Here is a 144,179-nt window from a genome sequence, read left to right as displayed (position 1 = left end):
AATATTCAATATTTTAAGTTAATATTTTAAGTTACTGTGGTGTCATTTCTGTTGAAACAAAATTAGTGATAAAAATGTTACCCAGACCATTCTTGTACAATGCCTGTTCAGAAAACTAGTCAGATCCATATTAAACAGACTATTACATTTAGTCTTGCTCCAAACTATACTTAAACTACAAGTCGTTGTGTTGGACTCCTCAAACAAACTGGAAAAATAAAAATAAAAATAAAATGAAGGTTAGACTCTTTTGGAAAACTCAACCTAGGAATGGCTGACTTGAATTTAAACTGAGATAGGAGAATTTATTTGAAAAAAATACACAATTCATCTGCAATGACATTTATACATGTTATTTCTCTTTTACACAAAAAGTTTTTAAATGCATAACTTAAAATTTCTCTTTTGTCCATGACAGTTGCTTTCCAAAGCTTCAGCAGTGATCCCTGCTACAACTATGAGTCTCTGGATCGTCCCTGGAGAGCCACCAATGAAAGTGGAGGTTACGTCTGTGATGAATCTTTCTCCTGGAATGGCTGGTACCGGCTTTTCTACTATGGAATGAACATCCAGATGTCAGAGACCTGTGTTAGTCCATACAGCTGTAACACATACTTTACCCTGTGGCTCAATGGTCCTCACCCTCAGATAGAGGATGGAGTGGTGATCAGAGAGGTCTGTGGTAATTATTATTCGGGTGACTGCTGTGATTACAACACAAAACCCATCAGAGTGAAAGCTTGTCCAGGAAATTACTACGTCTATGAACTTGTGAATCCACAAATCTGGTGTTCAGGATACTGCACAGGTAATGTGCTTTTTCTATCTTTCTCTTCATCTTTCTCTCTTACTCACTCCATCTTTTAAATAGGGATGCACGATAAATATTGGCATGATATTAATGCGTATCTCGTCAGTAAAGCCGGTTCTGTAATCAGCGGTAAATCTCTACACGTGGAGCAGCATTTACATTTAGTAATTTTGCAGATGCTTTTATCCAAAGTGACTTACAATTGGGGGATACATAAAGCAATTTTATTTAAAGAGGCAAACAGACACAGGAAGTGCTTGTAATACCAAGTTTTAATAAGTTCAAATAAGTACAAGCTAGAAAGAAAAGGAATAAATAAAGAGAAAGACTCTTTTTTAATGATGAAGTCAAGTAGGTGTGACGTAAGGATAGAGGAGACAATAGCAGTTCAAACAGATCCTTTTATTTGGGATGAATAGCACCAGTCTCAGGGTGACAAACGGGGAAGCAGACACAGTTCTCAGACTTGCAGTGCACCGGTACTTCCGAATGTGATGGTATCTCCGATGATGACAATGACTAGGCAGCGCAGGCTTGCATGGACAACTCGATCCAATGGTCAGATGTGAAGTGGTGAATCCAGTGTTGGTGAAGAGTGAAGACAACACTGCAATGGCGAACTTCCAGCCGGAGACAACCCAGGAGACACGAGGAGCCAAAGAGACAGGAACACAACTGGTACATCCATACAACAACGATCTGACAAACACAAGACGCATGAGGTGAGTATAAATAGACAGTGGTAATGCACAACACCTGTCGCTGATTTCCCGGAGGATCATCAGCGACCACACCCACACACACACAGTGCAAGGGATCGTCAATGAATTCCTCAACCATGACAGTACCCCTCCCTCTAGGAGCGCCTCCTGGAGCTCCCAGAGGAACCTACCTGTTGATAGTAATCATCAATAAGGGAGTGATCCAGAATGTCCCTAGCAGGAACCCAAGTTCTCTCCTCCGGTCCACCAGATACTGAAATCCGCGTCCCCTCCGTCTCGAGTCCAGAATTTGATTTACCGAATAAGTGGGTTCCCCATCTACGAGTCGCGGCGGTGGGGCAACCGGGGCTGGCGGATTAATGGGTGAATAAAATACGGGCTTCAATTTGGAAACATGGAACACGGGATGAATTCTTCTGTACGCAGGATGGAGTTTAAGGCGGACTGTCACCGGACTAATGACTTTGGTGACAGGAAATGGGCCAATGAATTTGGGAGCTAGCTTATTAGAAACAGAACGGAGTGGAATGTTCTTAGTAGAAAGCCACACTTTGGAACCAACGACATACACGGGAGGTCTTGACCGGTGGCGATTGGCCTTAACCTTGGTGCGCGCCCTTACTTGGAGCAGAGTCTCACGGGCTCTGGTCCATGTACGGTGACACCTCTGGACAAAAGCGTGAGCGGAGGGGACCGCGACTTCGGATTCCAGACTAGGAAATATAGGTGGCTGGTACCCTAAGCTACCCTCAAACGGAGAGATAGGCCCGTGGATGACACAGGTAGCGAGTTGTGGGCGTACTCCACCATTGAGAGTTGTTGGCACCAAGAGGAAGGATTCTTGGCGGCAATACATCGCAACATTCTCTCCAAATCTTGGTTGGCTCTCTCGGTCTGCCCGTTGCTCTGGGGGTGGTAACCCGAAGATAGACTGACAGTGGCCCCCAGTAATTTACAAAATTCTTGCCAAAATTTGGAGACAAATTGGGATCCCCTGTCAGAGACCATGTCCGTCGGGAGGCCATGTAACCGAAAGACGTGATCGATGACAGTCACCGCTGTTTCCTTGGCTGAAGGCAATTTGGGCAGGGGAATAAAATGAGTCGCCTTCGAGAACTGGTCCACTACGGTTAAAACAACCGTATTGCCTTGGGATGGCGGGAGGGCGGTAACAAAATCTAGCGCTATGTGGGACCAGGGTCTCGAAGGGACAGACAGCGGTTGAAGAAGCCCATCTGGGGGTCGATTGGCAGTCTTACCCATCGCACAGATCGAGCAGGCCAAAACAAAATCTTGAATGTCGCGAGCCATAGATGGCCACCAGAATCGTTGCTTAACTAAAAATCTAGTACGATTTACTCCTGGATGACAGGCTACATTGGAACAATGACCCCATTGAATAACGTCAGACCGTAATTCCTCCGGCACAAACAATCGGTTCGGTGGACACCGGGACGGAGGTGTTACCCCTTCTAAGGCCGCCTTGACCTTCGATTCGACCTCCTATCGGAGTGTGGAGTTGAATAGAGTCTCCGGTAAAATGCACTCGGGAGTAGCCGGGCGTTCGGATGGATCAAAAATACGAGATAATGAATCGGGTTTGATGTTTTTAGAACCCAGACGGTACGAAAGAGTAAAGTCAAAACGACCGAAAAAAAAGAGCCCACTGAGCCTGCCTGGAGTTGAGTCTTTTGGCAGATTGAATGTATGCTAAGTTCTTGTGATCAGTCCAGACGATAAAAGGTACCCCCGATCCTTCTAACCAATGTCGCCATTCTTCCAATGCTAACTTGACTGCCAACAACTCCCTGTTACCAATGTCATAGTTACGTTCGGTAGGCGACAAACGATGAGAAAAGAACGCGCAAGGATGCATCTTGTCGTCTGAAGAAGAGCGTTGAGAAAGCACTGCGCCTACCCCCACCTCTGACGCATCGACCTCCACCACGAACTGACGTGATCGATCAGGGGTCGTAAGAATGGGAGCCGAAACGAAGCAACTCTTCAGGTTGGTGAATACAGCTTCGGCTGTTTCGGACCACCTGAACGTCGTTCTGGGGAAGGTCAAGGCAGTCAGAGGTGTGGCTAGTTGGCTGTAATTACGAATACAACGTCTGTAAAAATTGGCGAACCCCAGAAACCTCTGTAGGGCCTTACGGGAATTTGGACTTGGCCAATCCACCACAGCCTTAACTTTGTCAGGATCCATACGCACTCCCTCAGCCGAAATGACGTAACCTAGGAAAGGGACAGACTGTGCATGAAAAGCGCATTTCTCTGCTTTGACAAAAAGCCCATTCTCTAGCAACCTCTGAAGCACTCGCCTGACATGCTGAACGTGTTCCTGGAGAGACGAAGAAAAAAAAATCAATATGTCATCCAGGTAGACATAAATGAACTGATCGACCATGTCTCTCAGCACATCATTGACGAGTGCCTGGAAGACCGCTGGGCTATTGGAGGCATAACGAAAGGCATAACCAAGTATTCAAAGTGCCCCCTAGGGGTGTTAAACGCGGTCTTCCATTCATCCCCCTTCCTGATGTGGACCAAATGATAAGCATTACGTAAGTCCAGTTTTGTGAAGACCGACGCTCCCTGCAACCTCTCGAAGGCTGAAGACATCAACGGCAAAGGATAAGTATTCTTTACCGTGATGTTATTCAACCCCCGGTAATCAGTGCAAGGTCGCAGAGAACCGTCATTCTTCCCTACAAAAAAGAACCCCGCCCCCGCTGGAGAAGAGGAAGGTCGGATGAATCTGGATGCCAGAGAATCAGAAATATATTTCTCCATGGCCTCCCTCTCGGGAACAGACAGAGAGTATAACTTGCCCTTAGGCGGAGACGTACCTGGCAGTAGATCTATAGCACAGTCATAGGGACGATGCGGAGGAAGAGAAGCAGCTCTGGACTTAGTGAACACTTCCTTCAGGTCGAGGTACTCGGCGGGGCACGTTTGACAAATTCACCGGCTCTTCCTGCAAGACAGAACAAGACAGAGACGAACCAGCAGACACTTAACAAGACGCATAACACTCAGTGCTCCAGGCCGAAACAGAGTTATGTCCCCAGTCCACCCTGGGATAATGCCGCACCAACCAGGGGTGGCCGAGGACAATGGGAACCTGAGGGGAGTCCATGAGGAGAAAGGATAGTTCTTCAGAATGATTGCCGTATGTGATGAGTGTTATCTGACTGGTGGTGTGAGATACTGTGGGTAACTGTTGACCATTAAGTGCGTTGACTGAAATCTTGTTAGTGAGAGTTATGGTGGGTATCTGAAGTTGTTGTGCAAATGACCAGTCCATAAAGTTACCTTCAGCCCCGGAATCGAGAAGAGCTTGACCGTGATGTGACCGAGTTGCCCACTGCAATCTCACCGGGAGGAGGGTGGAAGAGGCTTTCTGGATGGAGACCCAGCCCGACAGGATCCTCTTCTTTACTGCCAGGCACCGCTCTTTTACTGGGCAACTCTTGAGAAAATGTCCAGATCCGCCACAGTAGAGGCACAATCCTCGGGATCTCCTTCTCTCTCTCTCCTCCCGGGAGAGCCGGGCTCAACCCACCTGCATGGACTCGTGATCGTCGACGGGGCTGACCGCATCACAAGCGTTGAGTGGGGAGACCCCAAAGTTCCTCTGTGTAAGTGTCTTACGAGTGTGTTGTTCCAACCGATGCAGGCGTGCGTCCATTCTTAAAGCCAGTTCGATCAGATCGTCGAGTTTCTCTGGCAGATCCAGGGTATACATCTCGTGTTGGATGCGGTCAGCCAGCCCATGCAGGAAGATGTCCCATTGCGCCGGCTCGTTCCAGCGACATTCTGCGGAGAGGGTGCGAAACTCGATGGAATAGTCGGCGACGGATCTTTCTCCCTGGCGGATGTCTGCGAGCTGGCGAGCCGCCTCTCTGCCTGCGACTGCCCGGTCAAACACCCTTCTCATCTCTTCCGAGAGTGCCACAAATGAGTCACAACAGGGTCGATGGTTTTCCCACACCGTCCCCCATAGCGCCGCACGTCCGGACAGCAGTGTAAGCACGAAGGCCACCTTTGAATCTTCAGTGCAAAACGTCTGGGGTTGGAGAGCAAAAAACATTGAGCACTTGGTCAAAAAAGCTCTACAATAACTTGGCTCACCAGAATTACTCTCCGGCATTGGCAGACGCGGCTCATGTTGACGGACGGATGCGGGGGAAATCGGCGGTGGGTTAGGCTCAATGGGCTGTGTCAGTTGTTGGACCTGCTGGGTGAGCCCGGACACCTGCGCTACCAATGCCTGCACCGCCCTTCCAGTTGCGGCGAGATTCTCCTCCTGCCGCTCCATACTGGCCGTGTTGTGTGCAAAGTACTCGGTGACATCAGATCCGCTTGCTGCCCCCTGCATGGTCAGATCGTTATGTGACGTAAGGATAGAGGAGACAATAGCAAGTCAAACAGATCCTTTTATTTGGGATGAATAGCACCAGTCTCAGGGTGACAAACGGGTTAGCAGACACAGTTGTCAGACTTGCAGTGCACCGGTACTTCCGAATGTGATGGTATCTCCGATGATGACGATGACTAGGCAGCGCAGGCTTGCATGGACAACTCGATCCAATGGTCAGATGTGAAGTGGTGAATCCAGTGTTGGTGAAGAGTGAAGACAACACTGCAACGGCGAACTTCCAGCTGGAGACAACCCAGGAGACACGAGGAGCCGAAGAGACAGGAACACAACAGGTACAACCATACAACAACGATCTGACAAACACAAGACGCATGAGGTGAGTATAAATAGACCGTGGTAATGCACAACACCTGTCGCTGATTTCCCGGAGGATCATCAGCGACCACGCCCACACACACACACACAGTGCAAGGGATCGTCAATGAATTCCTCAACCGTGACAGTAGGTTCGAAAGAGATGAGCTTTCAGCTGTCGCTTGAAAATTGTCAGGGATTCTGGATTCCGGATAGGGGTGGGAAGATCATTCCACCAGCCAGGAATGGTGAACGAGAATGTTCTGGAAACTGATTTTGAGCCTCTCTGTGATGGTACCACGAGGCGTTGCTCACTAGCGGATCTCAGACTTCTGGAGGGGATGTAGATTTGTAGTAGTGAGTGGAAGTAGGCGGGTGCTGATCCTGTGGCTGTTCTATATGCAAGCATCAGTGTCTTGAACTTGATGCGAGCCGTAACCGGTAGCCAGTGCAAGGAGATAGAGGTGTAACATGGGCTCTTTTGGGCTCGTTGAAGACCAGTCGTGCCGCTGCATTCTGAATCATTTTTAGAGGTTTGATTGTGATTGATGGAAGTCCAACCAGAAGAGCATTGCAGTAGTCCAGCCTAGAAATGAAAAGGGCCTGGACAAGAATTTGTGCCGCATGATCCGTTAGAAAGGGCCTGATCTTTCTGATGTTGTGCAATACAAACCTGCAAGATCGAGCAGTCTTTGCAATGTGGTCTTTGAAGGTCAGCTGTTCATCAAAGCTTACACCAAGATTTCTGACCGAAGTTGATGGGGTAATGGTTGATGGGGGCCTAGCTGGATGGAGAAATCATATTGTAGAGTTGGAGTGGCAGGGAAGACAAGAAGCTCAGTCTTTGCCAGGTTGAACTGTAGGTGATATTCTTTCATCCATGCCGAGATGTCCGCCAGGCAGCCTGAGATCCGTGCAGCTACCGTTGGATCATCTGGTTGAAATTAAAGATAGAGCTGTGTGTCATCAGCATAGCAATGATAGGAGAAGCCAGCAATGATGGGACCCAGTGATGTCGTGTATGTGGAGAAGAGGAGGGGTCCAAGAACTGATCCCTGAGGAACCTGAGGAAATTTGATGTGCTTTACTACATAGAGCCGTTGTTCACTGAAAAGCTGCGCAAAACTACGATCATATTTTGCGCAGCTTATCAGTGAACAAGGCTCTGTGTAGTAAATGCTCCTCCACGTGAAAGCACCCACCTGTAGAGATTTAACGCTGATTACAGAACTGGATTTACTGACGAGATACACATTAAATATTGATATTTATCGTGCATCCCTACTTTTAAACAAAGTTTAATTTATGTCTCAAATGTTCTCCTTTTCAGATGTCAGCACCATTTCACAGTCAATTTCCACTGTAAGTCCAGATATAATTACTGGATCCAGGGTTACCTTGAGTAAGATCTATCTATCTATCTATCTATCTATCTATCTATCTATCTATCTATCTATCTATCTATCTATCTATCTATCTATCTATCTATCTATCTATCTATCTATCTACAGTATCTATCTATCTGTCTGTCTGTCTGTCTGTCTGTCTGTCTTTTTTTTTGGCAATGAAATTCAAATCTCATGTTTGTTTATTAATGTGTTTGATTAGTTAATATTTGCACTTGTGAAGTTGCTCATTGAAATATAACTGGTCTGTTTTGGTCTCACTAACACAGATTATGACCCGTGCAACAACTACAACATACTCGACAACCACTGGAGAAGCACACTCAATTACTGGTCTATGTATGGATACATCTCTGATCATGATGACACTCGTGTAGAATGGGATGGCTGGTATCGACTCTTCATTGATGGATCAAGTGCTCAGATGCCTGAGTGGTGTTTTTATTATATGTCATGTGGAGGTTTTAGTTCTCTGTATCTTGGTGGCTCTCATCCTCATCTAGAAGATGGAGTAGTTACTCGTGAAATCTTTGGTTCTCGTGATTATCAGTGCAGTCGCTACAGATCTGAACCAATCCAAGTTAAAGCTTGTCCTGGAGATTATTACGTCTACAAATTTACCAGACCAACTCTTTCAATTCCAGCTCCTGTATATTGTGCAGGTATGTTCATTCATTCTTTGTATTTGACATGCTTTTATACTGAGGTTTTCATATTATTATCTTGGAATAATTTATTTGACACTATATATAACAGTCCTTTTCTCTCTTTTTTATATAATAGTACCTTTCTCCACCCTAAGCATTGATCCCTGCTATAACTACACCAGTCTGGATGAGCCTTGGAGAGCCACAGACAATCCTTATTATAATAACTATTACTACTATGGGATGTGTGATTATAATGTGGAGTGGAATGGCTGGTACAGGATGTTCTACAATGGTCAAAATACTCAGATGCCAGAATCATGTGTTAATTATGGCATGTGTGGCACTTATAACCCGTTGTCACTCAACGGCATTCATCCACAGCTGGAAGATGGAGTGGTCACCCGTCAGGTCTGTCTCCCATGGAGTGGCTGCTGTACCTACGCATCCCACCCTATAAGAGTCAAAGCCTGTCCCGGAAATTACTATGTTTATGAGTTTGTCAAGCCAATGTTTTGTGGAGCTTACTGTGAAGGTAGATAGATCTAACCACATACACTTTGTTCACTATTGTGGGATTATTTTTTAGAAATGAGTGACATTAACAGAAATCTTTCTCATATCAGATGTCAGAGGCCTTAATGGGACATCAACCACTGGTAAAGTACTGTTTCTGTTTCACTGATATTCTAAGAGAGCCCTGGTGTGCACTACCGTAGAAATGTTTGGGAAAAGTTACTTTTTTTTTCTCATGCTCACCAAAGCAGCATTTATTTGATGGAAAAGTCAAAAATATAACGTGAAATATTATAATAATAATAAAAAAAAAAAACAAATGTAAAACAACAAAACACAATTTATTTCTGTGATCAAAGCTTAATTTTCAGCATTATTACTCCAGTCTTCAGTGTCACACGATGCTGATTTTCTGCTTGAGAAACATTTTTGATTATTATTGTTATAGAAACATCTATTCTAATTATATTTTTTGTTATTATTGATTCTTTTTTTTAGGATTCTTTGACTTTTTAAATTGACAGTATTTATTTGAAATATAAATTTTTAGAAACAATATATATGTCTTTACTTCCACTTTTGATCAATTTCATGCACCCTTACTGGATAAAAGTATCAATTTCTTGCAAGTAAATAAAATAATATTATAATTACTGATAATTACTGATCCCAGACTTTTGAATAGTAGTGTATACATTTGTGACATGTCTTTTCATATTTTGATAAATAAGTTTCCCACTCTTTTATACAGTTGAAATAACTTTATTCTTTACTCTTGGATTTAATTTTTTTTATGAATAAACCAACTACAATAGCAGTCAATGGCCATATTTGCAACAGAATAATTTTAGTTTATATCCCTTTCAGTTTATTTGATTCATTTTGTGGTTTTTCCCCTTCAGAGCCCTGTGCTGAACTCAGCTGCACAGAGGATGAATGGTGTGGAGAGGAAAACGGCGTCTATGGCTGTTTGTGTAACGAGAACCAGACCAGACCAGATTCTTTTGGTGAAGCTCATTTAACTATAAAAACTTTTAAATATAGTTTTATAAGTAAATATACATTTTTTTTTTTTTTTATTCCGACAATGTTTTGGATGTTTTTATTCTCCCTCAGATTTCTCAGAAACCTGTGAAAGCAGCTCTGGCTCCATGTCTGTGTCTCGCTGTCAGCTCTTTGAGGCTGGTTTTTCAGCTGATGTCTTACACCTCAATGATCCCAACTGCAAAGGAACAGTCAGGAATGGCAGAGTAAAATTCCATTTTGATAACAATGAACACATCTGTGGAACAAATCTTCTGGTATGATATATTATGTACATGCCACTCAAATTTACTATTACTATTATTATTCTCTGAATATTTGATTTAAAAAGCTCTGAAAGAACATCCTTTTTTATCATACCTGTGATTTAATGTTGATTTACTAATACTGCTTTTGCTGTAAAGTTTTACATGTAAAGAAATACAGAGAAGGTAGTAGTTAAAAAAAAAAAATTGGAATCAAAAAAAATTTTTTTTTGATGTCAATCAATCATGATCAGTCATTTAGGCAAAGCTTTAATCTACAAACACTTTAGATGGTGGCTGATGAGTAAAATAAACAGGTTTAAATACTATTTCTGTGGTTCACAGGCCAACGGCACCCACTTCATCTATAGTAACTTTATTCTGGGGACACCGAGGTCAGAAGGTCTCATCAGCAGAGAGAAAATCCTCAAGCTTCCTTTCAGCTGTGTTTATCCTCAAACACAAACACTTTCCATGAATGTGGAAATCAACCCACTGGAGAGGTGGGAATCTTTTAAACAACAATAACAAAGCAGTATAAAAATTATTAGTATGAAAATTATGCATCTTGAACATTTCAACAGCATTGTGCACAGGACTCTTCCCGCTGGAGAAGGCAGATATCAGGTGCGGATGATTCCATATGAGGATGATGAGTTTACTCGGCCCTTCACTGGTAGAGTGGATGCAGAGCTCGACCAGAAGATGAATGTGGAAGTTCGTGTCGAGGGGGTTGACAGCCGTCAGTTTGCTCTGGTGATGGACACGTGTTGGGCTACACCTGTGAATGATCCTGACTACAGTCTCCGCTGGGATCTTATCATCACAGAGTAAAGCTGTGCTATTTTAGGATTACCTGTGAAACTTTGTCTCTCAGTATTTCAAAGAACAGGATTCTGTTTTTGTATAATGGAAAGAAAGAAAACAGTTTGATTTGTCGATTGTCATTGTTAATATTCTCAGGTGCCCCAATCCAAATGATGACACAGTGGAGCTGCTGCAGAACGGCGTCTCGACATCCAGCCGTTTCTCCTTCAGGATGTTCATCTTCACTGCAAACTCCACTAAGCTTTACCTGCACTGCACTGTTCACCTGTGCCTTCTTTCAAGCAATCGCTGCTCAACGGTGAGTTTACAAACATTTTGTGGCAATTATATTTTTGAATAATTGAGCTTAAATGTAATTGTAATTAAATGTAAAAAACAGTTTAAATATATATAAATGATGTTTAAACTACACTATGGCCCGGTTTCATTGACAGGGCTTAGACTAAGCCAGGATTAGATCATATTTAAATTAAGACATTTAAGCAATTTTTATAAACGTACTTAGAATAAAACATTACTGGTGTGCATCTTGAGACAAAACAAAGGCACTGATATATTTTCAGATCAGTCAGTGCAAGTTTCTTTCAGCTGAAACAGCTCAGACTTACTTTTTAGTCTAGGACTAGGCTCAAGCCTTGTCTGTGAAACCGGGGGTACTGTATGTATTTTTGGCCCCCTTTAATTTTATTACAGGTACTGTTTCTTTCCCTTTTTGTTTAAAAACTGCTTTCAGTTTGAGGTTCATTTGTTGTGGTGTCAAGCTACAATGACAAATTCCACTGTATATAGTAGCCTGACTTTCTGTTCTTTATTTACGGATATGACACAAACTTGCATGAACGAATGACAGAAGTAAACTTGTAGTTTTTTTTTTTTTTAAAGTTATATGTAAAACATCTCAGTTATTCTACTTCAAAATGTCAAGTTTAATGCTATGTGTTACTGTGTGAACCTTGGTTGGGATAATTATGCTTATAGCTTAATTTTGTTAAATGTGCTGAAATGGCTCATAAGGAACTATTAATTCAGACTGTTTCTTGTTGTTTTGGCGGGAAGAGCTCTAGACCAGTTTTTATTTAAAGACTAAGGACTCATCGTTTTTCAAGATAAATTGAGTTTATACTCTCTGTACAACCTATACAATGCTAAATAACATTCCTGTACTGTATGTGTATTGGCAATACTACTTTATTTTACTGTTTCATCTGTTCTTTTGCAGAACAGATTTGTTTTATATTTTTTAATGAATTAATACGTAAAATTCAGACATGAAATACAGTAGATTTCTTATGTAGAAAAAAAAAAAAGTCAATGTGGTTGGGTCATGTTCAGATATTTTTTATTGAACCCACCAGTAATAATGCTTCACAAATTAGTTGTAGTAATGTTATGCAATCTTTAACTCTGCAATTGAAGATAGTAGCTTTAAAAGTATAGTTTTTTTTTTTTGATGCATTACTCATAAACTTTTACAAAGTGTAGGCCTATAATTTACTTTATACAGCATAAGCTTTATAATTAAAGCCACAAAGAATTGTGTGTAGCCTTTACTTTTACAACTCGCAGGCAATTTTGGAGAGAAGTTTATCCTCCAATGTTTTTTTTTTCCAGTGCATGTAGTTTTCTGCAAAATACATATTGATTGCTCTACAATATAAATTATTTTAAGCTTGGCAAAGTGAAGGATAAAGCAAATACATGGACACAAGATGGATTTATGATGTGTTTGCTTATTATTCAAAATCTGGTTGCTTTCAAACTAAAAATTTACATAGTGTGGTTTATTGTTAGAACTTGAAACATATGCTTCGTCAGAATGTAAGGTTGATAAAATACTTGTTCTGGTTGCCCTCTGCTGGACACTTTGTGCACTCCTTTCACAAAAGACTATTGTTCTGTGAACTGTGACTATATTTTAGTGACATTTATTACACATCGATTTTAGGACTGTAACTCTGGACACCAGCGGAGAGAGCGCAGGTCTCTGGACTTCCATGACAGTGCTTCCATATCCCTGGGTCCTCTGATGTTGTCTGAAGGCAACACAGGTTAACATTACTTATTTTAATCATTTGTAAATGAAGGTTTCTGTTGATTTCTGCTGTCAATACATTACATTTCATTGCATAATATTCCCTGTTCACAGATAAGTGGGTCCAAGGGCAAGTGAAGGCATCTGAGGCTTCTTCTCTGTGTGCTTCTCTGATGCTGTTACTTGTTCCTCTGATGAGTGTCTTGACCCTCTTTTAGTATTTTCTACAAGAAACATGTAGCGTTTTACATGCATATTGTCCTGTACCATGTTAATGAATGTGGCCACACTGGTTGTGGGTTTCTAAAAGTTTAATAGAATTTTGTGTGGCCTTTGTTTGTTTATTTACAAGCACCAAAAATAAATGATTCAGCAAATGTGAATTGCTATATACTACATTAATCTTATTTTACTTTAGATATTGTGCTTTAATAAATATTTAAACCATCTTTTTAATTGATGATATCAAACACATTTGTGTACTTGGATCAAACAGGGTGAAAAAGTGATGCAAAGCAGAGGTTAGTTTAAGAAGGGGAACAAAAATATGTTTTCATTCATTTTAAATTAAAACATTATATCAAAGAAAACATGTTTAACTTTAATCTTTAATTTGAGAATAAAAAAAAAAAAAAAAGAAACAGCTGGAATATTATCCAGTATATGCAAGCAGTTAAAGTAAGAATTTTGATGAGTAAACAAGCTAGCTAGATAGTCTTCTTTTTGTTATCAATTATTGCTTTTAGTAATGGCAAGAAATATACGTGTTGGCTGTTTAATGGAATTGTTTGGTACTGTTGGTACTGTAATGGGATGAGAAATACTGTATAATTCTATTTTCATTTCGAATGGATTTGCAGAATGTTTCTGCACTCTTTGAATAGTTCTTTCTTATAAGGTAAGATGTGTGCAGTTCTGTCATTCCTCATATAAAATCCTTGTTTTTTTTTTTGTTTTTTTTCTAGTTTTAGTTTCATTTAAGAAGAGAAACTGACATTGAGAGGCTGGGTAGGTCATTTAGTGTCAGACTGTTTTGATAAGATCATGTCCAAGCAGTCCTTTGACAATCTCTGAATAATTCTGCATCTTACAACAAAACTTTAACTACATGATATAAAAAATGCCAGCCTGATCTCACGGAAATCCATACATATGTTATGATTAAATCGTACATATTTCAAGAGTTGCACAATTTGTATGAATTTGTACGAATGACCTACACCTAACCCCGCCCCTAAACCTACCTGTCACTGGGGTCTAGACAAATCATAAAAATCGTATGAGTGAGGTCGTATGATTTCGTACGAATTATACACCTTGTACATACGAATTGGTCATGAGATAGTGTTGGAGATCTTACATGTTGATAACGTTGTCAAGTATGTTTGTTTCATGTTACATAATTTAATAAGTAATTGTTTTAAACATGAAGTTGTAAGGGTCCTCCATGTAAATTACCTTCTGTTCCCACTGAGTTGTAAACCACCCAGGTGTGGGACCTGAGTTGTTTGGGACCTGAGAAAACTACTTTATTAATAAATAATTCAAATATCTCCTTACCATTTCCCCCAGACACATTCATGGTTAGTAGCCAACTTAAATATTAAAGGCTCATTGTTTAGAATTTCAGTAATTAATCTCTGGTTAGGGGCAGCTCTAGTTTAAAGCCAGTCCTCCTTTTTCTAGAACTCTTCCAGCTTTGGCATGCTCGCTGCTGTTGCTGGTGATGCTAAACACCGTCTGAGCCGGTCTTGACAGTCGTGGTAGCATGGTCTCTTGTTGTTTCCACCAGCGTGGCAAATCTTTTTAATCAACATAATAAATAGATGTCTAAAATAAAAAATAAAATAAATAAATAAATAAATAAGGAGAAGCATAAAACAGGCTCAATGCTCGCCTGCATCTGAGCTATGACGTGAAAATTGCCCCAAAGCCCAGCCCTATGGGGCGTAAATAAGTCGGGCCCATTGGGCTCTGGCTGAAATACAAGGCTCTAGATGTCAGAGACGCGGCTGTCTGAGTAACAACACGGAGTTGTTAATCGTGTTCTTGGGCTTGAATGTGTTAAAATCGCTTGAATGTTCAAATTGGCAAGGTATATTTGTCCATTAGAGGACAAGATAACATGCTTTAAAAAAATAAAAATAAAATAAAAAGTCGTTTTGGGCCGCCTAGCTTCCTAGGCACATATGCCTGGCATATTTTGCACCCTCGTAAAGGCGCCGCTGTGTCTCATATTGTCTCATAGAATGACACTTAATCACATGTACTTACAAAAAGCTCTATGATTGAATCATGCTCGAATTCTGTTGAATACGTGAAATAACCAATGGCACAATCACCATTCCAGGTAACTTATAGTTGACTTTATCATGAATTATAATCTTTCACTTAATTCCTATTCAACCCATTGTTTTGCATTTATTAATGTAAAAACTGTTGCTTGTTGGTTTTCCTTTCAAATTTAAACTAGTCGTTTAAACTAGGTAATCACAGCATGCCGATTTACAGCCATTTCGCAGGGCTACGAGTGCATTTATGTCTACTTACCACTACTTCAAATCTCAGTTTGACCGTAAACAGCTCAAGTCTGCATTACTAATTCGAGAACGTCACTTTAGAACTAGTAACGAAAGAACGGTGAGTTTCTTCATTGAAAGCTTATTGTATGACAGTATTAAAAGCTCACTGTATTATGTAGAGTAGTATTTTGAAAGACAGATGGACTGAGTGTGATAACCTGCATCTGATACAGCATTCATTCTTCAGCTCAATTTCATATCCACAATAAAACATTAGTTTGAATGTCCACTGAGAAAAGCAATATCTTTGTTGTACTATCATTCATCTGTTAAGGGTGATTTATGATGACAGTGCTGCTCACTGCATTTGTTAACTGCGTCTTACAAGCTGTTATTAAAAGTAAAAATCACTTGTTTACATATAAAAGTCTTTATATGTGTAAAACGTCTCTTTCTGCCATCTAATGGCGGAACAATGTAACTAAATTCATCACTAACACACACACACACACACACACATGGTTTTTCAAATACTATTATTAAATGCTACTATCATTTATTTAAATATTTACTGAATAATAATATTTAATAAACAACAACAACAGTCATCAAAAAAGTTGCTAGGCAATTCAGTCAAAAGTCTAATGGCAGCGCTCTGATTTTTTATTTTTTTCCCTGTAAGAGCGGGCGAGGCCATTTACAAATTGAATGTGTCATTCTTCTGGCGTCATTTCACTACCAGCTATTTTTAGCTGTACAAAACGGTTAGTTTTGCTGCTTGATACTGCAAATTGGTGTCTTACTACATTATTTTAATGTATTATCATAATTATAAACACATTGGTCTGTATAATGCAAAGAGTTTTACTGTTTACTGCACTTTTATTCTCATTATTTTCATACAGCGGTTAATGAACCTGAAGTCTCGCACATTCAAAGAAAACGGCTTACTTACGCATTGAAAAAAAATTCATTATTGCCCTCCGGCAAAACTATTTGCTCTGGAACAAATAATAGATTAATAAGCCAAAGACCGTGGGATTTACTCAAAACAAATTATATCTCATGCTTAACCACTATAGAGACATCAGAGTCAGCGGCAAATTCCAGAAGATCAAGCCAAGGTGATGCTCTCGGCGGGTTCATGAGTGCTGAATGGCTGCTGAAGCCCTGGAGCTCCAAAAACCTTGAAACTTTTTTTCAAATAGACTTTATCTTTATTATATTTATTATCTATCTTTATTAAAGTCTAAACAAGTACATTCTCGCTTAAAAACTCTTTAAACTGCATCCTGTTAGACAAAAACAGTATTATTTATGAAACGGTTGGAGTTCCGATATCACTTAAATATTGCACTCCTCTCATCCAATTCGAGATTGCGGAGTGTATATAGTATTATTGCATACTGTTTTATAATGTACTACAGTAGCGAGGTGCAGATATCTGGCACTATTTGCATTAAGTACAGCTATTTGCACTCACTGTAGGCTTAATTAAAATTTATTGCTATTTGCACTTAGTACATACACACACACAACATTAAATTAATGCATTTAGCAGACGCTTTTATCCAAAGCGACTTACAGTGCATTCAGGCTATCAATTTTTACATATCATGTGTTCCCGGGGAATCAAACTCCCAACCTTGCGCTTGTTAACACAATGCTCTACCACTTGAGCTACAGGAACACTATATATATACATATATAATTTATTTTTCTTCGCACCAGAAGCCTCAGCCAGTCCATCCAATTAGTTTCTACAACAACAGAGATAATTCCACCCACAGAATCCATTACTCCACCTATCACAACCACTGGTAAAGTATTGTCTTGTTTTCTTTTAAAACTTAAAGAATATATTTTTACTCATTTGTTAAAATTAATAAATTAAAATATTTCAGTCTTTCTGTCCCATTACAAAAGAGTGTAGCAAAATCATAGTTAAATATTAAAAGTCAGAAGGAAAGGACAACAGGAACCTAAACACTCATTCTTTATTCGACTGATTTTGTTGATTCTCTAACTCTATTTATTTAAAAGACAGTGTAACAGATGGTTAATCATAATGAAGAACTTAACTGAAGTGCATTTTTATCAATATCAAAAACTATACCATCACTGTTTCTCAGACCTATATAGACTCCTTTTATAACCTCAAACTGATCAAACTGAGACAGGAAACTACTTAAAATGACAGAAAATGCATGTGTGCACACAGATAAAAGATAAGTGTCAGAATGAAAATTTATAGTATTAATTTATTTATACAATTTTACAGTGTATAATAATAATTATAAGATATTTTGGCACAAAGAAGATACAATGTATTCAGTGATTTAAGTGCAGACCACCAAACACAAACCAATCATTTTAAGTAAGAGCCAAAATGTGTTTTCAAACAGTTCTTCTCAAAGTCAAGTTATTCAATTGCAAAAGGACTCATGGTAGCCATTAGTTTCAGCCAAATAAAAGTAAATGTTCAAACTCACAACAAACTGTTTTCAACTTTTAATAACTTTAAACACAAGCGTAACAGAGGCTGCATTTACACTGGCACAAAAATATCTTTTTTTTTCTCACATCTTACACAGATCAGAATTTGTTGCATGTGTAAACACAAAATTCCGCATGAGATCCAGTTTTTTCGCATCTGATCTGAGCCACTTCCAAGGCCTCATTCATATGTAGAAATAATTCTTATATGAATCGGCCTGCCATGTAAGCGGACAGATCGGATATTCCCCTGTTAATGTGAGTTGGATGTCAAATCTTTTTAACACATTTCGCAGTACAGATATATCTTTTACAAATGAAACATCTGAAGTTGTCTAGCAGAGCATTGTTTTTTTTTTCCATTTGTGCTAAATAAGAGGCAATCTGGCGCTGAAATGTGTTGCTTTTAAAATCATGCTGAGTGCTCGTTGCCACTGTTATGAGTGACGAACTCGTGCACAGACGAGTGCTTCAATCTGCTGCTAACCAGGGCCGTAGCCAGGGTTTTACAATTAACGAGTTACTTTACTGAAAACTACATAATTTGTCCCCTCACACTGACAATTGTGAATCACATTACATGAATCATGTCAGTTCAAAATGGAGAAATTGGACAAGTTTTTTAGTTTGCATTTCTGATGATTTTTGACAGCCATTTAACATTTCTATCATAAAACATCTGTCAGATATGAAATGTTTGGCTACATCTTATCCTGCAATTTATAGCCACTAACTGGAGCGTCACTTTAAAATTTGCGCAATGCAGCTTCTGTCAACATGAAGCCCGCCTACTTTGATTTGATTGGTCATCTCAAATAGTTTTTGACATTGAGGAGCGGTGACTGTCACCGTGACAGACGGCTGAGGCAGCTCAAATGAGGACTTTTTTAAGTTTAATCTTGGTCCTGTGCAATATCTTTGCAGCACGAATGAAGAGTTAATAATATAGGCAATTATTTCACAAAGTACACCTCAAGAAAATACTGAGGTCCGGACTTCGGTGACCTCATAACTGGCTTCAGGAATGTTGTTAACTGTTGTGGAGACTCTCTCTCTATTCATTTAGGTAAAATCTCATCTGCTTTTCAATGCAAAGTATGCTTTATTGATAGTGTGTGCAGTTTGGTCTTTTAACATCACTGTCTAATGCAGTGGTCACCAACCTTTTTAGGCCCAAGATTCCTAACCTCAGCCTTTATTGAAGAATTGATAGAAAAAGACATCCCAGTTTGTACTTCAAATTTGAGGCTTTTTACTTAGTATTTTAATTAGTGATACGCCAGTCATAGCTGATTCAGAATTCAGATTTTCTTTTCTTTTTTTGTTTTTGGCATTTTTTTTAACTAGCAAATTGGCTGATTCTGATACTGATATTTTAGCAAATGTATTTCTGTTTGCTTTATAACAAAAAAAAGAAAAAAAAAAAAAGAAAGAAAAACTTGCTTTAAACAAAAATATCTAGCCATTTGAAATTAGAGGCAACCACTGATTTTTTTTTTATCACGATCTGCACAGGCAGTTTCTGTTGGTTTGATTTAGATTAATTTCAGGATTTAAAACAAAAACAGAATGGTCTGACTTTAGGTGTTATTTATTTATTTGCTACATAAAACATCTGCATGAAACAAAAACAGCAGGTCTGAATGAGACACTCTCTGACAGCAGGTGGCGCATATGAACAGGGTTGCCTGGTTTTTGCAATAAAATTAATCCAGTCACGTTTAGAGGGGGGGTTCCCCTGTAAAAATTGCATTCCGGGAGTAAAATACACATTTTTCAGTGCGGATCTTCCAGTAAAAATCCCATTCCAGGGGCAAATATCACGTTATTGGGGTCGCTTCAACCCGCGGACATAAACACCAACCCACGGCAACAGTGTTAAAGTAGCCTAATTCCCCAGGAAAACCACAGACTTGGCAACACTGCTTATAAACCGACTGCAATATAACGTTTCCTTGGTTACCGCTGTAAACAAAGCAGAGCTGCACTTTATATGGAGGAGAAGAAAATGCCATTGCCATTGAAACTTTTCTCAAGACAGTTCCCTTCAGTGATACATTAATATAACCCCAGAAATGTAATGCATTTTTGTACTTATTTTAATGTTATTTTCGGGATCTTCCGGGGCAATGATAAAGATCTACCAGTCGATCGCGTTCGATGGGTTGGCGACCACTGGTCTAATGCACTGAGCCACGTCAAGTTAAAGGTGCTGTATGTAGGAATGACACCGAGTGGTTGAACTAGGTTTTGTAGTCCAAATTCAAAATATTGGAGAGGGTTTTTTTCACGAACACGCAGGTTACCAGATTTCTGATGCACACGCAGGTTGCCAGATTGACGACAAACAGGAAAGAGCACACTTGTCGATGAATGAAATGAAATATGCTGTGTTTTCCATCAACTGGCAACCCAGGGTGCCGAAATGCAATTGGGTAAACTGGCAGTGGGCAGGTTTCACAAACCAAAACAAATACCGACATTAGGGCCCGGAACGCACATTTTCAAAGAAGAATAACTGACTGTAGCATTGATTTTCAGATAAACAAGTATTTTAACTTAGCATGTTTCTTAAATATGGACAAACATACTACGGTATTTTTATGCTTTAGTAGAGTCAAAATCTTACAAACAGTACCTTTAAGCCTGAGTAGTGTAAATACAGATATCCGATACGGGTCACTTTTAAAATGTGTAAGTGGGTCATCAAAAAAATTGGATGTAGTCAAAAAATCTGATTTGGGAATCCAGATCTGCAGTGTAAATGCAGCCCAAATGTGGTTTTAAATCAGATACATATCCGATATCTGGACATCCGACCTATGTCTAAACACACATATCCGATTCCCCAAAGAACTCCCAATGCGAGGGCAACATGTTTGCCCATAAAGATTGCGTTTTAATGCCGTGTGCTGTATGTGCTAACATTTTATTGATACAGAAATTTGATATAGGTAAAAAAAAAAAATTACATTCAGGAGCTGGTGTTCAACCCCTGCCACGTGAATTTTATATATACAACAGTTATATACAACAATCATTTCAATAAATATCATCTTGGTACTACTTTATTTCATTAAAGAAATCTACCTCTAACGAACTGTAGATAAAATAGCCTAACAAATTAAAATTACTGTTATTTTCCATCATTTATCTGTTCAGGCAGATTTTGTGCTGCAAAACATCCAGGACAGCTGTTGTCCATGCTGGCAAATAATAATGGCCACTCAACGTGAATTATATAAATAATTTTATTAAATAATGTCATGTAGACAATCCTTTCAGGCGGGAATTAATTTAAACACAGATATCGGATACCAGTCGTGTCTAAAGTGAATGTAAACAGATTGTCACAGTGTCTGGTTTGTGTATCCCTGGGTGTCCGCTAGAGGTCTCACTTCCCCATATCATCACCCCACCTCAGGAACTACATTTCCCACAGTCTTGTTGATACTCATCACTGTTCATTGCACTCAGCTGTCCCTGGTCATCAATCATTGCACTCAGCCAATTCCCCGTTAGTATTGTCATTTCCCTGTGTATAAATACCCCGGTTGTTCTGTCATTGTTACGGAGTCCTTGTTTAATGTCACCCTGGTTTGTTGTATGTCCTTGCTGTTGTTTATGTTTCCTGTTTATGGACTGCTTACCTGGATTTTGACCCTTGCCTGATTGGATTATGATATTTGGATTATCCCAATAAAACACTGCGTTTGGATCTATCTCTTTGTGTGCGTGTCGTGACAGAAGGACTCCATCATGCTCAGATCCAGCGGTGTGGGATTTTGTATCCGTTCCCCAGTCACCATGGAGGAGCGGAGGGGTAGACTCCGGAACTTAACCACCCTTCGTCAAAGGGGGGGTGAGGTGGGTGATCTGGCTCAAGCGTTTTGGACTATGGCGGTAGGGCTGGGGTATAACGATGAGGCACTAAAGGGTTTGTTTAATGACTGCCTGGATGACCCTTTGCCTCGGTGGGAGATGAAGGGGCTGGAGATCCTAGACTTTTGGGGGTTCACCAAGTACCTGCACCATCGTGCTCAGTGGGATGCAGTAACCACACCTGAGTCTCCAGACAAGACTGCCGCCAGCCCAGCGCCACAGCACAAGAGGGCTGCCAGCCCAGCGCCACAGCACAAGATGGCCACCAGCCCAACACCACAGCACAAGATGGCCGCCAGCCCAGAACCATTGCACAAGATGGCCAAATCTACACCTGTGTTGCCAGACAAGATGGCTGACTCAACGCCTGAGTCTTCCGTCAAGGTGCCACCGACTCGCTATCATAGAGGGCGGAGGAGGAGACAGGCGTCTACCGTTCCTCAAAGCCAGGAGGACGTTCCCGAGCAGTCCGCTGGCGTCCAGGGGGACGTTCCCGAGCAGTCCGCTGCCGTCCAGGGGGACGTTCCCGAGCAGGCCGCTGCCGTCCAGGGGGACGTTCCCGAGCAGGCCGCTGCCGTCCCCGAGGCGGTGCCCGATGCCGAGGTGGTGCCCGATGCTGTTCTGGAGGCCGAGGCGGTGCCCGATGCCGTTCCCGATGTCGAGGCGGTGCCCGAGGCCGATGCCGTTCCGGAGGCCGAGGCGGTGCCCGAGGCCGATGCCGTTCCGGAGGCCGAGGCGGTGCCCGAGGCCGATGCCGTTCCGGAGGCCGAGGCGGTGCCCGAGGCCGATGCCGTTCCGGAGGCCGAGGCGGTGCCCGAGGCCGATGCCGTTCCGGAGGCCGAGGCGGTGCCCGATGCTGTTCCGGAGGCCGAGGCGGTGCCCGAGGCCGATGCCGTTCCGGAGCCCGAGGCCGTGCCCGTGTCCGAGGCCGTTCCCGAGGCGGTGCCCGAGGCCGTTCCCGAGGCCGAGGCGGTGCCCGAGGCTGTTCCCGATGCCGAGGCGGTGCCTGTGTCCAAGGCCGTTCCCGAGGCGGTGCCCGATGCCGTGACCGAGGCCGTTCCAGAGGCAGTGCCTGAAGCCGAGGCGCCTCACGTCTCCACAGGCCGTCCAGAGCACCTTCACGTCTCCACAGGCCGTCCAGAGCACCTTCACGTCTTCGCAGGGCCTCCGGAAGGGCAGGTTGTGCTCAAGTGGCGGGTTCCTCCCTGGCCATCGCCACAGCCTGCTCCTCACTGGCTCCCCGAATGGCAGGTTCCATTCTGGCCACTCAAATGGCGAGTTCCTCCCTGGCCGTCTGCACAACTAGAATGGACTGATCCTCCATGGCCACCTGAACTGCCTGGTCCCTCGTGGTCCCCTGAACTTTTGGGTCCACCCTGGCCCCCTGAACTGACTGATCCACCTTGGCTGCCGGTGGAGCCATCACTGCCGGTCCCTGTTCTCCTACACGGGCCTGGCCCTCCATCCCTCCCCCTGTTCTACCTCCACCAGTCCACCTCCCTCCTGGTCTCTTGGTTTTGTGTTTTGTTCTGAGGAGCATCTGGAAGCTGCTCCTTAGAGGGGGGTAGTGTCACAGTGTCTGGTTTGTGTATCCCTGGGTGTCCGCTAGAGGTCTCACTTCCCCATATCATCACCCCACCTCAGGAACTACATTTCCCACAGTCTTGTTGATACTCATCACTGTTCATTGCACTCAGATGTCCCTGGTCATCAATCATTGCACTCAGCCAATTCCCCGTTAGTATTGTCATTTCCCTGTGTATAAATACCCCGGTTGTTCTGTCATTGTTACGGAGTCCTTGTTTAATGTCACCCTGGTTTGTTGTATTTCCTTGCCGTTGTTTGTTTCCTGTTTATGGACTGCTTACCTGGATTTTGACCCCTGCCTGATTGGATTATGATATTCGGATTATCCCAATAAAACACTGCGTTTGGATCTATCTCTTTGTGTGCGTGTCGTGACACAGATGGATCAAAAAAAAAAATCAGATATGGTCAAAAGATTGGATCTGTGCATTAAGACTTGCAGTGTAAACCACGTGTGAACCACAACTTCCATTGTTCAAAAGAGTGTATAACATTCATTCAGTCCGAAAAATTTACTTTTTGAATATTTCTTAACAACAGCTCCCCCTGTTGACCCCTGGTACAGCTACAATGTCCTGGATGATCTATGGAGAGCCACCAACAATAAATATTTCTCTCAAATAATGCGTGACACTTGGTTCAGCTGGGACGACTGGTACCGTCTCTTCATTCAGGGTCAGAGCGTTCAGATGCCAGACACTTGTGTTGATGAGTATAGTTGTGGAACTCATGCTCCACTGTGGCTGAACAGAGGACATCCAACAGTTGAGGATGGAGTAGTCACTTGAAATGTCTGTGGTCACTGGGACAATAACTGCTGCTATTTCCAGTCCAATCCCATTAAAGTCAAAGCCTGTCCAGGTGGGTATTATGTTTATGAGTTTGTCTATGGGTCCATAAAAAACTATTTTAACAATTTAGCCTATAATAGCCTAATCTACAGAAATTGATTAAAGTAATCAAATGTAAAAATAAAGCACTGCATAGACTTCACCATATAAATTAAACATAAATTGATGAACAATATTGAGTAAAGAGCAGTTTGTTTGCATAATAGGACTGGGTGTTATGATCCCAATATTCAGCACCATTTAGTCACACCATAGAACATTTTCTCCTTTGCAGTGAGCAGAACACAGCGAGACACAGCAATTGTTAGGATTTGTAAAGTAGGATTTGATCAACTTTGTTATCTGTTCTAGAACATGGAAGAAGTTGAATGCTGTCCACAGCAGCTTATTTAGCACTGTCCCAAAGGCATTGGCAAGAACACCACATGTAGGTCTTTCTTCTCCTTTTTGGCCATTTGCAACTGCTGCCAAATCATGTTAGCATGTTCCAAGCATCCTGAGAAGCCTTTCTCCAGGCTTTTGGTATCACCTGCTATTTCCATGCCACTATCATTAATCTCCTTGTGCCAGGGAAGAGGATCGCTAGAACACATCCTCAGCAGCTGTCCTAAAGCACTTGGGGAAGGCCGCTACCGCTGGCGCCATGACCAAGTGCTGAAGGTGGTTGCTGAGTCCATCACTACTGCCATCAATCAGAGCAAGTGTTTACAACCACCAAGGTGCAAAATTTCATTCTTAAGAGCAGGAGAACCCCCGCCTTCCCGACCAACAATTCAGACAGGCCTGCTGGGAACAGCAAATGACTGGCAGCTAAGGGTGGACCTGGGAAAGCAACTCAAGTTCCCCCGAGACATATTGGAGACCAGCCTTAGACCCGATATGGTTCTTCTCTCAGTAACATCGAAGCAGGTTATCTTTTTGGAGCTAACAGTGCCCTGGGAGGAGAGGATGGAGGAAGCGAGTGAAAGGAAAAGGGAGAAATATGCGGAGCTGGTGGAGGAGTGTCAGAGACGGGGGTGGTGTGCACAGTGCATGCCCATCGAGGTTGGGGGAAGGGGCTTTGCAGGAAGGTCACTCTGCAGGGCCTACAGCCTCCTGGGAATCACAGGAGCGCGCAAGAGAAGAGCCATCAGTGCAGCGTCAGAGGCTACAGAAGAAGCCTCACGATGGCTGTGGATCAGGAGGGACAAACAGTGGGCGAATACTTCTTGGACGCAGGCCGGGAAATGATCACTCCCGGTCGGGTCGCCTGGGTGAGGGGGTCTGAAGTTGAAAGACCCGAAACCCCCTATGACCCCAGGTACTATCACTGATGATGTGTCCAAGAAAGCATGTAACAAACATCTCCAAAGGTACCTAAAATCTCCCGGGCATGCTTGTAGAGCTTATATGGAATACTGCTGGGTCCCAGGGCTAACGCTGATCTTGCCCACTTTACCGCACTCTCAACTTTGCTCCATTTAGGGGGTCTTATGTCCATCTGGTGCTTCGGTAGTTGAATTGGTGGCATGTCTTCTGGAATGGAGATTGGCATGTGTCTCTGATTGTCCAAATAAATCTTCCTCAGGTGTTCCTCACGATCCGCTATAGATACTGTAAGAGGATCGTTTTTCTCCTTGCTAAATACACTACTGACAAACTTGTAAGGATCTCTATAGAAGGCAGCCCTGGTTTGCTTTTCTTCTTCTTTCTCAAGCTTTCTGCTCTTTGTAGCGATGCAAGGCGATGTTTAATATCACCCTGTAGTACCTCTAGGCCTTTTTCTTTCTGCTTCAGTGGCCATCTTCCACTGTTTTCTCAGGCTCCTCCTTTCTTTTACAAGTTTGACAATCTCTTGTTGTCTCCTGGACTTTAGCTGGCCTCCCAGCTCCTTCTGTTGCCTCTGGCTTTTTTTTTTCACTACAAACCTTTGTGCCCCATAGGTGTCAGAGAGTCACAGTCACTGCAATCACCTCAATCAACTCAGTCACCAGCACCGACGTTCACCAGATCACATTCACCTGACTTCTGATTCACTGCACATGCTGCAGCCAGTCATCCGGTCTACCGTTCACATTGCTGAACCACGCCAGACTCCCTCGTTCTAACCTGTGTGTTTTTCCCCTCAGAAGATTCCTGTCTCTCCTCCGTTCCAATTCTCCACTTATCTCCTGAACCTCAGCCGAATTACCTGGACTGTAACTATTACCTGAGGATTCCCTTCTCTAACCCCTCTGGCATCACGCTGCACTCACTCAAGACTTTCTCATTCCCTTCAGTCAATAAAGATTTTCTGTGTCTTGTAGCCTCTGTACATGACAGAAGACCGGACCTACACTGTTTGCATGTCATGGAACCTCGGACTCTCTCTGCGGCAGACTTACTAGAAGAACTGGTAAGTGCTCTTTGAGCTTCCCTCACACCAGCACCAGCCCCGACACCTGCCTCTGGATGTCCCATGGCCATTCCTGCTTCCTATGCATGTGACGTTGCTGGGTGTGGTGGCTTCCTACTCCATGTCTTGCTCTACATGGAGATGCAGCCTCAAAAATTAAACACAGAGCAGTCTTAGGTAGCATTTCTCATCTCCCTGTTAAGCAGTAAAGCATTTTTATGGGCTCAGGCAATATGGAATGCCCTAAGTGTCATTATTAATTCCTATGAAGCTTTCTCCAATCACTTTAATGAGGTCTTTGGTGTGACTGCTGAAATGTTATCCATTCAAGACCAGCTCCTATGTCAAGGGAATTCATCTATTGATGACTATACCTTGGAGTTCTGCCACTTTCCGCCACATGTGGCTGGAATGAGGCTGCACTCCTGAGCATTTTTTGTCTGGGACTGAATCCCCGCCTTCGTGCTCAGATGGCGATATATGACAACACCGTGGGACTGGAAACCTTGCTATGCAGTGCAGAAACTATGCAGTGTGCCTCCCACATCTCACATAGCCTTAATGCATGTTTCGACGATGAAGCCGCCCACCAGCTAGCCTCACCCGCTACTGGGCCTCCAGTTCCAGAACCCATCCAAGTTGACGCCACTCGCCTATCCCGTACTGAGCGTGCCCGCCGCATTGCTAATGGACTATGTCTATACTGTGCATCTTTGGATCATACCATCAGGAGCTGCCCCTTGAGACCTCCACACCTAGCTGTGAGTATGATTCAACCTGAGCTAGATATTACCTCATTGTCCCTTCTTCCAGTGCAACTCCTCACATCTTCCTCCTCTCTTGCAGTCTCCAACCTTCTCGAATCGGGCTCCTCTGGGAACTTCATCTCACAAGCCCTCCTTAACAGACTCAAACTACCCAGGAAGTGGCAGCCGGGGGAGCTCCGAGTCGAGACGATTCAGGGAAAGCCGCTGGGCTGTGGAAAGGTTAATTATCGCGCTCCCCCTCTGACTTTGAAGATCGGATGTCTACATTAGGAAACCATTTCCTTTCTGGTACTGGAGGGACCAACGGTGGACATCATCCTGGGATGCCCCTGGCTAAAACTCCATTCTCCAGAAGTCAGATGGGATCCCTGTGAGAAATGTTTAATGATCTGTCTTTCCTCAATTCTGAAACCACTTCTGAAATCCTCACCGATCCAAGTATGCTCCATCCTCGTCGAAAGCCCATGGACTCAAGTTAAAGTCACGATCCCATCTGACTACCAGGCATTCCAGAATGTCTTTAGCAAGCAGGCTGCTACCTGTCTTCCACTGCATCGGCCATGGGACTGTGCCATCAACCTGCTGCCTTGGGCCAAACTCCCCAAGGGTAGAGTATACCCTTTGTCCATCCCGGAACGCAAGGCAATGGAGGACTACATCAAGGAGGCTCTTCAACAAGGATTCATTCAACCTTCCACTTCACCTGCCGCATCCAGCTTCTTCTTTGAGGGAAAGAAGGACGGAGGCTTGAGGCCATGCATCGACTACCGTTCCCTGAACTCTGATAGCGTGAAGTTACCATATCCACTTCCCCTGGTCCCAGCCACCCTTGAGGAACTCCGTGGAGCCTGCATATTCTCCAAGCTGGACCTGCGGATTGAGAACAACCTCGTTTGTATCCGGGCAGGCGATGAGTGGAAGGCGGCACCTCAGGTCACTATGAATATCTGGTTATGGCCTTTCAAACTCACCTTCCGTATTCCAAAGCTTCATGAACGAGGTGTTCCAGGAGTTCCTCCATCAGTTTGTGATTTTCTACATACATGACATCCTAATCTACTCCCGGATCCTGGCTGAACATTGCCACCACGTCACGCAGGTCCTTCAGCAACTCAGGAAATCTGAAATTGGAGAAATGCGAGTTCCATTGCTCAATGGCCCAGTTCCTCAGGTACAACATCACCATGGAAGGTATCCAGATGGACCAGGGAAGGTGCCGGACATCCAACAGTGGCCGCTTCCACAGTCATTAAAGGAACTGCAACGATTCCTAGGATTTGCAAATTTCTATAGATGGTACATTCACCAGTTCACACCGTACCCCTTACCACTATGCTGCATGGTAAGCCCAAGTCTCTGTCCTGGAACCCAGATGCCCACAAAGCCTTCCAATGTCTCCAGAAAACATTCAGCATGGCCCCCATCCTCCGTCACCCAGATCCTCAAGTCCCCTTTGTAGTCGAGGTGGATGCCTCGACCACCAGTGCAGGGGCCGTGTTATCCCAGTATCACGGTGAGCCTCCCCGCCTCCATCCTTGCGCATACTTCTCTTGGAAACTGACCCCTGTGGAACAAAACCATGACATTGGCAACCGGGAACTACTGGCTATTAAGTTGGCTCTGGAGGAGTGGCACCATTAGCTGGAGGGAGCCTCTTCAACATTCACAGTAATAACAGACCCCAAGAACTTACAATATCTCAGAGATGCCAAGCGCCTGAACCCCTGTCAAGCCCGCTTGGCCTTATTCTTCACACGATTCCATTTCGTCATCACTCACCATCCCAGAAGCCAAAACCCCAAGGTTGCACGCATCGGATCAACCCTCAGATCCTGAACCCATTCTCCCTAGAGTCCTAATTGTCAGCCCTATTCAATGGGAACTCACGCAATGCATATGGGATGCCAGCTGAACCGAACCACCCGAATGGAATGCACGGATACTGTTATAACCACTGGCCAAAAAAAAAAAAAAAAAATACAATTAAATAATCTTTGAGAGCAAGGGGGCCCCTGGTGTTTCGGGGGCCCTACGCAACATGCATACTTTGCGTATAGGGAGGATTGGCTGGGATTGAGGTTCAGTCATTGGTTAGATTACCAAAAATAGATATGTTCTTGAATTTACAGCATATTTTTTCTAATTCTGATGTGTTTCTATTATTAAACGTCTTTGGAATTAACTACAAAATATTGCAAATCATATATCCATATTTAGAAGATTGCTATATTTATATTTTAGATTAGATTTTAAATCTTAAAAAATCAGCAGTGCTGCCAGTCATCAATGACCAGGTTGTGTGACTTAAATTGTAAATATGTTCTTGCCAAATGTTTCATCACGATAAATATATGAGCTAAAGCATAAAGTATGAGCTGCTGTTGTACACTCTCAGAAATAAAGGTACAAAAGCTGTCACTGGGGCTGTACCTTTTCAAAAGGTACACTTTTGTACCTATTGGGTTCTAATATAAGTACAAATATGTACCTTTAAGGTACCAAATATGTACCTTTAAGGTACCAAAATGGACCTTTTGAAAAAGTACAGCCCCAGTGACAGCTTTTGTACCTTTATTTCTGAGAGTGTATGCAGTTTAAACACATAAAAGTAATGATTGTGTTACTATTGGTCTCTAAGGATTAACCTGCTGGTCATGTAAGAGATTCTGACCAGCTGTGGTGTAGTATAGCTGATATATTCATTTGGTAGGTTTTTGAAAAATGAGGTCAGGGTAATATGATTCACCAGTTAATGTAACAAATATACTTTAGCTAAAATTCTTTAACTTCACATTTATATGTCATCAGCTTGCTTATAATGAACATTTGGATTAAATTAATTTCCTTTAAGTAAGAAAGTATTTATTTGTTAAGAGAATATTCATCTTCTGCAGTGTGTCTCTATAGCATCTATATGAGTTTTGTGCTTCAATGCGAGCAAATTGTTATGATCAGCCTTTTTTTTTTCTTTTTTTTTTTTTTTTTTTTTTTTTACACTTTATTGCTTATGGTTAATTTTGGCCACTTGTGATAATGTGCATAAACTGTAATCACCAGAACGTATCACTGCAAGATAATGAAGAATAAAATAAAAACACTGTTAATGCACATCATGTACACATCACATCATGTACAATGACATGTAAGTAGTTTTTGGTGAATCTCGATCAACTGGTTTTTGAAAATTACTGGAAAAATCCACTTTCAGTGATTGACAGCTACAGTTTGTTGCCTTTGCAGAGTCATTGTCTGGTCGTTTTTTAAAAGTCCTACAATGTATAAGAATGTCAATTAACCTGACAATCCAGTTTGAGTTAACAAAAGAGTAAAAACTTTAGATAAAGTCTCAACTGTACTGTAGAGAATAGAGGTGCTTTTTAGTTTTGTTGTCTTTTTATAAGACTGATGCAGAATCAATACAGTTAAAATGTAATTGTCACTTGTCAATGTTGCACACTAGCACATTTTTTTTTTCATTTTGTTAATAATGTTAATTCATGATACCTAATGCATTAACTAATATACTGCTTTTAATAAATGTATTATATTATATTTCTTTATAAGAAATAAGAAGTTTAATAATGATCATTTACTTAATTTTTCTAAAACGTATTAGTATATAGGAGGTAATAACAGTAAAAGTATATTCATAAATACTGTAATAGCACTGTTGATTTTGTTTTGTTAAAAAACTCACAAATAAATTGAATATTAGAGTGATAATAAAGACTTCCAACAAGCATTACACAGTTGAGAACAGGAAAAAAAAAGTGTTTAATTTACAGTGACACATCTGAAACTTTTACTGCTCATTTCTTTATATATATATATATATATATATATATATATATATATATATATATATATATATATATATATATATATATATATATATATATATTTGTATTAGTCTGTACATTTCCACAGGAGACATTGTGTCTCATTGTTTTTTTGAATGTGAGTTTTTGAATGATGCGCTAAAATGTGCACCGTAGGAATGTAGACGTTCCTTAATAATGCAACTCCGATAAACCTGTGAATATAGTGTTCACTTCCTTCAGTTGCCCAAGAACAGACTGTTTTCTTTACTTCAAATGAAATGATCAACCAAACATTTGCCTGTTTTTCCTGCTTTTGTTTAATTTATGCTGTATTTATAAATCAACATCCATGAATATTTATTGTTTTCATTTCATTTTTTCCAATTTATTTTCTGTATCCAAATATTACCCTTCCTAATTTTCCTCATTTTAACCTGCTACGTACCGTGCATGCAGTTTCCCATTTACTTTTATTTTTACATTTACTTTAGGATTTAGGTTTGAGTTGTTAGTTGCATTAAAATATGTATGTATTTCTGTATTATCTCCATCTTACAGCCCCTGCCTGCATCCCTCCAGTGGTCTTTAATTCATTAAATGTAAACATTATTAAACAACATTAACATAAATTATTTACAAACAGAATTAACCAACACATTATTAAACTAATTAGCATTAAACTTTCCTGTCACATTTTATAGTACTGTTTTTGTAAAGCTACTTATCAAACTTGTCATCATTCCATCTACATTCACATTTATTTCTAAATGCAGCTGCACACAAGGAAACAATCAGTTCAAATAACAAATCTTCATGTTACATGAAAAACTGGTTTAAGATGTTGAGAAATTTCTTCTGGTTCCAGTAATTATCCACCCAACGTTATTAATAAAGGCACTGGTAGTGTGAGATTGTGCAGATCATCATCACTGCATTCAGCTTTATTCAGCTGAGTTTGCTCTGCAGCAGCATTTGACCTCAGGTAAAGTTATTTCTCTTCATTTCATCAAATTGGACTCCAATAACAAGATCATTGGCTTTTGACTGATTTAAATTATTTCACAAAATGTTCCTTTCATGTAAATATTTGTGAACATTATGATTTACGTTGTTTTTACTTATCTGCACAATACACCCCCCCCCACACAACATAAATAAATAAATAAAATATGACAAAATAAATATAACCAAATGTTTTGTATATTTGTATGCAGGTGCAGGAGTTGTCGTCCGTCACAATGAAGTTTCTGATCTCACTGTGTGTATCACTACTGCTGCTGATTAATGGTAAGGGTTTCACAATCTGTTACGTGTATTAAAATAATACTGTTAGTAGGTGGACTAATCTTTCTTAATATTAATTCATTATGTTGATATTGTGTATTTAACAGGTGAAATAATCAATGGACAATCTACAGGTACAATAATGTTTTACCTTATTACATCATTTTTTCCCCCAATCCTTTGCTGTCCTTTACAAATATAAAAATAAAAGAAGCATAAAATTTATAAATCTGTGAAAAAACTATTATTATTTATTTATTTATTTATTAATTTTTTTTGCACTTGCACAATTTTATAATTTTTATTGTGTTGAGAAAAAAAATAGAGTAAAATATGTGTTGGAATTTTTGACATTTATGAAGTGCACAATTTCCAAACACTTGCTAGTTTTGTGTCGAGTCCATTTTATTTTATTTCATGCATGTAGATTCAGCAGATCTTCAGTGATTAACACTAGTCATAATTGTAATAATAACTGTATTTTTTTACTTAACCATGCACATTGTCAGGCCTTTTGAGAATAATTGGTTATATACTGTGTGTGTGTGTGTGTGTGTGTGTGTGTGTGTATGTATGTATATATATATATATATATATATATATATATATATATATATATATATATATATATATATGAATTAATTATGTTATGTATAATTAATAATAATAATAATAAATATATATATTAATGGATAGATAATTTGTTTTATAAATATTAATGGAAAAAAATATCTTCATGTCGAAAAAGTTAGATTTACAGGCTCCTAAGGCAATTTTATCTCACAATTCTGCACTTATTTCCCATAATTTAGATTTACATCTCACAACTGTGACTTTTTGTAGTAACTGATAATTTATACAGCATACTGTGTATGTTAATATGTGTTACAATTTAGAATTGGAATAGTCTTCCATTCAAATGTTTTCATGATATCGAAAAATCTAATTTTTGCAAAGATACAGATGCCTCTAAATTGTTGATTTATGTCTATATTTCAGAGTGGACTAGGATACAAACACAAATGCCAGGTTTATTAAAGACGTTTTTAGAAATGAGTTGAAGTCCTTGAAAGCAGCTATATATGCATGTAGATAGTGAGCTGGTAAAGATGAACAGGTGAAATGGGTGGAGTAACAGGTGGGATGATTCATGATAGACAGCAGAACAGTAACACCAGACTTCACCTGCTGGACAGAGCAGGAACAGCAGGACCTGAAAACAGACCAGAGAGAATCATAGTAGACATGATAGCTATACAGGTGCATCTCAGTAAATTAGAATGTCGTGGAAAAGTTAATTTATTTCAGTAATTCAACTCAAATTGTGAAACTCGTAAATAAATTCAATGCACACAGACTGAAGTAGTGTAAGTCTTTGGTTCTTTTAATTGTGATGATTTTGGCTCACATTTAACAAAAAAACACCAATTCACTATCTCAACAAATTAGAATATGGTGACATGCCAATCAGCTAACCAGCTCAAAACACCTGCAAAGGTTTCCTGAGCCTTCAAAATGGTCTCTCAGTTTGGTTCACTAGGCTACACAATCATAGGGAAGACTGCTGATCTGACAGTTGTCCAGAAGACAATCATTGACACCCTTCACAAGGAATGGACTGAGGTTGGGGTCAAGGCATCAAGAGCCACCACACACAGACGTGTCAAGGAATTTGGCTACAGTTGTCATATTCCTCTTGTTTAGCCACTCCTGAACCACAGACAACGTCAGAGGAGTCTTACCTGGGCTAAGGAGAAGAAGAACTGAACTGTTGCCCAGTGGTCCAAAGTCCTCAGATGAGAGCAAGTTTTGTATTTCATTTGGAAACCAAGGTCCTAGAGTCTGGAGGAAGGGTGGAGAAGCTCATAGCTCAAGTTGCTTGAAGTCCAGTGTTAGGTTTCCACAGTCTGTGATGATTTGGGGTGCAATGTCATCTGCTGGTGATGGTCCATTGTGTTTTTTGAAAACCAAAGGGACTGCACACGTTTACCAAGAAATTTTGGAGCACTTCATGCTTCCTTCTGCCGACCAGCTTTTTGAAGATGCTGATTTCATTTTCCAGCAGGATTTGGCACCTGCCCACACTGCCAAAAGCACCAAAAGCTGGTTAAATGACCATGGTGTTGGTGTGCTTGACTGGCCAGCGAACTCACCAGACCTGAACCCCAGAGAGAATCTATGGGCTATTGTCAAGAGGAAAATGAGGAACAAGAGACCAAAAAATGCAGATGAGCTGAAGGCCACTGTGAAAGAAATCTGGGTTTCCACACCACCTCAGCAGTGCCACAAAATGATCACCTCCACGCTGAATTGAGTCAGTAATTAAAGGAAAAGGAGCCCCTACCAAGTATTGAGTACATGTACAGTAAATGAACATAATTTCCAGAAGGCCAACAATTCATTAAAAATGTTTATATATATATATATATATATATATATATATATATATATATATATATATATATATATATATATATATATATATATATATATATATATATATATATATATATATATATTGGTCTTATGAAGTATTCTAATTTGTTCTAATTTGTGAATTGGTGGGTTTTTGTTAAATGTGAGCCAAAATCATCAAGATTAAAAGAACCAAAGACTTAAACTACTTCAGTCTGTGTGCATTGAATTTATTTAATATACGGGTTTCACAATTTGAGCTGAATTACTGAAATAAATGAACTTTTCCACAACATTCTAATTTATTGAGGTGCACCTGTAATCACATTTTTTAAAGAAAATGATAAGTTGTTACGAATTATATACATCTGAACACACCATAAACAACAATACATTTACATTTTTTTAAGGGTGTCATTAGAACAGGTGGAAGCAAATATAAACACAATTCATAGAAAATGAACTGAAATTAGTGAGAGAGTGGTATATATATATATAAACTAATAAATTTGTTGAAGTTGCAGTCAGTTTATATAATCCCTCCTTAGTGTACTATTCCAGTATCTCTTCTTGTCATAAAGACTGTTTGTCACATAGTGAGTATGTATCATCACAGGATTGACCTTTTTTATGTCATTGACTTTATTCTCTCAGAACCTACAACTTCCAGCTCTGATCCCTGCTATGATTATAACACTCTTGATGAATACTGGAGAGACATACGACTAAGCCAAAGCACTGGACATGATGACACTCTTGTTGAATGGAGTGGCTGGTATCGGCTGTATTTGAATGGAGAAAGTGCTCAGATGTCTGAGTGGTGTGTGAGTTATGTGGGATGTGGTGGTTACACTGGACTGTATCTCGGTGGATCTCATCCAACACCTGAGGATGGAGTGGTGACCCGTGAAGTTTTGGGAACTTATGTGGGGTGGGGGTATTCCAATCGGTGTGGAGCCTACAATTCGACGTCTATCCAAGTTAAAGCCTGTCCAGGAGATTATTATGTCTATGAATTTACCAAACCCAACAAATCAGCCCCTGGACCTACATACTGTGCAGGTGAAACTCTCTTTTGTGATTTTTTTGTTTTAAATGCCAGCATCAAGAGTAAATTAACATTCTGTAAGCTACATTGTAATTCTCCCCACACTCTCATAGCACTTCACTAACTGTAGCTCTCATGTTAGTTGTGACACAGTTCCTCAAATCTCAACATTAAAACTTAAGTTTCAACTGTAAGCGTTTCTTGCATTAAAATGATAAACAAAATCAATAAGTTACTTCATAATGGATATCTCTTCATTACTGACCTATCCTCATGAAATAAAGCCATTATGTTTTACAATGTAATACTCTAAATTGCCTTCAATGTACAGTAAATACAGTATTTTAACAGTACTTTTCCGAACTCCATGACAGTTGCTTTCAGCAGCATCAGCAGTGATCCCTGCTACAACTATGAGTCTCTGGATCGTCCCTGGAGAGCCAACAATGAAAGTGGAGATAACGTTTGTGATGAACGTTTCTCCTGGAATGGCTGGTACCGGCTTTTCTACTATGGAATGAACATCCAGATGCCAGAGACCTGTGTTAGTTGGTACAGCTGTAATGTAAACATTAATTTTTTGGTTAAATGTTCTTAACCTTAGGTTGGGGGTTGGGTTGTTGTTAGGGGGGTTTTTTGTAATTATTGGAGTGGCTGCTGTGATTACAAGACAAAACCCATCAGAGTGAAAGCGTGTCCAGGAAATTACTATGTCTATGAACTTGTGAATCCACAATTCGGGTGTTCAGGATACTGCACAGGTACCTTGCTTTTTACCACTTTACAAAGTCTTTTCTAACTTTTTAAATGATCTCAGTCATGTCTTGACATGTCTTTGTAGATGTCAGCACTATTTCACAGGCGGCTTCTACTGTAAGCCCAGATATAGTCACTGGAACCAGCATCATCTTGAGTAAGTTATATAAAATATTTCATTTTTAAAATGTGTTCATGGTAACACTTGAGATTTTTGAACACTATACGTGAACACTATTAGCTAGTTGGTTATTAGCATGCATATTACTAGCATATTGGCTGTTTATTAGTAATTATAAGGTACATATTAATGTCCTATTCTGCATGACCATTTTCTAGACCCCTTAACCCTACCCTATACCTTAACATAACTACTACAACAACTACCTTACCTTACTCACTATCAATAAGAAACAATTAGGAGTTTATTGAGGGAAAACTCTTAGTTAAGTCAATACAGAACATGTTCCCTAATCTAAATCTTATTTTGCAATGAAAGTGGCATCTTTTATGCATGAACTTGTAGCTTCACTATTACACTGTCATGCTGTGAATGAATTAAGAGTCTCATGATGTTGACTATATTTACTGGTTGAGATTTGCACTTGTGAAGCTCCTCATTGAAATATATGGTAACTTGCTTGTTTTGATATCTCAATAACAGATTATGACCCGTGTGAAAGCTACAATGTACTCAACAACCACTGGAGAAGCACACTCAATTACTGGTCTACGTATGGATACATCTCTGATCATGATGACACTAGTATAGAATGGGATGGCTGGTATCGACTCTTCATTAATGGATCAAGTGCTCAGATGCCTGAGTGGTGTATGTCTTACATGTCATGTGGAGGTTTTAGTTCTCTGTGGCTTGGTGGCTCTCACCCTCGACTAGAAGATGGAGTTGCTACACGTGAAATTTATGGTTCTTATTTTGATCAGTGCAGTCACTACAGATCTGATTCAATCCAAGTTAAAGCTTGTCCAGGAAATTATTATGTCTACAAATTTACCAGACCACCTCTTTCAATTCCAGCTCCTGTATATTGTGCAGGTATGTTCATTCATTATTTTTAATTGATGCTTATATTGAGGTTTTCATATTATTATCTTGAATAGTTTTAATATGCAGTATGTAATACATCTTTTTTTAACAGTACCTTTCACAACCCCGAGTGTTGATCCCTGCTACAGCTACACAAGTCTGGATGAGCCTTGGAGAGCCACAAACAACCCTTACTATAATAACAATTACTACCATAACATGTGTGATTATAATGTGGAGTGGAATGGCTGGTACAGGATGTTCTACAATGGTCAAAATTCCCAGATGCCAGAATCATGTGTAAATCAAGGCATGTGTGGGACGCAATACCCACTGTGGCTCACAAGCCCTCACCCACAGCTGGAAGATGGAGTGGTCACCCGTCAGGTCTGTGCTTCTGCATGGTATGGCTGCTGTACTTACACATCCCACCCTATAAGAGTCAAAGCCTGTCCTGGAAATTACTATGTTTATGAGTTTGTCAAGCCAATGTTTTGCTCAGCTTTCTGTATAGGTAAGTATTTACTCATATGTTATTGTCAATAGCCATTTATATTTCTAGGTTTTGTTTAAAATGTATTGATATTAATATAAAAAATGTTCTTAGTACCAGAAGCCTCAAACCAGTCCATCCCATCAGTGTCTACAACAACAGAGACAATCCCACCCATAGAATCCATTACTCCACCAATCACAACCACTGGTAAAGTATTGTCTTGATTCCTTTATAAGGGCAATGCCCCCCCCCCCCCCCCACACACAAAGTGTGTAACTTTTAACTGTAATGTGCTATTTATATTTGATTTGACCCTTGATGAAACTGAATGATGCACATTTTAGGTTACATGAGAAAAATTTTTTTTACAGTGCTGTTACCAAGAACACAATCTCTATTAAAAATCATTCAAACAACAACAACAACAAAAAATCTAAAGCAGAGCAGTTAAATTCTTTATTCCCAGGGAATAAAGAATCGTTCAATTCAATATACAGTAATGAAAAAAATGTGTCCTGTGGCTCAGTGGTAGAGCATCGGTTAGCAGCAGCGCAAAAAATTGTAGGTTCAATTCCCAGGAAACACACATACTGGTATATAAACATAAAGAAATGTAAGTTGCCTTGGAAAAAAGCATCTGCTAAATGTATATTATAGTATATTATATATGCTAACGGCATATGAAAAATGAATCAGATATCGTTCATGAATTCCCTTTGAGGTAAATTATTATTGTGTTTATAATTTATAATAATTATAATAAAATATATAATATAAAAACAAATTGATTCATTTAAACTGATAGAATAGAAAACAAACTGAAGCATTTAAAAGGAGATCTGTCAGCTAAATATTTTCAAAAAACGTGAACGTGAATTTTTATATTGTTATTCAATTCAGTTCAAGTTTATTTGTATAGCGCTTTTGACAATACAAATCATTGCAAAGCAACTTTACAGAAAATAAAGTTTCTACAATATTTAGTAGTGACTGTCAGTTTATGTGCATACGGCAGAAATGTTCGGAAAAATCAATAAAAGACGTAAACAAACAGACGATTAACACTATTAACAGCAATTATGCAATCAAACTTATAGCAAAATGTGGTAGTCCTGTATGTTGTCTCTGGGTTAGCATCATCTGAGGTCCTCTGAGGGGTTGGCATCATCTCTTAGTTCCTAGTTACCTAGTTACGCATTTGATCACGTTTTTTGTTCACGTTTTTTGAAAATATTTAGCTGACAGATCTCCTTTTAAATGCTTCAGTTTGTTTTATTAAAATCCCGTGGCAAAACAGAGAAACAAATAGAGACATAATTAGCGTAGCTGCTGTTCCAGCCAAGTAAAATTAGTTTAACCCAAGCTAAAGAATAATAATGCGCATTTGATCAGATATAAGTGCAGTCCAAAATTATGAGACGCATTATTTGAATGCTTGGCCAAAGAGGTGTGTTTTTAATCTAGATTTAAACAGAGAGAGTGTGTCTGAACCCCCGAACATTATCAGGAAGGCTATTCCAGAGTTTGGGAGCCAAATGCGAAAAAGCTCTACCTCCTTTAGTGGACTTTCTATCCTAGGTACTACCACATGTCCAAAGTTTTGTGACCTTAGGGAGCGTGATGGATTGTAGCGTGGTAGAAGACAAGTTAGGTACACAGGAGCTAAACCATTAAGGACCTTATAAGTATGTAATAATATTTTGTAACTGATACGGAACTTAATAGGTAGCCAGTGCAGAGACTGTAAAATTGGGATAATATGATCATATTTTCTTGACCTGGTAAGGACTCTAGCTGCTGCATTTTGGACTGCCTGTAGCTTGTTTATTGAGGATACAGCACAACCACCTAGCAGTGCATTACAATAGTCCAGTCTAGAGGTCATGAATGCATGAACTAGCTTTTCTGCATCAGAAACAGGTAACATGTTCCATAGCTTGCCAATGTTTCTAAGATGGAAGAATGCTGTTTTTGTAACATGGGAAATATGATTTTCAAAAGACAAGTTGCTGTCTAATATAACACCCAGATTTTTGACTGTAGAGGAAGTAACAGTACATCCGTCTAGTTGCAAATTGTAATCTACGAGATTCTGTGTAATGTTTTTTGGTCCAATAAGTAATATCTCTGTCTTATCTGAATTTAATAGGAGAAAATGATTGGTCATTCAACCTTTTACATTTTTAACAGACTCTGTTAGCTTAGATAATTTAGAAGTTTCATCTGGTCTTGTTGAGATATATAGTTGAGTATTATCAGCATAACAGTGGAAACTAATACCATATTTTCTAATGATATTACCAAGTGCAACATGTATATTAAAAATAGCGGAGGACCTAGGACAGATCCTTGTGGCACTCCATATTTTACTGTTGATAAATGAGATGAGCTCCATAGACGGAGTGATGAAGTATCTTGCTCTGCCTATATGAATATTGCTTCACCACTGGAAATATGTGGAAATATTACGAAGTCTCTAAACAGGACGTTAACAGAGGCCAGAGACAGGACGCAATAAGATAGACACAGAGAGAACAGATGTGTCAGCAGAGAAAATACTGTACAGGCAGAGCAAGCTCACTGTTCTCGATGCTTGAAATATTGGAAGAAAACTCTATACATTGAATTTGGGGTGGAAGTTTATTAGAATCTCTGAGGGGAACTGTCTGTCTTCAGAAAAGTTTAGATGGCATTTTCTTTTCATCTTACCTCCGTAAAATACTACAATCTTCACCTTCACCTTCACCTTTAACTCAACCTTGCCAAGACAGAACTGCTTGTGGTTCCAGCAAACCCATCGTTTCATCACAATTTCACCATCAAGTAAGGCACATCAACCATAACTCCTTCAAAAACAGCCAGAAACCTTGGAGTTATGATTGATGATCAGCTAACTTTCTCAGACCACATTGCTAAAACTGTCCGGTCCTGCAGATTTGCTTTATTCAACATTAAGAAGATCAGGCCCTTTCTTTCGGAACATGCTGCACAGCTCCTTGTTCAAGCTCTTGTTCTGTCCAGGCTAGACTGTTGCAACACTCTCTTGGCAGGTCTTACAGCCAGTTCTATCAAACCTTTATCTTTTAAAATTAATCAAGAACGCGGCAGCAAGATTAATTTTTAATGAGCCGAAAAGAATACACGTCACACCTCTGTTTATCAATTTGCACTGGCTACCAATAGCTGCTCGCATAAAATTCAAGGCATTGATGTTTGCCTACAAAACTATTGTGTATTGTATATATAATAATTGTATAATAATTGTACAATCTATTTAAAAAAACTGCTCATGCTACATGTATGTAGCATCTTTATTTGGACTGATTAAAATGCAGTGGTTGCCTCTAATTTCAAATACAGTTCAGCCTGTAATACTGCAAATAATCAGCTTGTTCATGTACTCTTTCATTCTTTCTTGTCATTTGCTTAAAGAAAAATAAAATGGTATCAGCAGTCATTATTAGAAGCAGCCCATTTGCTGACAATCAGAATCGTCCATGAAAAATCATAATTGGTGCATCTCTAGTTTTTGTAGATATACTCTTGGTTAGTTTGCTCAAACAGTCATAATTTTGACTGACTATCAATATCAAGCCAAGAACGAGCTAGTACACTGGTCCACTTAAACTGGTATACACAGTAAGTATACACACACACATAAACACACACAGTGTTAGTGTGCACCTGGTATTCCCTACGTTATGGGGTCCAAATGTATGTGTGTATTTTGAACGACAGTGTATGTATATTGGTGGGCTGTTTGGACCAAAAAATGCCAGGGCTGATTTTTTGGCCCAGCCCAGCCCAGCCCTGAGTGAAACCTGTAAAGCACATTCAACCGGTTCTAGCTCTATAGCGACACCAACTCTATAGCGGTATGCCTGAGCACTGCTGTTATTTTGCATTTACTAGAATTCAGTCAAATGCTTTCTCAACTCATTTTTGCATGGCATAGGTTTATTATTTTGTTCTGCGCGGCCACAATGTAAAAAGTGCGCGGCTGCACACATGCGCAGCTTAGAGGGAACATTGCTCATGAGTATCTTTTTTGCACATATTTTCATTATTAAAATGTAGTAAATGTATAGCTAAATGAACCTCTCCAGAAAATATGATTAAAAATCACATAGACATAATCAATATTGCTCACATGAGTACACAATATTAATGGAAAGGAAAGGACAGCAGCTGTCTAAAGACTCTTTTATGTACTTTTTATCGACGTTTTACATCCTGTTTTTTTTCACAGCTAAATAACAGGAGATGTTCAAACTCAGGACTAACTATCTTCAGCTTTGAATAACTTAAAGCACAAGTGTAACAGGGAGCTTTAGATTTTGAGAGATTTTACACCGTTACCGTTCAGTTTTATGAATGAATAAATGAATAAATGAATGAATATACTTTATTGTTCCATTTCAGGGAAATTCATTGTGGACATTAAACATTAAACTCACATAGCACAGTACATGACACAATAAGTTACACATAACCAAAAAAATTAAAAGCTACAGTATACCAATATAACATTTAATTTTTGCAATTCTCTATTGAATATTGAACCACAGTTGGAATGAAATAATTTTTGAAGTGATTTGATTTACACATCAGAGTCCTCAATCGTCTCTCCGAGAGTAACATGTTAAAATTTTCTTGTAAAATATGTGTGTGATCTGCAACAATTTTCTTAGCTTGGCTTAAAACAGATACCCCATACATCTCCTGTATAGGTCATTTCGCTTCCCAACCTACAATTTTTAGAGCAGTAAATACAAGTTGAGCAAGTTTCCAATGAAAAAGTAAATAACATTAATTCAGTCAGCAACATTTATTTTTCTAATATTTCTTAACAACAGCTCCCTCTGTTGACCCCTGCTACAACTACAATGTCCTGGATGATCTGTGGAGATCCACCAACAATCAACATTCCTCTCAAATAATGTGTGACACTTCGGTCAGCTGGAACGGCTGGTACCGTCTCTTCATTCAGGGTCAGAGTGTTCAGATGCCAGACACCTGTGTTGATATGTTGAGTTGTGGCACTCATGCTCCACTGTGGCTGAACGGAGGACATCCAACAGTTGAGGATGGAGTGGTCACTCGAGATGTCTGCGGTCACTGGAGCAATAACTGTTGCTATTTCCAATCCAATCCCATTAAAGTCAAAGCCTGTCCAGGAGGGTATTATGTCTATGAGTTTGTGAGACCAAGTGCCTGCAGTTTGGCATACTGTGCAGGTAAATATATTGACATGTGCTCTCAGTTTTTGTAAGAGGTTATTATTTTCATGTAATATTCTTCTTTTTTTTTCAGATGCAAGGAACATAAACATTACCTCTACTACTGTAATGCCAGAGACTACCACAACCACAGAAACTACAGCTGAAACTACACTGCCTGGTAATACAATGTGTTGTAAAATTTGTAGGTTTCCCAACCTACAATTTTTAGAGCAGTAAATACAAGTTGAGCAAGTTTCCAATGAAAAAGTAAATGATATTCATTCAGTCAGCAAAATTAATTTTTCTAATATTTCTTAACAACAGCTCCCTCTGTTGACCCCTGCTACAACTACAATTTCCTGGATGATCTGTGGAGATCCACCAACAATCAACATTCCTCTCAAATAATGTGTGACACTACGGTCAGCTGGAACGGCTGGTACCGTCTCTTCATTCAGGGTCAGAGCGTTCAGATGCCTGACACATGTGTTGATATGTTGAGTTGTGGCACTCATGCTCCACTGTGGCTGAAGAGAGGACATCCAACAGTTGAGGATGGAGTAGTCACTCGAGATGTCTGCGGTCACTGGAGCAATAACTGTTGCTATTTCCAATCCAATCCCATTAAAGTCAAAGCCTGTCCAGGAGGGTATTATGTCTATGAGTTTGTGAGACCAAGTGCCTGCGGTTTGGCATACTGTGCAGGTAAATATATTGACATGTGCTCTCAGTTTTTGTAAGAGGTTATTATTTTCATGTAATATTCTTCTTTTTTTTTTCAGATGCAAGGAACATAAACATTACCTCTACTACTGTTATCCCAGAGACTACCACAACCACAGAAACTACAGCTGAAACTACACTGCCTGGTAATACAATGTGTTGTAAAAATTGTAGGTTTCCCAACCTACAATTTTTAGAGCAGTAAATACAATTTGAGCAAGTTTCGAATGAAAACGTAAATGATATTCATTCAGTCAGCAAAATTAATTTTTCTAATATTTCTTAACAACAGCTCCCTCTGTTGACCCCTGCTACAACTAAAATGTCCTGGATGATCTGTGGAGATCCACCAACAATCAACATTCCTCTCAAATAATGTGTGACACTACGGTCAGCTGGAACGGCTGGTACCGTCTCTACATTCAGGGTCAGAGCGTTCAGATGCCAGACACCTGTGTTGATATGTTGAGTTGTGGCACTCATGCTCCACTGTGGCTGAAGAGAGGACATCCAACAGTTGAGGATGGAGTAGTCACTCGAGATGTCTGCGGTCACTGGAGCAATAACTGCTGCTACTTCCAATCCAATCCCATTAAAGTCAAAGCCTGTCCAGGAGGGTATTATGTCTATGAGTTTGTGAGACCAAGTGCCTGCAGTTTGGCATACTGTGCAGGTAAATATATTGACATGTGCTCTCAGTTTTTGCAAGAGGTTATTATTTTCATGTAATATTCTTCTTTTTTTTTCAGATGCAAGGAACATAAACATTACCTCTACTACTGTAATGCCAGAGACTACCACATCCACAGAGACTACAGCTGAAACTACACTGCCTGGTAATACAATGTGTTGTAAAATTTGTAGGTTTCCCAACCTACAATTTTTAGAGCAGTAAATACAAGTTGAGCAAGTTTCGAATGAAAACGTAAATGATATTCATTCAGTCAGCAAAATTAATTTTTCTAATATTTCTTAACAACAGCTCCCTCTGTTGACCCCTGTTACAACTACAATGTCCTGGATGATCTGTGGAGATCCACCAACAATCAACATTCCTCTCAAATTATGTGTGACACTTGGGTCAGCTGGAACGGCTGGTACCGTCTCTACATTCAGGGTCAGAGCGTTCAGATGCCTGACACATGTGTTGATATGTTGAGTTGTGGCACTCATGCTCCACTGTGGCTGATGAGAGGACATCCAACAGTTGAGGATGGAGTAGTCACTCGAGATGTCTGCGGTCACTGGAGCAATAACTGCTGCTACTTCCAATCCAATCCCATTAAAGTCAAAGCCTGTCCAGGAGGGTATTATGTCTATGGGTTTGTGAGACCAAGTGCCTGCAGTTTGGCATACTGTGCAGGTAAATATATTGACATGTGCTCTCAGTTTTTGTAAGAGGTTATTATTTTCATGTAATATAATTTTTTTTTTTTTTTTCAGATGCAAGGAACATAAACATCACCTCTACTACTGTAATGCCAGAGACTAGCACAACCACAGAAACTACAGCTGAAACTACAATGCCTGGTAATACAATGTGTTGTAAAAATTGTAGGTTTCCCAACCTACAATTTTTAGAGCAGTAAATACAAGTTGAGCAAGTTTCGAATTAAAAAGTAAATGATATTCATTCAGTCAGCAAAATTAATTTTTCTAATATTTCTTAACAACAGCTCCCTCTGTTGAGCCCTGCTACAACTACACTGTCCTGGATGATCTGTGGAGATCCACCAACAATCAACATTCCTCTCAAATTATGTGTGACACTTGGGTCAGCTGGAACGGCTGGTACCGTCTCTTCATTCAGGGTCAGAGCGTTCAGATGCCAGACACCTGTGTTGATATGTTGAGTTGTGGCACTCATGCTCCACTGTGGCTGAAGAGAGGACATCCAACAGTTGAGGATGGAGTAGTCACTCGAGATGTCTGCGGTCACTGGAGCAATAACTGCTGCTACTTCCAATCCAATCCCATTAAAGTCAAAGCCTGTCCAGGAGGGTATTATGTCTATATGTTTGTGAGACCAAGTGCCTGCAGTTTGGCATACTGTGCAGGTAAATATATTGACATGTGCTCTCAGTTTTTGTAAGAGGTTATTATTTTCATGTAATATTCTTCTTTTTTTTTCAGATGCAAGCAAGGAACATAAACATTACCTCTACTACTGTAATGCCAGAGACTACCACAACCACAGAAACTACAGCTGAAACTACACTGCCTGGTAATACAATGTGTTGTAAAAATTGTAGGTTTCCCAGCCTACAATTTTTAGAGCAGTAAATACAAGTTGAGCAAGTTTCGAATGAAAAAGTAAATGATATTCATTCAGTCAGCAAAATTAATTTTTCTAAAATTGTTTAAAAACAGCTCCCTCTGTTGACCCCTGCTACAACTACAATGTCCTGGATGATCTGTGGAGATCCACCAACAATCAACATTCCTCTCAAATAATGTGTGACACTACGGTCAGCTGGAACGGCTGGTACCGTCTCTTCATTCAGGGTCAGAGCGTTCATATGCCAGACACATGTGTTGATATGTTGAGTTGTGGCACTCATGCTCCACTGTGGCTGAACGGAGGACATCCAACAGTTGAGGATGGAGTGGTCACTCGAGATGTCTGTGGTCACTGGAGCAATAACTGCTGCTATTTCCAATCCAATCCCATTAAAGTCAAAGCCTGTCCAGGAGGGTATTATGTCTATGAGTTTGTGAGACCAAGTGCCTGCAGTTTGGCATACTGTGCTGGTAAATATATTGACATGTGCTCTCAGTTTTTGTAAGAGGTTATTATTTTCATGTAATATTCTTCTTATTTTTTCAGATGCAAGGAACATAAACATTACCTCTACTACTGTAATGCCAGAGACTAGCACAACCACAGAAACTACAGCTGAAACTACACTGCCTGGTAATACAATGTGGTGTATCACAATCTGGAGGATTATTGTTTTATGCGAGCAAATCAGATCCATGTTATGTGTTATGATACATTTAAAAGAATTTAACACAGATCACCATGTGTACTCAAGTCAGGATCTGCTGTTGATAGTTAGAGTGATGAGTCCAAGATTCTATTACTACTTAAAAAAAGGAAGCACTGTGTGTGTTTGATAAAACCTTTTAACAAATTGCCCAAGAAATGTTACTAGTTACACTAAATGTAGGGTACACAGGATGCAAGTGTGATTTTTTTTCTTTTCAGTTCTTTCTATCAAAATATCCACTATGCCAAACACCTGGACTAATATTATTAATATTAACAAGGGGGAATTGATTATAAATGCTAAAAAGATTAATTTAATTCACTAGAAAATATCTTAAATTGAGACCAAGAGCAATAATCAGTCGAGGGTCCAGAATGTTTAGTATAAGGATATATGGAAATGTAACAGCTTGTCTCTTCAACACTCAGTTATAATAACATTTCTTTCTGTTGGTGGGGTAATATGTAAAGCTGAGAATTGGTTGATTATGACTTCTGGGTTACTAAGCAGTGCATATGTTTACATTTATATTTTTGCACTTAATTGATGCTATTTTACAAAACAACTTCTTCTCCTAGTTAATAGAAATCCCTGTTCTGAACTCAACTGCTCTGATGATGAAAGGTGCGGGATGAAAAATGGTGTTTACGGATGTTTGTGTAAAAAGGACCCGCACAGACAACAACAACATCATGACTCTTTCGGTTGGTATCAGTCCACAACTAAATGTGAAAAAAATACAGTGATTTCCAGTCATTAATTAACTTGGCTTTTTTCTCTCAGACTTCTCAGAAACCTGTGAAAGCAGCTCTGGCTCCATGTCTGTGTCTCGCTGTCAGCTCTTTGAGGCTGGTTTTCCAGCTGACGTCTTACACCTCAATGATCCCAGCTGCAAAGGAATGGTCCAGAATGGCAGAGTGGAATTCCATTTTGATAACGATGAACATATCTGTGGTACAAATCTTCTGGTAAGACTAATTATGCATAATCAATTCAAATAGCCATCCCAAATATGTGTAGTGCATCATAGAAGCAGTAGAGTTAGATTTGAAAACCTGCTGAATCTCTTAGAGATTTGAGACTCTTTGTGAAGTCTCTAGAGTGGATTGATTGGGCCTTTGCTTTTGTTACAGATTGATTCTTTGGAGGGCCCAAACAGACCACCATATAGACTACTCAGAGTCTCAAAAATATTCAGTGGGGAAGGGTGTACATTACCTGTACAAAAAAAACAAAAAACAAACAAACAAAAAAAACTTGTGCCCGCATTCTCCACCATTAATACGTTACCCACCATTATTTCACTTGATTGCTTTTTGTGTGTTTCTAATGTTGCTTTCATAAAGTTATTTGAAATACAAATTCAATTTGAGCAAAATTACAAATAATAATAATAATAATAATAATTATATATGTTGCCCACAGGCCAATGGCACCCACTTCATCTACAGTAACTGTATTCTGGGGACACCGAGGTCAGAAGATCTCATCAGCAGAGAGAAAATCCTCAAGCTTTCTTTCAGCTGTGTTTATCCTCAAACACAAACACTTTCAATGAATGTGGAAATCAACCCACTGGAGAGGTGCGAGTCAAATACAAATTCTGATTCCATCTGTGCTGTTTTATTAAAGGAGTAGTTCACCAAAATTGAATTTTTCTCATCATGTTGTTCTAACTCTCATGTCTTTATTTGTTCTGTGGAATTTTAATGGTCGCACTTTTCAATGTAGTTAATCATCATGAGGACTTGTAAGAAAGCACCACAAATGCATTATAAAATTGGTCTATATGAATGAATAATTCTGAGAAAAAGATCAGATGAACAAATTGCTTCCAATTAGGACATCACTGCTTTTCTATTCAGCTCTCATGAACATGCCAAAGAGAATATTGAGGGTGTCAAAATTTTCAGTGAATTATGATGAAAGTTTTTGTGAGAACAAATCTTTTAAGCAGAAAAATAAATGTATAAAAAAGTTAATATGGTAATATTTTTTAAACCAAGAATATATATTTTACCCTTAAAACAGTAATTTTAAAACTTATTTGTCCATTATTTCAAAAGCATTGTGCACAGGACTCTTCCCGCTGGTGAAGGAAGATATCAGGTGCGGATGATTCCATATGAGGATGATGAGTTTACTCGGCCCTTCACTGGTAGAGTGGATGCAGAGCTCGACCAGAAGATGAATGTGGAAGTTCGTGTCGAGGGGGTTGACAGTCATCAGTTTGCTCTGGTGATGGACACGTGTTGGGCTACACCTGTGAATGATCCTGACTACAGTCTCCGCTGGGATCTCATCCTTACAGAGTAAAGCTGTTTCTATTCCTTAAAGCTCAGTCTTAAATGTAACTTTAACATGTTTTAAAAACAACTTTTGAATTTTTGATAGATTGAATAAGCGATGTGACATACAGCCAAGTATGGTGACCCATACTCAGAATTCGTGCTCTGCATTTAACCCATCCAAGTGCACACACACAGCAGTGAACACACACACCCCGTGAACACACACCCAGAGCAGTGGGCAGCCATTTATGCTGCGGTGCCTGGGGAGCAGTTTGGGGTTCGGTGCCTTGCTCAAAGGCACCTCAGTCGTGGTATTGCCGGCCCGAGACTCAAACCTACAACCTTAGGGTTAGGAGTCAAACTCTCTAACCACTAGGCCATGACTTCCACGAATAACAAACATTGCATTGTTTATACTTCAGAACTAAAGCACAAGATCCCATGTTTTGAAGAAAACAAATGTTTGAAGATTTACAGGATCACCTTTTTTAATTGAATGTCTTTAATAAAAGAATTTGATTTGTTGATTGTCATTGTTAATATTCTCAGGTGTCCCAATCCAAATGATGACACAGTGGAGCTGCTGCAGAACGGCGTCTCGACATCCAGCGGTTTCTCCTTCAGGATGTTTATCTTCACTGCAAACTCCACTAAGCTTTACCTGCACTGCGCTGTTCACCTGTGCCTTCTGTCAAGCAATCGTTGCTCAACGGTGAGTTTAAAAGTTGATCAAACTCTAAATATCGACAGGGAAACATCACCCTTAATGTGTATGGTGGTGAGGTTAAAGAGTTGCTAAACTACTTGTTTTGGCCACCCTCTGCTGGACACTTTGTGCACTACTGTTTCATCTTTTCTGTGGTTTTTCTTTTCTCTTTTAGGACTGTAACTCCGGACACCAGCGGAGAGAGCGCAGGTCTCTGGACTTCCATGACAGTGCTTCCATATCCCTGGGTCCTCTGATGTTGTCTGAAGGCAACACAGGTGAACATTTCATTTATTTTAATTATTTGCAAATGAAGGTTTATAAAGATTTATTTCATGAATACATTTCATTGTATCATATTCCCTGTTCACAGATAAGTGGATCCCAGAGCAAGTGAAGGTATCTGAGGCTTCTTGTCTGTGTGGGTCTCTGATGCTGTTACTTGCTCCTCTGATGAGTTTCCTGATCCTGTTTTAGTTTATTTCCACAAAAAATGTTCTACATTTTACATGTATATTGTCTAGTGCCATATTAAAGGTGCAGTAAGCGATTTTTGCCAAACGATGTTGATATTTGAAAGCACCAAAACAAACACGCCCATTACCCAACAGGATCTCGCCCCTATTTTGATAACTCTGCCCCACACGAATGTTCACAACCCTGCTAGCGACAATGGCGGAATCTGCTATGCCTGCCGGCTGCAGCATATTCAAGATAAATCCATAACAGAAAAGTTGTCTGAAAAAGCAAAATCAACGTAATACACTTTTCAAGAAGAAACAAAGCAACCTCAGCAGCCGATTCCAGGCCTTCTTGCTACTTGAGGAAAGTCATGGCCCAAAGGTTGCGGTTTCGAGTCTCATACCAGCAGGGAATGTAGGTGGGAGGGAGTGAATGTACAGCACTTTCTCCAACCTTCAATACCATGACTGATGTGTCCTTGAGCAAGGCACCAAAACCCCAACTGCTCCCCGGGTGCCATAGCAAAAAACAAAATGGCTGGAAATCGGTCCGATAATGTGGTCAAAAGTGTTTTTCAAAAATGCACCTTTAATGTGGAAACAGATGCTACACTCATTTTGGGTTTCTAAATATTTCTTTATTTCATAAGTGTGTTAATGTGGCATAATAAAATAATTCTTTAATCCTTAGTTATTATAAACTACAGTCATTCTATTTCAGTTGAGAGGATGTGCTGATTACAAATACAATCAGATTTGTGTTTATTGAAATCATGCAAAAACATTTTATATGGCCATTTCTTTTCTGTAGTTCCTTTTCAAATTCTGTAACTAAGTAGGTCAAGAAAATACTTGTCAAAAGTATCAAAACTGAAGTATGTAATATTGTGATGGTAGAATATTTTGATTTCATTCCTTAAATTATGTTTTATAATTTATTCTGCCATTTATAATGGGACATAAACAGTAGGGACATGATCATGCAGTCTGGATAACTCAAAATATAAATGAGAAGAAAAAATAAATAAATTTGAAGATTAAAGCAAAATGAGTTTTCCTTTTGTAAGAGTTTCCTCAGTAAAAGTAAGAGAAAGATTAATGACCAGGATGTTATCTTTGTGCTGCCATGTTTGCAATCGCTTTGCTTATTTTCCATAGTGATTCTATAATAGTGTGCATGAGAAAAGTCTTGCTATTATATACTCCTTTTTAAAGGTTTTGAAGAATGTTGCAGCACTGGTTGAATTATTCTTTCTCTCAAGGTAAGATGAGGTGAGGTTCAGTCACAAGCTAGATTAAAAGTCTTTATTTATTGTTCTAGTTTGTAAAGAAGGTGAAGAGAAACTGAAATTGATGAGTTGTTAGGGCAGAGAAGTTTATATCTGAACAGTCCTTTGGCACTCTTCTTTAATATTCATACATCTTACTAAAGCCATGTAAATCCATCCCTGATATTTTTATTAGAATGCTGCAAAAATCTGTTTATATTTCAACTGACAGATTGTTGACTGCATTTCTGCAACATTCAGGTTTTAATCCTTCACTGCATTTGTCTTAATGCTGATATGTTTCTTTTAATAGAAATCTTTGGAATATACATCAAACAATTACAAATCAAGTCTTTATTTTATTTTATGTTAATTAAATTTATGTTAAATTTGATCATAAGCAGTCAGCAGAGCTGTCAATCATCAATGACCAGGTTGTGTGACTTAAGCTTTAAATATGTACCTGCCAAACATGTCATCATGATAAATATGAACTAAAGCATGAAGTATGAGCTGTTGTTGTATGTGGTTTAAACACATGAAAGTAGTGATTGTGTTACTATTGGTCTCTGAGGATTAACCTGCTGGTCATGCGGGAGATTCTTTGACCAGGTGTGGCGTAGTATAACAGATATACTCAGGATATGATACGCCAGTTAATGTGTCAGATGCACTTTAGCCAAAAATTATTTAATTTAGCATTAGTTTACCAACACCATACTTATAATGAACATTTGGATAAAATTGTCTTATTTTCAGTTCAGTAAGTATTTGCTTGTTTAGTGAAAATGCATCCTATGTAGTGTGTGTCTCTACAGCATCTCTATGAGATTTGTTCTTCAGTCAGAACCAACAGGAATGATCAGCTTCTAATAATGTTCCGTTTTTTTATTTATTTTAGTATTTATATATTAATAAATATTTGGCCACTAACAATATCCAGAAACTGCGATCCCCAGAATTTATCACAGCAAGATAATGGAGAATAAAAAAATAAAAAAATAAAAAATAAAAAAAAGAACATGCAGTCGTGACAGTCACGTACTGTAAGTAGTTCTTGGGGAATCTTGATTAACTTGTTGCAACAATCACTGGGAAAAACAATTCACTTTCAGTGATTGACAGTTGAAGTTAAGTGACTTGATAAAGAGAAGTTGCAGCGTCATTGTCTGGTGGTTTTCTAAAAGTCCTACGATATAAAATAATCACAATAAACTATCCAGTTTGACTAAAGAAATGAGGAAACTAAATCTTTTTGTCTTTTTTTCATATTGGTGCCACGTTTGTTGCTGCAGCATATTTAGTGCAATGTAGCTGTCATTTTTCCCAATGCTGCACACTTGCAAGTTTCTTTTCATTAATATTGGTAATTCATGATACCTAATGCAATAACTAATGAACATTAATTTTACTGCTTTTAATAAATAATATGTATTATATTACACTGTTTCATAAGAAATTATGCAATGATAATTTACTTAATTTGTTTAAAATGTATTAGTGTCTCGTAAAGGTAACAATAACAGTAAATGTATGTTAAATTAACAGTGGCACACTTGTATTAGTCTGTACATGTTCTGAGGAAATATTACTGTCAGGCCACATTAATGTATATCACATGGTTTTTGGGACGTGAGTTTTTGAATGATAAGCTTAAATGTGCAGCGGATGAATGTAGAACATTCCTAAAGAGTGTAATTCTACACCTCCGGTAAACCTGTGAATATAGTGTTCACTTCCTTCAATTCTCCAAGAGCAGACTTTTTTCTTCAGACTTGATTTTACTTTAAATTAAATGATTGATTGATTTTTTTTTCGCTTTGGGGAAGTACCAACATTTGCCTGTTTTGTCTAATTCTGTTTATTTTATGCTGTCTTTATAAATCAGCTTTCATGGATATTTTTTGCTTCTTCTCTTTGTTTTTCCCTTTTTTTCTTTATCCAAACATTTAATACACATTCATTTTCCTAATGCTAACCTGCTACTTAACTAGCATGTTGTTTCCTACCTGCTTTTAAAGACATTAGTTAACTTTTGGTTTTAGGTTTGAGTTGTTAGTTGCATTAAAAATATGTATCATCTTTGTGTTTAAATTTTGTCGCTTTGCACCTCTAAAAATCTCCATCTTACTTGGCCACTGCCTGCATCCCTCCAGTGGTTTTTAATTAATAAAATGTAAACGTTATTAAACATCATTAACATGGTTAAACATTATTTACAAAAGGAATTATAACATTATTCAATTAATTAGCGTTAATCTTTTCAGTCACCTTTAGCTCACTCATAGGTGATTTTATAGTACTATTTTTGTAAAGCAGCTTTGAAAAAAAAAAAAAAAAACCTCATTAAATCAAACTGACTTGCTGTCATTCCATCTACATTTAGATCTACTCAAGCACAAAGTGAAAGAATGTGTTTGTGAATGCAGGTGGACACTTGGAAACAATCAGTTCAAATAACAAAAATCTTCATGTTACACGAAAAACTGGTTTAAGACATTGTTTAGAGATTACTCTTGATTCCAGTAATGATCCACCCACTTGTATTAATAAAGGCACCGATGAGATTGTATTCAGCTGCTGAAGAGAGAATCTCACTGAGTTTGCTCTGCAGCAGCATTTGACCTCAGGTAAAGATTTTCTCTTCGTTTCATCACATTGGGCTCAAAAGACTAAGGAATTACTCTGAAAAATTATGTTTGTTTATTTAGTTATTTCATTATAATACTTAATTACTTTTTAAAAAATTAAATATGAAATAATATAATATTCTTATACTAAATAATATAAGAAACATTTGAGTATTTGTTGTAAATGCGTGTGCAGATGCTGCCATTCCTCACAATGAGGTTTCTGATCTCTCTGTGTGTGTCACTACTGCTGCTGATTAATGGTGAGTGTTTTATCATCTTTCATGTGCTTTAGAATAATTAGTAGGTGAACTGAGTTTTTCCTTAATATCAATTGATTATGTTTATATTGTGCACTCAACAGGTGAAATAATCAATGGACAAACTACAGGTACAATAATTCTTTACTTGATCACTTCTTTTTTCCATCTTTTGCTTTCCATTACAAATGTAAAAATGAAAGAAGTAGAACAGGAATAATTCAACCAGATTACCTATTGATATGAAATTTCATATTTTAACATTTCTATAGTTATTTATATCAGACTCCAAAAATAAATTTGGTAAAGTTTTTTTTTTCCTTACACTTAGAAAAACTTTTATTATTTTCATAATTTTGTTTTTAATTTTACATTTTTGTTTAATCATTTTTTATTATTATTATTTTTTTTTTTTTTTTTTATTTTATTTGTTTTGTTTTTAATTTTAAATTTTTGTTCACCTTGAAAAGTCAGGTTGGGCTCATTAGACAATTTTATTTCTCACAATTGTGACCTTATTTCTCATAATTCCAACTTTACATCTCACAACCATGAGATTCTGTAGTAACTGACAATTTATACAGTATGTATTAATATGTGTTGCAATTTAGAAATGGAATGGTCTTCCATTCAAATGTCTTTCATACCACTGAAAAACCTTTTTGCAAAGGGGTAAAGATTCTTCTAAATGGTTGATTTATGCCTGCATTTCACTGTATTAAAGTTCTATATACAGTATCAGGAAGACTCAGAGTGGACTTAAATGTCAGGTTTACTAAAGACATTTATAGAAATGCCTTGAAGTCAAAATCAGACAAAATCAGACAAAGAAATCACATTAAAGAATAAACAAACTAATAAGGTTGGAAAGATGTTGCTAAGCGATACTGAAGAAAGCAGGTAAATGTGCATGTAGATAATGAGATGATGAACAGGTGAAATGGGTGGAGTAACAGGTGGGATGATCCGTGATAGACTGCAGAACAGTAACACCAGACTTCACCTGCTGGGCAGAGCAGGAACAGCAGGACCTGAAAACCAATGAGAAAGAGAGAGATTATAGAAGACATGACAACTATTATATTATTATCAACTATTATCAACCAGAGCAAGTGTTCAATTTATTCATTATTTTCACTTTATGGTGTCCATAAACATTTACATTTTCAGATTTTATTCAAAGACTCATTGCTTCAGTACTTCTAGAAAAGAAATGTTTCCTGTACAAATGCAAACAAGTGGAACTATAATAAGCATTACAAATATACTATATAACCTATTCAAAATAAATATATATTTTGAGCATGCAAAAAAACAACAACAACAACAACCATACTTTTATATTTTTTAAGAGCCACATGTCATTCGAGCTGATGGAAGTGAATATAGCTCCTATAAATGAACTGAGCTCAAGTTAGTAAATCTTTTTTTAAATAAGTGAGAGAATATTTTAAACTGAGGATACAAGTGCAGTCAGTTTATAGAATTCCTCCTTAGTATACTATCCCAATATCATATCAGGTCAAGTGTGAGTATTTTTTATGTTTAGTATAAGGATTGTCCTTTTTATGTAATTATTCTCTCAGAATCAACAACTTCCAGCTCTGACCCCTGCTATGATTATAACACTCTTGATGAATACTGGAGAGACATACGACAAAACGCGTATCAGTCCTCTGGACATGATGACACTCTTGTTGAATGGAGTGGCTGGTATCGGCTGTATTTGAATGGAGAAAGTGCTCAGATGTCTGAGTGGTGTGTGAGTTATGTGGGATGTGGTGGTTCCACTGGACTGTATCTCAACGGCTCTCATCCAACACTTGAGGATGGAGTGGTGACACGTGAAGTCTTGGGAAGTCATATGTGGTGGTGGTGGGGGTATTCCAATCAGTGTGGAGCCTACAATTCCACCTCCATCCAAGTCAAAGCCTGTCCAGGAGATTATTATGTCTATGAATTTGTCAAACCCATCATATCAGCCCCTGGACCTACATATTGTGCAGGTGAACTCTGAACCCTTTTTCTCTTCAAATTTTGTGATTTTTAATGTCAGTATCAAGAGTAAATGGTCTGATTATTAGATAATTTAACATGAATTTTAATTTAATGAAGTTAAACATGGCATAACCAGTTAGAATCAGTCAATTAAACATTCTGTAGGCTACTTTGTAATTCTCCCCACACTCTCATAGCACTCCTCTACTGTAGCTCTCATGTTAGTTGTAACACAGTTCCTCAAATCTCACAACTCTAGACGAACCAATAACAGCTCCTTTCTACTGTAAGTGATGTAAATTAAATTTTGCCATGTTATTAATGATAATACATAATCCCTAAATTACTCAATTTTTAATGAATATCTCTACATAATTTACCTGTCCTCCACCTAAAAATGAATCAAAACTGTTTTTGTTGTTGTTGTTTAAATGTTAGGATTTATGTGTGTTAGTCTAAATACCCGTTTACATAACATCACTTCTTTTGCAGTTAAAATGTATCTTTTTTCCACAATGTAATACTCTAAATTTCCTTCAATGTACAGTAAATATGGTATTTTAACAGTACTTTTACAAACTCCGTGACAGTTGCTTTCCAAAGCTTCAGCAGTGATCCCTGCTACAACTATGAGTCTCTGGATCGTCCCTGGAGAGCCAACAATGAAAGTGGAGACTGGATTTGTGATGACTCTTTCTCCTGGAATGGCTGGTACCGGCTTTTCTACTATGGAATGAACATCCAGATGCCAGAGACCTGTGTTAGTTCATACACCTGTAACACAGACATCACTCTGTGGCTCAATGGTCCTCACCCTCAGATAGAGGATGGAGTGGTGACCAGAGAGGTCTGTGGAGGGTCTTATTGGGGTGGCTGCTGTGATTACAAGACAAACCCCATCAGAGTGAAAGCGTGTCCAGGAAATTACTATGTCTATGAACTTGTGAAACCACAAATCGGGTGTTCAGGATACTGCACAGGTACCTTGCTTTTTACCACATTCTAAAGTATTTTAAACATTTTACAATGATCTCAGTCATGTCTTGAATGTCCTTCTTTGTAGATGTCAGCACTATTTCACAGGTGGGTTCTACTGTAAGTCCAGATATAGTCACTGGATCCAGCATCACCTTGAGTAAGTTATATGTGTATGTTTAAAATTTTTAAATGCATTTATGGTAACACTTGAGATTAGGGAACACTATTTGCCATTAACTAGTTTCTAATTAGGTTCCATCTTACTAGCATATTGGCTGTTTACTAGTGCTTATAAAGCACATATAAATGCGTTATTCTTCATAACCAATTTCTTGATCCCTTAATTAAACCATATACTGTTAAGACCCCAGGTCTAGGGTTCAGGGGTGAAACATAAAAGGAAAATAAAAAGAAGAAAGTTATAATCAAACAAGTTGCTTTCAAAAGAACGTCCTCGGGTTCTTGCTTTTATTGTGAGGTTAGAGAAAAACAAGCTTGGCCAGCAGATAATACAATTAATAAGAACACAGAAATAACTTCAGTGCTGGGCCAGGCCAAAATATTAAACAAAGTAAGCTACCTCAACCCAGAAATGAAACGCCCTATCAGAAACAAAATAATCCAAGAACTTCCCCAACTACTTAACTAAACCAAAAGAAAAAGAGAAAAGTATGTCAATAATAAATGGCACCTAGTTTCTACAGCGTTCATAAATTAAAGGCCATTTGTTCTAAAGGTTACATACATGGTCTAACACACACCAATGGGGGAGGGGTTGGGGAGAGAAAAGTAAACATTATCAATATCTCACTCACTCAAGCTTCAACAGATCTTACAATCAAGGATACAATAACACATTTTCAACAACATTCAACACCGGGGCCAGCACAATCTACTCTCTCTCTCCCACCCACTGGGAAAGTCGCTCTTCCGTTCCTCTTTTAAAAGATGTCGGCACTGGCCGTCAGCTACCACCGTGCACGCTGATGTCACATCTAATTAAAACAGGCTGGCCTGTGAGAAACAGGACAGGAGAAAAAAGAACAAAAGGGAAAGATAGCAACAACATCGAAAAGAGAAAGAAACACAGATGCAGCAGCACCAATGCAGCTTTAGGCGTATCAATACCTAACATAAAAACTGAGCCTGTCCTCCAACAAAAAAACGACCATATATACCACCTTATTACGACCTATATTTACGTTTTAAAGTTAAGCGGCCTCTAGTGGGCGTAAAAATAATGACAGTATCGCGTTGCGTCTGTCGTCATGAAATGACGTATAACGTCATTACCAATCAAAATGCATGTTTATTCAAATGCAGTGTGTGGACTTTTTACACCGATCTCACAGTAATTCGTACATATTTTACTAGGTGGGTTATTCGTTCGAATGACCACACCTAACCCCACTCCCTAAACCTAACCCTCACAGAAATCATGCTAAATTATTATTTATTGAGCATATACATTTTACGTGCACGTCCATTCTCTGGGATTGAACCCATGATAGCATGATTGCATATCAAGGGATAACGCAATAATCTACCAACTGAGCTACACGAAATGCAAATCACAGTGCAAATAAAAGAGTACAAAACATTAATATGAAAACGACCTTTTGCCGATAGGGGCGCAATTGTAGTATACGCTCTGATGGGTCGTATTTCAGGGATTTGGACAAACGACCAATACGAGCGTATTAGTTGGAGGACAGGTTGTAAAGACTACAACAATGACTTTAATTACTATTAATAAGCAGCAATTAGGAGTGTATTTAGGGAAAACTCTTAATACTGAATGTGTTCCCTAATCTAAAATGTTAGAGTATTTATTTATTTAGCAATGAAAGTGGCACCTTTTATGCATGAACGTTAAGCTTCACTATCACATTTATTTTGTGAATGATTTTGATTGTTACTGTGTTTTACTGTTACATATTTGCACTAATGAAGTTCTTCAGTGAATTATAACTTATTTGTTTTGATATCTAACTAACACAGGTTATGACCCTTGTGAAAATTACAACGTACTCAACAACTACTGGAGAAGCACACGCAATTACTGGTCTATGTATGGATACATCTCTGATCATGATGACACTCTTGTAGAATGGGATGGCTGGTATCGACTCTTCATTAATGAGTCGAGTGCTCAGATGCCTGAGTGGTGTTTTAATTATATGTCATGTGGAAGCATTAGTTCTCTGTGGCTTGGTGGCTCTCATCCTCAGCTAGAAGATGGAGTAGTTACTCGTGAAATCTTTGGTTCTCGTGATTATCAGTGCAGTCGCTACAGATCTGAACCAATCCAAGTTAAAGCTTGTCCTGGAGATTATTATGTCTACAGATTTACCAAACCAACTCTTTCAATCCCATTACCAGTGTATTGTGCATGTTTTGCTTGTTTTGTTTATTTATTATTTATGTATTTTTTGTTTTCTTTTGTAATTTTTGTTTTTGTTTTTTTTTTTTTTATATTTTATATATTATGTATGTTGTGTTTTATTTTTTCTTTTTCATAATAGTACCTTTCACCAGCCCAAGTGTGGACCCCTGCTATAACTACACTAGTCTGGATGAGCCTTGGAGAGCCACTGACAACTATTACTATAATAACTATTACTACTATGGGATGTGTGATTATAATGTGGAGTGGAATGGCTGGTACAGAATGTTCTACAATGGTCAAAATGCCCAGATGCCAGAATCATGTGTTAATTATGGCATGTGTGGCACTTATAACCCGTTGTCACTCAACGGCCCTCATCCACAGCTGGAAGATGGAGTGGTCACCCGTCAGGTCTGTATGTCCTCATGGGGTGGCTGCTGTGATTACACGTCCCACCCTATAAGAGTCAAAGCGTGTCCTGGAAATTACTATGTATATGAGATTGTCAAACCAATGTTTTGTGGAGCTTACTGTGTAGGTGAGTATTTACTTGTATGTAATTTTTTAATTACTTTTCTGGGGTTTGTTTACAAATTATTTACTGAGATTAAAAAAAAATATGTTCTTAGTATCAGAAGCCTCAAACCAGTCCACCTCATCAGTGTCTACAACAACAGAGACAATCCCACCCATAGAATCCATTACTCCACCAATCACAACCACTGGTAAAGTATTGTCTTGTTTCATTTATGAACTCTCATAGGTATCTTTTTGCACATATTTTCATTACACACAGTCTCTTAAAATTGTTCTGTTTCTGTTGCATTAAACAAAAATGTACAGCTAAATTAACGTAATATAAATAAAACTCACATAAAAATTAGTAATGCAGCTCACAAAATGAGAATGCAATATAAATGAGAAGGAAAGACAACAGATGTCTAAAGACTCTCTGTGGTACTTGACTGATTCTGTTGTTTCTCTATATATAACAGTATATATAGACTTTTACAGATGGTTAATCAGAGTAAAGTACTGAACCAAAATGTTGTTTTATTCATAATGAAAACTATATTACCACTGTTTCTCAGACTTCTTTAGACTCCTTTCATAAACCCAAACTGTTTGCAGACTCCAACCATCAGAGCCAGGAAATAACTTAATAGCATGTATACACAGCTTTTTTTCACAGCTAAATATAAGATGTTTAGACTTAAGAGAAACTATATTCAGCTTTCAATAACTTAAAGCACAAGAGTAACAGGGAGCTTAAGGAAAGTGTTTCGGCCTTTGTTTTGGCCACGGAAGCATGGTAGCGGGCTTTGTCTTGAACGCACTTCATTCCATGAAATGTTTATTCATTCTTCATATTTATTTAGGTAAGTAATTGACCAACAAAAAACATATTAAAATTAAGATGCAAATTATAGCAAACTAAACTCGTTACAAAAAAAGGGATTCTACAAACAAAAACGTATGAAGTGGTCAAAAAAATATGTCTCACCCACTTCCTTTCTTCCGGCGTACTGCCGCCCGATTTACCACCCCTTATGATGTTTACAATTTTCTTAATTAATTAGCAAATCGTACTAAACAAAACACAAACAAATAATATTTAAACATAAATAATATAAAAATCAAAATACACTTTCTTAAATGGCTACAACAGAAAGAGCATTCTGAAGATTTCATACCTCTACTTCAGTTATAAATAAATATATAAAATATCAATTTAGTCAGAAACGTTTATGTTTTTAATGTTTCCATTTCACCAGCTCCACCTGTTGACCCCTGCTACAACTACAGTGTCCTGGATGATCTGTGGAGAGCCACCACCAATCAATATTCCTCTCAAATTATGTGTGACACTTGGGTCAGCTGGAACGGCTGGTACCGTCTCTTCATTCAGGATCAGAGCGTTCAGATGCCAGACACATGTGTTGAAGAGTATAGTTGTGGCACTCATGCTCCACTGTGGCTGAACGGAGGACATCCAGCAGTTGAGGATGGAGTGGTCACTCGAGATGTCTGCGGTCACTGGAGCAATAACTGCTGCCTTTTCCAATCCAATCCCATTAAAGTCAAAGCCTGTCCAGGAGGGTATTATGTCTATGAGTTTGTGAGACCAAGTGGCTGCAGTTTGGCATACTGTGCAGGTAAATATATGTATTAGCATGTGCCCTTTGTTTATGTAAGAGATAATTCAGATTTTTTCAAAAAATATTTATAATTTCTTTCAGATGCAAGCAACATAAACACTACCTCTACTACTGTCATGCCAGAGACAACCACAGAAACTACAACCATGGACATTATGACTGGTAATATATTGCAGTGTGTTACAATGTGAAGGATTATTGTTTTACATGAGCAAATCAGATCCATGTTATATGTTTGTGATGCATGTAAATAATTTAAAATAATTCATAAAGTTGTATAAGCTAATATATTATCAGCCTTATTAAAGTACGCAAAAGGCCACAGGTAATCACAGCCACAGCCATGATGATATACAGTCATATTGTTGTATCACAGGATTTCATTATGCAAAGAATACACATATTACAGTAAGGTAAATGAAAATTGAAATATAAATTAAATTTAAATGTCAGGGTATCAGAAACTGATATTTATGTTGTTGCTAATTAATGTTCAATATTGTTCTTTTTTCCTCTCTCAATGACATCAATATTACAGGGCCATTTTATCCATTTGGAACTGGAGACACAGTGAATGGACGCATTGATGATGGGAGTTCATCAGTTATATACCTGCAGCAGCCGTTCATATTTTTTGGACAAACATACAACCAAATTTATGTAAGTCACTTTGGAATGGGAAGATTTTTGATGCTGAGTGTCTGTAACTGGAGAAAAACAAAAAAGTAAATGGGAAAAAAGGACGGTTGAGTTCAGTTTAAATTTCTGTGACAAAACAATTTTGTGTCTTTAATAAGAATTCTGCACATAATAATAAGTCCTCTACTATTTCAGGTCAACAACAATGGACACTTGACCTTTGACGGGGGCATGGGGCAGCTTCTCTCCATACCAGTTCCCAGCTTATGGAGGGAAAGACCTCATTGCTCCATTCTGGACAGATATTGACAATAGTTGGAATGGTGTCATCTCATATCAACAATACACCTCTGGCAGTGTCCTTACACAGGCAACCCAAGACATAAACCAATACTTCCCTGACTTGAGTTTCTCTGCTTCATGGGTCTTTGTTGCAACGTGGGATAGAGTTGCATATTACTACAATTCAGGAACTGTAAGTAGCCCAGTTTGCGCCATGGAAGTCTTCCTCTACCTATTTAAAATTAAATAAACAAATAAATAAATAAATAAAAATCAGCACACCACATAATGTTTTCTTTCTTCCTTTAAAAATATTCAGACTTTTTCTGTCTTTTTTTAAGGAAACATCTTTCCAAGTGGTTTTGATTTCAAATGGCCATCTCTCATTTGTTGTAATAAACTATGGTGCAATTGCTCCAACACAACGATATGTACAGGTATGCACAAGATGACAAATTGATATGATAGGTATTGCATTTTCAAGGATTAACTGAATAAGCAGACATCTGGATGTCTTCCTATCATTAGGCTGGTTATGACACTATCGACTCAAGCCACCATTTCTCAATTACTCGATCACTCCAAAATGATATCACAAGCCTACCAAACAGCAGTAATATCAATGTGCCAGGAAGATGGGCCTTCAGAACCGATCATGGATCACGGGGCTGTCAATTTAATGGTAATGTTGCTTCCCTAACTTCATGCCATATTTGCTCTTTGCAGCCAGACTATGAATGACCTATTCAAATTTGATTGTACCATGCTAGTAAACTATAGGTGAGGCCTTCCAGTAATTGCACAAATGATTTTTGGTGTTTATATAAATAAACCCTAAGTCTTTTTTACAGGTTTGCCAGTGCAGCTAGGAGACTATTTCTGGAGTGATGCCACCTGCCAGGAAAGATGCACCTGTACCATTAGAGGCCTCCAGTGCAGCTTTGAGCCCTGCACTTATTCCCAAGCTTGTCGTCCAGCTGCTTTGCAATACTCTTGTCAGAACATTCAGCGGCAAACATGCACCATCTCTGGCGATCCTCACTACTACACCTTTGACAATCAGATTTTTCACTTTCAAGGAACCTGCACATATGTTCTGTCTGAGGTTAGTAATGTTGCTATGACTTTCTATTTATTGTGTATATTTGACAAGACTTGGAATTCTTTACTGATACTGATTTTTGTCATTGTATAGGCTTGTGGAAATGGTTTGCCGTACTATCGCATTGAGGGAAAAAATGAGCATCGGGGTAGCACACATGTGTCATGGACTCGAATGGTCAGAGTATTTGTCTATAATGAAGAAATTGAACTGGTTAAAGATCACTATCATGAAGCAAAGGTAAGTATCACTGTTTTGCTGTAATATTGAGCTCAGCCATCCTTCCATTTTCCTAATTTCTTTTTGTCAACATTGTCAAGGTTAATGGGACCTTTATAGCAACACCATTCACCCTCCACAATGGCTCCATCCAAGTCTATCAGTCAGGTTTTTCCTTGGCCATCAGCACAGATTTTGGTCTCCTAGTTACATATGATGCATATAGCTACGTCACCATCTCTGTACCTTATGACTACCAGAATGCCACATGTGGTCTGTGTGGAAACTATAACTACCGTCTGAAGATGACTTCCGTTCAATCTCTGGGGAGGTCTTGAGCTCAGATGTTGATTTTGCCAACTCTTGGAAGGTAGAGGGGGACACAGATCCTGAATGCCATGATGTCAGGTGCACAGGTCTAGGTTGTGCAGTTTGTACTGCCAATGAAATGAGCCTTTACAGTGACACAAATCACTGTGGGATACTAGGAGATGTTTCTGGGCCTTTTGCTTCTTGCCACTCTGTGTTTTCGCCACAGACCTACATAGAGAACTGTGTCTATGATCTTTGCTTAGGAGGAGGGTACCAGCCGATTCTGTGCCAGGCCCTCAATGTGTATTCTGCTCAATGCCAACAGCAAGGTGTACAACTAGGGCAGTGGAGACAACCAGGCTTTTGTGGTAAGTGACTTGTTATGGTTTCAGTAGAACTTAGTTTTGCATTTTGACTTTGTGTAACTGAAATAACTGTGCAGTGTGAAATATCACAGAGTTTGATGAATATTCTTACTTCCGCCCTCCATTTCCAGAGATTCAGTGTCCTGAGCACAGTCATTTTGAGTCCCAAGGAACAAGCTGCCCTGCCACATGCAGCAACCCCTTTGCCCCAATAAACTGTCCCCTGCCCAATCAGGAGAGCTGTATTTGTGATGATGGGTACATCCTCAGCGCTGGGCAATGTGTGCCTGAAGCAAACTGTGGCTGCGTCTTTGAGGGCTTCTATTACTCTGAAGGACAGTCGGTAGTGTTGGGCGTGGACTGTGGAAGACAATGTGATTGCAATAGCAGGTCAATGGTATGCACTCAGCACCAGTGTGGTCAAGCTGAAGTGTGTGGACTCCATAATGGTGTAAGGGGTTGCAGACCCATCAGTTATGCTACCTGTTCAGTTGAAAGCCTGGGTTCATACCACACCTTTGATGGACAAACTTTCAGATACCCAGGAGCTTGTGGACTGACCCTTGCAAGAGTAATGGGGCCATCCCAACTGCCATACTTTGTATTGACAGTTGAGAAAGTACCCAGAGGCCTTCAAGACTTTTCCAGGTTCCTAAAGTTTGAGACAGGAGGAACTCAAGTTTCCATTGAATTGGGAGAAGGTAGCAATGTACAGGTTAGACAAAATGTTGTTTTTTTTCTTCTCAGCCTTGTATTAAGAGCCATTTAACCATTATCTCAAACTCAAATTCTAGATCAAAGTCAGACTTTCTTTTTTCTCCTCAGGTGGATGGACAGATGGTTGGTCTACCTATAAGTGTTGGTTCCAATCAAATCCATATCTATCACAGCAGTGCAAGAGGTTTTGTTTTGGAGACAAACTTTGGCGTGACTGTTAGAGCTGATTGGCCGCACATTGTCCGAATCACTGCGCCAACCACTTACAATGGTACACTTGGAGGTCTGTGTGGGAACTTGAATGGAAACGCCGAAGATGAATTCTACAGCCCGGATGGTGTCCTGCTGCATGACTCCCAGCTTTTTGCAGACAGCTGGCGTGATGGATCCCTGTCAGCCCACTGTGAGGACCCAATTATCATGTGGGAACCAGCTCATTATCAGAACAGGAGCGAATTCAGAGAGCACTGCAGCATCATGGCCATGAATGATGGACCATTTGATGAGTGTAGCAGAACACTAGACCCTTGGCAACGGATTGAAGATTGCATTCAGATGCTGGAGCAAACGGACGGTGCCAGGGAGGCTCTATGTGAGGCCCTGCGAGGCTATACACTGCACTGCCAACAGAATGGCATCACAGTTGGAGAGTGGAGGAGTATCACCCACTGTGGTACGTATCTTGTAATATGATAAGATTTTCAGAATTAAAACTATATATCTCCTTCAAAGTGCTGATCATTCATCGTCGTTTCCATGTTTTACATTAAACATCCCAGATCCAAACTGTCCAGCAAATACTCATTTCGAATTGTGTGGCACATCCTGTCCTGCGTCCTGCCCTAGCCTCTCATTTCCATTCCAGTGCACGCTGCCATGCCAGGGGGGATGCCAGTGCAATGATGGACTGGTGCTGGATGGAGATCACTGTGTTCCCCCCACTGGCTGCGGCTGCCACTATGATGGGCGTTATCGGCAGCCTGGAGAGCAGTTCTGGCATGGTGAAGAGTGTCAATTCCTGTGTGTCTGTGATGGAATCACTGGAAATGTTCGTTGCACACCATCATCATGCAGTGAACAGGAGATCTGCCGTGTGGTGGAGGGGGAGTATGGGTGCCATCCTCATCCACATGGTAGCTGTTATGCTTCAGGAGACCCCCATTATAAGTCTTTTGATGGAACATATTTTGACTTTCAAGGCAGATGCCGATACGTTCTGGCCAAAGTATGTGATGACACTCGTGGTCTACCGCACTTCCAGGTGGATGCAAGAAATGATGGATGGCATGGATGGCCAGTGTCAATAACTGTTGAAGTTTTTGTCAACGTCTCTGGGCACCTTGTGCACATGTCAAAGGACATGAACGGTTATTCTGCTGTTAAGGTAAGCTGTTCAAACTGAATGAAAAAACATTATTGTTCCAATTATTAATTGGATTGCATTGCATAAACCATCTCCACCTTCCCTTCAACTAGGTTGATGAAGAGATCAGAAACCTTCCTGTCTACCTTGACTCTGGTCGGGTCTCTGTCTACTCCACAGGACAGTTTATATATGTCTCAACTGACTTTGGTTTCGGTGTCAGTTATGGTGGTTCCTGGCAGTTAAACATTGTTTTGTGCCAGCAGACTACAATGGAGTTGTGTGTGGCCTTTGTGGCAACTTTAATGGCCTTCTTGAGGATGACTTCCTCACTCCTTCAGGTGGTTCTGGCACCTTCAGCAGACCAGTTTGGGACAGAATGGATGGTTGAGGATGACATGTCATATGACTGTGGAGGTGGTGATATTCCTGGCTATTGCCAAGATGAGAGTACAACTCTCATCTCACAAGCCTTGTGTGAGATCATCAGGGACAGTCAGGGTCCCTTTAGCTTCTGCCATGGTTCTGTTGATCCACAGGCCTACTTTAATAACTGTGTGTTTGATGTGTGCATTTCTGAGAACAGTAATGATGTCTTGTGTCACTCTGTCCAAGCCTATGTGAGTGCTTGTCAGTCTGCCAATACTGTTGTCTATCCCTGGAGAGAAATTGCATCCTGTGGTAAGTATGTAAAATATGTAAAAATACCAACCATAGATGAATTTGTTTTCTTTATTCAAGATGTTTTCCCCTTTTATTTCAAAAATTTAATATTGCACATACTATTAATTGCATTCTACAAATACATTTTGTTGTTGCATTTCCAGTCATGGACTGCTCCTCAAACATCCCAAACAGCCATTATGAGGTGTGTGGCACGGACTGTGGCCATACATGTGCCAGCAGCATTGATGCTAGCTGTGAACACACATGCTCAGAAGGTTGTTTCTGTGATGAGGGATTTGTGAGGAGTGGAGGACTCTGTATACCAGTGGAGCAATGTGGCTGCTTGTATGATGGATTCTACTATAATGTAAGGATTTAAGTATTATGTTTTCGTTTAAGTATTATCACATAGGGGCAAAGGATAATGAGGCAAACAGCCTTATGATGATGCTGTATCTTGATGTTTTTTTTTTTTTTTTGTGTTGGTGAAAATACTTTTTGACATAATGTTATGAAAATGTAAAGTTCATCATTATCATTATTGTTTTATAGATTGGTGAACAGTTTTGGGATTCAACATGTTCCCAACGCTGTCAGTGTTTTGCTCCAAATGATCTACGCTGCTCTGCATCTGTCTGCCCACCAACCATGAATTGTGCGGTCAGAAATGGACATCGTGACTGCTACAGTCCAATGTCCACCTGCACAGTGTGGGGTGACCCCCACTACATCACCTTTGATGGAGCTGTGGCCCACTTTCAGGTATAAATTAGTAAAATCTGCTGTTTTTGTAGACAATTACCTTAACTGCTGTTTTGTCACCCAGTAGTAGGGGACAACTGACTTAGCAATCAAATTTATTCAAAGGAGGGTTATAAGGGTTATTGGTGTTAAACTATCTAAACAAATTTGACTGCAGATTTACTTATATACTTTATAAATATACTAATATATAAAATATACTAATATACTATAGAAATATACTGCATAATATTTTTTTTCATAGCACTGGAAATTCTTTCATTTAAGATATCTATCTAATGTCTTACAAGATATATCTGGGTGTGAAGTTGCAGGTGTGTGGCAAATAAAAGAAATGATAAAGACCATGTGCATTGTGTTTTTTCCTATTAGGGAACTTGTTCATATGAGATTGCTCAGACCTGTGGTAATGTTACCGACAATGATCTGGAGTTCCGTGTGTGGTGGCCACCAACAGGCACCGTGGGAACATGGTGGTATCATTTGTGTCTGCAGTGGATGTTTGGTTGTCTCAGCATGGACAACAGACACACATCACAATTGGGCAGAACAGGAGAGTTAAAGTAAGTTTGACTTCAAATGGTGTCAATGCAAAAATATCTTCTTTCACTTTCTCTCTTTTAAGATGTTGAAATTTTCTGATTTCCCTCCAGGTTGACGGGAATGCCATCGACACACCAGCATATCAAAACAATGATCTTGTAGAGATACGTGAAGAGCAGGGATTTGTAATTCTAAATGCTTTCAATGAATTCATTGTCCATTTTGATGGACATAGCAGTCTTCTAGTCAGAGCAAGTGAAAGATTCTATGGATCTCTATGCGGAATGTGTGGAAATTTCAACGGTAATCCTGCAGATGACAAAGTGCTGCCCAGTGGAGACCCCGCTCCTGATGATGATTCCTTTGGCCACAGCTGGCAATCAGACACCAGCATTGCTGGGTAAGAACCATGAGACACTAGGACAGCTGTTATTACTTGGTGGGTCATGATAAAAAAATAAATGTTTCTCAGGTTTGTTTTGATAGAGCAATGCACAGGGAAAAAGGTTCAAAGGTTAACGTCTTTTCTTTTATTTACTTTTAGTTTTGTATAGAGTTACCACACAATGTCCAAAGTAAAATCTCTCCTGAAAATTCCTTACTTAAAAACAAGTTGAGAATCACTGCTGTAGGTTAAAATATGCAAAAGTAGCAAATGATGTATGTTGTTCACCTGTGAACTCTTTCTTTGTCCAAGTGATGAAAGAGTATAAGCATTTAACCTTCATTTTTTCATGTGTTCTTCAGCTGTGGTGCCAGAGACCAGACTGGTAATGCTGATGAGTGTCCATCCAGGCAGAGATATTCTGATCTCTGTAGTATTATCACCAACACCACCGGCCCCTTCCAGAGCTGCCATCTTCATGTTGACCCTGCACCTTACTACTTCTCTTGTGTGTATGATCTGTGTCTGTACACACGTGCAAACGGCATGCTATGTTCAGCTGTTGAGGCCTATGAGACAGCTTGTGCCATCTTAGAGATACAGATCCCAGAATGGCGCTCGGGTCTGCGATGTGGTAAGTCATAATAACATTTCAGCACAGATTATTTTTTGGTCTTGTCACCAGTGTTGCAAAAAAAAAAAAAAAAAAAACCCTAGCTGCACTACTACTACTACTCAACTACTATGACAAACTGCTTCCAAATGATTTAGTCCATGAAAGAGCTGTGATTCATGAACTGATTTTGACAATTTTGCTCGCATAATCTGTCACAAATTAGACATTGCTAGTTCACACAAGTGCAATTTCACAGCTAATATAGACTTAGACATATAGAGGGTGTTTATATAGATAATTTTAAGGTAAAGTAATAAAATCCTCCAGCAATTTAATTCTAATGTTTAAATGTTAAAAGTCTGTTTTAAAAAAATATATATATATATATTTTAAAAGGCTATTATTTGTGTATCCCCGTGGGAAAATTATTGAAAATATGAAATTCACTTTAAATCAATAGATTTTTTTTTATTACCTTGAGGGAATGTAGAGCAATGATCATTCAGGGGGCTCAGAATGTTGAGCTCTGGCTCTGTTATTATGACTCATTCTCTCATTCATCTCTGCTTTTCTTAGATGTGAGAGATCGCTGCTCTGAGCTCAGCTGCTCTGAGGATGAGTGGTGTGGGAAGAAAAGTGGTGTTTATGGCTGTATGTGTAACGATGACCTACCCAGACCTCAAGCTGACTCATTTGGTTGGTAACATTCCACAAAAAATATGAAACATGATTTTTTTATTTTTTTGTCATTTTTACATTTTCTTTTTTAATAATTATGACAATCGTTTGATTGTTTTTATTCCCTCAGATTTCTCAGAAACCTGTGAAAGCAGCTCTGGCTCCATGTCTGTGTCTCGCTGTCAGCTCTTTGAGGCTGGTTTTTCAGCTGACGTCTTACACCTCAATGATCCCAACTGCAAAGGAACAGTCAGGAATGGCAGAGTAGAATTCCATTTTGATAACAATGAACACATCTGTGGCACAAATCTTCTGGTAGGATATATTATGTATAATCTATTCAAATACACCATCCCAAACATTTGTAGTGTCTGATAGAAGCGATAGTTGAATTTACTGATACTTTTTAAACTTTTTGGGGTTTCATGTTTAATAATAATAATAAAATAATAAAAGTTTTTATTGTTTTCACTTCAGTCTAAATGTCAAAATGTTATACACGTTGTCCACAGGCAAACGGAACCCACTTCATCTATAGTAACTTTATTCTGGGGACACCGAGGTCAGAAGGTCTCATCAGCAGAGAAAAAATCCTCAAGCTTTCTTTCAGCTGTGCTTATCCTCAAACACAAACACTTTCCATGAATGTGGAAATCAATCCACTGGAGAGGTGCCAGTCAAATACAAATTCTGATTCCAGCTGTGCTGTTTTAATAAAGGAGTAGAATTATAGCCATAAAGCAGAGTAGTTTTAACACAGGTCTATCCATTATTTCAACAGCATTGTGCACAGGACTCTTCCCGCTGGTGAAGGCAGATATCAGGTGCGGATGATTCCATATGAGGATGATGAGTTTACTCGGCCCTTCACTGGTAGAGTGGATGCAGAGCTCAACCAGAAGATGAATGTGGAAGTTCATGTCGAGGGGGTTGACAGCCGTCAGTTTGCTCTGGTGATGGACACGTGTTGGGCTACACCTGTGAATGATCCTGATTACAGTCTCCGCTGGGATCTCATAGTCACAGAGTAAAGCAATGTTGTTTTATATATTCTTTAAAGCTCAGTCTTAACTCAGTGTAACATTTAAAAAAAAATACTTTTGATCTCCACATAGACTGAATAAATAATATTCCATATCCCTTTAGGATGACCTGACATATTATCTTTCGGTATTGCTGTACTAATGCAAATAATTCCATTCATTAATTGTACATAGAATGCAAATGTGTGATGATTTACAGGAAATCGCTTTTGATTTGAATGTCTTTCAAGTTAAACAATTTGATTTGTTGATTGTCATTGTTAATATTCTCAGGTGTCCCAATCCAAATGATGACACAGTGGAGCTGCTGCAGAACGGCGTCTCGACATCCAGCCGTTTCTCCTTCAGGATGTTCATCTTCACTGCAAACTCTACTAAGCTTTACCTGCACTGCGCTGTTCACCTGTGCCTTCTGTCAAGCAATCGCTGCTCAACGGTGAGTTTAGAAAACCTCTCATAATTATTATAATATGTTTCTGTGTATAGGACTAATGTATTGAATGCATCTCCATAGTTAAATGTAATGGTTAAATTGTAAGGATTTAAGAATTTACTATTGATGAAACCCTGTTGATCAAACATTAAATATTGGAATGAAAATGTTACCCGTAATCTCCATGGTGGTAAAGTTTGTCTTCTGCTGGAGATTTTGTGCACTCCTTTATGTTTCATGTTTGTCCAATGATATTTAAAAGGGTTTCACACAGCTGGATTTTTGCATTTCTCTTTTAGGACTGTAACTCTGAACACCACTGGAGAGAGCGCAGGTCTCTGGACTTCCATGACAGTGCTTCCATATCCCTGGGTCCTCTGATGTTGTCTGAAGGGAACACAGGTGAACATTTAATTTATTTTAATCATTTGTAAATTAAGGTTTCTGTTGATATCTGCTGTCAATACATTACATTTCATTGCATTATATTCCCTGTTCACAGATAAGTGGGTCCCACGGCAAGTGAAGGCATCTGAGGCTTCTTGTCTGTGTGCTTCTCTGATGCTGTTACTTGTTCCTCTGATGAGTTTCCTGACCCTGTTTTAATGCAAAGATAATGTAATCTTTTACATGCATAATTTCTAATGCCATTTTAATGAATATTTGAGGCTTTCTCAATTTCTCCTTGTCATAAATGTTATTTTTATGTTCCATAATCAGTTTTACATTAATTGTTCTATACTAAATTAATTGTATTTTACTTCAGATTTGCTACATTTGCTACATTACCAAAGACAATCAGAATCTTGTTTTTCTTTCTTAATCATGCTAAAGCATTAAAAAGCCATTCCTGTTCTGCAGTTGCTTTTCAATTCTCTCTAACTTTTTATAAAAATTGGTCAGCAGACTTTGAGATAACAAACCTGAAATATGTTATGTTGTGATCAGGGTCAGACTTTGTTGGCACCCAAGTCAAAATTTTAGAAACACTGAAATACTGGCAAAACTTAAATAGACTTAGATTAAATTAATATAACAAAACTTATAAATGCAACGTAAAAATGGATTCAAATATCACAAATTTGACAAACAACCTGTTCCAGATAACTTTCTAATCATTTTAAAAGTACACAAGAACTAAACAAAACACAAACAGGCAAAGCATGATAAACAAAGTTGTGAAGTACTCTATCTGACTAAAATGTTTGTCACATTTGAATCATGATAGAGAGTCAAGTCATTCAATGTACTGTGAACAGCATAACTCATGTCTGTAAGGAGAAGGTAACAATGATATAGATATGCGTTTACTGAATTTATTATAAGGCATATATAATAGGGACACAAAAATGCATTCGAAATGATCTAGAAGGTAATGGTTCCTTTTGAATTGATTTACTTTCAGTACAAAGAAGAAAGAGATTAATGACCATAGTTTTGTGTTTTTTTTGCTACAATAATATGCATGAGACACGTCCTGCTGTTTTACTTTCAATTCTAAAGGCTCTGAAGAATGTTGCTGCACTGGTTGAATTGGTCTTTCAGAGAAAGTCATGCATGAGGTTCAATCTCTGACCAGATTAACAGAAATGTTCTTGTATTGTTCTTTTGCTTACTCGAGAGACTGACAGTGAAGAGCTGGGTAGGTCAGAGTTCATTCAGTATAAGACAGAAATTAGCATAGAAAATCCATGTTTGGATTTGACATCTAAATATTACAAGTTAAGTAATTAGAAAATGTCTACATTTGATCATAAACGATCATTAGACAGTAATTATATTATATGACTCAAATTGTTCCTGTCTAACTTGTTAAGATATGATGATAAACGTGAAAATATGGGATAAAAGATAAAGTATGAGCTGCTGTTGTATGCAGTGTTAATCAATTTAAGAGGTATTTATTGTGTTTCAATTGTTCTCTGAGAGTTAAAGTGCTATATATTGAAAAGACTCTGGTCTGGAACTATATGTCATGTATTCAATATACTGTATATTCAATTGGTATAACAGGATTTTGATATCAGGTGAAATAATCAATAGACAAAAAATGAGTATTCTTTCATTTTATCGAATCTTCACCTCATCCTCTTTTCATCCTTTGTTTTACATTAAAAGTGTAGAAATCATAGTAGGAATAAATAATATGTCTAAAGAGGTTTTGTTAGGTACATCTTGGTATTATTTTTCCATCTCCAATTGTGATGTCATTTATATCATTTAATCGCTCATTCATATCTAACAATTTCTGAATGGTGTGGACTGACTTTTGGAGTTTGTTCCTGGAGCTGAGGACTTTAACAGAAACATCAAAATCAGACAAGAAATAAAATAAGAAATCTCAAAGTAATTTACTTTTAGATAACTACTTATCTGACTCCATTTTAAAACAATATCAAATTTAGTCATTAGTCATTTATATAATAATTTATTATATATATAGAGAGCATATATAACCAGCAGTGAAATGTGAGTGAGTCTCGCCATTTCATTCAGAGTCTCGCTCCAGTCACATATGTGAAGTTAAAAGCCACTTTCATGGTGTCCCATACTCGGAATTTGAAATTCCCTCAACCTATAATCCCTGCTGAGTCTCTAATCATTAGGCAACGATGGTCAAAAACTCACCAGTCTTGGTCATTAGACAAGGGTAATTGGCTGCCCATGCTTGCTCTTTTAAAAAAATACTTTATTTAGTCCCCTTAGATCTGTAACTGAAGTAACACTTTCTCTAGTCAGAGATCATGACCTCTACTATAGAAAAGCTGACCACCATTGTTTTCTCTAATAGTAACTTTATATAGTTATGTCATGGTTTCACACATAGCCTACCTTAGAATAATTTTTACAATAATCGGAGGTTAAGGCTCACACTATGTAGACTGGTTGAGCAATACTGTTGTTCTAAACTTAAATTCTGAGGTATAACCTAACAATTGGAATTTGTTTTAATCAAGATCCTACATCTTGAGAGTTTTCACCTTATTGGGGACAGGAGGCAATTTGCATGAAAGACCCTGGTAAAGGGCACACCAGTAACAGAATATCTCTGAACTCTTAACATCTGCATTACCTTTTATTTTAGTTCTTTGTGAATGAGACCATTTTACAAGTCACACTGATACATTTTAATGATACCAAACATGAAAAGTAACTTACTGTTCACATTTAACACCAAATAGATTTTAGATGAGTTTTGGGGGAACTTAGTATACAGAGAGAGGAAAGGGAAAGAACAGAGTGAAGGGGAGCAAATGGAGAGGAAACAATGGTAAGGTGTACTGTACTATATTATTATATATTATTCTTAGGGCTGTGACGATAACCGCATTACCGCATAACCGTGGTAATTAGATGCCGAGCGCGGTGTTGAGGTCATCACAGTCATCACCGCACTTTTTTTTTTTTGCTAGTAAAAGTTATATAAATGGTTATATCAAGAGCTTGCTCACAGAAAACAACAGAGAACAAAACAGCGTTGGATGAAGTAGATTAGACCCCTGCACGGGCCTCAAAGATAGGCCCTATAGCCAGTCATTTTTTCCCCTTCTCCCAAATCAGCTTATATACTACTGTTTCAGCTATTAATCTTCATTATGTAATGCTCTGTTTCAAATTTTAGTACCTTTCAGCACCCCAAGAGTCGACCCCTGCTACACCAACACCAGTCTGGATGAGCCTTGGAGAGCCACTGACTATTCTTACTATTACTATGATGTGTGTGATTATAATGTGGAGTGGAATGGCTGGTACAGGATGTTCTTCAATGGTCAAAATTCTCAGATGCCAGAATCATGTGTAAATCAAGGCATGTGTGGGACGCAATCCCCACCTTGGCTCGATGACTCTCACCCAGAACTGGAAGATGGAGTGGTCACCCGTCAGGTCTGTGCTTCCACATGGAGTGGTTGCTGTGGTTACACATCCCACCCTATAAGAGTCAAAGCCTGTCCAAAAAATTACTATATTTATGAATTTGTCAAGCCAATATTTTGCTCAGTTTACTGTGTAGGTGAGAATTTATTTATACACTTCAGTCATTATTTTTTCTGGATTTTACTTGAAAATGATTGATATTAATAAAAAAATATTTCTAAAACTAGATATCACAGGTCTTAATGAAACATCTACAACAACAGAGACAATCCCACCCATAGATTCCTTTACTCGGCCCATCACTAACACTGGCAAAGTATTGTCAACTCCTCTATGAACTCTTATGTGTATCTTTTTATACATGCATTTTCATTAGATAATTTTTTGTTTGTCCCACTATTACATTATTAAATGTATTTGTAGCACATTTCTCCAGATACAACAACAACAACAACAACAACAATAATAATAATAATAATAACAATAGTAATACGCAATACAGCTTACAAAGTAGAATGAAAACAACTGAGATAGGACAAAAGTACAATAAACTAAAAGTATTCTCCTCAAAGTTGTTAGTAGTCATCTTCTTCTGTGCTCAGTTGCAAAGGGGCTGTCTTGAGCTTTATAAGCAGGTCAGTTAGACTTATGAACAAATCATTTTAAATGGTTTTGTAAAACATATTCATTGAAAAGAGCTAATCTGATCTGAGATGTTATGATTCAGACATCACTACTTCTCTGATCAGCCACCATAAAAGAGCTAATGCAGATATCAATGTTTTCAGTGAATAATGAATAGGCCTGTTATTTAAACAAAGATATTGTTTGATTTCAGAACTTTTGAAATAAAGTGCATGAGTATGGAATATTTTAAATATACTTCTATGTTTCTGTTGCATTGTGCATCTGTTTTTGAACCTTAAAAATGTCACCTGCCGTGTTCCGTGGAAGAATGAATGTCAGTTTGGAATGTTCTAGTTTAAATTGGCACACAAGTGAGTAAGTGATGACAGAACTGTCATCATATGTTTGGTTAAAATAATCCCTAAATCCATTAAGTAAATAGCACACACACACACACACACACACACACACACACACACACACACACACACACACACACACACACACACACACACACACACACACACACACACACACACACACACACACACAAATTGTATATGGTTTTCTTTTAAAACAAGATTTTACACAAGCCTGTAATTGTAACACAGATACAGTATACCTGATTTAACAGCATTGTGCACAGGACTCTTCCCGCTGGAGAAGGCAGATATCAGGTGCGGATGATTCCATATGAGGATGATGAGTTTACTCGGCCCTTCACTGGTAGAGTGGATGCAGAGCTTGACCAGAAGATGAATGTGGAAGTTCGTGTCGAGGGGGTTGACAGTCATCAGTTTGCTCTGGTGATGGACACGTGTTGGGCTACACCTGTGAACGATCCTGACTACAGTCTCCACTGGGATCTCATCATTACAGAGTAAAGCTGTTTCTGTTCCTTAAAGCTCAGCCTACAAACTGTGATTGTACCATGTTTTAAAAACAACTTTTTATAGACTGAATAAATAATAATCCATATAAATTTTAGCATTGCCACACATTTGTATCTTATTTCAAAACTAAAGCACAACATCCCATGTTTTGTAGAATACAAATTTTTGAAGATTTACAGGATCACTTTTTTTAATTGAATGTCTGTCATAAAAGAATTTGATTTGTTGACACATTTGATGACACAGTGGAGCTGCTGCAGAACGGCGTCTCAACATCCAGCCGTTTCTTCTTCAGGATGTTTATCTTCACTGCAAACTCCACCAAGCTTTACCTGCACTGCGCTGTTCACCTGTGCCTTCTGTCAAGCAATCGCTGCTCAGCGGTGAGTTTAAAAGTTGATCAAACACTAAATACCGTCAGGGAACCATCAGCCTTAATGTGTATGGTGGTGAGGTTAAAGAGTTGCTAAACTACTTGTTTTGGCCGCCCTCCACTGGACACTTTCTGCACTACTGTTTCATGTTTTCTGTGTTTTTTTTTCTCTCTCTCTTTTAGGACTGTAACTCCGGACACCAGCGGAGAGAGCGCAGGTCTCTGGACTTCCATGACAGTGCTTCCATATCCATGGGTCCTCTGATGTTGTCTGAAGGCAACACAGGTGAACATTTCATTTATTTTAATCATTTGTAAATATAGGTTTATAATGATTTATTCCATGAATACACTTTATTGCATTATATTCCCTGTTCACAGATAAGTGGGTCCCAGAGCAAGTGAAGGTATCTGAGGCTGTTACTTGCTCCTCTGATGAGTTTCCTGATCCTGTTTTAGTTTATTTCCACAAAAAAAGTTCAACATTTTGCATGTATATTGTCTAGTGCCATATTAAAGGTGCAGTAAGCGATTTTTGCCAAACGATGTTGATATTTGAAAACACCAAAACAAACACGCCCATTAACCAACAGGATCTCGCCCCTATTTTGGTAACTCTGCCCCACACGAATGTTCACAACCCTGCTAGCGACAATGGCAGAATCTGCTATGCCTGCCGGCCGCAGCATATTCAAGCAACAGCCAACACAGAAAAGCTGTGTGAAAAGCAAAATCAACTTAACTCACCTCTCAAGAAGAAACAAAGCAACCTTGGTGTCTGATTCCAGGCCTTCCCACTCCTTGAGTTCCTCCATCGCTGGAAAGCTGCTCAAATACTTAAGAGGGTCCTATCTCTTGCCTGATAGTAACTCTTCTTTTTAATGTTTTATTCATCTGAAATGTTCCTCTTTTTTTTTTTATCTGCTGTCTCTTGCTATCTATTGTCTATCTGCTAATATCTTTCCTGCACTCACTGAGTGCTCTCTTCTCCCTATCATTACTAGACACGCCCCTTACTGCTGATTGGCTGTGAGTGTGTTTTGGGACATAGGTCCGAAGCTCTGATCAAAAGCATTTTTCAAAAATCTCTTAGTGCGCCTTTAATGTGGAACTGATGTTACACTCATTGTGGGTTTCTAAATATTTCTTTATTTCATAAGTGTGTTTATGTGGTATGATAAAAATAATTATTTAATCCTTTACATTAATTATTATAAACTACATTTATTATACTTTACTTGATAAACAAACAATCAGATTTGTGTTTATTGAAATCATGCAAAAACAGTTTATAGGGCCATTTCTTTTCTGCAGTTTCTTTTCAAATTCTGTAACATAGTAGTTCAAGGGAAAACTTGTCAAAAGTACCAAAACTGAAATATGTAATGTTGTGATGGTAGAATGTTTTGATTTCTTTGCTTAAAAATGTTTATTTTGTTCCGCCATTTATAATGAGGCATAAACAATAGGGGCATGATCATGCAGTCTGGATAACTCAAAATATAAATGAGAAGAAAAATAAATAAATAAATTTGAAGATTAAAGCAAAATGAGTTTTCCCTTTGTTAGTAAGAGAAAGTAAGTGAAAGTCCTCAGTAAAAGTAAGAGAAAGATTCACCGGGATGTTATCTTTGTTCTGCTATGTTTGCAATCGTTTTGTTTATTTTCCATAGTGATTCTATAATAGTGTGCATGAGAAGAGTCTTGCTATTATACGCTCCTTTCTAAAGGTTTTAAAGAATGTTGCAGCACTGGTTGAATTATTCTTTCTCTGAAGGTAAGATGAGGTGAGGTTCAGTCACTAGCCAGATTCAAAGTTTTTATTTATTGTTCTAGTTTGTAAAGAAGGTGAAGAGAAACTGAAATTGAGGAGTTGTTAGGGCAGATTGCATTCAGTGTGACACAAATATTCAGGAGTTGTTAGGGCAGAGAAAAGGTTATATCTGAACAGTCCTCTGGCACTCTTCTTTAATATTCATACATCTTACTAAAGCCATGTAAATCCATCCCTGATATTTTTATTAGAATGCTGCAAAAAATCTGTTTATATTTCAATTTACATATTGTTGACTGCATTTCTGCAACATTCAGGTTTTAATCCTTCACTGCATTTGTCTTAATGCTGATATGTTTCCTTTAATAGACATATTTGGAATATACATCAAACAATTACAAATCAAGTCTTTATTTATAAGATTGTTAAATTTGATCATAAGCAATCAGCAGAGCTGTCAAACATCAATGACCAGGTTGTGTGACTTAAGCTTTTAATATGTTCCTGCCAAACATGTCATCATGATAAATATAACCTAAGGCATGAAGTATGAGCTGTTGTTGTATGTGGTTTAAACACATGAAAGTAGTGATTGTGTTACTATTGGTCTCTGAGGATTAACCTGCTGGTCATGCGGGAGATTCTTTGACCAGGTGTGGTGTAGTATAGCAGATATACTCAGGATATGATACGCCAGTTAATGTGTCAGATGCACTTTAGCCAAAAATTATTTCATTTTGCATTAATTTACCAACACCATACTTATAATGAACATTTGGATAAAATTGTCTTAATTTCAGTTCAATATGGAATTATTTGTTTGTTTAGTGAAAATGCATCCTCTTTAGCATCTCTATGAGATTTGTGCTTCATTCAAAACTAAGAGGTATGATCAGCTTCTAATAATGTTCAGTTTTTTATGCAAGTGTTTATATATTAATAAATATTTTGCCACTAATGATATCCAGAAACTGGATCACAGGAAGATAATGGAGAATAAAAAGAACACTGTTCATGCATTGGTGACAGTCACATACTGTAAGTAATTTTTTGGGAATCTTGATCAACTTGTTGCAACAATTACTAAAAAAATATCCACTTTCGGTGACTGACAGTTGAAGTTCAGTGACTTGATAAAGAGAGATTGCATCGTCATTTTCTGATGGTTTTCTAAAAGTCCTACAATGTAAAAGAATGACAGTAAACTATCCAGTTTGACTAAAGAAATTAGGAAACGTAAAAAAAAAAAAAAATGATTCAATATTGGTGTCAAGTTTGTTGCTGCAACATAGTTAGTACAATATAGCTGTCATTTTTTAAATGCTGCAAACTTGCAAGTTTCTTTTAGTTAATATTGGTAATTCATGATACCTACTGCAGTAACTAATGAACATTAATTTTACTGCTTTTAATAAAGAATATGTATTATATTACGCTGCTTCATAAGACATTAAGCAATGATAATTTACTTAATTGGTTTAAAATGTATTAGCGTATCGAGAAGATAATAATAACAGTAAAAGTATGTTCATAAATGCTGTAAAATTATTGTTGCTTTTGTTTGTTAAAAAAATTACAAACATATTGAACCTTATAGCTCCTTACAAGCATCGCACATTTGAAAACAGGTAAGATTAGAAAGTTAAATTAACAGTGGCACACTGTTAATTTAATTTAACATTGTTATTATTTTTTTAAATTCCTTAGTCTGTACATTTTCTGAGTAGACATTACTGCCAGGCCACATTAATGTGCATCACATGGTTTTTGAATGATAAGCTAAAATGTGCAGTGGATGAATGTAGAACATTCCTAAAGAGTGTAATTCTGCACCTCCGGTAAACCTGTGAATATAGTGTTCACTTCCTTCAATTCTCCAAGAGCAGACTTTATTCTTCAGACTTGATTTTACTTTTAATGAAATGATTGATTTTATTTTTTATTTTTTCCTTTGGGAAGTGCCAACATTTGCCTGTTTTGTCTAATTCTGTTTATTTTATGCTGTCTTTATAAATCAGCTTTCATGGATATTTGTTGCGTCTTCTCTTTGTTTTCTCTTTATCCAAATATTAAATACCTATTCATTTTCCTAATGTTAACCTGCTACTTAACTAGCTTGTTATTTCCTAGCTGCTTTTAAAGACATTAGTTAACTTTTGGGTTTAGGTTTGAGTTGTTAGTTGCATTAAAAATATGTATTCTCTTTGTGTTTAAATTTTGTCGCTTTGCACCTCTAAAAATCTCCATCTTACTTGGCCACTGCCTGCATCCCTTCAGTGGTTTTTAATTAAAATGTAAACATTATTAAACATCATTAAAATGGTGAAACATTATTTACAAACAGAATTATGACATTATTAAATTTATTAGCATTAATCTTTTCAGTCACCTTTTGATCACTCGTTGGTGATTTTATAGTACTATTTTTGTAAAGCAGCTTTGAAAAAGAAAAAAAAAAACCTTCTGTCATTCCATCAACATTTAGATCTATTCAAGCACAAAGTGAAAGAATGTGTTTTCTGAATGCAGGTTGACACAAGAAAAACAATCAGTTCAAATAACAAATATCTTATTGTTAAATGAAAAACTGGTTTAAGACATTGTTTAGAAAGTACTTCTGGTTCCAGTAATGATCCACCCACTTGTATTAATAAAGGAACTGATGAGATCATGAGAGCTGCAGTTCATCATCACTGTATTCAGCTGCTGAAGAGAGAATCTCTCTGAGTTTGCTCTGCAGCAGCATTTGACCTCAGGTAAAGTTATTTCTCTTCATTTTATCACATTGGGCTCTAAAGACTAAGGAATTACTTTGAAAAATCATGCTTGTTTATTTAGTTATTTCATTATTATAGTTAATTACTTTTTAGTAAAAAATACTTAAAAAATTAATCTAAAATAATATAATATTCTTATACTAAATAATATAAGAAACATAAGTGTATTTGTTGTAAATGTGTGTGCAGGTGCAGGAGGTGCCATTCCTCACAATGAGGTTTCTGATCTCTCTGTGTGTGTCACTACTGCTGCTGATTAATGGTGAGTGTTTTATCATCTTTCATGTGCTTTAGAATAATTAGTAGGTGAACTGAGTTTTTCCTTAATATCAATTCATTATGTTTTTATTGTGTATTCAACAGGTGAAATAATCAATGGAGAAACCACAGGTACAGCAATTCGTTACTTAATCAAATTTTTCCATCTTTTGCTTTCCTTTACAAAGGTAAAAATGAAAGAAGTATAAAAGATATAATTTAACCAGATTACCTATTGATATGAAATCTCATATTTTAACATTTCTATTGTTATTTATCTCAGACTCCAAAAGAAAATTGGTAAAGTTTTTTTTTCTCCTTACACTTAGAAAAACATTCATTATTTTTGTAATTTTGTATTAAATAAACAAAATACAAATGGTTTGGAATTTCTGTCTACTGTGACATGCATTCCAATCTGGCTAATTCTGTGGTCAGCCTATTTTATGATGCATTTAGGTTCAGCAGACCACCAATAATTAACAGCTGTCATAATTACAATAATAATCATACATATTTACATAACCATCCAAACTGTCAGCTTTTTGGGACAAAATGGTTTATATTTTAAGAATCACTTATAGTAAAAAAATATTTTATTATTTATTAATTTATTTATTGACTATATAATGTGTTTTAGACAACAGAACAAAGATATCATCACCTTGAAAAGTCAGGTTTTGCTCATTAGACAATTTTATTTCTCACAGTTGTGACCTTATTTTTCATAATTCCAACTTTACATCTCACAACCATGAGATTCTGTAGTAACTGACAATTTATACAGTATATATTAATATGTGTTACAATTTAGAAATGAAATGGTCTTCCAGTGTATTTCACTGTAATAAAGTACTATATATCAGGAAGACTCAGAGTGGACTCAGATGCAGACTCAAATGTCAGGTTTGCTAAAGACATTTATAGAAATGCCTTGAAGTCAAAATCAGACAAAATCAGACAAAGAAATCACATCAAAGAATGAACAAACTAATAAGGTTGGAAAGATGTGGCTGAGCGATACTGAAGAAAGCAGGTAAATGTGCATGTAGATAATGAGATGATGAACAGGTGAAATGGGTGGAGTAACAGGTGGGATGATCCATGATAGACTGCAGAACAGTAACACCAGACTTCACCTGCTGGACAGAGCAGGAACAGCAGGACCTGAAAACCAATGAGAAAGAGAGAGATTATAGAAGACATGACAACTATGATCACATGTTTAAGGAAATTATACATTGTTACATACTGCATGCACACAACTTTGATTACATTCCACAGCAAGTGTTCAATTTATTAATTATTTTCACTTTATGGTGTCAATACATTTTAAGATTTTATTCAAAGCCTCAGTACTTCCAGAAAATAAATGTTTCCTGTACAAATGCAAACAAGTTGTACTATAATACTATATAATAATATAATTACAATACAGATATACTATACAACCTATTCAAAATAAATATATATATTTTGAGCACACAAAAAACAACCGCACTTTTACATTTTTTAAGAGCCACATGCCATTTGATCTGATGGAAGTGAATATAGCTCCTATAAATGAAATGAGATCTAGTTATTAAATCTTTTTAAATCAGTGAGAGAATGTTTTAAACTGAGGATACAAGTGCAGTCAGTTTATATAATCCCTCCTTAGTGTGCTATCCCAATTTTTTATCTTGTCAAAAGACACAACTGTTTGCAACAGAAATAGTGAGTATGTATCATCACAGGATTGTCCTTTTTATGTCATTATTCTCTCAGAATCTACAACTTCCAGCTCTGATCCCTGCTATGATTATAACACTCTTGATGAATACTGGAGAGACATACGACAAAACGTGTATCAGTACTATGGATATGATGACTCCCTTGTTGAATGGAGTGGCTGGTATCGGCTGTATTTGAATGGAGAAAGTGCTCAGATGTCTGAGTGGTGTGTGAGTTATGTGGGATGTGGTGGTTCCACTGGACTGTATCTCAACGGCTCTCATCCAACACTTGAGGATGGAGTGGTGACACGTGAAGTTTTGGGAAGTCATATGTGGGGGGGGTGGTGGTGGGGGTATTCCAATCAGTGTGGAGCCTACACATCCACCTCCATCCAAGTCAAAGCCTGTCCAGGAGATTATTATGTTTATGAATTTGTCAAACCCATCATATCAGCCCCTGGACCTACATATTGTGCAGGTGAAATGTTAACTCTTTTCCTCTTCAAAATTTTGTGACTTTTTTTTTTTTATGTCAGGATCAAGAGTTAATTGTCTTAATATAAGATAATTTAACATAAATTTTAATTTATTATTTAATGAAGTTAAACCTGGTTTAATCAGTTAGAATCAGTGCAGTCCATTAACATTCTGTAGGCTACTTTGTAATTCTCCCCACACTCTCATAGCACTCCTCTACTGTAGCTCTCATGTTAGTTGTAACACAGTTCCTCAAATCTCACAACTCTAGACGAACCAATAACAGCACATTTTTACTGTAAGTGATGTAAATTTAAACTGTCAGTGTGTTTTGCCATGTTATTAATGATAATACATAATCACTAAATTACTCCATTCTTAATGAATATCTCTACATAATTTACCTGTCCTCCACCTAAAAATGAATCAAAACTGATTTTGTTGTTTAAATATTAGGATGTATGTGTGTTAGTTTAAATATCCATTTACATAACATTGCTTCTTTTGCAGTTTAAATGTATGATTTTTTTTCACAATGTAATATTCTAAATTGCCTTCAATGTACAGTAAATACAGTATTTTAACAATACTTTTACAAATACCATGACAGTTGCTTTCCAAAGCTTCAGCAGTTATCCCTGCTACAACTATGAGTCTCTGGATCGTCCCTGGAGAGCCAACAATGAAAGTGGAGACTGGATTTGTGATGACTCTTTCTCCTGGAATGGCTGGTACCGGCTTTTCTATTATGGAATGAACATCCAGATGTCAGAGACCTGTGTTAGTTCATACACCTGTAACACATACATGAATCTGTGGCTCAATGGTCCTCATCCTCAGATAGAGGATGGAGTGGTGACTAGAGAGATCTGTGCAGGGTCTTATTGGGGTGGCTGCTGTGATTACAAGACAAACCCCATCAGAGTGAAAGCGTGTCCAGGAAATTACTATGTCTATGAACTTGTGAAACCACAAATCGGGTGTTCAGGATACTGCACAGGTACCTTGCTTTTTACCACTTTCTAAAGTCTTTTAAACATTTTAAAATGATCTCAGTCATGTCTTGAATGTCCTTCTTTGTAGATGTCAGCACTATTTCACAGGTGGCTTCTACTGTAAGTCCAGATATGGTCACTGGATCCAGCATCACCTTGAGTAAGTTATATATGCATATTTAAAATTTTTAAATGCATTTATGGTAACACTTGAGATTAGGGAACACTATTCCCCATTAACTAGTTTCTAATTAGGTTCCATCTTACTAGCATATTGGCTGTTTACTAGTACTTATAAAGCACATATAAATGCCTGGAGAGAAAAGTGAGGGAGAGAAAAGTAAACATTATCAGTAGCTGACTCAAGCTTCAACAGATCTTACAATCAAGGTACAATAGCACAATTTCAACAACATTCAACAAGGTGGACAACACGCTCTACTCTGTCTCTCTCCCACCCACTGAGGATGTCGCTCTTCCGTTCCTCTTTTAAAAGATGCTGGCACTGCCCGTCACCTACCACCACACACACTGGTGGCACATCTAATTAAGGCAGGGCGCCCTGTGAAAAACGGGACAGAAGAAAAAAAAAAACAAACAAAAGGGAAAGATAGTGACATCATCGAAGAGAGAAAGAAACACACAGATGCAGCGGCACCAATACAGCCTCAGGCATAACAATACCTGAACATAACTATCACAACAATGACCTTACTTATTATTAATAAGCAGTAGAAATTAGGAGTTTATTTAGGGAAAATTCTTAATACTGAATGTTGTTCCCTAATCTAAAGTGTTACCGTATGTATTTATTTAGCAATGAAAGTGGCACCTTTTATGCAAGAACTTTTAGCTTCACTGTCACTCAGTTATGTTGTGAATGATGTAACAATCTCTTGATTGTTTACTGGTAAAGATTTGCACTTATGAATTTATTCAGTGAAGTATAACTTGTTTGTTTTGGTATCTCACTAACACAGATTATGACCCGTGTGAAAACTACAACGTACTCAACAACTACTGGAGAAGCACACGCAATTACTGGTCTACGTATGGATACATCTCTGATCATGATGACACTCTTGTAGAATGGGATGGCTGGTATCGACTCTTCATTAATGAGTCGAGTGCTCAGATGCCTGAGTGGTGTTTTAATTATATGTCATGTGGAAGCTTTAGTTCTCTGTGGCTTGGTGGCTCTCATCCTCAGCTAGAAGATGGAGTAGTTACTCGTGAAGTTTTTGGCTCTCGTGATTATCAGTGCAGTCGCTACAGATCTGAACCAATCCAAGTTAAAGCTTGTCCTGGAGATTATTATGTCTACAAATTTACCAGACCAACTCTTTCAATCCCATTACCAGTGTATTGTGCAGGTATTGTGTACTTTCATTCATCATTATATCTGACAGGCTTATTATCAGTTGTACTGTTGGTTTTCATATTATTATCTTGAATAAATTAAATCTGAACTTTTTCATAATAGTACCTTTCACCACCCCAAGTGTGGACCCCTGCTATAACTACACCAGTCTGGATGAGCCTTGGAGAGCCACTGACAATTATTACTATAATAACTATTACTACTATGGCATGTGTGATTATAATGTGGAGTGGAATGGCTGGTACAGGATGTTCTACAATGGTCAAAATACTCAGATGCCAGAATCATGTGTTAATCAAGGCATGTGTGGCACTTATTACCCACTATCACTCAACGACACTCATCCACAGCTGGAAGATGGAGTGGTCACTCGTCAGGTCTGTGCTTCTGACTGGTATAGCTGCTGTGCTTACAGATCCCATCCTATAAGAGTCAAAGCCTGTCCTGGAAATTACTATGTTTATGAGTTTGTCAAGCCAATACTTTGTGGAGCTTACTGTGTAGGTGAGTATTTACTCATAAGTAATTTATTAATTTACTTTTCTGGGGCTTGTTTACAAATTATTTACTGAGATTAAAAAAAAATATATATATATTCTTAATACCAGAAGCCTCAAACCAGTCCACCCCATCAGTGTCTACAACAACAGAGACAATCCCACCCATAGAATTCATTACTCCACCAATCACAACCACTGGTAAAGTATTGTCTTGTTTCATTTATAAACTCTCATGTGTATCTTTTTGCACATATTTTCATTACACACAGTCTCTTAAAATTGTCCTGTTTCTGTTGCATTAAACAAAAATTTACAGCTAAATTAACGTAATATGAGTAAAACTCATATAAAAATTAGTAATGCAGCTCACAAAATGAAAATGCAATATAAATGAGAAGGAAAAGACAACAGTTGTCTAAAGACTCTCTGTGGTACTTGACTGATTCTGTTGTTTCTCTAACTCTATATATTACAGTATATATAAACTTTTACAGATGGTTAATCAGAGTAAAGTACTGAACCAAAGTGTTGTTAAATTCATAATATAAATTATGCCCCCACTGTTTCTCAGGCTTCTTTAGACTCCTTTCATAACCTAAAACTGTTTGCAGACTCCAACCATCAGAGGCAGGAAATAACCTAACAGCATGTATACTCATGGATTAAAGATAAAAGTCAGAGGGAAAATTGATAGCATTTTAAGTTTATTTATTGATAGAATTGAATAGAGTTTATTGTCATAGCCGATTTGGCACAAAGAAGATTTTTTTTCTCTCTCCATGATAGGACCCCCAATAAGTGGTCTATATGCAGACCACCACACACACAAATCCCTTATTGCAAATAAGAGGTGAAGTGTGTTTTCAAATTGTTCTTCTCGAAGTCATGTTGCTCAGTTGCGAAAGGGCTCATTGCTGGCATCTTAAATCATGTTTTTTTCACAGCTAAATAAAAGATGTTCAAACTCAAGAGAAACTATCTTGAGCTTTGAATAACTTAAAGCACAAAGAGTAACAGGGAGCTTAAGGAAAGAGTATTCTGAAGAGTTCATACCGCTACTTCAGTTGTACAAAGAAAAAGTATATAATATTAATTAAGTCAGGAAAATGTATGTTTTTAATGTTTCCATATCAACAGCTCCCCCTGTTGAGCCCTGCTACAACTACACTGTCCTGGATGATCTGTGGAGAGCCACCAACAATCAACATTCCTCTCAAGAAATGTGTGACTCTTGGGTCAGCTGGAACGGCTGGTACCGTCTCTTCATTCAGGGTCAGAGCGTTCAGATGCCAGACACATGTGTTGATGAGTATAGTTGTGGCACTAATGCTCCACTGTGGCTGAACGGAGGACATCCAGCAGTTGAGGATGGAGTGGTCACTCGAGATGTCTGCGGTCACTGGAGCAATAACTGCTGCTATTTCCAATCCAATCCCATTAAAGTCAAAGCCTGTCCAGGAGGGTATTATGTCTATGAGTTTGTGAGTCCAACTACATGCAATTTGGCATACTGTGCAGGTAAATATTTATTTACATGTGCCCTTTGTTCATGAAAGCGATAATTCAGATTTTTTTTTTAAATACATATATTTATAATTTGTTTCAGATGCAAGCAACATAAACACTACATATACTACTACATATACAACCACAGCTGAAACTACAACCACAGAAACTACAACCATGGACATTACGACTGGTAATATATTGCAGTGTGTTACAATGTGAAGGATTATTGTTTTGCATGAACAAATCAGATCCATGTTATGTGTTTGTGATGCATGTAAATAATTAAAAATAATTCATTAAGTTACATAGGCTAAAATATTATCAGCTATATTAAAGTAGGCAAAAGGCCATAGGTAATCACAGCCATTATGATATACAGTCATATTGCTGTATCATATTTATTTAATTATACAAAGTATACAAATATTACAGTAAGGTTAATAAAAATTTAAATATAAATGAAATTGATTTGGCCACTGATTTGGCCCGCTGCCCTGTTTATTTTTTTTTAATTTTTTAATTTTTTTAGTTATTGTTATTATTATTATTATTATTATTAGTAGTAGTAGTAGTAGTAATGTTTTATATTTATGCATTCTTAATGTACCAAAGTGATAATTTCTGATTTTTTCATTCGATAATAGATCGATAGTATTCAGTAGATTCTGTAGATCAGTAGTACCCCATTATTATCATCATTCAGAATGCTGTGCTAAAGGACATCAATATCGATTGTACAGTTTGCAGAGACAGATATTCACATGGATTTATTGTACATAATTTTCAGCATCATTACTCCAGTCCATATTACTGCAATGTAAAATAACTTTTCTATTTTAATATATTTTAGAATGTATTTATTCCTGGGTTGACGAAGATAAATTTTAAGCATTTATTGTTATTATTGTTATTTTTATGTTGAAAAGAGATTAGATTTTTTTTTCAGGCTTCTTTGATGAATAGAAAGTTCAGAAAGAACAGCATTTATCTGAAAAAGAAATATTTTGTAACATTATAAATGTCTTTATCATCACTTTTGATCAATTTAAAGCATCCTTGCTAAATAAAAGTAATAATTTTTAAATAATTTCTAAATCCCCCCTCCCCCTTTTTAATTTTTATAAATTAGTGACAGATTGTTTTAAACTGAGGATATAAGTTCAGTCAGTTTATATAATCCCTCCTTAGTGTGCTATCCCAATATCTTATCAGGTCATAAAGACACAACTGTTTGTTACATAAATAGTGAGTATGTATCATCACAGGATTGTCCTTTTTTATGTCACTATTCTCTCAGAATCAACAACTTCCAGCTCTGATCCCTGCTATGATTATAAAACTCTTGATGAATACTGGAGAGACATACGACAAAACGCGTATCAGTACTCTGGACATGATGACTCTCTTGTTGAATGGAGTGGCTGGTATCGGCTGTATTTGAATGGAGAAAGTGCTCAGATGTCAGAGTGGTGTGTGAGTTATGTGGGATGTGGTGGTTACACTGGACTGTATCTCAACGGCTCTCATCCAACACTTGAGGATGGAGTGGTGACCCGTGAAGTTTTGGGAAGTCATATGTGGGGGTGGTGGGGGTGGGGGTATTCCAATCAGTGTGGAGCCTACACATCCACCTCCATCCAAGTCAAAGCCTGTCCAGGAGATTATTATGTTTATGAATTTGTCAAACCCATCATATCAGCCCCTGGACCTACATATTGTGCAGGTGACATTTTAACTCTTTTCCTCTTCAAAATTTTGTGACTTTTTTTTAATGTCAGTATCAAGAGTTAATTGTCTGATTTTTAGATAATTTAACATGAATTTTTATTTATTATTTAATGAAGTTAAACATGGTTTAACCAGTTAGAATCAGGTGCAGTCCATTAAACATTCTGTAGGCTACTTTGTAATTCTCCCCACACTCTCATAGCACTCCTCTACTGTAGCTCTCATGTTAGTTGTAACACAGTTCCTCAAATCTCACAACTCTAGACGAACCAATAACAGCACATTTCTACTGTAAATGATGTAAATTTAAACTGTCAGTCTGTTTTGCCATGTTATTAATGATAATACATAATCACTAAATTACTCCATTCTTAATGAATATCTCTACATAATTTACCTGCCCTCCACTTAAAAATGAATCAAAACTGTTTTTTGTTGTTGTTGTTTAAATGTTAGGATTTATGTGTGTTAGTCTAAATACCCGTTTACATAACATTACTTCTTTTGCAAGTTTGAATGTATATAATATTTTTTTTTTCACAATGTAATATTCTAAATTGCCTTCAATGTACAGTAAATACAGTATTTTAACAGTACTTTTACAAATACCATGACAGTTGCTTTCCAAAGCTTCAGCAGTGATCCCTGCTACAACTATGAGTCTCTGGATCGTCCCTGGAGAGCCAACAATGAAAGTGGAGACTGGATTTGTGATAACTCTTTCTCCTGGAATGGCTGGTACCGGCTTTTCTACTATGGAATGAACATCCAGATGCCAGAGACCTGTGTTAGTTCATACAGCTGTAACACATACATGAATCTGTGGCTCAATGGTCCTCACCCTCAGATAGAGGATGGAGTGGTGACCAGAGAGGTCTGTGGAGGGTCTTATTGGGGTGGCTGCTGTGATTACAAGACAAACCCCATCAGAGTGAAAGCGTGTCCAGGAAATTACTATGTCTATGAACTTGTGAAACCACAAATCGGGTGTTCAGGATACTGCACAGGTACCTTGCTTTTTACCACATTTTAAAGTGTTTTAAACCATTTACAATGATCTCAGTCATGTCTTGAATGTCCTTCTTTGTAGATGTCAGCACTATTTCACAGGTGGTTTCTACTGTAAGTCCAGATATAGTCACTGGATCCAGCATCACCTTGAGTAAGTTATATATGTATATTTAAAATTTTTTAAATGCATTTATGGCAACACTTGAGATTAGGGAACACACTATTCCCCATTAACTAGTTTCTAATTAGGTTCCATCTTAATAGCATATTGGCTGTTTACTAGTACTTATAAAGCACATATAAATGCCTGGAGAGAAAAAGTGAGGGAGAGAAAAGTAAACATTATCAGTATCTGACTCAAGCTTCAACAGATCTTACAATCAAGGTACAATAGCACAATCTCAACAACATTCAACAAGGTGGACAACACGCTCTACTCTGTCTCTCTCCCACCCACTGAGGATGTCGCTCTTCCGTTCCTCTTTTAAAAGATGCTGGCACTGCCCGTCACCTACCATAAAGCACATATAAATGCCACACACACTGGTGGCACATCTAATTAAGGCAGGGCGCCCTGTGAAAAACGGGACAGAAGGGGAAAGATAGTGACATCATCGAAGAGAGAAAGAAACACACAGATGCAGCGGCACCAATACAGCCTCAGGCATTACAATACCTGAACATAACTATCACAACAATGACCTTACTTATTATTAATAAGCAGTAGAAATTAGGAGTTTATTTAGGGAAAATTCTTAATACTGAATGTTTTCCCTAATCTAAAGTGTTACCGTATGTATTTATTTAGCAATGAAAGTGGCACCTTTTATGCAAGAACTTTTAGCTTCACTGTCACTCAGTTATGTTTGTGAATGATTTAACAATCTCTTGATTGTTTACTGGTAGAGATTTGCACTTATGAATTTATTCAGTGAAATATAACTTGTTTGTTTTGGTTTCTCACTAACACAGATTATGACCCGTGTGAAAACTACAACGTACTCAACAACTACTGGAGAAGCACACTCAATTACTGGTCTACGAATGGATACATCTCTGATCATGATGACACTCGTGTAGAATGGGATGGCTGGTATCGACTCTTCATTAATGAGTCGAGTGCTCAGATGCCTGAGTGGTGTTTTAATTATATGTCATGTGGAAGCATTAGTTCTCTGTATCTTGGTGGCTCTCATCCTCGTCTAGAAGATGGAGTAGTTACTCATGAAATCTTTGGTTCTCGTGATTTTCAGTGCAGTCGCTACAGATCTGAACCAATCCAAGTTAAAGCTTGTCCTGGAGATTATTATGTCTACAAATTTACCAGACCGACTCTTTCAATCCCATTACCAGTGTATTGTGCAGGTATTGTTTACTTTCATTCATCATTATATCTGACATGCTTATTATCAGTTGTACTGTTGGTTTTCATATTATTATCTTGAATAAATTAAATCTGAACTTTTTCATAATAGTACCTTTCACCACCCCAAGTGTGGACCCCTGCTATAACTACACCAGTCTGGATGAGCCTTGGAGAGCCACTGACAACTATTACTATAATAACTATTACTACTATGGCATGTGTGATTATAATGTGGAGTGGAATGGCTGGTACAGGATGTTCTATAATGGTCAAAATGCCCAGATGACAGAATCATGTGTTAATAACATGTGTGGCACTTATAACTCGTGGTCACTCAACGGCACTCATCCACAGCTGGAAGATGGAGTGGTCACCCGTCAGGTCTGTGCTTCTGACTGGTATAGCTGCTGTGCTTACACATCCCACCCTATAAGAGTCAAAGCCTGTCCTGGAAATTACTATGTTTACGAGTTTGTCAAGCCAATGTTTTGTGGAGCTTACTGTGTAGGTGAGTATTTACTCATATGTAATTTATTAATTTACTTGTCTGGGTTTTGTTTACAAATTATTTACTCAGATTAAAAAAAAAATGTTCTTAATACCAAAAGCCACAAACCAGTCCACCCCATCAGTGTCTACAACAACAGAGACAGTCCCGCCCATTGCATCCATTACTCCACCAATCACAACCACTGGTAAAGTATTGTCTTGTTTCATTTATAAACTCTCATGTGTATCTTTTTGCACATATTTTCATTACACACAGTCTCTTAAAATTGTCCTGTTTCTGTTGCATTAAACAAAAATTTACAGCTAAATTAACGTATATGAGTAAAACTCATATAAAAATTAGTAATGCAGCTCACAAAATGAGAATGCAATATAAATGAGAAGGAAAGACAACAGTTGTCTAAAGACTCTCTGTTGTACTTGACTGATTCTGTTGCTTCTCTAACTCTATATATTACAGTATATATAGACTTTTATGGATGGTTAATCAGAGTAAAGTACTGAACCAAAGTGTTGTTGTTTTATTCAAATGAAAATGATATCAAGTTAAATTCATAATATAAATTATGCCCCGTTAAAACTCAAACTGTTTGCAGACTCCAACCACCAGGCAGGAAATAACCTAACATGTACTACTTGGATAAAAGATAAAAGTCAGAGAAAATTGATAGCATTTCAAGTTTATTTATTGATAGAATTGTAATAAGTTTATTGTCATAGCCGTTTGGCAAAGAAGATTTTTTTTCTCTCTTCCATGATAGGACCCCTAAATAAGTGGTCTATAGCAGACCACCACACACACAAAATCCCTTATTGAAGAGGTGAAGTGTGTTTTAATTGTTCTTCTCGAAGTCATGTTGCTCAGTTGCGAAAGGGGCTCATTGCTGAGCATCTTAAATCATGTTTTTTTTCACAGCAGTAAATAAAAAATGTTTCAAACTCAAGAGAAACTATCTTGAGCTTTGAATAACTTAAAGCACAAGAGTAACAGGGAGCTTAAGGAAAGAGTATTCTGAAGAGTTCATACCGCTACTTCAGTTGTACAAAGAAAAAAAGTATATAATATTAATTAAGTCAGGAAAATGTATGTTTTTAAATGTTTCCATTTCAACAGCTCCCCCTGTTGACCCCTGTTACAACTACAATGTCCTGGATGATCTGTGGAGATCCACCAACAATCAACATTCCTTTCAAGAAATGTGTGACTATTGGGTCAGCTGGAACGGCTGGTACCGTCTCTTCATTCAGGGTCAGAGCGTTCAGATGCCAGACACATGTGTTGATGAGTATAGTTGTGGCACTAATGCTCCACTGTGGCTGAACGGAGGACATCCAGCAGTTGAGGATGGAGTGGTCACTCGAGATGTCTGCGGTCACTGGAGCAATTACTGCTGCTATTTCCAATCCAATCCCATTAACAAAGCCTGTCCAGGAGGGTATTATGTCTATGAGTTTGTGAGTCCAACTACATGCAATTTGGCATACTGTGCAGGTAAATATTTATTTACATGTGCCCTTTGTTCATGAAAGCGATAATTCAGATTTTTTTTTTAAATACATATATTTATAATTTGTTTCAGATGCAAGCAACATAAACACTACATATACTACTACATATACAACCACAGCTGAAACTACAACCACAGAAACTACAACCATGGACATTACGACTGGTAATATATTGCAGTGTGTTACAATGCGAAGGATTATTTTTTGCATGAGCAAATCAGATCCATGTTATGTGTTTGTGATGATGCATGTAAATAATTAAAAATAATTCATTAAGTTACATAGGCTAAAATATTATCAGCTATATTAAAGTAGGCAAAAGGCCACAGGTAATCACACCCATTATGATATACAGTCATATTGCTGTATCATATTTATTTAATTATGCAAAGTATACAAATATTACAGTAAGGTTAATAAAAATTTAAATATAAATTAAATTGATTTGGCCACTGATTTGGCCCGCTGCCCTGTTTATTTTTTTATTTATTTTTTTATTTTTTTTAGTTATTGTTATTATTAGTATTAGTAGTATTAGTAGTAGTAGTAGTAATGTTTTTATATTTTATGCATTCTTAATGTACCAAAGTGATAATTTCTGATTTTTTCATTCGATAATAGATCGATAGTATTCAGTAGATTCTGTAGATCAGTAGCACCCCATTATCATCATCATTCAGAATGCTGTGCTAAAGGACATCAATATCGATTGTACAGTTTGCAGAGACAGATATTCACATGGATTTATTGTACATAATTTTCAGCATCATTACTCCAGTCTTCAGTGTCACATGATCCTTCAGAAATCATTCTAATATTCTGATTTGCTGCTTAAAAAAAAAAAAAAAAAAAACAAACAAAAAAAAACATTTATTATTATTATTGTTATTATTATGTTGAAAACAGATTAGATTTTTTTCAGGCTTCTTTGATGAATAGAAAGTTCAGAAGAACAGCATTTATCTGAAAAATAAATATTTTGTAACATTATAAATGTCTTTATCATCACTTTTGATCAATTTAAAGCATCCTTGCTAAATAAAAGTAATAATTTATAAATAATTTCTAAATCCACCCTCCCCCCTTTTTAATTTTTATAAATTAGTGACAGATTGTTTTAAACTGAGGATATAAGTTCAGTCAGTTTATATAATCCCTCCTTAGTGTACTATACCAATATCTTATCAGGTCATAAAGACATAACTGTTTGTCACATAAATAGTGAGTATGTATCATCACAGGATTGTCCTTTTTTTATGTCACTATTCTCTCAGAATCAACAACTTCCAGCTCTGATCCCTGCTATGATTATAAAACTCTTGATGAATACTGGAGAGACATACGACAAAACGCGTATCAGTCCTCTGGACATGATGACTCTCTTGTTGAATGGAGTGGCTGGTATCGGCTGTATTTGAATGGAGAAAGTGCTCAGATGTCAGAGTGGTGTGTGAGTTATGTGGGATGTGGTGGTTACACTGGACTGTATCTCAACGGCTCTCATCCAACACTTGAGGATGGAGTGGTGACCCGTGAAGTTTTGGGAAGTTATATGTGGTGGTGGTGGGGGTGGGGGTATTCCAATCAGTGTGGAGCCTACACATCCACCTCCATCCAAGTCAAAGCCTGTCCAGGAGATTATTATGTTTATGAATTTGTCAAACCCATCATATCAGCCCCTGGACCTACATATTGTGCAGGTGACATTTTTAACTCTTTCCTCTTCAAAATTTTGTGACTTTTTTTTTTTTATGTCAGGATCAAGAGTTAATTGTCTGATTATTAGATAATTTAACATGAATTTTAATTTATTATTTAATGAAGTTAAACATGGTTTAACCAGTTAGAATCAGTGCAGTCCATTAAACATTCTGTAGGCTACTTTGTAATTCTCCCCACACTCTCATAGCACTCCTCTACTGTAGCTCTCATGTTAGTTGTAACACAGTTCCTCAAATCTCACAACTCTAGACGAACCAATAACAGCACATTTCTACTGTAAGTGATGTAAATTTAAACTGTCAGTGTGTTTTGCCATGTTATTAATGATAATACATAATCACTAAATTACTCCATTCTTAATGAATATCTCTACATAATTTACCTGCCCTCCACTTAAAAATGAATCAAAACTGTTTTTGTTGTTGTTGTTTAAATGTTAGGATTTATGTGTGTTAGTCTAAATACCCGTTTACATAACATTACTTCTTTTGCAGTTTGAATGTATAATTTTTTTTTTCACAATGTAATATTCTAAATTGCCTTCAATGTACAGTAAATACAGTATTTTAACAGTACTTTTACAAATACCATGACAGTTGCTTTCCAAAGCTTCAGCAGTGATCCCTGCTACAACTATGAGTCTCTGGATCGTCCCTGGAGAGCAAACAATGAAAGTGGAGACTGGATTTGTGATAACTCTTTCTCCTGGAATGGCTGGTACCGGCTTTTCTACTATGGAATGAACATCCAGATGCCAGAGACCTGTGTTAGTTCATACAGCTGTAACACATACATCAGTCTGTGGCTCAATGGTCCTCACCCTCAGATAGAGGATGGAGTGGTGACCAGAGAGGTCTGTGGAGGGTCTTATTGGGGTGGCTGCTGTGATTACAAGACAAACCCCATCAGAGTGAAAGCGTGTCCAGGAAATTACTATGTCTATGAACTTGTGAAACCACAAATCGGGTGTTCAGGATACTGCACAGGTACCTTGCTTTTTACCACATTTTAAAGTGTTTTTAAACCGTTTACAATGATCTCAGTCATGTCTTGAATGTCCTTCTTTGTAGATGTCAGCACTATTTCACAGGTGGTTTCTACTGTAAGTCCAGATATAGTCACTGGATCCAGCATCACCTTGAGTAAGTTATATATGCATATTTAAAATTTTTAAATGCATTTATGGCAACACTTGAGATTAGGGAACACTATTCCCCATTAACTAGTTTCTAATTAGGTTCCATCTTAATAGCATATTGGCTGTTTACTAGTACTTATAAAGCACATATAAATGCCTGGAGAGAAAAGTGAGGGAGAGAAAAGTAAACATTATCAGTAGCTGACTCAAGCTTCAACAGATCTTACAATCAAGGTACAATAGCACAATCTCAACAACATTCAACAAGGTGGACAACACGCTCTACTCTGTCTCTCTCCCACCCACTGAGGATGTCGCTCTTCCGTTCCTCTTTTAAAAGATGCTGGCACTGCCCGTCACCTACCACCACACACACTGGTGGCACATCTAATTAAGGCAGGGTGCCCTGTGAAAAACGGGACAGAAGAAAAAAAACAAACAAAAGGGAAAGATAGTGACATCATCGAAGAGAGAAAGAAACACACAGATGCAGCGGCACCAATACAGCCTCAGGCATTACAATACCTGAACATAACTATCACAACAATGACCTTACTTATTATTAATAAGCAGTAGAAATTAGGAGTTTATTTAGGGAAAATTCTTAATACTGAATGTTTTCCCTAATCTAAAGTGTTACCGTATGTATTTATTTAGCAATGAAAGTGGCACCTTTTATGCAAGAACTTTTAGCTTCACTGTCACTCAGTTATGTTGTGAATGATTTAACAATCTCTTGATTGTGAATGATTTGATTGTTACTGTGTTGAAGTTCTTCAGTGAAGTATAACTTGTTTGTTTTGATATCTAACTAACACAGATTATGACCCGTGTGAAAATTACAACGTACTCAACAACTACTGGAGAAGCACACGCAATTACTGGTCTAACGTATGGATACATCTCTGATCAGATGACACTCTTGTAGAATGGGATGGCTGGTATCGACTCTTCATTAATGAGTCGAGTGCTCAGATGCCTGAGTGGTGTTTTTTAATTATATGTCATGTGGAAGCAATAGTTCTCTGTATCTTGGTGGCTCTCATCCTCTTCTAGAAGATGGAGTAGTTACTCGTGAAATCTTTGGTTCTCGTGATTATCAGTGCAGTCGCTACAGATCTGAACCCCAAGTTAAAGCTTGTCCTGGAGATTATTATGTCTACAGATTTACCAAACCAACTCTTTCAATCCCATTACCAGTGTATTGTGCAGGTATTGCTTACTTTCATTCATCATTATATCTGACATGCTTATTATCAGTTGTACTGTTGGTTTTCATATTATTATCTTGAATAAATTAAATCTGAACTTTTTCATAATAGTACCTTTCACCACCCCAAGTGTGGACCCCTGCTATAACTACACCAGTCTGGATGAGCCTTGGAGAGCCACTGACAACTATTACTATAATAACTATTACTACTATGGCATGTGTGATTATAATGTGGAGTGGAATGGCTGGTACAGGATGTTCTATAATGGTCAAAATGCCCAGATGACAGAATCATGTGTTAATTATGGCATGTGTGGCACTTATAACTCGTTGTCACTCAACGGCACTCATCCACAGCTGGAAGATGGAGTGGTCACCCGTCAGGTCTGTGCTTCTGACTGGTATAGCTGCTGTGCTTACACATCCCACCCTATAAGAGTCAAAGCCTGTCCTGGAAATTACTATGTTTATGAGTTTGTCAAGCCAATATTTTGTGGAGCTTACTGTGTAGGTGAGTATTTACTCATAAGTAATTTATTAATTTACTTTTCTGGGGGTTGTTTACAAATTATTTACTGAGATTAAAAAAAAAAATGTTCTTAATACCAGAAGCCTCAAACCAGTCCACCCCATCAGTGTCTACAACAACAGAGACAATCCCACCCATAGAATTCATTACTCCACCAATCACAACCACTGGTAAAGTATTGTCTTGTTTCATTTATAAACTCTCATGTGTATCTTTTTGCACATATTTTCATTACACACAGTCTCTTAAAATTTTCCTGTTTCTGTTGCATTAAACAAACATTTACAGCTAAATTAACGTAATATGAGTAAAACTCATATAAAAATTAGTAATGCAGCTCACAAAATGAGAATGCAATATAAATGAGTAGGAAAAGACAACAGTTGTCTAAAGACTCTCTGTGGTACTTGACTGATTCTGTTGCTTCTCTAACTCTATATATTACAGTATATATAGACTTTTATGGATGGTTAATCAGAGTAAAGTACTGAACCAAAGTGTTGTTTTATTCATAATGAAAATGATATCACCACTGTTTCTCAGACTTCTTTAGACTCCTTTCATAAACTCAAACTGTTTGCAGACTTCAAACCACCAGAGGCAGGAAATAACCTAACAGCATGTATACTCATGGATAAAAGATAAAAGTCAGAGGGAAAATTGATAGAATTTCAAGTTTATTTATTGATAGAATTGAATAGAGTTTATTGTCATTGGAAAATTTATGTTTTTAATGTTTCCATATCAACAGCTCCCCCTGTTGAGCCCTGCTACAACTACACTGTCCTGGATGATCTGTGGAGAGCCACCAACAATCAACATTCCTCTCAAGAAATGTGTGACACTTGGGTCAGCTGGAACGGCTGGTACCGTCTCTTCATTCAGGGTCAGAGCGTTCAGATGCCAGACACATGTGTTGATGAGTATAGTTGTGGCACTAATGCTCCACTGTGGCTGAACGGAGGACATCCAGCAGTTGAGGATGGAGTGGTCACTCGAGATGTCTGTGGTCACTGGGACAATTACTGCTGCTATTTCCAATCCAATCCCATTAAAGTCAAAGCCTGTCCAGGAGGATATTATGTCTATGAGTTTGTGAGTCCAACTACATGCAATTTGGCATACTGTGCAGGTAAATATTTATTTACATGTGCCCTTTGTTCATGAAAGCGATAATTCAGATTTTTTTTTAAATACATATATTTATAATTTGTTTCAGATGCAAGCAACATAAACACTACATATACTACTACATATACAACCACAGCTGAAACTACAACCACAGAAACCACAACCATAGAAACTACAACCATGGACATTACGACTGGTAATATATTGCAGTGTGTTACAATGCGAAGGATTATTGTTTTGCATGAGCAAATCAGATCCATGTTATGTGTTTGTGATGCATGTAAATAATTAAAATTAATTCATTAAGTTACATAGGCTAATATATTATCAGCTATATTAAAGTAGTCAAAAGGCCACAGGTAATCATAGCCATTATGATATACAGTCATATTGCTGTATCATATTTATTTAATTATGCAAAGAATACAAATATTACAGTAAGGTTAATAAAAATTTAAATATAAATTAAATTGATTTGGCCCGCTGCCCTGTTTATTTTTTTCTTTTATTTTTTTAGTTATTGTTATTATTATTAGTAGTAGTAGTAGTAGTAGTAGTAGTATTAATATTTTATATTTATGCATTCTCAATGTACCAAAGTGATAATTTCTGATTTTTTCATTCGATAATAGATAGATAGTATTCAGTAGATTCTGTAGATTAGTAGCACCCCATTATTATCATCATTCAGAATGCTGTGCTAAAGGACATCAATATCGATTGTAAAGTTAGCAGAGACAGATATTCACATGGATTTATTGTACATAATTTTCAGCATCATTACTCCAGTCTTCAGTGTCACATGATTCTTCAGAAATCATTCTAATATTCTGATTTGCTGCTCAAAAAAAAAAAAAAAAAAAAAAACATTTATTATTATTATTGTTATTTTTATGTTGAAAACAGATTAGATTTTTTTTCAGCCTTCTTTGATGAATAGAAAGTTCAGAAGAACAGCATTTATCTGAAAAAGAAATATTTTGTAACATTATAAATGTCTTTATCATCACTTTTGATCAATTTTAAAAGCATCCTTGCTAAATAAAAGTAATAATTTCTAAATAATTTCTAAATCCACCCTCCCCCTTTTTAATTTTTATAAATTAGTAACAGATTGTTTTAAACTGAGGATATAAGTTCAGTCAGTTTATATAATCCCTCCTTAGTGTGCTATCCCAGTATCTTATCAGGTCATAAAGACACAACTGTTTGTCACATAAATAGAGAGTATGTATCATCACAGGATTGTCCTTTTTTATGTCACTATTCTCTCAGAATCAACAACTTCCAGCTCTGATCCCTGCTATGATTATAACACTCTTGATGAATACTGGAGAGACATACGACAAAACGCATATCAGTACTCTGGACATGATGACTCTCTTGTTGAATGGAGTGGCTGGTATCGGCTGTATTTTGAATGGAGAAAGTGCTCAGATGTCTGAGTGGTGTGTGAGTTATGTGGGATGTGGTGGTTACACTGGACTGTATCTTAACGGCTCTCATCCAACACTTGAGGATGGAGTGGTGACACGTGAAGTCTTGGGAAGTTATATGTGGTGGTGGTGGGGGTGGGGGTATTCCAATCAGTGTGGAGCCTACACATCCACCTCCATCCAAGTCAAAGCCTGTCCAGGAGATTATTATGTTTATGAATTTGTCAAACCCATCATATCAGCCCCTGGACCTACATATTGTGCAGGTGAAATTTTAACTCTTTTTCTCTTCAAAATTTTGTGACTTTTTTTTTATGTCAGTATCAAGAGTTAATGGTCTTAATATAAGATAATTTAACATAAATTTTAATTTATTATTTAATGAAGTTAACATGGTTTAATCAGTTAGAATCAGTGCAGTCCATTAAACATTCTGTAGGCTACTTTGTAATTCTCCCCACACTCTCATAGCACTCCTCTACTGTAGCTCTCATGTTAGTTGTAACACAGTTCCTCAAATCTCACAAACTCTAGACGAACCAATAACAGCACATTTCTACTGTAAATGATGTAAATTTAAACTGTCAGTGTGTTTTGCCATGTTATTAATGATAATACATAATCACTAAATTACTCCATTCTTAATGAATATCTCTACATAATTGACCTGTCCTCCACCTAAAAATGAATCAAAACTGTTTTTGTTGTTGTTGTTTAAATGTGAGGATTTATGTGTGTTAGTCTAAATACCCGTTTACATAACATTACTTCTTTTGCAGTTTGAATGTATCATTTTTTTTTCACAATGTAATATTCTAAATTGCCTTCAATGTACAGTAAATACAGTATTTTAACAGTACTTTTACAAATACCATGACAGTTGCTTTCCAAAGCTTCAGCAGTGATCCCTGCTACAACTATGAGTCTCTGGATCGTCCCTGGAGAGCCACCAATGAAAGTGGAGACTGGATTTGTGATGACTCTTTCTCCTGGAATGGCTGGTACCGGCTTTTCTACTATGGAATGAACATCCAGATGCCAGAGACCTGTGTTAGTTCATACACCTGTAACACATACTATACTCTGTGGCTCAATGGTCCTCACCCTCAGATAGAGGATGGAGTGGTGACCAGAGAGGTCTGTGGAGGGTCTTATTGGAGCGGCTGCTGTGATTACAAGACAAACCCCATCAGAGTGAAAGCGTGTCCAGGAAATTACTATGTCTATGAACTTGTGAAACCACAAATCGGGTGTTCAGGATATTGCACAGGTACCTTGCTTTTTACCACTTTCTAAAGTCTTTTAAACATTTTAAAATGATCTCAGTCATGTCTTGAATGTCCTTCTTTGTAGATGTCAGCACTATTTCACAGGTGGGTTCTACTGTAAGTCCAGATATAGTCACTGGATCCAGCATCACCTTGAGTAAGTTATATATGTATGTTTAAAATTTTTAAATGCATTTATGGTAACACTTGAGTTACGGGAACACTATTCCCCATTAACTAGTTTCTAATTAGGTTCCATCTTACTAGCATATTGCCTGTTTACTAGTACTTATAAAGCACATATAAATGCCTGGAGAGAAAAGTGAGGGAGAGAAAAGTAAACATTATCAGTAGCTGACTCAAGCTTCAACAGATCTTACAATCAAGGTACAATAGCACAATCTCAACAACATTCAACAAGGTGGACAACACGCTCTACTCTGTCTTTCTCCCACCCACTGAGGATGTCGCTCTTCCGTTCCTCTTTTAAAAGATGCTGGCACTGCCCGTCACCTACCACCACACACACTGGTGGCACATCTAATTAAGGCAGGGCGCCCTGTGAAAAACGGGACAGAAGAAAAAAACAAACAAAAGGGAAAGATAGTGACATCATCGAAGAGAGAAAGAAACACACAGATGGAGCGGCACCAATACAGCCTCAGGCATAACAATACCTGAACATAACTATCACAACAATTACCTTACTTATTATTAATAAGCAGTAGAAATTAGGAGTTTATTTAGGGAAAATTCTTAATACTGAATGTGTTCCCTAATCTAAAGTGTTACCGTATATATTTATTTAGCAATGAAAGTGGCACCTTTTATGCAAGAACTTTTAGCTTCACTATCACTCAGTTATGTTGTGAATGATTTAACAATCTCTTGATTGTTTACTGGTAAAGATTTGCACTTATGAAGTTCTTCAGTGAAGTATAACTTGTTTGTTTTGATATCTCACTAACACAGATTATGACCCGTGTGAAAACTACAACGTACTCAACAACTACTGGAGAAGCACACGCAATTACTGGTCAATGTATGGATACATCTCTGATCAAGATGACACTCTTGTAGAATGGGATGGCTGGTATCGACTCTTCATTAATGAGTCGAGTGCTCAGATGCCTGAGTGGTGTTTTTATTATATGTCATGTGGAAGCATTAGTTCTCTGTGGCTTGGTGGCTCTCATCCTCAGCTAGAAGATGGAGTAGTTACTCGTGAAATCTTTGGTTCTCGTGATTATCAGTGCAGTCGCTACAGATCTGAACCAATTCAAGTTAAAGCTTGTCCTGGAGATTATTATGTCTACAAATTTACCAGACCAACTCTTTCAATCCCATTACCAGTGTATTGTGCAGGTATTGTGTACTTTCATTCATCATTATATCTGACAGGCTTATTATCAGTTGTACTGTTGGTTTTCATATTATTATCTTGAATAAATTAAATCTGAACTTTTTCATAATAGTACCTTTCACCACCCCAAGTGTGGACCCCTGCTATAACTACACCAGTCTGGATGAGCCTTGGAGAGCCACTGACAACTATTACTATAATAACTATTACTACTATGGCATGTGTGATTATAATGTGGAGTGGAATGGCTGGTACAGGATGTTCTACAATGGTGAAAATGCTCAGATGCCAGAATCATGTGTTAATCAAGGCATGTGTGGCACTTATTACCCACTATCACTCAACGGCACTCATCCACAGCTGGAAGATGGAGTGGTCACTCGTCAGGTCTGTGCTTCTGACTGGTATAGCTGCTGTGCTTACACATCCCACCCTATAAGAGTCAAGCCTGTCCTGGAAATTACTATGTTTATGAGTTTGTCAAGCCAATACGTTGTGGAGCTTACTGTGTAGGTGAGTATTTACTCATAAGTAATTTATTAATTTACTTTTCTGGGGCTTGTTTACAAATTATTTACTGAGATTAAAAAAAAAATATATATATATATTCTTAATACCAGAAGCCTCAAACCAGTCCACCCCATCAGTGTGTCTCACAACAACAGAGACAATCCCACCCATAGAATTCATTACTCCACCAATCACAACCACTGGTAAAGTATTGTCTTGTTTTCATTTATAAACTCTCATGTGTATCTTTTTGCACATATTTTCATTACACACAATCTCTTAAAATTGTCCTGTTTCTGTTGCATTAAACAAACATTTACAGCTAAATTAACGTAATATGAGTAAAACTCATATAAAAATTAGTAATGCAGCTCACAAAATGAGAATGCAATATAAATGAGAAGGAAAGACAACAGTTGTCTAAAGACTCTCTGTGGTACTTGACTGATTCTGTTGTTTCTCTAACTCTATATATTACAGTATATATAAACTTTTATGGATGGTTAATCAGAGTAAAGTACTGAACCAAAGTGTTGTTTTATTCATAATGAAAATTATATCACCACTGTTTCTCAGACTTCTTTAGACTCCTTTCATAAACTCAAACTGTTTGCAGACTCCAACCACCAGAGGCAGGAAATAACCTAACAGCATGTATACTCATGGATAAAAGATAAAAGTCAGAGGGAAAATTGATAGCATTTCAAGTTTATTTATTGATAGAATTGAATAGAGTTTATTGTCATAGCCGATTTGGCACAAAGAAGATTTTTTTTCTCTCTCCATGATAGGACCCCTAATAAGTGGTCTATATGCAGACCACCACACACACAAATCCCTTATTGCAAATAAGAGGTGAAGTGTGTTTTCAAATTGTTCTTCTCGAAGTCATGTTGCTCATTTGCGAAAGGTCTCATTGCTGGCATCTTAAATCATGTTTTTTTCACAGCTAAATAAAAGATGTTCAAACTCAAGAGAAACTATCTTGAGCTTTGAATAACTTAAAGCACAAGAGTAACAGGGAGCTTAAGGAAAGAGTATTCTGAAGAGTTCATACCGCTACTTCAGTTGTACAAAGAAAAAGTATATAATATTAATTAAGTCAGGAAAATGTATGTTTTTAATGTTTCCATATCAACAGCTCCCCCTGTTGACCCCTGCTACAACTACACTGTCCTGGATGATCTGTGGAGAGCCACCAACAATCAACATTCCTCTCAAGAAATGTGTGACCCTTGGTCAGCTGGAACGGCTGGTACCGTCTCTTCATTCAGGGTCAGAGCGTTCAGATGCCAGACACATGTGTTGATGAGTATAGTTGTGGCACTAATGCTCCACTGTGGCTGAACGGAGGACATCCAGCAGTTGAGGATGGAGTGGTCACTCGAGATGTCTGCGGTCACTGGGACAATAACTGCTGCTATTTCCAATCCAATCCCATTAAAGTCAAAGCCTGTCCAGGAGGGTATTATGTCTATGAGTTTGTGAGTCCAACTACATGCAATTTGGCATACTGTGCAGGTAAATATTTATTTACATGTGCCCTTTGTTCATGAAAGCGATAATTCAGATTTTTTTTTAAATACATATATTTATAATTTGTTTCAGATGCAAGCAACATAAACACTACATATACTACTACACATATACAACCACAGCTGAAACTACAACCACAGAAACTACAACCATGGACATTACGACTGGTAATATATTGCAGTGTGTTACAATGCGAAGGATTATTGTTTTGCATGAGCAAATCAGATCCATGTTATGTGTTTGTGATGCATGTAAATAATTAAAAATAATTCATTAAGTTACATAGGCTAAAATATTATCAGCTATATTAAAGTAGGCAAAAGGCCACAGGTAATCACACCCATTATGATATACAGTCATATTGCTGTATCATATTTATTTAATTATGCAAAGTATACAAATATTACAGTAAGGTTAATAAAAATTTAAATATAAATTAAATTGATTTGGCCACTGATTTGGCCCGCTGCCCTGTTTATTTTTTTTATTTATTTTTTATTTTTTTTAGTTATTGTTATTATTATTATTATTATTATTAGTAGTAGTAGTAGTAATGTTTTATATTTATGCATTCTTAATGTACCAAAGTGATAATTTCTGATTTTTTCATTCGATAATAGATCGATAGTATTCAGTAGATTCTGTAGATCAGTAGTACCCCATTATCATCATCATTTAGAATGCTGTGCTAAAGGACATCAATATCGATTGTACAGTTTGCAGAGACAGATATTCACATGGATTTATTGTACATAATTTTCAGCATCATTACTCCAGTCTTCAGTGTCACATGATCCTTCAGAAATCATTCTAATATTCTGATTTGCTGCTCAAAAAAAAAAAAAAAAAAAAACAAACAAAAAAAAAACATTTATTATTATTATTGTTATTATTATGTTGAAAACAGATTAGATTTTTTTCAGGCTTCTTTGATGAATAGAAAGTTCAGAAGAACAGCATTTATCTGAAATAGAAATATTTTGTAACATTATAAATGTCTTTATCATCACTTTTGATCAATTTAAAGCATCCTTGCTAAATAAAAGTAATAATTTCTAAATAATTTCTAAATCCACCCTCCCCCTTTTTAATTTTTATAAATTAGTGACAGATTGTTTTAAACTGAGGATACAAGTGCAGTCAGTTTACATAATCCCTCCTTAGTGTACTATACCAATATCTTATCAGGTCATAAAGACACAACTGTTTGTCACATAAATAGAGAGTATGTATCATCACAGGATTGTCCTTTTTTTATGTCACTATTCTCTCAGAATCAACAACTTCCAGCTCTGATCCCTGCTATGATTATAAAACTCTTGATGAATACTGGAGAGACATACGACAAAACGCGTATCAGTACTCTGGACATGATGACTCTCTTGTTGAATGGAGTGGCTGGTATCGGCTGTATTTGAATGGAGAAAGTGCTCAGATGTCTGAGTGGTGTGTGAGTTATGTGGGATGTGGTGGTTACACTGGACTGTATCTCAACGGCTCTCATCCAACACTTGAGGATGGAGTGGTGACACGTGAAGTTTTGGGAAGTTATATGTGGTGGTGGTGGGGGTATTCCAATCAGTGTGGAGCCTACACATCCACCTCCATCCAAGTCAAAGCCTGTCCAGGAGATTATTATGTTTATGAATTTGTCAAACCCATCATATCAGCCCCTGGACCTACATATTGTGCAGGTGAAATTTTAACTCTTTTCCTCTTCAAAATTTTGTGACTTTTTTTTTAATGTCAGTATCAAGAGTTAATTGTCTGATTATTAGATAATTTAACATGAATTTTTATTTATTATTTAATGAAGTTAAACATGGTTTAACCAGTTAGAATCAGTGCAGTCCATTAAACATTCTGTAGGCTACTTTGTAATTCTCCCCACACTCTCATAGCACTCCTCTACTGTAGCTCTCATGTTAGTTGTAACACAGACGAACCAATAACAGCACATTTCTACTGTAAATGATGTAAAATTAAACTGTCAGTGTGTTTTGCCATGTTATTAATGACAATACATAATCACTAAATTACTCCATTCTTAATGAATATCTCTACATAATTTACCTGTCCTCCACCTAAAAATGAATCAAAGCTGTTGTTGTTGTTTAAATGTGAGGATTTATGTGTGTTAGTCTAAATACCCGTTTACATAACATCACTTCTTTTGCAGTTTGAATGTATCATTTTTTTCACAATGTAATATTCTAAATTGCCTTCAATGTACAGTAAATACAGTATTTTAACAGTACTTTTACAAATACCACGACAGTTGCTTTCCAAAGCTTCAGCAGTGATCCCTGCTACAACTATGAGTCTCTGGATCGTCCCTGGAGAGCCACCAATGAAAGTGGAGATAACATTTGTGATAACTCTTTCTCCTGGAATGGCTGGTACCGGCTTTTCTACTATGGAATGAGCATCCAGATGCCAGAGACCTGTGTTAGTTCATACACCTGTAACACAGACATCACTCTGTGGCTCAATGGTCCTCACCCTCAGATAGAGGATGGAGTGGTGACCAGAGAGGTCTGTGGAGGGTCTTATTGGGGTAGCTGCTGTTATTACAAGACAAACCCCATCAGAGTGAAAGCGTGTCCAGGAAATTACTATGTCTATGAACTTGTGAAACCACAAATCGGGTGTTCAGGATACTGCACAGGTACCTTGCTTTTTTTACCACATTTTAAAGTGTTTTTTAAAACCATTTACAATGATCTCAGTCATGTCTTGAATGTCCTTCTTTGTAGATGTCAGCACTATTTCACAGGCGGCTTCTACTGTAAGTCCAGATATAGTCACTGGATCCAGCATCACCTTGAGTAAGTTATATGTGCATATTTAAAATTTTTAAATGCATTTATGGTAACACTTGAGATTAGGGAACACTATTCCCCATTAACTAGTTTCTAATTAGGTTCCATCTTAATAGCATATTGGCTGTTTTACTAGTACTTATAAAGCACATATAAATGCCTGGAGAGAAAAGTGAGGGAGAGAAAAGTAAACATTATCAGTAGCTGACTCAAGCTTCAACAGATCTTACAATCAAGGTACAATAGCACAATCTCAACAACATTCAACAAGGTGGACAACACGCTCTACTCTGTCTCTCTCCCACCCACTGAGGATGTCGCTCTTCCGTTCCTTCTTTTAAAAGATGCTGGCACTGCCCGTCACCTACCACCACACACACTGGTGGCACATCTAATTAAGGCAGGGCGCCCTGTGAAAAACGGGACAGAAGAAAAAAAACAAACGAAAGGGAAAGATAGTGACATCATCGAAGAGAGAAAGAAACACACAGATGCAGCGGCACCAATACAGCCTCAGGCATAACAATACCTGAACATAACTATCACAACAATGACCTTACTTATTATTAATAAGCAGTAGAAATTAGGAGTTTATTTAGGGAAAATTCTTAATACTGAATGTGTTCCCTAATCTAAAGTGTTACCGTATATATTTATTTAGCAATGAAAGTGGCACCTTTTATGCAAGAACTTTTAGCTTCGCTATCACTCAGTTATGTTGTGAATGATTTATCAATCTCTTGATTGTTTACTGGTAAAGATTTGCACTTATGAAGCTCTTCAGTGAAGTATAACTTGTTTGTTTTGATATCTCACTAACACAGATTATGACCCGTGTGAAAACTACAACGTACTCAACAACTACTGGAGAAGCACACGCAATTACTGGTCTACGTATGGATACATCTCTGATCATGATGACACTCGTGAAGAATGGGATGGCTGGTATCGACTCTTCATTAATGAGTCGAGTGCTCAGATGCCTGAGTGGTGTTTTTATTATATGTCATGTGGAAGCATTAGTTCTCTGTATCTTGGTGGCTCTCATCCTCGTCTAGAAGATGGAGTAGTTACTCGTGAAGTTTTTGGCTGTCGTGATTATCAGTGCAGTCGCTACAGATCTGAACCAATCCAAGTTAAAGCTTGTCCTGGAGATTATTATGTCTACAAATTTACCAGACCAACTCCTTTCACCCCCCCCCCCCCCCCTCCCCCCCCCCCTCCCAATCCCATTACCAGTATACTGTGCAGGTATTGTGTACTTTCATTCATCATTATATCTGACATGCTTATTATCAGTTGTACTGTTGGTTTTCATATTATTATCTTGAATAAATTAAATCTCAAATTTTTCATAATAGTACCTTTCACCACCCCAAGTGTGGACCCCTGCTATAACTACACCAGTCTGGATGAGCCTTGGAGAGCCACTGACAACTATTACTATAATAACTATTACTACTATGGGATGTGTGATTATAATGTGGAGTGGAATGGCTGGTACAGGATGTTCTATAATGGTCAAAATGCCCAGATGCCAGAATCATGTGTTAATCAAGGCATGTGTGGCACTTATTACCCACTATCACTCAACGGCACTCATCCACAGCTGGAAGATGGAGTGGTCACCCGTCAGGTCTGTGCTTCTGACTGGTATAGCTGCTGTGCTTACACATCCCACCCTATAAGAGTCAAAGCCTGTCCTGGAAATTACTATGTTTATGAGTTTGTCAAGCCAATACTTTGTGGAGCTTACTGTGTAGGTGAGTATTTACTCATAAGTAATTTATTAATTTACTTTTCTGGGGCTTGTTTACAAATTATTTACTGAGATTAAAAAAAAAAAAAAATGTTCTTAATACCAGAAGCCTCAAACCAGTCCACCTCATCAGTGTCTACAACAACAGAGACAATCCCACCCATAGAATTCATTACTCCACCAATCACAACCACTGGTAAAGTATTGTCTTGTTTCATTTATAAACTCTCATGTGTATCTTTTTGCACATATTTTCATTACATACAGTCACTTAAAATTGTCCTGTTTCTGTTGCATTAAACAAAAATGTACAGCTAAATTAACGTAATATGAGTAAAACTCACATAAAAATTTGTAATGCATCTTACAAAATGAGAATGCAATATAAATGAGAAGGAAAAGACAACAGTTGTCTAAAGACTCTATGCAGTACCGGACTAATTCTGTTGCTTCTCTATATATTATATTTTTTATAGTATTTTTAGGATTTTTAATATGGATAAAGTACTGAACCAAAGTGTTGTTTTTTTCATAATGAAAACTATATTACCACTGTTTCTCAGACTTCTTTAGACTCCTTTCATAAACTCAAACTCTTTGCAGACTCCAACCATTAGAGCCAGGAAATAACTTAATAGCATGTATACACAGCTTTTTTTCACAGCTAAATAAAAGATGTTCAAACTCAAGAGAAACTATATTCAGCTTTCAATAACTTAAAGCACAAGAGTAACAGGGAGCTTAAGGAAAGTGTTTCGGCCTTTGTTTTGGCCATGGAAGCATGGTAGCGGGCTTTGTCTTGAACGCACTTCATTCCATGAAATGTTTATTCATTCTTCATATTTATTTAGGTAAGTAATTGACCAACAAAAAACATATTAAAATTAAGATACAAATTTTACCAAACTAAACTCGTTACAAAAAAAAGGGATTCTACAAACAAAAACGTATAAAGTGGTCAAAAAAATATGTCTCACCCACTTCCTTTCTTCTGGCATACTGCCGCCCGATTTACCACCCCTTATGATGTTTACAATTTTCTTAATTAATTAGCAAATTGTACTAAACAAAACACAAACAAATAATATTTAAACATAAATAATATAAAAATCTAAATACACTTTCTTAAATGGCTACAACAGAAAGAGCATTCTGAAGATTTCATACCTCTACTTCAGTTATAAACAAATATATAAAATATCAATTTAGTCAGAAACATTTATGTTTTTAATGTTTCCATTTCACCAGCTCCACCTGTTGAGCCCTGCTACAACTACAGTGTCCTGGATGATCTGTGGAGAGCCACCACCAATCAATATTCCTCTCAAATTATGTGTGACACTTGGGTCAGCTGGAACGGCTGGTACCGTCTCTTTATTCAGGGTCAGAGCGTTCAGATGCCAGACACATGTGTTGAAGAGTATAGTTGTGGCACTCATGCTCCACTGTGGCTGAACGGAGGACATCCAGCAGTTGAGGATGGAGTGGTCACTCGAGATGTCTGTGGTCACTGGAGCAATAACTGCTGCCTTTTCCAATCCAATCCCATTAAAGTCAAAGCCTGTCCAGGAGGGTATTATGTCTATGAGTTTGTGAGTCCAACTAACTGCCATTTGGCATACTGTGCAGGTAAATATATGTATTTACATGTGCCCTTTGTTTATGTAAGAGATAATTCAGATTTTTTCAAAAAAATATTTATAATTTCTTTCAGATGCAAGCAACATAAACACTACCTCTACTACTGTCATGCCAGAGACAACCACAGAAACTACAACCATGGACATTATGACTGGTAATATATTGCAGTGTGTTACAATGTGAAGGATTATTGTTTTACATGAGCAAATCAGATCCACGTTATATGTTTGTGATGCATGTAAATAATTTAAAATAATTCATAAAGTTGTATAAGCTAATATATTATCAGCCTTATTAAAGTACGCAAAAGGCCACAGGTAATCACAGGCATAGCCATGATGATATACAGTCATATTGTTGTATCATATTCATTTCATCATGCAAAGAATACACATATTACAGTAAGGTAAATGAAAATTGAAATATAAATGAAATTTAAATGTCAGGGTATCAGAAACCGATATTTATGTTGTTGCTAATTAATGTTCAATATAGTTTTTTTTTCTCTCTCTCTCTTAAACAATGGACTTAATATTACAGGGCCATTTTATCCATTTGGAACTGGAGACACAGTGAATGGACGCAGTGATGATGGGAGTTCGTCAGTTATATACCTGCAGCAGCCGTTCATATTTTTTGGACAAACATACAACCAAATTTATGTAAGTCACTTTGGAATGGGAAGATTTTTGATGCTGAGTGTCTGTAACTGGAGAAAAACAAAAAAGTAAATGGGAAAAAGGACGGTTGAGTTCAGTTTAAATTTCTGTGACAAACAATTTTGTGTCTTTAATAAGAATTCTGCACATAATAATAAGTCCTCTACTATTTCAGGTCAACAACAATGGACACTTGACCTTTGACGGGGCATGGGGCAGCTTCTCTCCATACCAGTTCCCAGCTTATGGAGGGAAAGACCTCATTGCTCCATTCTGGACAGATATTGACAATAGTTGGAATGGTGTCATCTCATATAAACAGTACACCTCTGGTAGTGTCCTTACACAGGCAACCCAAGACATAAACCAGTACTTCCCTGACTTGAGTTTCTCTGCTTCATGGGTCTTTATTGCAACATGGGATAGAGTTGCATATTTCTACAATTCAGGAGCAGTAAGTAGCCCAGTTTGATACCATGAAAATCTTCCTCTACCTATTTAAAAAAATAAATGAACAAATAAATAAATAAATAAAAATCAGCACACCACATGATGTTTTCTTTCTTCCTTTAAAAAATATTCTGACTTTTTCTGTCTTTTTTAAAGGAAACATCTTTCCAAGTGGTTTTGATTTCAAATGGACATCTCTCATTTGTTGTAATGAACTATGGTGCAATTGCTCCAACACAACGATATGTACAGGTATGCAGAAGATGACAAAACTGATATGATAGATATTGCATTTTCAAGGATTCACTGAATAAGCAGACATCTGGATGTCTTCCTATCATTAGGCTGGTTATGACACTATCGACTCAAGCCACCATTTCTCAATTACTGGATCACTTCAGAATGACATCACCAGCCTACCACACAGCAGCAATGTCAATGTGCCAGGCAGATGGGCCTTCAGAACCGATTATGGATCACGGGGCTGTCAATTTAATGGTAATGTTACTGCCCTAACTGCAAGCCATATTTGCTCTTTGCAGCCAGACTATGAATGACCTATTCAAATTTGATTGTACCATGCTAGTAAACTATAGGTGAGGCCTTCCAGTAATTGCACAAATTATTTTTGGTGTTTATATAAATAAACCCTAAGTCTTTTTTTACAGGTTTGCCAGTGCAGCTAGGAGACTATTTCTGGAGTGATGCCACCTGCCAGGAAAGATGCACCTGTACCAGTAGAGGCCTCCAGTGCAGCTTTGAGCCCTGCACTTATTCCCAAGCTTGTCGTCCAGCTGCTTTGCAATACTCTTGTCAGAACATTCAGCGGCAAACATGCACCATCTCTGGCGATCCTCACTACTACACCTTTGACAATCAGAATTTTCACTTTCAAGGAACCTGCACATATGTTCTGTCTGAGGTTAGTAATGTTGCTATGACTTTCTATTTATTGTATATATTTGACAAGACTGGGAATTCTTTACTGATACTGATTTTTGTCATTGTATAGGCTTGTGGAAATGGTTTGCCGTACTATCGCATTGAGGGAAAAAATGAGCATCGGGGTAGCACACATGTGTCATGGACTCGAATGGTCAGAGTATTTGTCTATAATGAAGAAATTGAACTGGTTAAAAATCACTATCATGAAGCAAAGGTAAGTATCACTGTTTTGCTGTAATATTGAGCTCAGCCATCCTTCCATTTTCCTAATTTCTTTTTGTCAACATTGTCGGTTAATGGGACCTTTATAGCAACACCATTCACTCTCCACAATGGCTCCATCCAAGTCTATCAGTCAGGTTTTTCCTTGGCCATCAGCACAGATTTTGGTCTCCTAGTTACATATGATGCATATAGCTACGTCACCATCTCTGTACCTTATGACTACCAGAATGCCACATGTGGTCTGTGTGGAAACTATAACCTACGTTCTGAAGATGACTTCCGTTCAATCTCTGGGGAGGTCTTGAGCTCAGATGTTGATTTTGCCAACTCTTGGAAGGTAGAGGGGGACACAGATCCTGAATGCCATGATGTCAGGTGCACAGGTCTAGGTTGTGCAGTTTGTACTGCCAATGAAATGAGCCTTTACAGTGACACAAATCACTGTGGGATACTAGGAGATGTTTCGGGGCCTTTTGCATCTTGCCACTCTGTGTTTTCGCCACAGACCTACATAGAGAACTGTGTCTATGATCTTTGCTTAGGAGGAGGGTACCAGCCGATTCTGTGCCAGGCTCTCAATGTGTATTCTGCTCAATGCCAACAACAAGGTGTACAACTAGGGCGGTGGAGACAACCAGGCTTTTGTGGTAAGTGACTTGTTATGGTTTCAGTAGAACTTAGTTTTGCATTTAACTTTGTGTAACTGAAATAACTGTGCAGTGTGAAATATCACAGAGTTTGATGAATATTCTTACTTCCGCCCTCCATTTCCAGAGATTCAGTGTCCTGAGCACAGCCATTTTGAGTCCCAAGGAACAAGCTGCCCTGCCACATGCAGCAACCCCTTTGCCCCAATAAACTGTCCCCTGCCCAATCAGGAGAGCTGTATTTGTGATGATGGGTACATCCTCAGCGCTGGGCAATGTGTGCCTAAAGCAAACTGTGGCTGCGTCTTTGAGGGCTTCTATTACTCTGAAGGACAGTCAGTAGTGTTGGGTGAGGACTGTGGAAGACAATGTGTTTGCAATAGCAGGTCAATGGTATGCACTCAGCACCAGTGTGGTCAAGCTGAAGTGTGTGGACTCCATAATGGTGTAAGGGGTTGCAGACCCATCAGTTATGCTACCTGTTCAGTTGAAAGCCTGGGTTTATACCACACCTTTGATGGACAAACTTTCAGATACCCAGGAGCTTGTGGACTGACCCTTGCAAGAGTTATGGGGCCATCCCAACTGCCATACTTTGTATTGACAGTTGAGAAAGTACCCAGAGGCCTTCAAGACTTTTCCAGGTTCCTAAAGTTTGAGACAGGAGGAACTCATGTTTCCATTGAATTGGGAGAAGGTAGCGATGTACAGGTTAGACAAAATGTTGTTTTTTTTCTTCTCTGCATTGTATTAAGAGCCATTTAACCATTATCTCTAACTCAAATTCTAGATCAAAGTCAGACTTTCTTTTTTCTCCTCAGGTGGATGGAGAGATGGTTGGTCTACCTATAAGTGTTGGTTCCAGTCAAATCCATATCTATCACAGCAGTGCAAGAAGTTTTGTTTTGGAGACAAACTTTGGCGTGACTGTTAGAGCTGATTGGCCGCACATTGTCCGAATCACTGCGCCAACCAATTACAATGGTACACTTGGAGGTCTGTGTGGGAACTTGAATGGAAACGCCGAAGATGAATTCTACGGCCCGGATGGTGTCCTGCTGCATGAATCTCAGCTTTTTGCAGACAGCTGGCGTGATGGATCCCTGTCAGCCCACTGTGAGGACCCAACTGACATGTGGGAACCAGGTCATTATCAGAACAGGAGCGAGTTCAGAGAGCACTGCAGCATCATGGCCATGAATGATGGACCATTTGCTGAGTGTAGCAGAACACTAGACCCTTGGCAACGGATTGAAGATTGCATTCAGATGCTGGAGCAGACGGACGGTGCCAGGGAGGCTCTATGTGAGGCCCTGCGAGGCTATACACTGCACTGCCAACAGAATGGCATCACAGTTGGAGAGTGGAGGAGTATCACCCACTGTGGTACGTATCTTGTAATATGATAAGATTTTCAGAATTAAAACTATATATCTCCTTCAAAGTGCTGATCATTCATTGTCGTTTCCATGTTTTACATTAAACCTCCCAGATCCAAACTGTCCAGCAAATACCCATTTCGAATTGTGTGGCACATCCTGTCCTGCGTCCTGCCCTAGCCTCTCATTTCCATTCCAGTGCACGCTGCCATGCCAGGGGGGATGCCAGTGCAATGATGGACTGGTGCTGGATGGAGATCACTGTGTTCCCCCCACTGGCTGCGGCTGCCACTATGATGGGCGTTATCGGCAGCCTGGAGAGCAGTTCTGGCATGGTGAAGAGTGTCAGTTCCTGTGTGTCTGTGATGGAATCACTGGAAATGTCCGTTGCACACCATCATCATGCAGTGAACAGGAGATCTGCCGTGTGGTGGAGGGGGAGTATGGCTGCCATCCTCATCCACATGGTAGCTGTTATGCTTCAGGAGACCCCCATTATAAGTCTTTTGATGGAACATATTTTGACTTTCAAGGCAGATGCCGATACGTTCTGGCCAAAGTATGTGATGACACTCGTGGTCTACCGCACTTCCAGGTGGATGCAAGAAATGATGGATGGCATGGATGGCCAGTGTCAATAACTGTCGAAGTTTTTGTCAATGTCTCTGGGCACCTTGTGCACATGTCACAGGACATGAACGGTTATTCTGCTGTTAAGGTAAGCTGTTCAAACTGAATGAAAAAACATTATTGTTCTAATTATTCATTGGATTGCATAGCATAAACCATCTCCACCTTCCCTTCAACTAGGTTGATGAAGAGATCAGAAACCTTCCTGTCTACCTTGACTCTGGTCGGGTCTCTGTCTACTCCACAGGACAGTTTATATATGTCTCAACTGACTTTGGTTTCGGTGTCAGTTATGGTGGTTCCTGGCAGTTAAACATTGTTGTGCCAGCAGACTACAATGGAGTTGTGTGTGGCCTTTGTGGCAACTTTAATGGCCTTCTTGAGGATGACTTCCTCACTCCTTCAGGTGTTCTGGCACCTTCAGCAGACCAGTTTGGGACAGAATGGATGGTTGAGGATGACATGTCATATGACTGTGGAGGCGGTGATATTCCTGGCTATTGCCAAGATGAGAGCACAACTCTCATCTCACAAGCCTTGTGTGAGATCATCAGGGACAGTCAGGGTCCCTTTAGCTTCTGCCATGGTTCTGTTGATCCAATGGCCTACTTTAATAACTGTGTGTTTGATGTGTGCATTTCTGAGAACAGTAATGATGTCTTGTGTCACTCTGTCCAAGCCTATGTGAGTGCTTGTCAGTCTGCCAATACTGTTGTCTATCCCTGGAGAGAAATTGCATCCTGTGGTAAGTATGTAAAATATGTAAAAATACCAACCATAGATGAATTTGTTTTCTTTATTCAAGATGTTGTTTTCCCCTTTTATTTCAAAAATTTAATATTGCACATACTATTAATTGCATTCTAAATATATTTTGTTGTTGCATTTCCAGTCATGGACTGCTCCTCAAACATCCCAAACAGCCATTATGAGGTGTGTGGCACGGACTGTGGCCATACATGTGCCAGCAGCATTGATGCTAGCTGTGAACACACATGCTCAGAAGGTTGTTTCTGTGATGAGGGATTTGTGAGGAGTGGAGGACTCTGTATACCAGTGGAGCAATGTGGCTGCTTGTATGATGGATTCTACTATAATGTAAGGATTTAAGTATTATGTTTTCGTTTAAGTATTATCCCATAGGGGCAAAGGATAATGTGGCAAACAGCCTTATGATGATGCTGTATCTTGATGTTTTTTTGTTTTTTTTTGTGTTGGTGAAAATACTTTTTGACATAATGTTATGAAAATGTAAAGTTCATCATTATTATTATTGTTTTATAGATTGGTGAACAGTTCTGGGATTCAACATGTTCCCAACGCTGTCAGTGTTTTGCTCCAAATGATCTACGCTGCTCTGCATCAGTCTGCCCACCGACCATGAATTGTGCGGTCAGAAATGGACATCGTGACTGCTACAGTCCAATGTCTACCTGCACAGTCTGGGGTGACCCCCACTACATCACCTTTGATGGAGCTGTGGCCCACTTTCAGGTATAAATTAGTAAAATCTGCTGTTTTTGTAGACAATGACCTTAACTGTTGTTTTATGACCCAGTACTAGGGAACAACTTATTTAACAGTCAAGTTTATTCAAAGGAGGGTTATTGGTGTTAGATTATTTAAACAAATTTGACTACAAATATACTTATATACTATACAAATATAAAAAATATACTAATATACTAAATATACTGCATGATATTGTTCATAGCACTGGAAATTCTTTGATTTATGAATGTATCTAATGTCTTACAAGAAACTTGCATTGTGTGAAGTTGCAGCTGTGTGGCAAATGAAAGAAATGATGAAGACTATGTGCATTGTGTTTTTTCCTATTAGGGAACTTGCTCATATGAGATTGCTCAGACCTGTGGTAATGTTACCGACAATGATCTGGAGTTCCGTGTGGTGGCCACCAACAGGCACCGTGGGAACATGGTGGTATCATTTGTGTCTGCAGTGGATGTTTGGTTGTCTCAGCATGGACAAGAGACACACATCACAATTGGGCAGAACAGGAGAGTTAAAGTAAGTTGGACTTCAAATGATGTCAATTCAAAAATATTTTCTTTCACTTTCTCTCTTTTGAGATGTTGAAATTTTATTATTTCCCTCCAGGTTGATGGGAATGCCATCGACACACCAGCATATCAAAACAATGATCTTGTAGAGATACGTGAGGAGCAGGGATTAGTAATTCTAAATGCTTTCAATGAATTCATTGTCCATTTTGATGGACATAGCAGTCTTCTAGTCAGAGCGAGTGAAAGATTCTATGGATCTCTATGCGGAATGTGTGGAAATTTCAATGGTAATCCTGCAGATGACAAAGTGCTGCCCAGTGGAGACCCCGCTCCTGATGACGATTCCTTTGGCCACAGCTGGCAATCAGACACCAGCACTGCAGGGTAAGAATCATGAGACATTAGGACAGTTGTTTTTACCTGGTGGGTCATGATAAAAAAAAAATATATTGTTTCTCAGGTTTATTTTGATAGAACACTGGACAGGGAAAAAGGTTCAAAGGTTTACTTTTTTCTTTTGTTTACTTTTAGTTTTGTATAGAGTTACCACACAATGTCCAATGTAAAATCTCTCATGCAAATTCCTTGCTTAAAAACAAGTTGAGAATGATGTTTGTTGTTCACCTGTGAACTCTTTCTTTGTCCAAAAGAGGAAATAGTGTAACCATTTAACTGACCTTCATTTTTTCATGTGTTCTTCAGCTGTGGTGCCAGAGACCAGACTGGTAATGCTGATGAGTGTCCATCCAGGCAGAGATATTCTGATCTCTGTAGCATTATCACCAACACCACTGGCCCATTCCAGAGCTGCCATCTTCATGTTGACCCTGCACCTTACTACTTCTCTTGTGTGTATGATCTGTGTCTGTACACACCTGCAAATGGCATGTTATGCTCAGCTGTTGAGGCCTATGAGACAGCTTGTGCCATCTTGGAGATACAGATCCCAGAATGGCGCTCGGGTCTACGGTGTGGTAAGTCATAATAACATTTCAGCACAGATAATTTTTTGGTCTTGTCACCAGTGTTGCAAAAAAAAAAAAAAAAAAAAAAAAAAAAGAAAAGAAAAGAAAAAGAAAAATCAGCTGCACTATCACCTACTATGACAAACTGCTTCCAAATTATTCAGCTGTGATTCATGAATTGATTTTGACAATTTTGGTAATCTAACCAGACACAAATCCAACATTGATAGTTTTAAAGTGCAATTCCACAGCTAACGTAGACTTAGACATATAGAGGGTGTTTATATAGATAATTTTAAGGTAAAGTAATAAAATTCCCCAGCAATTTAATTCAAATTTTTAAATGTTAAAAGTCTGTTAAAAAAAACAAACAAACAAACAAATAAAAAAAAAAACTAAATGAATAACAGGCTAATATTTGTGTATCTCGGTGGGAAAATGATTGCAAATATGAAATTCACTTCAAATGACTAGAAATTTATTTTTTATTACCTTGAGGAATGTAGAGCAACGATCATTCAGGGGGCTCAGAATGTTGAGCTCTCACTCTTTTATTATGACTCAATGTCTTTGTGTTATATTTCATCTATCTCTGCTTTTCTTAGATGTGAGAGATCGCTGCTCTGAGCTCAGCTGCTCTGAGGATGAATGGTGTGGGAAGAAAAGTGGTGTTTATGGCTGTATGTGTAACGATGACCTACCCAGACCTCAAGCTGACTCTTTTGGTTGGTAACATTCCACAAAAAAATATGAAACATGATTATTTTTTTTTTTTTTTGTCATTTTTACATTTTATTGTTTAATAATTCTGACAATCATTTGATTGTTTTCTCTCTCTCTCTCTCTGTCTCTCTCTCTCAGACTTCTCAGAAACCTGTGAAAGCAGCTCTGGCTCCATGTCTGTGTCTCGCTGTCAGCTCTTTGAGGCTGGTTTTTCAGCTGATGTCTTACACCTCAATGATCCCAGCTGCAAAGGAACAGTCAGGAATGGCAGAGTAGAATTCCATTTTGATAACAATGAACACATCTGTGGCACAAATCTTCTGGTAGGATATATTATGTATAATCTATTCCAATACACCATCCCAAACATTTGTAGTGTCTGATAGAAGCAATAGAGTTGAATCAACTGATACTTTTTGAACTTTTTAAAAGTTTTTATTGTTTTCAATTCAGTCAAAATGTTAAACATGTTGTCCACAGGCCAATGGCAGCCACTTCATCTATAGTAACTTTATTCTGGGGACACCGAGGTCAGAAGGTCTCATCAGCAGAGAAAAAATCCTTAAGATTTCTTTCAGCTGTGTTTATCCTCAAACACAAACACTTTCCATGAATGTGGAAATCAATCCACTGGAGAGGTGCGAGTCAAATACAAATTCTGATTCCAGCTGTGCTGTTTTATTTAAGGAGTAGAATTATAGCCATAAAGCAGAGTAGTTTTAACACAGGTCTATCCATTATTTCAACAGCATTGTGCACAGGACTCTTCCCGCTGGTGAAGGCAGATATCAGGTTCGGATGATTCCATATGAGGATGATGAGTTTACTCGGCCCTTCACTGGTAGAGTGGATGCAGAGCTCGACCAGAAGATGAATGTGGAAGTTCGTGTCGAGGGGGTTGACAGCCGTCAGTTTGCTCTGGTGATGGACACGTGTTGGGCTACACCTGTGAACGATCCTGATTACAGTCTCCGCTGGGATCTCATTATCACAGAGTAAAGTGGTTTCTTAAAGCTCAGTCTTATCTCACTGACAAAAAAATAAAAAATAAATAAACAATAAACAATAAACAATAAATGCAATAATCAATATTCCATATCCCTTTAGGATGACCTGATATATTATCTTTCAGTATTGCTGCACTAATGCAAATAATTCCATTTATTATACATAGAATGCAAATGTGTGATGATTTACAGGAAATTGCTTTTGAGTTAAATGTCTTTAAAGTGAAAGAATTTGATTTGTTGATTGTCACTGTTAATATTCTCAGGTGTCCCAATCCAAATGATGACACAGTGGAGCTGCTGCAGAACGGCGTCTCGACATCCAGCCGTTTCTCCTTCAGGATGTTTATCTTCACTGCAAACTCTACTAAGCTTTACCTGCACTGCGCTGTTCACCTGTGCCTTCTGTCAAGCAATCGCTGCTCAACAGTGAGTTTAGAAAACCTCTCATAATTGATAAAACTGTGATAATAATGTTTCTGTGTAGATATAGGACTAATGTATGGAAATGGATTGAATGTATCTTCATAGTTAAATGTACGTAGTGGCTAAATTGTAAATGTTTAAGAATTTACCATTGATAAACACCTGTTGATCAAACATTAAATATTGGAAGGAAAGTGTTACCCTTAATGTCTATAGTGGTAAGGTTTGTATTCTGCTTGAGATTTTGTGCACTCCTTTATGTTTCATGTTTGTGCAATGATATTTAAAAGGGATTCACACAGCTAGATTTTTCCCTATTCTCTTTTAGGACTGTAACTCTGAACACCTCTGGAGAGAGCGCAGATCTCTGGACTTCCATGACAGTGCTTCCATATCCCTGGGTCCTCTGATGTTGTCAGAAGGGAACACAGGTGAACATTTCATTTATTTTAATCATTTGTAAATGAATGTTTCTGTTGATTTCTGCTGTAAATAAATTACATTTCATTGCATAATATTCCCTGTTCACAGATAAGTGGGTCCCACGGCAAATGAAGGTATCTGAGGCTTCTTGTCTGTGTGCTTCTCTGATGCTGTTACTTGTTCCTCTGATGAGTTTTCTGACCCTGTTTTAATGCAAAGATAATGTAATCTTTTACATGCATAATTTCTAACGCCATTTTAATGAATATTTGAGGGTTTCTAAATTTCTCCTTGTCATAAATGTTATTTTATGTTCCATAATCAGTTTTACATTAATTGTTCTATACTAAATTAACTGTATTGTACTTCAGAATTTGTGCTAGATTACCAAAGACTATCAGATTTTTTTTTTTTTTTTTTTTGCTTAATCATGCAAAAACATTAAAAAGTCATTCCTTTTCTGCAGTTGCTTTTCAATTCTGCAACCTTTTTATAAAAATTGGGCAGCAGACTCTGAGATAATAAACCTGAAATATGTTATGTTATGATCAGGGTTAGATCTGTTGGCACCCTAGTCAAAATTTTAAAAACACTGAAATACTGGCAACACTTAACTGGACTCAGAATAAATTAATATAATAAAACGTATAAATATAACGTAAACAATGTATGCCAATAATGACAAATTTGACAAACAACTTGTTCCAAATTACTTTCTAATTTGAAAACTACACAAGAACTAAACATTTTACATTTGGCAGACGCTTTTATCCAAAGTGACTTAAAGTGCATTCAGGCTATCCATTTTTTTACCATGTGTGTTCCCTGGGAATCGAACCCACATACTTTTGTGCTGCTAAGGCAATGCTCTACCACTGAGCCACAGGAACACAAAACACAACACACAACACAAACAAAACAAAACACAAAATGGCAAAGCATGATAAACAAAGTTGTGAAGAACTCTATCTGACTAAAATGTTTGTCACATTTGAATCATGATAGAGAGTCAAGTCATTCAATGTACTATGAACAGCATAACTCATGTCTGTAAGAAGAAGGTAAAAACGATATAGAAATATGTTTACTGAATTTATTATAAGGCATATATAATAGGGAGACAAAAATGCAGTTGAAATGATCTAAAAGGTAATAGGGGAAAGAAATTTTGTTGGCTAAGCAAGGCATCTGACAATCTGACAGTTTTTCCTTTTGTAATAATTTACTTTCAGTACAAGGAAAAAAGAGATCATAATGATCATAGTGTTATGGGTTTTTATTTTTTTTATTTGTATTTTTTTTTTGCTGCGATAATATGCATGAGACTCGTCCTGCTATTTTACTTTCTATTCTAAATGCTTTGAAGAATGTTGCCGCACTGGTTGAATTGTTCTTTCAGAGAAAGCCATGCGTGAATTTTGATCACTGGCCAGATTAACAAAAATGTTCTTGTATTGTTCTTATGTTTACTTGAGAGACTGACATTGAAGAGCTGGGTTGGTCAGAGTGCATTCATTGTAAGACAGAAATTTGCATAAGTTCATATCTGAACAGTGATTTGACACTGCACTGAAATATTACTACATCTTACATCAAAACTTAGCTGTGGCTAAGAGAGAGAGAGAGACTTTGACTTTTAACATCTCTTTAATCACCACAAAACATTAATCAGTGTTATTTTTTTTCCATAATTAAGACACACTGTATAAGAATAAAAAAATAAATAGGTAAAGTCAAAAAATCTGAAAAACAGACAACCCACAGGAAACATTTTCGTATCAAATAAACATTAAAAACATCATATAATCATTATCATACATAAATGTTCAGCGATCCATCACAGTCAACTTCACAAATACAGCTATTAATGCCCCATCTGTTTTTAAAGGTCTCTATATCCACTATTGAATTGTAAAAAGCAAATTCAACCTTTAAATGTGATTTTATCAAACCCCTAAAAACCAAAGTAACATCAGTCTGCCCCATTCCAACAATCATATTTTTACGTGACAGCCAAGTAGCCAACTTTGCTTGGCCAAAAACAAAATTTACTAATATATGGATCTCCCTTGTGGAATGTTTGTATTTAGGACCATAGATAAAGAAAACTTTACTAAAAACCTCCCCTTGTTTACGGCAGCATTCTTCCAAAAAACAAAACAGAGGAACAAGCCTTTCACAATCAGAGAATAAATGAAAAACTGTTTCCGATTGTCCACAGAAAGGGCAACCCTCCCCTACCTGTGGATCAATGTGTGCTCTGTGTCTGTTCGTAGCTATTATACCATCCACAATCCGCCACTGTAGGTCTCCAGACCGTTTCTCAATGGGGGGTTTATACAAGGTCCTCCAACTACCTTTGGGTGAAGAGCCTAGCCCAAAAAAGTCCAACCACTTAGACTCCATCACACTCTCCAGAGTATGACAGTGAAGAGCCTTTACACACATCAAATATAGTTGCTTCTTCCCAACAGCCCTAAAATGTCCTGACTGCGGTGATGCAAAGGACAGGATGTTGCCTTCTACTTCTTGCCACTCGCCATTTTCCACTGAAACCTTCAGGTCTGAGAAGGGTAATACTTCCTCCCCAACAGGTACAACCAGAGACACACTATAATTCTGTGGCAATCGTTCCTGCACTTTGGTCAGAAGTCTCTGAGCAACTCGAACAGATCTTATGCCAAGCTTAAGAGCCAATGTCTCTGCAGATAACCATCCATCCTTGGAGGCTAGATGTCCTACTTTAGTGATGTTTGTGGACAGAGCAGCATTTCTCAGAAAAGGGGATTTAAAAATATTCAACTCAAGTGCTGGGTTGAAAAACAAAGGTTCTTCCTTTAGCCACTGAAAATGAGTGTCACTTATCTCTCGAGAAATCCTGAAAAGTGTCCATGATTTTAACACTGACTTGTGAAAGGGTGTCAGACCACTTAAGTCCAGTTTATCACCATCCAATAAAAACAAGTGACGATCAAATCCCATCTTTCCTGCTCTTCCCAGAAGGGCACAAGCAACCCCGAACCAACTCACGTCCTCTTCATAAAGAAGCCTTTGAGCTGTCTGGAGTCTGAAGGCCTTTATTTGTGACCTAATGTCGATGAGCCCCTGACCCCCCCTTGCCTAGGCAGAAAGAGGACTGAGGCTTTCAGCCAGTGTTGTCCTGACCAGAAAAAGTCTATCAGTCGTCGCTGAATGTCTCTTACCAAGTCTTCAGGGGGCTCCAGCACCATCATTCTGTGCCACAAAGACAAGGCAACCAAATTGTTACAGACCAGGACTCTTCCCCTGTAGGACAGCTGGGGTAGCAGCCAATGCCAGTGAGACAACCAAGCACACACTTTCTCCACTAGTCCCTCCCAGTTTTGCTTCATATATTCATCTGTTCCCAAAAACACACCTAAATATTTTAAACCTGCCCTTCCCCATTTCAACGCCCCTGGAATTAAGGGACCTTCACTATCTTTTCCACACCACAAAGCATCACTCTTGGCCCAGTTAACTTTCGCAGAGGAGGCTTTACCGTAACATTCTAAGCTTTCTTCTAGATGATGAATATCTCCAGTGCCTCCAATTAAAACCGTGACATCATCTGCATAAGCAGAAAGTTTAACCGGCAGCTGGGGAGTCAGTGTATTAATTTGTAGAACCCTTAACTCTCTTCTTAGTTTACATAGTAAAGGTTCAATGACAATACTTTACAGCTGCCCGGAAAGAGGACAGCCTTGTCTGATACCCCTTTGAACCCTTATAGGAACACTCAGACCACCGGCCATTTTAATTAAACACGTAGCTTCAGAGTAGAGTAGTCCTATCAGTGAAATAAAATTATCCCCAAAACCAAAGGCTTTAAGCGTTTCAAAAAGATAGACATGATCTACCCTATCAAAAGCCTTTTCCTGATCCAATGACAAGAACCCCACATCAACATTATTAAAAGAAGCAAAATCAAAAAGATCTCTCACCAAATGCAAATTGTCTGCAATAGATCTACCCTTTATACAGTAAGACTGGTCCTTATGTATGATTTGTTGCAGTACAATATTTGATCTTTTGGCTAGGCATTTAGAGATAATCTTATACTCAGAGCATAGAAGTACCACCGGCCTCCAATTCTTTAATAAAGTTAAGTTAAAACCACACGCTGGCAATTCTTAGGAAGACTTCCTTCAATAGTTGATTCCTGAAGAACTTTAAAAAAGTAATTCCCGATGACAGTCCACAAGCTCCTGTAGAACTCAGTAGGAAGACCATCTATTTCGGGTGTGCGGTCTAAGAAGAGTTCCATCACTGAGGCAGTCACCTCATCAAAAGTAAGTCTCTTTTCCATAAATTCCTTCTTCTCTGATGTTAGAAGAGGGAGATCCTGTAGAAGTTCTTTTCTAGCATGTCCATCTGAGTCATCAGCAGCAAAAAGGGTAGAGTAAAAGTCTACAGCCAGTCTACGCATCTCCACCAGGTCAGAAGTGATACGCCCAGTACTGTCCTTTAGACTGTACATCTGTTTATCTTGAGCAGCTTTGCATTCCAAATTAAAGAAAAAAGAAGTAGGAGCATCCATACAGTATCTCTCACTGTTAAAAACCTGTTCCTTATAAGTGCACCCTTTACTTTTTCATTTAAAATCGAGCTTAAGGAAAGTTTCTTTTCAGTTCACTTTTCTTGTAAACCAACAACATTGTTAACAGTCATATTTCTCTCAATAGCAATAATTTCTTGTTCCAGTTGCTCCAACGTCTTCTTTAAGCACAAAGTGGAATAAGAAGCATATTGCTGACAAAACAATTTTATGTGTGCTTTCCCCACTTCCCACCACTGAATTATGCTATCAAAACAGGCCCTTTCAACTTTCCAACTTTCCCAAAATAACTTACATTTCTCAATAAAAAGTTTATCTTCTAAAAGTTTTATATTGAAATGCCAATAATAGCTTTTGTGAGGCCTTATGTCCAAGACACAATCAACTGTGATAAGTTTGTGATCAGAGAAAGACATGGGGACAATAGTTGTATTTCTAACTCTATTTCTCATGTTTCCAGATACAAAAAAACGGTCCAACCGTGCAGCAGAAATCAGACCAGCGCTGACTTTCACCCAAGTGTACTGTCGTGTTGAAAGATTGTGCTCTCCAAACATCTAAAAAATTCAGGTTCTCAATCACACTGGCTAAACAGAGTGCTGACTGTGAATGCGGCTTCTCCCCATTTCTATCAAGTGTAAAGTCCACTGTGCAATTCCAATCCCCCCCCAAAACAATAAAATCATCATTCTGGTTTTGTCTTAAAAATTGTTTCAGCTTAATGAAAAGCTTAATTCTATCGGGGCCAGTATTAGGGGCGTAAATGTTCACAAACAAAAAGCAGAAACTATTTATATCTGCCCTTACGATTAGCAGCATTCCTGGTTCTAACTCATGTTTCAATAAAATTTTCACTTTAACAGCAGGGGAAAAAAGCACAGCCACCCCTGCACTTAAATTAGTCCCATGACTAAGAACATGTTCTCCCTCCCACCATAACCTCCACTCAAATTCATTCCTTTGATTACTATGAGTCTCTTGAAGGAAAATAACATTCAACTCTTTCAAGTTAATTATTTCTGTTAAAAAAAATGATCCTTTCTTACATCCCTCATCCCATTCACATTAAGGGTTCTTAAGATATGAAAAATGGCAAAAGGGGGAAAGAGAAGACAGTATAGAAAAGAACTACAGATACAAGTCAGCAATTTCATTTTGTTTTCCCTCTTGTTAGCCTCTCTTTTTGTGTTGATTTGCCTGATTGTGTAATTGCAGTTATATGTTTCTTCAGGCGAAACCGCTTTTGTTATGAAATTTCTTTGTAACTACTGTGACGAGCACTCCCAGAGGAATCAGCGTCGCCCTGGAAACCAAAGTAAAACACCTGCACGTCCTCGTCACCGGCTGATCGGTCACAGCTGCTCCCCATCAGCCAGCACGTTTAAAAGGAGCACATGTTTCACACAGAAGGGGTTCTCGAACCGAATGCACCACTGGACTAATCCCACTCTCATTCTTCCACAGAAAGCAGCGAGTAACCGACAGCCCACACCCTTGGGAGCACGTCAGGACACCCACTTTCACCCTGAGTGGCACCGAAGAGCACGGAGAGCACACGGGACGCACCAACCAGCGGGAAACGGATCAGGACACTTCACCAGGCACCCTTCACTGGTCAATAAACCCACCCTCCGGGGCAGTTAATTCACGCACCTCTTGTCGAGTGTTTCTTCACCCCGTGACAGTGGTGGAGAATGCGGGCATTACAGTGAGGAATCACCGACAAGATCACCGCCCCAACGCTTATTTTTTTTCCCTTTCTTTTTTTTTTCCCTTTTGTCTGTCACCAGCACCACGGAAGGCGGCACGCGCGGCCCCGCGATGGAGGACGTCTTACAACGCCTCGCTGAAGTAAGCATCTGCCAGCAGCAAATAGCGGAACACCTCGCCACTCGCCTGGGCCGGATGGAGGATGAACTCGCCGCCGTCCGGGCGGCCGCGGCCCAGCGCGTTGCGATTCGTGTGGGCCGGACGCAAGCTACCCGTCTGCTACCGAAGATGACGGCCGAGGACGATGTGGAAGCCTTCCTCCAGGTCTTCGAAAACACCGCCCACCGAGAGGGATGGCCAGAGGACGAGTGGGCACGGGCGCTGGCACCCCTCCTCACCGGTGAAGCGCAGAGGGCTTACTTCTCACTCCCCCTGACAAGTGCCGACAGCTACATCGAAGTTAAGCGAGAGATCCTGGCGAGGCTGGGTCTCTCCCCGGTGAGCGCCGCCCAGCAGTTCCACGAGTGGGAATACAAGCCTCGGGTGCCAGCCCGTGCCCAGGCGGCCGAACTCAGCCGCATCGCCCAGCACTGGCTGTTGGACGGAAACCCCACCCCAACGCAGGTAGCGGAACGAGTGGTGGTCGATCGCCTCCTACGCGCACTGCCTCGCGCCCACCGACAGGCTGTCGGCATGAGAAACCCACGTGACGTCCGGGAATTGGTGGAGGCGATCGAGCTGGCGGATGCTGTCCATCCCAGCGGGGCCGGGGACCGGCTGCCGCCATTCCCCCGGAGGGTGGTCCCAGGAGCGACGCCCGCTCGAAGGCACCGCGCGACCAGTCATCAGGCCGACGGTTCCCCCACCGCGAGACGAGCCCATGCCCAGTGCAGAACCACCGTCGCCTCCGTGAGCCTGGCTGGCAGGCTGCATCCTGCACCAACGGGTGCCAGCGGGAGCCCCCGAAGCAGAGGTGAGGGTTGATGGAAGACGGTTCCGGGCCCTCTTGGACTCAGGCAGTGCGGTCACCCTCATCCAGTCGCGACTATGCGCCCCTCAAAGCGGACGGAAAAACCTCCTACCAATAACCTGTGTGCACGGAGACACTCGCCAAGTACCGGCCCGTGAGATGGTGATTTCATCCCCCCAGGGCACCTGGCCGGTGGGAGGTCGGCCTGGTGAAGGACCTGCCGGTGGCCGTACTGCTCGGACGGGATTGGCCCGGCTTCGAGAAGCTGCTGTCTACCGCCACTCAGCCTGCCAGCCCCAAGGGGAACCGTCGAAGGCCGAGGCGGCCGCATGGACCCCGCCGCCGACCGGCCCTGCTCGCCTCCGACAGTGGGAGAGAAGGTGAGGTCCCCTCCCGGTCCACTAATCTGTTTTATGATATCTACCAACAGGCCGCTGGAGGGGGCTCTTTCGCCAAGGAACAGCGGGAGGACGACCGACTCAAGCACTGTTGGAGCCAGGTGCGAGTTGTGGATGGAGAGGACGTCCTCCCCCGGCCCCACCCTCTCCCACATATTTTGTTATAGAGAATGGCCTGCTGTATTGTGTCGCCCAGCGAAGGGGGGAGGAGAAAAGATTACTAGTGGTGCCGCGGGCCAAGACCGAGACCATTCTCGAGCTGGCCCATTCCCACCCCATGGCAGGACACCTCGCGGCAGCCAATACCGCTCAACGCATCCGCGACCGCTTCCATTGGCCGGGCCTGGACGCCGAGGTAAAGCGGTTTTGCCAAGCCTGCCCGACCTGTCAGGCCACGTCGCCCAGGACTCCTCCCCCCAGCCCGCTCATCCCGCTGCCGATCATCGAGGTGCCCTTCGAGCGGATAGGAATGGACATAGTGGGGCCGTTGCCGAAGTCTGCCCGAGGGCACGAGCACATCCTGGTCATCGTCGACTATGCCACCCGGTACCCAGAAGCAGTCCCCCTGCGGAAGGCCACCGCGAAGTCCATCGCCCAGGAGCTGTTTCTGCTGGCCAGCCGAGTCGGCCTCCCCTCGGAGATCCTGACTGACCAGGGAACCCCCTTCATGTCCCGGCAAATTGCTGACCTCTGCTGGCTGCTGCGGGTGAAGCAGTTGAGGACCACGGTTTATCACCCCCAAACTGATGGCCTCGTAGAGAGATTTAACCAAACCCTCAAGCAAATGCTCAGACCGGGTGGCGGCGGAGGACAAGCGGGATTGGGACCTCATGATCCCCTACGTACTCTTTGGGGTCCGCGAAGTTCCCCAGGCCTCAACTGGCTTCACCCCCTTCGAGCTCCTGTTCGGCCGACAACCCCGGGGCCTCTTGGATGTGGCCCGGGAAGCGTGGGGAGAGCAGCAGCCGGCCCCGCATCGTACCGTCATCGAACATGTCCGACAAATGAGGGAACGGATCGACCGAGTGATGCCATTAGTCCGGGAACACCTCACCAGGGCCCAACAGGCACAGCAACGTCATTACGACCGGGCAGCCCAACCACGGGAGTTCCAACCGGGAGACCGTGTCATGGTCCTGGTCCCCAGCTCGGGCTGCAAATTTCTGGCCTCCTGGAAGGGACCCTACTCGGTCGTGGAGAGTATTGGACCGGTCACCTACCGCCTGAGACAGCCGGGACGACGGCAGGCGGAGCAACTCTACCACATCAACCTCCTAAAGAAATGGGTGGGGACCCGGGACCAAGTAGCGGCCCTGAGTCTCACCGAGCCCGTGGTTGTGGATGTCAACCCCCACCTTTCGGCTGCCCAGAAGACGGAGCTGCAGTACCTGGTCAGTCAGTTCCAGGGTGTGTTCTCCTCTCAGCCCGGGCAGACCAACGTGATCCAACATCATATCCGGACGCCCCCAGGAGTCGTGGTTAGGCAACGGCCCTACCGAGTCCCGGAGGCTCGTCGGCAGGCTATTGAGGAAGAGGTCCAACAGATGCTGAAGTTGGGGGTAATAGAACCATCCCGGAGTCCGTGGTCCAGCCCCATTGTGATGGTCCCAAAGCCGGATGGCACCCTCCGCTTTTTGTAACGACTTCCGCCGCCTGAACGAAGTCTCCGAATTCGACGGGTACCCCATGCCTCGGGTGGACGAACTGCTGGACCGGCTGGGAAGGGCCCGGTGTATCAGCACCCTAGACCTCACCAAAGGCTATTGGCAGGTACCGCTCTCCGAGGCCGCCAAGCCGAAAACCGCCTTCCCACCCCCAGTGGCCACTGGCAGTACCGGACCCTTCCCTTCGGCCTACATGGGGCCCCCGCGACGTTCCAGGGGATGATGGACATCCTCCTGCGGCCTCACCAAGCGTACGCGGCCGCTTACCTGGATGACGTCGTGGTCCACTCCGAGGCATGGGACGAACATCTGGATCGTCTGCGGAGGGTGCTTTCGGAGCTCTGGCGGGCTGGACTTACCGCCAACCCCTGCAAATGCCACCTAGAGGCCAAGTACCTGGGCTACCAAGTCGGCCGAGGACTCATCCGGCCGCAAGACAAGAAAGTTGAGGCCATCCACGCCGCACCAAGACCCAAGACAAAGACCCAGGTACGAGCCTTCTTGGGGTTGGCGGGGTACTACCGATGTTTTATCTCCAACTTCTCCTCTTTAGCCGCTCCCCTGACAGACCTGACCAGGAAGGGGCAGCCGGAGAAAGTATGCTGGACCCCGTCGGCGGAAGAAGCCTTCCTTCTCCCAGGTGAAAGCAGCCCTCACGTCCTCGCCGGTACTCCGCGCCCCGGACTTTAGCTGCCCCTTCCTGCTGCAGACGGATGCTTCCGACACCGGACTCGGAGCGGTCCTCTCCCAAATCCAAGAAGGTGAGGAGCATCCGATCATCTATATCAGCAGGAAGCTTTCCCCCGCCGAGAGGAAGTACGCCGCCGTGGAGAAGGAAGCCCTGGCCATCAGGTGGGCAGTCCTGGAGCTCCGGTACTACCTCCTAGGCCGCAAGTTCACCCTGGTAACCGACCATGCGCCCCTACAGTGGATGGCCCGCGCCAAGGACACCAACGCCAGGGTGACTCGCTGGTTCCTAGCGCTCCAGGACTTCCACTTTGAAGTCCGCCATCGAGCTGGGGCTGCCAACGCGAACGCCGATGGCCTCTCCCGGATCTGGACAGCTTATGCAGGTCTGTCAGGGGTCATTCCCCACCCTCCCCTAATTTTCACCCCTACTGTCTACATGTCTTCGCAGGACCAGAACGACGCTTAGGGGGGGGGGAATGTGACGAGCACTCCCAGAGGAATCAGCGTCGCCCTGGAAACCAAAGTAAAACACCTGCACGTCCTCGTCACCGGCTGATCGGTCACAGCTGCTCCCCATCAGCCAGCACGTTTAAAAGGAGCACATGTTTCACACAGAAGGGGTTCTCGAACCGAATGCATCACTGGACTAATCCCACTCTCATTCTTCCACAGAAAGCAGCGAGTGACCGACAGCCCACACCCTTGGGAGCACGTCAGGACACCCACTTTCACCCTGAGTGGCACCGAAGAGCACGGAGAGCACACGGGGACACACCAACCAGCGGGAAACGGATCAGGACACTTCACCAGGCACCCTTCACTGGTCAATAAACCCACCCTCCGGGGCAGTTAATTCACGCACCTCTTGTCGAGTGTTTCTTCACCCCGTGACACTACTCACTTTTCGTGCCCACATCACAGAAGATACAAACTTATCGAGGTCGGGGAAAAAATTATGGACTTCTACACCTGCTTTACCTTTTGTTTTATCAAGAAAGGAATTAATTTCCTCAACAGAGTACAAATCCTTCTCATATTCTCCTGCCATATCCATGAAATCTGACCATTGTTCATCATCTTTAATGCTATCATCAGTTTTCTGAGATAAACTATCTAGTTCATCAGCCAGACCATCCTCAGACCCTCCAGCTGTTGCTGCAGAGGATACACACATCTCTTCATCACCGCTAGTAACATCAACAACAGCATTCAACCCATTCTCAATTCCTCCAGTAACAGAACTACAACCAAGCTGTTCGTTGCTCAAAGGTTTTCTGAAAACACTCTCAGTATTTCCAGAGCTACATCCAGGCTTTTCATTACTCACAGTAACTTTACCCAGCTTACTCACCTCATTCTGTCCCTTTATCTCAGCAGCTCCATCAACCTGCTCTGGGCCTTTCCTTCCTTTACCTTCGTTTGAAGAGCAGAGTTAAGTATATCCATAGGAGATGTAGATGGGCGCGAGTCATTTAACACTTTGTGAGGGCACGAAAAACGTTTGTGCCCCAGGTTGTGGGATTCAAAACATTTAAGACTCTCAGTGCTAGCATACACCATGTATGAATTATCTCCATGGGAAACACGGAAAGAAACTTCTAGTGTGCACTCTGGTGAAGTTAAGAACATATAAACTATACGTCTAAAAGAGAGCACATGTTTAAGCAAGGCATTTTTGCACCCTAACGGGATCATTTTGACTGGACTCGCTATCTTTCCGAATCTCGTTAATTCTTTAATGATGATGTCATTAGCAATAAATGGAGGGACATTAGAAATGGTAATTTTAGTAGTTGGAGCGGACAGCGGGGTGACCGGTACAAAAGCTTCCTTCACCCATATTCCGCTCACAGTCAGCTGATTCATTAAAGCTTCACTCGTCAAAAAGACAACAATCGCTTTGCTCATTCGTGAGGCCGACAGTATGTTATCAAACCCGACTTGCTCTCCTACTACTAAGAGCAACTCTTCGACCGTAACACCAGGGTCTGACGCACACCTGCACCCATTACGGAGTGAGAGAACAGGTGGCGTTCCCTGCATGGGAGCTGCCGCCATCCCGGCGTTTACAGTACCGCAAGACCCGCGGTACACCTCCTAAAAGGACGACCAATTCAAAAAAGGGAAGTCAACAGACTATAAAGAGGCAAAACGTCCAAGAAACAGCGATATTTGCTGCACTCACTCGCACCAGCACACCCCACTCTCGTGTAAACCCACTCAACGCATGCCCACACACCGAGAGAGAGAGAGAGAGAATCATTTGCAGATCCCCTGCAACATTCAGATACATTTTTTTTTTTATATTACAAGTTTATAATATTGTATGATTTTAACCATATTGTTGAATGCTGACATGTTTGGATTTGACTTCTAAATATTACAAGTTAAATAATTAGAAAATTTCTACATATGATCATAAACAATCAGTGATCATATTATGTGACTCAAATTGTTCCTGCCTAACATGTTAAGATATGAGCTAAAAGATAAAGTATGAGCTGCTGTTGTATGTAGTGTTAATCTGTTTAAGAGGTATTTATTGTGTTTCGATAGTTATCCGAGAGTTAAAGTGCTATATATTGAAAAGACTCTCTGTATGTCATGAATTCAATATGTATTTATTCGTTATAACAAGTTTTTGATTGGGACAGATTAACTTTATCCTTTTTCATTGCTTTTTTAATGCTTATATTGTTTTATATCAGGTGAAATAATCAACAGACAAACAAAGAGTACAATCATTCTTTCATTTCATCTAATCTTCACTTCTTCCTCTTTCCATCCTTTGTTTTACATTAAAAGTGTAGAAATCAAAGTATAGTAGGAATAATTAATACGGCTAAAGAGGTTTTGTTAGGTACATCTTGGTATTATTTTTCATCTCCAATTGTGATGTTGTCATTTATATCATTTAATCACTCATTTATATCTAACAATGGTGAATGGTGTGGGATGACATTGGGAGTTTGTTTCTGGAGCTAAGGACTTTAAAAGAAACATCAAAATCAGACAAGAAAAAAAAATCACAAAGTTGCAATGATCTGACTAAAAACTACTGAAGAAAGCAGATAAATATGCATGTAAATAATGAGATGGTTATGATGTACAGTACAGGTGAAATTGGTGGAGTAACAGGTACATTTTTATGTTGCAAGGTTCACACAATTGGCCCAAGGACCATATCCAATAGTGTGGCTGGAGGTTTCCTGCATGTTCTGGCTTTTCAGTGCACAATTAATTAATGTGCACAAAATAATTTAGTTTCAGATAACTACTTGTCTGACTCCATTTTATTACAACATCAAATTTAGTCATTAGTCATGTATATAATAACTCATCTAGACATTTGATTATCCTACTGAACACTTTGCTTCAAATTGTACTCATTCATTCAGATTACATTTGTCATTCAGAGTCTCGCTCCGGCCACGTATGTGAAGTGAAAGTGAAGTGAAAGTGAGGTGTAGCCAAGTATGGTGTCCCATACTCGGAATTTGGAATTCCCTCGACCTATAATCCCTGCTAACTCTCTAATCATTAGGCAACGACGGTCAAAAACTCGCCCATCTTGGTCATTAGACAAGGGTAATTGACTAATTTTATTTAGATGGCTGCCCATGCTTTCTCTTTTCTAAAAGTACTTTATTTAGTCCCCTTAGATCTGTAACTGAAGTAACACTTTTTCTAGTCAGAGATCATGACCTCTACTATAGAAAAGCTGACCAACATTGTTTTCTCTAATAGTAGCTTTATATGGACATGCCATGGTTTTCCATGTACCCTACCTTAGAGTAATTTTACAATAATTGGTGGGTATGTAGACTTGTCGACTGATCTGCATTACCTTTTATTTTAGTTCTTTGTGAATGAGACCATTTTACAAGTCACACTGATACATTTTAATGATACCAAACATGAAAAGTATAACTCATTGTTCACATTATACACCAAATAGATTTTAGATGAGTTTTGGGGGAACTTAGTATACAGAGAGAGGAGAGGGGGAGAAGAGAGTGAAGGGGAGCTAATGCAGAGGAAACAATGGTAAGGTGTACTATATTATTATATATTATAATATCGTTCAGTCGTTCATTTTTCTTAATACATTAATGTTAATTTAACTGAATGCTACAAAATGTATTATTATATGTAGAAGTTAATAGTAACCTAGATTAATACATGCTGTACTGTTTTTTTTGTATTGTTGATTGTTAATTCAAGATCCCTAATGCATTGATTAATGATAATGAACTGAACCATATTGTAAAGTGTTTCAGATTTTACTGCTTATTTAGTTAGTTAGTTAGTTAGTAGTACTTTATTGTTCGTGTGTTGTGTCTCTCGTTATAATCAAAGCTTTTCTCTGAACAGCAATTTGGTATAAATGAGCAACTGACTTTTGCTTTAATCCTATAATTTCCCCAGCTTCTCTTATAATTCTGTCTAATTTAACTTTATTCACAGAAGTAACTCGTCCGAACCACACAGTTATATTATACCCTAAAACACTCTCAATTAAACCTGTATAAACTCTTTGCAACACAGCTTTGTTCACACAAAATTCTTTCAGTTTCCTTAGCAAGAATAGCCTTTGATTTGCTTTCTTACAAATAAGAGCCACATTATCAGAGAAGTTCAATTTACAGTCTATCATGATTCCTAAATACTTAAAAGTCTTCACAATTTCAACAGTCTGATCACATAACATTATTTCTGTTAGAGGATCTGAATGATTTAAAATCAACTCTTTTTGTTTTACTTACATTTATCAATAAAGAACTTTCTTCACACCATTTTTCTAGTTTCAAAACCTGCTCCTCGTACTCAAGATGTACACAGTCTTTCCATAAAAGTGCCACAAGTGCCATATCATCTGCATATTTATATAGTTTGTAATTCTCATGCTGCACTCTTATACCACTTGTATAAACAGAAAATAAAAGGGGTGACAGGACGCATCCTTGGGGTGCCCCTGTGTTTAAAGATATAATATCTGATTTAAACCCCCGAGCACAAACTCACTGTGGTCGATTTGTTAAAAAATTCTTTATCCAATGAACTATTCCCCCATTCACACCTAGAACCAGGAGACGTTCCAAGAGTAAATGTATCTGCATGGTATTAAAGGCAGAGGTGTAATCTATAAAAAGAACACGCACATAAGCCTTTGCTTGTTGTAAATGGCTAGCAATTGTATCGACCAAAGTGAGCGTTGCGTCCTCTGTTACTCTTTGCGATTTATATGCAAATTGCAGTACATCTAATTGTTCTGATATGTATGGTTTTAGATGATAACTAACTACTCTTTCCATGCATTTAGCTAGTATTGAGGTTAATGCCACAGGACGAAAGTCCTCTAGATCTTTTACTCTCACTTTTTTCGGAAGGGGTTGTATAAATGATAACTTCCACATACTTGGTATCGTCTGAAATAATTTTGTTAGGGGGTCAGTTAGTTCATTTACACATATCTTTAAAACTCTGCCCTTAAGGCCATCTGGACCCGGCGCTTTATAGGGCTTAATGCATTTTAAGGGGACCTTCTAATTTGGTCTCCTGTCAACCAAATGGGTGGCCCCACTGGAATCTTATCACTTATTTCTTCAATCTTATTCCAGTTGTCGGCTGCATCATATCTTCAATAAAACAAATTCAAATCATTAACCCATTTAAAAACATCCGTCCCTATAGTGATATCATTATTTACATTTCTTGAGTCACGCCCCATCATCTTATTCAAGCCTTGCCAAGCACTCCTTGCATCTTGATTTGCTAACTGATCCTCTACCTTATGTTTGAAATCAATTTTTGCTTTCTGTATCATAGCTCTCAGTTCCTTCCTTTTAATTTTAAACCCCTCATGATTATTTTCACGAAATGCCCAATTCTTTTTATTAAGGAGTTTCTTTAAATCTTTAGAGAGCCATGGCTTATTATTTGAGTAGATTTTAACCATGTTAGTGTCAATAACTGTTTCTTCACAAAATTGAATATAAGAGGTAATACAGTCAGTTAGTTCGTGAGGGTCTCTGCATGAATCAAAAAAGACATCCCCATTATCTCTGTTTATTTACAATAAGGGTTTTCCTCTGAGTAGAATGGATACATTACTTTCAGGACACATTAATGTGCATCACATGGGTTTCTGAAGAGTAGTGAGCTGCTTCTGATTTTAAAGTTTACTTTAGGCTGAAGGTTGTAGTTACAATAAAATACTTTTTTTTTTTTTTTTTTTTTTTTACATGTTATTAAACATTTAAATTAACACTTTTTTGCGAATTCACTTTGGAAACATGCTATCCAGAGCACAGAGTGTGTTTCTGCAGGAGGTCACAAACATTCACTTCAAATAACAAATAACTCAATGTCACATGAAAACTGGTTTAAGCTATCTTCTGGTTCCAGTAATGACCCACCCACAGTTATTAAAGGGGTGCTATTATGCTTTTTCACTTTTTCAACTTTAGTTAGTCTGTAATGTTGCTGTTTGAGCATAAAAACATCTGCAAAGTTACAAAGCTCAAAGTCCAATTCAAAAGGAGATATTTTATTGAATAGAAATCACTTTTCAAAAACTACAACAAATGATTTGTTTGGACTACAACGCATATTTTACATTATACATCTCGTATTCCAGAAGGCGGGCCTTCATTTGATACAGGAACTATTTGAGCCGGTCATGCCAGACTGGGGAGAGAGGTATTGTAATAATGTAAAATATGTGAAAAATAATGTGTTTTACGAACAACACCCCCAAAACAAAATCAAGACTTTGTAAAAGAGCATAAAAGGACCCCTTTAATAAAGGCACTGATGAGATCATGAGAGCTGCAGATTAGCATCACTGTATTCAGCTGCTGAAGAGAGAATCTCAGTTAAATCTTTTTGTGTAATGTTTGACTATCGTATGTGTTATCATTTAATTTATTTTTGCATATGTGCATAACAAGCAGAATTTAACAAATATAAGAAACATATTTCATGTCTTTGTATGTTATATACAGTATGTCTATGCTGGTGCAGGAGGTGTCGTTTTTCCAGTGGTGTATTGTAACGAAGTAATAATATTTGTTACAGTACTTATGTATTTTTTGGGAGTATCTGTACTTTTACTTGAGTATGGCTTTCAGGTACTTTATACACCACTGCGTTTTTCACAATGAGGTTTCTAATCTCACTGTCACTACTTTTGATCACTGGTGAGTGTTTGATAATCTGTTATGTGAAATGACTGAAGCTTTTCCTGATATTAACTCATTATGCTTATGGTATATATTTTTTAGGCGAAATAATCGATGGACAAACTTCAAGTAATTTTTTTTTTTTTTTCACATTATTTAAACTTTTCCATTACAAATGTATAAAAAGGAATAATTCACATGGTCAAAGTCAGTATTTCTTCTTGCACACTGATAGAAGAAAAGAAACAAGGTTGAAATTCTGATGTTTTAGAGTTATTATTAATAAACGTGGATTAAGAAGCTTTCAATTTAAATATGTGTGGCTCATTGGCTACTGTAGACAAATGTTTAAATGTGCTACAGTTGATTTGTGATTCTTAATTAAAGTACTCTATGTGCCAACTATCCCCAAATGCTCTTGTTAAATCAAACATATCAAGGCCTGGCATAATTACTAAGGGTACATTTACTTGACAACAATGTACTTAAAACAGTACAACGTTGTCAAAGGGAACTTTGTTTAAACAAATCAGCCAAACAGCTAAAAATGTTGTTTAGGCTGGTACAAGACTGTGCACATACTGTACATGTAATATCCTCCATCAGGTCTGTGCTTCCACATGGAGTGGTTGCTGTGGTTACACATCCCACCCTATAAGAGTCTAAGCATGTCCAGAAAATTACTATGTTTATAAATTTATCAAGCCAATATTTTGCTCAGTTTACTGTGTAAGTGAGAATTTATTTATGCACTTCAGTCATAAATTTTTCTGGATTTTATTTGAAAATTATTGATATTAAGCTCTTCTTATGCACCCCCATAGTGACAATGCATTGTATAAATGGCATTATAAAATCATGACAATGTTAATAAATTTGAAAATTATTTTTCGCCTTATCAGAAACTTTTGATGTGCAAATTCAAAGCATTGCACAGTTGAAAACTGATAAGATTCTATCTGTGTTTAAAGAATGAGGTAATTGAAAATGTCTGCAGGCTAGGGATGTATAACATTTCTAAAGTGTTTTAAAAGACATAACAGTTTAGTTTAGGTTTGATATGTTAATCGCATTCAAAATAAATATGATATGAATTTCTGCATTCCTGTTGTGATCTTGCTAGTTTGCACATCTCAGAAACCACATCTTATTAGACCACTGCCTGCAACCTTCCAGATAGAGATATGCTCTAAAGTATTTAAAGTAATCATTAATTATTATTTAAACTAATAAGTAATTAACATAATTAAGAGCATGAATCTTTCAAGTCACTCACTGGGTATTTTGGCTATTTTTGTAAGTTGTCTTTTATGAGTTTCCTTGGAAAAAGTGCAAAACAAATCAAACCGACCCACCGTCATTCCATCTGCATTCACATCTATTCAAGCACAGAGTGAAAGTATGTGTCTCTGAATGCAGGTGCACAAGGAAACAATAGGTTAAAAAAAACAAAACGACAATATTGATGCTATATTAACATGAAAAAACTTAAGCAATTTTTGAGAAATTACAATTGTTTCCAGTAATGATCCACCCACAGTTAATAAAGCACTGATGATATCATAAGAGCTGCAGATAATCATCACTGTATTCAGCTGCTGAAGAGGGAATCTCTGAGGTATTTGATCTCAGGTAAAGTTATTTATTTTCATTTCATCACAATGGGCATTAATGAGTTTGTCTGTTTTTTATATTGAAATAAGGCCTTTTATTCAAGTATATGTGAATGATTTAAACAAAGAAAGAAAATATAACAAAATGTAAGAAAAGTGTATCTGTTGTAAATGTGTGTGCAGGTGCAAGAGGAGCTGTTTGTCACAACGAGGTTTCTGTTCTCACTGTGTGTGTCACTACTGCTGCTGATTAATTGTGTGTCATCTGTCATCAACTGTTATCATCTGTCAAATGATGGAAAATGTTCCCAGTACTCAATATTCATTCTTATATTGTGGATTTAACAGGTGAACTAATCAATGGACAAACAACAGGTACTTCTTTCACTTCATCTAATCTTCAAATCTTTTGTTTTAAATTTTTTAAAAATATAGAAATAAAGTAGTAGAAGTAATTGATATGGTGAAAGAATCTATCACACTGCAATTCTATTGTAACAAATAAATGTTTTGAGAGAGAGAGAGAGAGAGAGAGAGAGAGAGAGAGAGAGAGAAAGAGAGAGAGAACAGGCACAATGTGTTTGGAGTTTGTTATATAACACACACACACACACACACACACACACACACACACAGAAAGATAATGAGATAGATGGTAATACTGAACAGGTGAAATGGGTGGAGTAACAGGTGGGAAGATCTATGATTGACAGCAGAACAGTAACACCAGACTTCACCTGCTGGTTAGAGCAAGAACAGCAAAACCTGAAAACCAACTAGAGAGAGAGGATAGTTGATGTGACAACTATGACCAAATTTTTAAGGAAATTGTATTGTTTGTGCACTAATAATGAATACCATTTTCACCTATTTCCTATTTCATGCATTCAAATGGATAAAAGCATTCTTTATTTTCACTTCATGTCATCAACAAGTTTTTGACAGTTTAAGCAGATGTTTTTATTCAGAGCGACTTTAGTGC

General features: G+C 38.7%; 6 protein-coding genes across 6 annotated transcripts in view; all 6 read left to right on the top strand.

Annotated features, from left to right (window-relative positions):
• The window catches only part of LOC109054573, a 15,968-nt gene extending 7,083 nt beyond the window's left edge, over positions 1–8,885 (top strand). Inside the window, exons 12-15 of the mRNA XM_042768093.1 lie at positions 419–808; positions 7,605–7,676; positions 7,950–8,342; positions 8,464–8,885. Of these exons, the coding sequence (XP_042624027.1) occupies positions 419–808; positions 7,605–7,676; positions 7,950–8,342; positions 8,464–8,870 (1,262 nt within the window). The 3' untranslated portion in view covers positions 8,871–8,885. The remainder of the gene's footprint in view (positions 1–418; positions 809–7,604; positions 7,677–7,949; positions 8,343–8,463) is intronic.
• A 1,049-nt stretch (positions 8,886–9,934) lies between these two features.
• Positions 9,935–13,338, top strand: LOC109095789 (uromodulin). The gene is made up of 6 exons (XM_042768117.1): positions 9,935–10,144; positions 10,478–10,635; positions 10,717–10,962; positions 11,096–11,258; positions 12,906–13,008; positions 13,107–13,338. Exons 1-6 carry the CDS (start codon positions 9,995–9,997, stop codon positions 13,208–13,210), a joined length of 924 nt encoding a protein of 307 aa, XP_042624051.1. The 5' UTR covers positions 9,935–9,994; the 3' UTR covers positions 13,211–13,338.
• Positions 13,339–32,167: 18,829 nt separating this feature from the next.
• LOC109095788 lies at positions 32,168–51,780 on the top strand. The gene is given in 18 exon segments (XM_042768097.1): positions 32,168–32,274; positions 32,507–32,579; positions 32,684–32,710; positions 35,646–36,053; positions 36,414–36,800; positions 36,881–36,952; positions 37,460–37,852; positions 37,956–38,357; positions 38,451–38,546; positions 43,196–43,576; positions 43,653–43,739; positions 47,853–47,978; positions 48,058–48,242; positions 48,700–48,857; positions 49,341–49,586; positions 50,115–50,277; positions 50,447–50,549; positions 50,645–51,780. Coding segments are annotated over 17 exon segments (3,387 nt in total). The 5' UTR covers positions 32,168–32,274; positions 32,507–32,530; the 3' UTR covers positions 50,749–51,780.
• Positions 51,781–54,527: 2,747 nt separating this feature from the next.
• Positions 54,528–73,395, top strand: LOC109054574 (alpha-tectorin-like). The gene is given in 39 exon segments (XM_042768092.1): positions 54,528–54,630; positions 54,827–54,893; positions 54,995–55,021; positions 56,477–56,896; positions 57,479–57,868; positions 57,952–58,023; positions 59,868–60,260; positions 60,392–60,793; positions 60,885–60,980; positions 62,031–62,411; positions 62,496–62,576; positions 62,953–63,074; positions 63,249–63,287; positions 63,289–63,528; positions 63,677–63,772; positions 63,864–64,017; positions 64,187–64,440; positions 64,531–64,677; positions 64,758–64,953; positions 64,956–65,336; positions 65,465–66,048; positions 66,159–66,723; positions 66,830–67,434; positions 67,527–67,665; positions 67,668–67,756; positions 67,758–68,094; positions 68,241–68,446; positions 68,632–68,841; positions 69,214–69,279; positions 69,282–69,404; positions 69,495–69,784; positions 70,132–70,403; positions 70,962–71,081; positions 71,194–71,378; positions 71,576–71,733; positions 71,845–72,090; positions 72,380–72,542; positions 72,839–72,941; positions 73,042–73,395. Coding segments are annotated over 38 exon segments (8,523 nt in total). The 5' UTR covers positions 54,528–54,630; the 3' UTR covers positions 73,146–73,395.
• Positions 73,396–82,770: 9,375 nt separating this feature from the next.
• Positions 82,771–107,437, top strand: LOC109073686. Its single transcript, XM_042768082.1, is given in 27 exon segments — positions 82,771–82,838; positions 83,049–83,121; positions 83,223–83,249; positions 84,885–85,310; positions 85,920–86,309; positions 86,393–86,464; positions 87,285–87,677; positions 87,788–88,189; positions 88,294–88,383; positions 89,323–89,703; positions 89,792–89,884; positions 90,992–91,417; positions 92,040–92,429; positions 92,513–92,584; positions 93,406–93,798; positions 93,909–94,307; positions 94,408–94,494; positions 101,172–101,552; positions 101,640–101,747; positions 102,827–102,966; positions 102,968–103,253; positions 103,868–104,257; positions 104,341–104,412; positions 105,228–105,620; positions 105,731–106,063; positions 106,066–106,127; positions 107,270–107,437. Coding segments are annotated over 26 exon segments (6,423 nt in total). The 5' UTR covers positions 82,771–82,838; positions 83,049–83,072.
• Positions 107,438–111,716: 4,279 nt separating this feature from the next.
• Positions 111,717–124,840, top strand: LOC109085634 (alpha-tectorin-like). The gene is made up of 28 exons (XM_042768128.1): positions 111,717–111,737; positions 111,848–112,249; positions 112,352–112,441; positions 113,494–113,874; positions 113,960–114,040; positions 114,427–114,548; positions 114,721–114,999; positions 115,152–115,247; positions 115,340–115,493; positions 115,664–115,917; positions 116,008–116,153; positions 116,232–116,812; positions 116,940–117,523; positions 117,634–118,198; positions 118,305–118,909; positions 119,002–119,566; positions 119,714–119,919; positions 120,106–120,315; positions 120,664–120,852; positions 120,943–121,232; positions 121,551–121,822; positions 122,419–122,538; positions 122,675–122,859; positions 123,017–123,174; positions 123,286–123,531; positions 123,810–123,972; positions 124,298–124,400; positions 124,501–124,840. The coding sequence occupies exons 2-28, from the start codon at positions 111,955–111,957 to the stop codon at positions 124,602–124,604; spliced, it is 7,044 nt and encodes a 2,347-aa protein (XP_042624062.1). The 5' UTR covers positions 111,717–111,737; positions 111,848–111,954; the 3' UTR covers positions 124,605–124,840.
• The last annotated feature ends 19,339 nt before the right edge of the window (positions 124,841–144,179 follow it).

The sequence above is a fragment of the Cyprinus carpio genome, chromosome A12 (genome assembly GCF_018340385.1).
Source record: "Cyprinus carpio isolate SPL01 chromosome A12, ASM1834038v1, whole genome shotgun sequence".
Lineage (NCBI taxonomy): Eukaryota > Metazoa > Chordata > Actinopteri > Cypriniformes > Cyprinidae > Cyprinus > Cyprinus carpio.
This window is presented reverse-complemented; position numbering and strand designations above follow the sequence as displayed.

Coding starts and splice junctions, on each gene's coding strand:
- LOC109095789 (XM_042768117.1), top strand. CDS start 9,995: ATGTCTGTGTCTCGCTGTCAGCTCTTTGAGGCTGGTTTTTCAGCTGAT. Junction 10,636..10,716: donor GAAATCAACCCACTGGAGAG/GTGGGAATCTTT, acceptor ACATTTCAACAG/CATTGTGCACAGGACTCTTC. Junction 13,009..13,106: donor GTTGTCTGAAGGCAACACAG/GTTAACATTACT, acceptor CCCTGTTCACAG/ATAAGTGGGTCCAAGGGCAA.
- LOC109085634 (XM_042768128.1), top strand. CDS start 111,955: ATGTGTGATTATAATGTGGAGTGGAATGGCTGGTACAGGATGTTCTAT. Junction 115,918..116,007: donor GCACATATGTTCTGTCTGAG/GTTAGTAATGTT, acceptor GTCATTGTATAG/GCTTGTGGAAATGGTTTGCC. Junction 116,813..116,939: donor GAGACAACCAGGCTTTTGTG/GTAAGTGACTTG, acceptor CTCCATTTCCAG/AGATTCAGTGTCCTGAGCAC.